This window comes from Bos indicus, chromosome 29 (genome assembly GCF_029378745.1).
Source record: "Bos indicus isolate NIAB-ARS_2022 breed Sahiwal x Tharparkar chromosome 29, NIAB-ARS_B.indTharparkar_mat_pri_1.0, whole genome shotgun sequence".
Classification (NCBI taxonomy): Eukaryota; Metazoa; Chordata; class Mammalia; order Artiodactyla; family Bovidae; genus Bos; species Bos indicus.
Window position 1 is genome coordinate 28550613 of NC_091788.1, and position 129779 is coordinate 28680391.

General features: G+C 43.7%; 4 protein-coding genes across 12 annotated transcripts; 3 read left to right on the forward strand and 1 right to left on the reverse strand.

Annotated features, from left to right (window-relative positions):
- Positions 1-10964: 10964 nt before the first annotated feature.
- PANX3 (pannexin 3) lies at positions 10965-19269 on the forward strand. Its single transcript, XM_019954636.2, has 4 exons — positions 10965-11276; positions 12260-12402; positions 15208-15422; positions 17995-19269. Exons 1-4 carry the CDS (start codon positions 11096-11098, stop codon positions 18632-18634), a joined length of 1179 nt encoding a protein of 392 aa, XP_019810195.1. The 5' UTR covers positions 10965-11095; the 3' UTR covers positions 18635-19269.
- Positions 19270-21589: 2320 nt separating this feature from the next.
- TBRG1 (transforming growth factor beta regulator 1) lies at positions 21590-33377 on the forward strand. Its single transcript, XM_019955142.2, has 9 exons — positions 21590-21979; positions 23604-23674; positions 24664-24896; positions 25484-25620; positions 25918-26064; positions 29891-29988; positions 30220-30330; positions 30720-30862; positions 33024-33377. The coding sequence occupies exons 1-9, from the start codon at positions 21830-21832 to the stop codon at positions 33167-33169; spliced, it is 1236 nt and encodes a 411-aa protein (XP_019810701.2). The 5' UTR covers positions 21590-21829; the 3' UTR covers positions 33170-33377.
- Positions 33378-38065: 4688 nt separating this feature from the next.
- On the reverse strand, positions 38066-75863 carry SIAE (sialic acid acetylesterase). 6 transcript variants are annotated; one of them, XM_019955047.2, is made up of 11 exons: positions 75737-75851; positions 72147-72182; positions 71031-71192; positions 62148-62320; positions 52728-52866; positions 48498-48675; positions 46775-46884; positions 45898-46031; positions 41846-42003; positions 40675-40867; positions 38066-38732 (listed from the first exon to the last, which is right to left on the reverse strand). In XM_019955047.2, exons 1-11 carry the CDS (start codon positions 75801-75803, stop codon positions 38481-38483), a joined length of 1602 nt encoding a protein of 533 aa, XP_019810606.2. In that variant the 5' UTR covers positions 75804-75851; the 3' UTR covers positions 38066-38480. The 6 variants fall into 6 exon arrangements, with proteins under 6 accessions (XP_019810606.2, XP_019810605.2, XP_019810602.2 ...); XM_019955046.2 differs by having other exon boundaries at positions 62148-62323; XM_019955043.2 differs by having other exon boundaries at positions 62148-62323; positions 75747-75833.
- On the forward strand, positions 75843-89956 carry SPA17 (sperm autoantigenic protein 17). Of its 4 annotated transcripts, none has more exons than XM_070782703.1 (4): positions 75843-76065; positions 83136-83206; positions 86080-86154; positions 89646-89956. In XM_070782703.1, exons 1-4 carry the CDS (start codon positions 75843-75845, stop codon positions 89787-89789), a joined length of 513 nt encoding a protein of 170 aa, XP_070638804.1. In that variant the 3' UTR covers positions 89790-89956. The 4 variants fall into 4 exon arrangements, with proteins under 4 accessions (XP_070638804.1, XP_070638806.1, XP_070638805.1 ...); XM_070782704.1 differs by lacking the exon at positions 75843-76065 and adding an exon at positions 77161-77341; XM_070782705.1 differs by lacking the exon at positions 86080-86154.
- Positions 89957-129779: the final 39823 nt, after the last annotated feature.

Below are 129779 nucleotides of genomic sequence, written 5' to 3' on the forward strand. Positions count from 1 at the left end.
AAATATCAATAACCTCAGATATGCAGATGACACCACCCTTATGGCAGAAAGTGAAGAGGAACTCAAAAGCCTCTTGATGAAAGTGAAAGAGGAGAGTGAAAAAGTTGGCTTAAAACTCAACATTCAGAAAACGAAGATCATGGCATCTGGCCCCGTCACTTCGTGGGAAATAGATGGGGAAACAGTGGAAACAGTGTCAGACTTTATTTTTCTGGGCTCCAAAATCACTACAGATGGTGACTGCAGCCATGAAATTAAAAGACGCTTACTCCTTGAAAGGAAAGTTATGACCAACCTAGATAGCATATTCAAAAGCAGAGACATTACTTTGCCAACTAAGGTCCGTCTAGTCAAGGCTATGGTTTTTCCTGTGGTCATGTATGGATGTGAGAGTTGGACTGTGAAGAAGGCTGAGCGCCAAAGAGTTGATGCTTTTGAACTGTGGTGTTGGAGAAGACTCTTGAGAGTCCCTTGGACTGCAAGGAGATCCAACCAGTCCATTCTGAAGGAGATCAGCCCTGGGATTTCTTTGGAAGGAATGATGCTAAAGCTGAAACTCCAGTACTTTGGCCACCTCATGGGAAGAGTTGACTCATTGGAAAAGACTCTGATGCTAGGAGGGATTGGGGGCAAGAGGAGAAGGGGACGACAGAGGATGAGATGGCTGGGTGGCATCACTGACTCGATGGACGTGAGTCTCAGTGAACTCCGGGAGTTGGTGATGGACAGGGAGGCCTGGCGTGCTGCGATTCATGGGGTCGCAAAGAGTCGGACATGACTGAGTGACTGATCTAATGACAATTCACATTTCTATAGCAACTGAGCATTTGAAAAAAATATTTCCATATGCAGTATCCCATTTTGTACTTATAACACCCCATGGGAGTTGATATTTTTATTTCTCATTTTATAGATAAGGACATGACTTGTCATTCAGTAAGTAATATAAAAACACCACACTGTATTCCGTGGATTTGGGATGTCAGCTTTACATTATCATGTTCTGGTGAATATTTTGGAATTGGCTATAGGAAAGGGGAGATTACATTTCTGAAGTGAAATGCATGTCCAAGAAATAAAACAGATACTTTTATCTCTAAATATATGAAGAAGTTTTAAGGGGGAAAAACTCCAGGCCTTGCCCATTTCCTCTAACCATGCTGGTCTCTGAAACACTGCCCACCGAGTCTGAGTCCTAACAAACATTAGCAGTAGTAAGATGAAGAAAACACATGAAACAGTTGTGGGGGAGATGCTCATTCCTGGCCTTGGCACAGGCCTGCTGCCTAGAAGGGAATGGCTGCAGAAAATGGCTCTACAGAAACAGAATTCATTCTCAGGGAATCAACAAGGCAACCAGGGGCCCAGCTCCCTCTCTTCCAGGGAGCACCACAGTGGGACGCCCAGTCTTGACTGCTCCAACTTTTCTAATCCTCAACTTCACACTCCCATTTACTACTCTCCTCTGAAATTCATCATCAGTGGATCTCTGCAGCTACTATGTTATTCAGTTCAGTTCAGTTGCTCAGTTGTGTCCAACACTTTGCGACCCCATGGACTGCAGCATGCCAGGCTTCCCTGTCCTTCACCATCTCCCAGAGCTTGCTCAAACTCATGTCCATTGAGTCAGTGATGCCGTCCAACCATCTCACCCTCTGTTGTCTCCTTCTCCTCCCACCTTCAATCTTTCCCAGCATCAGGGTTTTTTCCATTGAGTCAGTTCTTTGTATCAGGTGGCCAAAGTATTGGAGTTTCAGCTTCAGCATCAGTCTTTCCAGTGAATATTCAGGATTGATTTCTTTTAGGATTGACTGGTTTGATCTCCTTGCAGTCCAAGGGACTCTCAAGAGTCTTCTCCAACACCACAGTTCAAAAGCATCAATTCTTCGGCACTAAGCTTTCTTCACAGGCCAACTCTCACATCCATACATGACCACTGGAAAAACCACAGCCCTGACTAGACAGACCTTTGTTGGCAGAATAATGTCTCTGCTTTTTAATACACTATCTAGGTTGGTCATAACTTTCCTTCCAAGGAGCAAGCATCTTTTAATTTCATGGCTGCAGTCACCATCTGTAGTGATTTTGGAGCCCCCCCAAATAAAGTCAGCTACTGTTTCCACTCTTTCCCCATCTATTTTCCATGAAGTGATGGGACCCGATGCCATGATCTTCGTTTTCTGAATGTTGAGCTTTAAGCCAACTTTTTCACTCTCCTCTTTCACCTTCATCAAGAGGATCTTCAGTTCCTTTTCACTTTCTGCCATAAGGGTGGTGTCATCTGCATATCTGAGCTTATCGATATTTCTCCCAGCAATCTTGATTCCAGCTTGTGCTTCTTCCAGCCCAGCATTTCTCATGATGTACTCTGCATATAATTTAAATAAGCAGGGTGACAATATACAGCCTTGATGTACTCCTTTTCCTATTTGGAACCAGTCTTGTTCTATGTCCAGTTCTAACTGTTGCTTCCTGACCTGCATATAGGTTTCTCAAGAGGCAGGTCAGGTGGTCTGGTATTCCCATCTCTTTCAGAATTATCCACAGTTTATTGTGATCCACACAGTCAAAGGCTTTGGCATAGTCAATAAAGCAGAAATAGATGTTTTTCTGGAATTCTCTTGCTTTTTTGATGATCCAGCTGATGTTGGCAATTTGATCTCTGGTTCCTCTGCCTTTTCGAAAACCAGCTTAAACATCAGGAAGTTCACGGTTCACGTATTGCTGAAGCCTGGCTTGGAGAATTTTGAGCATTACTGTACTAGCATGTGAGATGAGTGCAATTGTGCAGTAGTTTGAGCATTCTTTGGCATTGCCTTTCTTTCGGATTGGAATGAAAACTGACCTTTTCCAGTCCTGTGGCCACTGCTGAGTTTTCCGAATTTGCTGGCATATTGAGTGCAACACTCTCACAGCATCATCTTTCAGGATTTGAAATGTAACCCTTAAATGTAACTCTTAGCCATGAACAATACCAGCAACAACTAGAGCTATGACAAGCCATCCTCAAAGGAGAGGATCTTCTCTGACACAAAGTTCATCAGTACTTTAAGGGTCTTACCCTTAAAATAGTCCCAATACTTTGGCCACCTGATGCTGACCCATGACCAGTATATGTATATCATCATATTCTTATCAGGTCTTGCTTTATACCATCTTTATACCAACAGCTCTCAAACATTTAATCTCAGGATCCCCCTGCAGTCTTAAACAACATCAAGGAACAAAGAGCTTTTATATACGAGAGAGACGTCAACTTATATTTACCAGATTAGAAATTAAAGCTGAAAATCTTTATTTTAAAGTAAGAATAACAAATCTATTACAACATAAATATTTTTGTGGAAAGTAACTATATTTTCCAAAATAAAACAAAATGTAGTAATAAGAGTAATAAGAGTGTAGTTTTGCATGTCTAATATCTAGCTTAATGTTAATTTAAAAATAGATGGAATCTCATATTTGCCCCTCCATTCAACCCATTGAAAAATCACATATATCTTGTAGCCTCCAGAAAAGTTTACATTCAAGCAAGAATGAGAGTTAAAGATCAGATAATGCCAATATTGGTATGAAAAGAGTTTTGACCTTGCAGACTCCCTAAAAGGGCTTCAAGGACTCTCAAGGGTTCCTAGATCACACTTTGAGAACATCCAACAGACTGATAAAAATATCAAGTTAGATGGTGCTAACAAAGCTATGGTTTTCCCAGTAGTCATGTACAGAAGTCAGAAGGCTGAGCGCCCAAGAATTAATGCTTTTGAACTGTGATGTTGGAGAAGACTCTTGAGAGTCCCTTGGACTGCAAGATCAAACCAGTCCATCCTAAAGGAAATCAGTCCTGAATATTCATTGGAAGGACTGATGCTAAAGCTGAAGCTCCAATACTTTGGCCACCTGATACAAAGAACTGACTCATTGGAAAAGACCCTGATGCTGGGAAAGATTGAAGGCAGGAGGAGATGGGGATGACAGAGGACCAGATGGTTGGATGGACATGAGTTTGAGCAAGCTCTGGGAGATGGTGAAGGACAGGGAAGCCTGGAGTGCTGCAGTCCATGGGGTCTCAAAGAGTCAGACATGAGAGTGACTGAACAACAACTCTTGGTGAAAATGTGGGAATATAAGAAATTTTGCACACCACAGCCATTCTAGGAGTAATATGATACCACCCAAATGGAGCTAGGGCTTCCCTGATAGCTCAATTAGTAAAGAATCTGCCTGCAATGCAGGAGACCCCAGTTCGATACCTGGATTGGGAAGATGCCTTGCAGAAGGGATAGGCTACCCACTCCAGTATTCTTGGGCTTCCCTTGTGGCTCAGCTGGTAAAGAATCTGCCTGCAATGCAGGAGACCTGGCTTTGATCCCTGGGTTTGGAAGATGCCCTGAAGAAGGGAAAGGCTACCCACTCCAGTATTCTGGCCTAGAGAATATAGGAATATCCTATGTAGTCCATGGGAAGACAAAGAGTCGGACACAACTGAGCAGTTTTCACTTTCTGCTAGAATAGGAAAGTATATGCTGCCCTACAAGCTAGAAATTCTAGTCCTTGATAGTATATCCCAATTGAATTCTTTTGTGGAACCATAAGGGAAAACGTGCATGGTAGGTGGTACAAGGAATACAGGCAAGATAAATGCTCATCAACAGGCAATGAAGTAGATAAAATGAAATCTTTTGCAGCAGTAGAAATAATTCGTTATATCTGTGCAGGTAGCAATGTGGATGGACTTGTGAGGTACAGAGCTGAGTTTTAAAAAGTAAGAAACAGTAAAATATAAAACATAAAATCACTTTAGTGTATTAAAATTATCATGGACAGACTTTGAAGTACAGTATGCCATAGCAGGCAAATGCTTCTGCAGCAACAAATTCAAATACAAATACTGTGTTGATTACAAAAAATATGTTTTGTGGAAATCGGGAAGCTGTGGAAGGAATGAAGACAAGATGAAGTTAAATTCCACAGGAGATCGAACCATTTGGGGTAAGAAAACAATGTCCAGCAAGTTTTCCGTTGGAAAAATTTTCTGCTTCTGGGTGCCAACTCACCCGTTGGTCTTGGTCCAAGCAGAGGCCCTCTGTCAAGGAAAAATGAACCATCAAAGCTTTTAGTGGTTGTTACAAGGGTGGAGTGAACAATTGGAAATTTGAGAGACTTCAAATGCACGCCCAGCCTTCCCTACAGGACAGTTCCTGAGTGCGGGGGAGGTGTGGACTAGACTAAAAGCCTCTAAAATGCAAAATGAAATCTCCTCTACTCTGTGCTAATTAGGAAACAAATACACTGCAAAGAGAAGAGTCCCACATTAAAGTCACTGATCAGACTCACCAAGGCAGTCTCTCGTTCAAAGCACTGGCCAGATCCGAGGCTACATGCAGCAGGAGGCTAAGGAGCTAAACTGAAACCCTCTGAAGAGAAAAATAGACCCTCTCACAGTCTTTCAGAACTTAAGGAGACAAAGACTCAACTGTGCTGCATGTGCTGTGCTTAGTCACTGAGTCGTGTCCGACTCTTTGTGACCCCCTGGACTGTAGCCCACCAGGCTCCTCTGTCCATGGGGATTCTCCAGGCAAGAATACTGGAGTGGGTTGCCATGCCCTCCTCCAGGGGATCTTCCCAACCCAGGAATCAAACCCAGGTCTCCGGCATTGCAGGGAAATTCTTTACCATCTGAGCCATAGGCTCAGTCAAAATCCTAGAACGATCAGACTCTAGGAATAGGAAAAACTAAATGTGCACTGACTCTCACTAAACTCCAGCACACACCTAACTCAACTCAGACCCTGACGGGATTCAGGGGTCAGCTCCTCTCCCTGTACACCTAATAGAGGAAAGGGGGGCCGTCTTTGGTGAAAGACAGCGTCACCCAGAGCATCTCTGGTTCTTATGGTGCTTTAGCCCCGGGGTTCACCACACAGTGCAAATTCCAAACAGTAATCTTTGCAAAAAGTAGATAATAGGAGCAGATCTATGGGTTACTCCAATCCCGGAGTTAGCAATAGGGATTTTAAAATAACTCTGATTAGCATGATTAAGAAAACAGAAGATGGGAATTCCCCGGCAGTCCAGTGGTTAGGACTCTGTGCTTCACTGCCGAGGACCCAGGTTCAATCCCTAGTCAGGGAACTATGATCCCATAAACCATGTGGCATGGCAATTAATTAATTAATTTGAAAGAAAATGGAAGATTAATGAGTTAGATGAAAGTATGGAGATTTTCATCAGAAAATCAGGGCCTCTAAAAAAGAAAAAGAGGGAATTTTCTGGAGTGATGATGTCCTAGTCCCGATAAAGTGTGGATTGCACAGGTGTTTGCATCTGTCAGAATCTATGTATGCACATTTAAGTTTTGTGCATTTCATTGCACATAACTATTACCTTAAGAGAAATAAACTGTAAGCAAATATTGAAGTACAGTTAGTGATGTGCATGCTGAAGCATTTAGGGAGAAGTATATCAATATTTGCAATTTATTTTGAAGTGAATCCAAAAAAAGTTAAATGGTTTAATGGATGGATAGAGGAATGGAAGGGCTTCCCTGGTGGCTCAGATGATACAGAATCTGCCTGCAATGTAGGAGAGCCAGGTTTGATCCCTGGGTCAGAAAGATCCCCTGGAGAAGGAAATGGCAACCCACTCCAGTATTCTTGCTTAGAGAATCCCATGGACAAAGGAGCCTGGCAGACTACAGTTCACTGGGTCACAAAGAGTCAGGCATGACTGAGTGACTAACGCTTCAGAGCAGTAGGTAGTTAAGCAGATAACTAACAAAGCAAGCCATGTAAAATGCTATGGATAGAATCAACTATTACAGATGTTCATGAGAAAATTCTTTCAACTTTGCTGTATTTTTTAGATTTTTTTCCAAAATAAGATAGTAATACAATATGACAAGAGAATATTGTGAATAATGGTATGCAAGTAAATTTGACAATTTGGATGAAAAAAGAATTTCCTCAGGAATCATGGCCTAAAATATTCCACAAATCCTTTGATACACCCTTCAAAATGTGGAGCCCAATTGCCATCACCTTTAACGTGCTGGATTTCATAACTTCCTTTTATTGAATAGGAAAAAAAATAGAAATATAAATCCAACTTCAGAGGTTAGGTCGTTAAAGGCACGGTGGCTCCCTCTTTGCTCGCTCTCTGTGAGAGGTTGGGAAGCAGGGAGAGGTCTACCTGTTGAGGAATTAAGGCCTCTTGCCAATACCCAACAAGGAACTGAGACTCCCAGAAGGTAAAAATATAACAAATATCTGATGATGGTCTCAGATGAATGTAAAAAGAAATTCTCAAATAAATATTCAAAAATATATACAGCCTAGGAGGAAAAAAAAAAGGCTTAAACATACACTTCAGAAAAGAAAATTTCCAAACGGTCAAAGTGACCAACTTCATTTAGCATCAGAGAGATGCAAGATAAACCCCAATTCAATGTTATTACACACCTTCCTAAATGGCCAAACTTTTTTGATTGCAAAAACATAAGGATATGTAGCAAATAGGACTGGGCTTTCATCAAACTATTGATGAAAATGTAAATAAAAGCAATCATTTGAAAACAAATATATGTAAAGCATTGTGACCCAGCAATTCCAATATACCAGTTCTCATCAGTATATAACTAACAGAAATGCATACATATATTCCCCACAAGACACCAAGAATCAGAATGTTTACAGTAGCATTATTTTATAAGAACAGAAATGAAAAACTCAAATGTCCATTGGCTGGTGAATGAACAAACAAGTTGTTGTATTTCTGTGCAATAAAGAGGAATGGGAATCTGACACATACAATAATGTGGATGAACCTCAGAAATATGTTGAGCAGACAATCCAGACACACAAAAAAATACATACATATGATTCCACTTACACAGAGCATAAAATCAGGCAATAAAATGGATTCTCCTAGATATCATGTAAAGCAATAGAGGCAAAACACAGAAGCATATATACCCATGATTCCATTTCTATAAAGCATAAGGAAGGCAAAATTAATCTATGCTATTAGAAATTGGGATAATGGTTACCTCTCAGGAAATGATGGTTTTTGGAAAGGAGCACAAAGGTGGCTTTTCAGGTGTTAACTGAGGTTCTATTTCTTGATCAGATGAAAATATATGGGATATGTGTATATTAATATGTATTATATATGCCATTGAAATGTAAACTATTTTTTAATTTATTTATTGTTAATTGAAGGATAATTGCATTACAGTAGTGCATTGATTTCTACCAAACATCAACATGAATCAGCCATAGGTTTACCCATGTCCCCTCCCACTTGAACACCCTTCCCACCTCCTTCCCCATCCCACCCCTCTAGACTGTCACTGAGCTCTGGTTTGAGTTTCCTGAGTCATACACCAAATTCCCATTGGCTATCTATTTTTGAAATGTAAAGTATTTTTAAAAGGGAAAAGAAAATGCATACAGACAAATCAATAATGTTTGGCAAAAATACATTTGGCAAAAACACATAGTGTGGAGAGGCCAATGAGGAAGAGAAATAAAGGACCCTTCCTCTAGCTCCTAGGTAGGGATCCATAGTTAGTACACACAGGGAAGCTCTGAATCAGAGTTGGCCTCTAGCCTGGGGATGGAGAGAGGTAATGCCAGCCTACATGCCATGTGTCTAAAAAATCAGAAGTTATAAATCAAGTTAGCAAACTTAAATAAAATATGCTTTATCTGCCTACCTTGACATACACACACACAGCCCTTCATAATGCTCAGGAATGTCAGATTCAAATTGAGAATCCTCAAACTGCCCAAGTCCCTGGGAATTCCCTGGTGGTCCAGAGCTTAGGACTCTGTGCTTCCACTGCAGGCGGCCTAGGTTCGATCCCTGGTTGGGAAACTAGAATCCCACAAGCCTCACAGCACAGCCAAAGGAAAAAAAAAAAAAAAAAATACATAAGCAATCTTCTCAGTCTACTCAATCTTCTCAATCTTCCCATCTCCCCCACCCAATTAAGTCCCACATTGCAAGAAGCCTCACAGTTGCACAATGACTTCTAAATTCCAGAACTTCTAAATTCCATCCACACCCCCTCAGTGAGGGGCTGCACACCAGCAGCATAATCTGCTGATGGGACGGTGTACCTGAAGAAAAGGCCTGCACGAGCCCCAAAGGCAGACAGGGGTCATCGGAGCAGGGAATGACAGCACTCCAGGTGTGAGAAGAATGGCCTAGAGCAGATGCACGGGCCCTGAACAGGCACATCCTCGTGGCCCCATGCACTCCTTGCCTTGTGGGAAGGCCACAGCCAAAGGGGACCAGCCTGAGAGCCAAGGTCAAGCCTCTCTTGCCAAGTCTAAGGGCGGTACTAGAGAGATTACTGTTGAGTCCTGCCGCAAATGACACAGGTGTGAGGCTTTACACCAAGGCCACGGAAGCAGAGCCCAGAATGAAGTTCACCTCTGAAGCTGACTGAGCCCCTTTGTAACCTTGTCAAAAGCCCCTGATCATCACTAACAAGCTTCCTGACTCCCAATTAGGCAAAGATGCCCACACCAGTAAATGTCCACTCCCTATAGATATCCACTCCCTATAGTGCCCCAACCAATCACCTAGCACCAATCTTCCAGCAGGAATTTTCTTTGTCTTGAAGCTATAAAAATTGGCTATTAACCCATGAAAACTGTTAGCTTTCCCCAGTCTGTCAGGAGGTCTGCCCGCTGTGCTCACAGTGCCCACTTTATCTTTGCTCTTTGTTCTTAATAACCTCACTCCCTTCTGAAATGTTCTGTGTCTGGAAATTCTTTTTCCAACCCGCGTTCAGACTGCCTCAACAATTACCATAGGCCCCAGTGTTTGCTTTTCCAACTACCCATCCAGCCCCACCAAATCAAAGTAAGAGTTGGACTTCCCTGGTGATCCAGTAGTTAAGAATCTGCCTGCCCATGCAGGGGACATGGGTTTGATCCCTGGTCCAGGAAGATCCCACATGCCACAGGGCAACTACTGAAGCCCATGCCCCTAGAGCCTGTTCTCCGCAACAAGAGAAGCCACAGCAAGGAGAAGCCCAAGCACCACAACTAAAGTCGCCTATCCTCACCAGAACTAGAGAAAACCCCACACACAACAACGAAGACCCAGCACAGCTAAATAAATTTTAAATAAATAAATGAAACGTTGACATTTGCACTACACTTTACAGTTTACAATCCATCTTCCTATACAATACTCTTCATCAATCTTTACAATTTTTCGCAACCAATATAGTACCTTTTGATAGATGAGAATACTGAGCCAAAGGTGATTCCTGCAGTCACTCAATAAAAATTAAAAAAAGAAAAACAGTGCTGCTGTGTGTCCAGTGAAAACTTTCCCTCCAGATTTCACAGGTCATGTTCTCTCTGCACGTCAACACTCCCACTCTTCCCTCAGCTTTCTAGAGAACTAATGGGAGCTTTGAAAAAAAAATGTAAACATAAGGAAATTGTAAATATGTGGTTGAAACATTTTAGAAACAGACCAGAAGCAGGGCAGGGGACGTAATGCCAAAAACAGATCAGTTTCTGGGAAGGAGCCTGGGCCCGAAGCAGAAATCATCACTGGGACAAGTACTATGTAGGAGCCGCAACCCTAGCGGAGTCCTGGGGGCTCCATTCCCACCCCAAACCACAAAATGAGGGCCTTCCACACATTTAAGCAATCTCCACCCAGATTCCACACCAATTACATAGGGGGCCTGCTTGACAGCCCTCCTCCTCTCCCCCACCTCACCAAAAATACTAGATTAATGACAGGGCAGCTTAAAGCCATAGGACTGCGTCTGCCTTCAACGGTCCAGAGGGCGGCCTGGCACCAGCCCCAGCCGACACCCGACCCTCCTCCAGTAACGACCCACTGGGCGATGCCTCCCTCTAATTACCAGGTGCCTGGCTCAGGGCCTAGCCAGTTATTTAGAGAACCAGTGCCCGCTCCTCACACAGATACTCTTGAGGCCCAGGCTGCAGGAACCATCTGCTGAAAGCCTGCTCCCTGAAGCTGCCACCTACTGGGACTCCACTCTCCGGGACCCCACTCTCCAGGACCCCCGTCTGCCAGCCCTGGGCCCAAGCTCAACAGCAGCATGTCGCTCGCACACACAGCTGCAGAGTACATGCTCTCAGATGCCTTGCTGCCTGACCGCAAGGGCCCCCGCCTCAAAGGACTGCGTCTGGAGCTTCCCCTGGACCGAATGGTCAAGTTCGTAGCCGTGGGCTTCCCCCTGCTGCTGGTGTCACTAGCCTTTGCCCAGGAGTTCTCCTCCGGTAAGTGGCTTCCAAGCCCCAGTAGGCCCTGAAGCAAGACAGCCCCCACCCTGTCCAGATCGCATGACTTGGGCCGGGCATCACCCAAAAGGGAGATTATGCATCTGTTTAGGATGCCAGCAAAGCTGAGACGCAGAAAAGCTTTGAAAGTCATTTCCAAAATTTTGCAATAAAAAATAGCCTTAATTCCAGTATGCTTGAAATCATTGCAATAATTAGTTTGTTTTGATTTTCATGTGGACGAAAGACATTAGAGTCGTATCATCTTTCCAGGACCTCTAAAGGTTTTAATTAGCCAAGCTTTAGATAAATCTCTTATCTTCTTGGGGCCTTTTCTTACTCCCTACCTCCTGGATTGTTGACTTAAGAACACATGTTAAGTGCCTGACAGAGCCTGACAGCAACACGGGTGCTCAATAAATGCTGTGTCATCACAGCATCAATGAATCCACTCATCTTCAAGAACCCCAGCCCTGAGCAGAAACACTAACAAATACATATACTGAGTGGTCCAGGTGCTAGATTAACTCAGCAAATCTGCCACCTCTATTAAAGACAATGTGAGCTTTCTCAGAATCAGGATTTGTTTTTCTTAATACTTATTTATTTATTTGGCTGTGCCAGGTCTTAGTTGCAGCATGTGAGATCTAATTCCCTGACCAGGGATTGAACCCAGGTCCCCTGTATTGGGAGCACAGAATCTTAGCCACAGGGCCACCAGGGGAGTCCCTGATTTGGGATTTCTGACTCTCTTTTCTGGTTATGTAGTGAGCTCACTAACTTTCCCAGGGAGATGTGTCAGCCTCCCCCTACTTCTTCATTCACCCAGAAAGTTAGGGCCTGGGAAGAAGACAGTGCCTGACAGATACAGAGATGGTCGGAGTTCTGGAAGTGACCCTTGGAAAGCTCTTAACTGATTGTCCCCCAGCTCCCTGTTCCCCCACCCCTACCCAGGGCTGCCTCAAGCTTTGTTCCTGTTTCAGGGTCTCCTATCAGCTGCTTTTGTCCCAGTAACTTCAGCATCCGGCAGGCTGCCTACGTGGACAGTTCTTGTTGGGACTCCCTGGTTCACCACGAACAGGATGAGTCTGGCCAGTCCAAGACGAAATCCCTCTGGCCTCACAAGGTAAAGTGGCTGGGGCTCTACCAGCTGGATGGAGGGGGAGGAACTGAGTCATTATGTTCTCTCCTTGCCTGCCCCTGCCATTTTATTTTGGTCATTGACTTTCATGTTTCAGGCATTCTTCGAATATCTGGTCATATATTTGCTCACTTGCTTTTATCTGACTGCCTCAGGTTGAAGCAGTCAGTTTAAAGGGAACTTTTTGGGCCATTTCATTAGGAAAACCTCAAATATCAGCTGATAACAGCTGCAATCTGATATTCTGGACTGGTCAGTTTTCCCAAGAAGAATCAGTCAGTCCCTAACTTATGCAGAGGGAGCAGCAGGCAGTTGGCATCAAGCTTGTCTGCCAATCCTCTTGGAACTCAACTGTGGGTGTCAACATCCAGTACTTACACAGGTCACTGCCCCCTGTCCCCCATTCTCAGTATGGCCCCCTGCCCTCAATGGACCCAAGTGCAGAATCTGTCTGATTTAACATTTCCAAAGAATAAACCATAAGGGTGGTTGGCTGAGGGCATCATGTTTCAGAAAGGACCTGCGGGTCTGTTTCCTCAGTATTCCTGTTTCCAGCTCCACGTGCATCCCCACTTTCAGATGCATCTGGTTATCTCCCATTCCTGAGCCTTTCTGCTTCTGTGCGTGGTGAAAAGCACTTGCAGCCCCTACCTCAACACCGCATCCTCTCTGCAGGCTGGTAGCCTCTATTACACAACTACTTCCCAGGTTTCAACACACTGTCGCTCTTGTCTCCTCTCCTATTTTCCTTGTCCTTACAGGATTATGGGGGGGTCCCTTTATTGTCATTCTAGTGAGGTTTCATGAGGGAGCAGAAGTAATATGTATGTACAATTTACAGTTTTAAACAGAGGTCACTCATAGCGTTTTCTAGTTATGACAGTTTACAGCTTATGATAGTTATAACAATTTACACCTCAAGCCACAGTTCTAGGACCCAGACAAAACCAGAGATTTTACCAGGGGGAAAGTGGAGGGAAGGGATAGTTTAAGAGCGATGTGTACACACTGCTATATTTAAAATGGATAACCAGCCAGGACCTACTGTATAGCACAGGGAACTCTGCTCAATGTTATGTGGCAGCCTAGATATAAGAGGAGTTTAGGAGAGAAGGGATACATGTATGTGTATGGCTGAGTCCCTTTGCTGTCCACCTGAAAATATCATGACATTGTTAACTGGCTATACTCCAATATAAAATAAAAAGTTTAATAAAAAAAAAAAAAACGGAGACTTCATAGAAAGAGTTAATGAGGTGTCTGTCTCTGGAAGTATTCAAGCAGGATCTAGACAGTAACGAGTTCAAAGTACTGCAGCGGGGATTTACATATCAGAAGAGAATCAAATTGTCAATCATGAAATGTCCTGAGAGCTCTTTAAGCCCATATTCTCTGGCTCCACTTTAAACCTATTGAAACAGAAGCTCTAGGGTGAAGAGTTCATTTTCAAGAAATATAATTTCTTAGACAGGAGTGAAAATGTTCCCATTTTCTCTCGTGGCCTGATATGACTTTCCTATCCTGTCTCTCATTTAGTTCAGAAACACACACACACAACCAAATATGCACCCTCCCTCTTTTTCTTCAAACTATAGTTTGGAGAAGCTATAGTCAAGTATTTATTAAAGGTGTGTGTTATTTGCTCAGTCATGTCCAACTGTTTATAACCTCATGGACTGTAGCCCACCAGGCTCCTCCGTCCATGGGATTTCCCAGGCAAGAATACTGGAGTGGGTAGCTGTTCCCTTCTCCAGGGGATCTTCCCAACCCAACAATTGAACCCACATCTCCTGCTCTGCAGGCAGATTCTTTACCATCTGAGCCACCTGGGAAGCCCCTTTATTAAGGGATTAAACTCCAAAATCAAATTGCCTGGATCCAAATCCTGCTCACTCACCTACTAGACACATAACCCTGTGGGGGTTTCTCAACATTTTCATGCTTCAGTTTCTTTGTCTATAAAATAGAAATACTGATAGTACCTGACCCTGAATGAAAAATGCATATTCAGTACCCAGCACACATGTCCTTAACTAAGTCTCTGTAAGTAGAGTTTTTACTGTGTGCAAAATAGTAGGCCTAACCTGTTAGGTGTGGTGAATGTGAAAAGGAACCATAAGGAAAAATCCTTCATCTCAGGGAGCAAACATTATAATGAAGAACACCAAATTTATACAGACCTCGACATCAGCTTCCACACACAGAGACCAGACACAGCACCCAAGGAATCCAAGACAGTGCCTGATGTGTAGTTTGGTCTTATCAAGAATCCAGAGAGGAGAAAAAGCCACTGCATATGGGGGTGAGGGGGAGCGGGGAGAGGGGGCAGTGGGGAGGGGTGGTGGGCAGACTACATGGAGGAAATGGGGCTCTGACTTCCTCTCTGAAGAGTCGAAATAAAAGCCATGTCAGAGCCCCTGGCAGCATTTTGAAGGCTAGTGAACTCTGGATGTCTGATGTTAAGAATCTGGAGTGGTCAGAGCAAGAAAAGTGGAAGATTGGGAATGAGGTGGTCTCCCCTAGACTGACATAATGACCATGGCCATGACCTCTAGGTGGCAACCCAGGATAACATGCATGGGCGGTGGGAACAGGCAGCTAGTGCTCTTTCTCTTCCCTTCCTCCCTTCCTTCCCGACTCTGTCTGTCTGTCTGTCTCTCTCTCTCTCTCTACCTTCCCCTTCCGAGACAGGAATCAGCAAATGAGATCCCTCCCTCAGCACTCTCTCTGCAAGGGTGCAAGGTCTGGGCAACCCTGGGCTGCCCTCCTCAGCTTTCTCTTCCCCTGCAGGCCCTCCCCTACTCGCTGCTGGCCCTGGCCGTGGCCATGTACCTGCCGGTTCTGCTGTGGCAGTATGCAGCCGTGCCGGCCCTCAGCTCGGACCTGCTGTTCATCATTAGCGAGCTGGACAAGTCCTACAACCGCGCCATCCGCCTGGTGCAGCACATGCTGAAGATCCGACAGGAGAGCTCAGACACTGATGTGTTCTGGGACGAGCTGGAGAAGTGAGTTGTCTCCTCCACTCCTTTCCGAAAGATTCTGTTGAGCACTAAAATGGTACCTTGCAGGGTAATCTTGAAACTCTCCTCTGCACCATCCTTCTCTAGAATTCAAAGTGCTTAACACATCACCTCATTAATGCACTATCATCTCTGTACAGGGAGAGGGAAAAGGAGTGTGCCTCCAGTTTACAGGTGAATGCAAAGTGTCACAAAAGGGTTAACCTCTGAAAGACCACTTCTTAAAAAATCTCTACTGAGGTTTTTGAAATTATTCGTTTATTTTAGTTTTTGACTGCACAGCGAGCGGGCTTCTCATTGCAGTGGTTCTCGTTGTGGAGCACAGGCTCTAGGGTGGGCAAACGAGCTCAGTAGTTGTGGCACAAAGGCTTATTTGTCCCATGGCATGTGGAATCTTCCTGGGCCAGGGATTAAACCCATGTCCCCTGCATTAGCAGATAGACTCTTAACCACTGGACTACTAGAGAAGTCCTGAAAGATCGCTTTTACAGAAACTTGAATGGCTTCTCCCAGGCCTGCAGGAAAAAAGATCCAAGTTCTCCCAAATATTTTTCCTAGGCCCTCCACACACTGTCATCAACTACTTTGTCAAGCTTCTCTCAAACTTCCAAGTAACGGAAACCTTCCATGCCCCCTGGGCAGTCTCCTTCCTTTCTCCCAAACAAGCCATTCATTCATTTAAGCACTCATTTGTCATTTATGGAGCACCAGACACAGCTCTGGGTGCTATGGAGATGTCTGTGTACATGTGTGTTGAGGGAGGAAGGGGTAATATTGTATTGAGGGTAAGCAGACAATGAATGAGCATAACACACAAATAAATTATATGGTAGAAGATAAGTGGATAAAGAAAACTGAGCCAGGGTCAGGGACTCAGGAAGGCTGGGAGGTGGAGGGAGGCACAGTTTTAATTTGGGTGGCCAGGGCAGGCCCCCTCTAAGCACAGTTGAGCTAAGATTTGAAACCCCAGTTTGTGCACATTTCTATCCTCTGAAAAAAGCTCCTCCCCTGTCTATCTTCCTGAACCCTATCTACCTTTGGAAGACCAATCTAAAATAACATTCTCCAGAGATGTTTCTGAACACTCCAGCTCACACTGTGGTCTGTCTCCTAACTTTTACAACTACTGTGGTTTGTATCCATCTTTTAGCAACAAGTCAAGCATTATTTTCATTTCATATTTGCATGTCTCCTCTGCCCTTTCCCTGAAAGCCAGACTGTAAGCTTCTTAAGGGAGAAGGCAATGGCACCCCACTCCAGTACTGTTGCCCGGAAAATCCCATGGATGGAGGAGCCTGGTGGGCTGCAGTCCATGGGGTCGCTAAGAGTCAGACACGACTGAGTGACTTCACTTTCACTTTCCACTTTCATGCATTAGAGAAGGAAATGGCAACCCACTCCAGTGTTCTTGCCTGGAGAATCCCATGGACAGAGAAGCCTGGTAGGCTGCAGTCCATGGGGCCGCACAGAGTCGGACACGACTGAAGCAACTTGGCAGCAGCAAGCTTCTTCAGAGCAGAGACTGGATTACATATACCTAAATACAACTCTCAACAAACACTTGTAAGCACACTTATTTTTATAAAATGAATGAACTGACCTAAAAATCACACACAAAGTAAGCAGACTGAAAACCAGAACATGGTAATTTAGAATCCCTGCTCCCCCGCACCCCAGTCCTGTGCTAATTTAATAAATCAGTGCTTCCTAAGAATCCTGCTTCAGCTTACAGATTTAGTCTGCCCTGCTAGGCAGAAATCCAGAGTGATCGGTCATTTATTACTCACTGATCATTTGCTGGGTTTACTGCATTGCATTCATTACTTGGAGAATTAAGATACACTCACATACCTGTTTTGGGGGAGAGGAGTGGTTATGCTCAAAAAAGACAGATGTTCCTGTGAGCCAAGAATACCATGCTGGATACACAGATTTTGTTACTTCCCCCATGCAGCTCTCAGGATATAGTTTCTTTGTTTTTGTTTTAAATTTTATTTATTTATTTGACTGTGCCGTGTCTTGGTTGCGGCACGTGGGATCTAGTTCCCTGACTGGGGATCGAACCCAGGACCCCTGTATTAGAAGCATGGAGTATTAACCACTGGGCAACCAGGGAAGTACATCAGGATACAGTTGATTTTTTTTTTTTTTTTTTTTGGCTGTGCCAGGTCTTCGTTGCTGCATGGGCTTTTCTCTAGTTGTGACAAGCAGTGGCAACTCTAGTTGTGGTGCGCAGGCTTCTCACCGCGGTGGCTTCTGTTGCTGCGGAGCACAGGCTCTAGGGAACGCGGGCTTCAGCAGCTGTGGAACATGTGGGTTCCACACGCCATGGGACAAATAAGCCTGCGGCTCACAGGCTCTAGAACACAGGCTCAGTAGTTGTGGCACAGGGGCTTAGTTGTTCCTCGGCATGTGGGAGCTTCCTAAACCAGGGACTGAATTCATGTCTCTCGCATTGGCAGGTGGATTCTTTACCACTGAGCCACCAGGGAAGCCCCCTCAGGATACAGTTTTAAATGCTTCTTCCTAAACTTGGCCGCTTTCCTCCCCTGCCCAGGGCTCGGAAAGAACGGTACTTTGAATTCCCCTTGCTGGAGCGGTACCTGGCCTGTAAGCAGCGTTCACACTCACTAGTGGCCACCTACCTCCTGAGGAACGCCCTCCTGCTCCTCTTCACCTCCGCCACCTACCTGTACCTGGGCCACTTTCACCTGGACGTCTTCTTCCAAGAGGAATTCAGCTGTTCCATCAAGACAGGGCTGCTACATGATGAGACCCACATCCCCGACCTCATCACATGCAGGCTGACCTCTTTGTCTGTCTTCCAGATTGTCAGTCTCGCCAGCGTAGCCATCTACACCCTGTTGGTTCCAGTGATACTATACAACCTCACACGGCTCTGCCGGTGGGACAAACGGCTCCTCTCCATCTACGAGATGCTCCCAGCTTTTGATCTTCTCAGCAGAAAAATGCTGGGCTGTCCCATCAATGACCTCAATGTGATCCTTCTTTTCCTCCGAGCCAACATCTCTGAGCTCGTCTCTTTTAGCTGGTTGAGTGTCCTTTGTGCGCTGAAGGACACAGCCACCCAGAAGCACAACATTGACACCGTGGTTGATTTCATGACTTTATTGGCTGGCTTAGAACCCTCAAAACCTAAACATCTCACCCACGGGATGTGTGATGAAAATCCATAGTTAAGAAACTGTGAAGCAAGAAGTCCTATGGAAAGTAAAAATCTCTCCCCTTTTTCACAAGCCTCATGCACTAATATACAAAAACACCCAAGTTAGGATTGCTAAGCTTGGATTTAGCTGAGTCGAAGATCCTATATTATTGTTATCCCAAAGATGAGAAGATAAAATCATCACATGGAAACAAATCTGAAAGTGGGAGCTGAAGAATAAAAAATATATATATATTACGTCTAGAGCATAATATGATGACAAGAAGAACACTGAAACTGGAAGTCTAGACATTGTAAAAAGGGAGAAAGTTCTATAGGCTATTCATGGAGGCAGGTTTTTCCCACTGTATTTACTCCATGACCTTTCTAGGATAAACACTCAGTTTACCATGCTCTCCTTCAAAGTCTGCCCAGGGTTTCCTGGGCAGAAAACGCTCCTCCCCTAACTGAGTGTTGCCATATCATTTGATACCTACCTCTGAGATAAAACATTACACTATATTAATATAGCCCATGTACTTGTCTTTTCCTCTTAAATAAGTTACCTAAAGGCTGTGTCATCATAGGCACTAATAAATAAATATTCTTCTGAATACATAAGGAACAAGAAGCTTTGGGAGGTGTTTTTGCTGTAGTCTGCCTGAAGTCGGGAAAAAATTGAACAAGAGGACTCTGATGCTTTGGCAAGCATAAAAGCTACTAGAGAGTTCTATTCTTCTCCATTAGGAGAAATAATTGAAATGAATGAGGCTCTAGCAGAAAATCCAGGATGTGTCAACAAATCTTGTTATGAAGATGGTTGACTGATCAAGAAGATAACACTTGGTAACCCTTCAGAACTAGATGAACTAAAGAGCAAAGAAGCATGTGAGAAATACATAAGATCTATTGGACTATACAGTCCACGGAGTCGCAAAGAGTCGGACAGGACTGAGCGACTTTCACTTTCACTTCATTGAGGAGTGAAACTGGAATCCTTAAATAAACTAGTTTGAAACAAAAAAAAAAGTCAAACATGGAAACAAATAATTATGTAAAGTTATTACACCACAACTGGAATATTAAGCAGCCATCTAAAGTTACATTTATAAAGATGTTATAACAACATTACAAAATGACTATAACAGTGGTAAGTGAACAAAAGAGGAAATGTTACATTCAGTATCATCTAACCTATGTAAATGTGCATTAAAATATGAAACATACAAACTACTACATATGAAACAGATAAGAACAAGGATGTACTGTATAACACAGGAAATCATAGCCATTATCTTGTAATAACTTTAAATGAAGTATAATCTGCAAAAATACTGAATCACTATGCTGTACACCTGAAACTAATATATTGTAAATCAACTATACTTCAATTTTTAAAATTAAACGTGTTAAAAGTGATTCATTTCGTGTGGCAGATGTATGAATTTTTAAAAATCTTTATATTTTCTGAATTTTGCATGAACTGTTTTATAAATCATAAAGAAGTATTTCTAATGAAAAATAAAATGTTAATGTAAATGCCACAGAAATCCGTTGGCCAGAGCAGCTTGTAAACCAAGATAAATGACAGTACTTTCCCTCCCACTAGGTAGGATACATGTAACATATGCGGAGGAATAGTGAAAACAGAGTCAGATCACGAAGCCTGCAAGGACAAAATACAGCTGAACATCAAATAAATCAGGCACTTAGCAAATAAAGGTAAAAAAAAGAAAGAAAACTTCCTGTCAGTTAGAACAACCTATTTTCAGGTTCCAAGGTAAAGTGCCAATCTATAGTATCAAAGGCATGAGTATGGATAGTTGGTCAGCTGAAAGTATTCCTGGCAATTTCCAGACATGAATCCATAAGGCTGCCTTGAGTATGTTTGTAAAAGCACACTAGAAACATGAGGTCCAACGGGGCAGCTTACACTACGGATGGACATAAAGGACTCATAACCTTCTCTCTGTGGGAAAGCCATTTTATCAGGACTCTTGCAACTATTCTTACAATTTCCAGAAATGAAGTACCTGGATTTTTTATTCTAAACCTCTTTTTTTTTTAGCTGATCATAAGTTTCTTATTTAAGCTTCAGGTTTTTCTCCAGTAACTTAATGTTTTGACAGTGTACATATTTTTCTTAATTTCCATATACAATTCTAGAAATCTAAATTTTGAGTATACACAATAGTAATTAGGTATCAGTACAGAATCTTTCAGTTTATAACTGTCTTTCACCTCATCATTCTAAAGAGCATACTCAGTTTTGAGAAACCTGGGACCCAGAGGCTCACTCTAGTTAGTGGCATGGCTGGGGGGAAAAAAAGAATACTGCAAGCCTTCTACCTTCCAATCCAGTACAGTTACCAATACCGCATTCTAAAGAACTGTCTATTCTACTTGATGATTTTAGGCAGACCTTGGTTACAGAGTTAGAGCTATATTAGTTTAAGCACAGAAACATACTTTTGGTTTCCTTACGCAAATATATACTGAGTGCCTACTTAGTGCAAGCCCCTTATTAAAAGTGCCGGTTAAATCTTCCATCTTCCCTACTAGATTCTAATCTGAAAGCAGGGGACTTCTTTTTTCTATTCACCACTGTAATCCCAGTAAAATGACAGCGTACTAGGCCCTCAGGAAACATCTATGCCAGCTTTATGAAGAAAAGAAGCAGACAACAGCACTCCCCTTATGCGCTCCAGCGCGTCGTACAATCGGGGAAGGCCAGTCTGTAAGGAATGTGGGAAAGAGGTGCTAAAACACTTCGGGCTTAGGAACCATGTGATTTTTGTGTATTGGTCTTTAGCTCAACAGTAACAAGCCTCAGCTAAACACACACATGTACACAACGTCTCAAACGGTCGTTTCCAACCGCTCTCCCTCTTCACCAAGCCCCGCCTCCCCCCAGCCTCCCGAGCCGCAGATCCGCCCTGCCGAGACCGGATTCCAGCACCGGAAGTTACGTGAGGTTGACGCCGTGACGTAATCTCCGGTCGCGGCTGACTTCCGAGGCAGATGCGGAAGTGCAGGAGGTGCCTGGAGTCGGTTCGGTTACAGGATTTCTGGCCTAGCCAGGCGCCTGGTGAACCTTCCAGAGAGGTCGTTTTTTAAAGGCCCGCTCCCGCCAGCCCAGCCCAGACCAAGCCGACGTTGAGGGCCGCTCCTCAGCGGAAGGGCCGATGCAGGCCGCGCCCTGGAGCCCCCATAGCGGGGCCGGACCATGAGCCTGCTGGGCAGCCTGGCCTCCTCGCCGCGAGACCCGCTGCAGTCCAGCAAGGCCAGGATGAAAAAGCTCCCGAAGAAGAGTCAAAACGAAAAGTACCGGCTCAAGTACCTGCGGCTGCGCAGAGCGGCCAAAGCCACGGTGTTTGTAAGTATGCCGGCGCTCGGGCCTTCTCCACCTTTAGCCTCTCCTAACTCGCGAAATCTTTACCCGAACTGTTCCCCTTCCCAGAGTGGCAGTGTTAATAGAATGTTAGCTCTTCCAGGGTACATTACTTGTGGTTAGCCATGTGCGAATTACATAATTCCTGTAATTCTGTTTCCTCGCCTGCAAATGAGCGCTAATAACTAACTACCTTGCTGAGTTAATGAAGATTAAATGAGGAAAGTTAAGGGGCAAGTACCTAGAAGATGTGTCAGTAAGCGTTAGTCATTTTCCTTATTGCCGCAGAATCCTTGGAAATGCCTTTGGTTCTCCAAAGAAACTTGAGAACTCTGGCAGAGCCCTGACTCCAACAAGTCAAACACCTGATTCTAGTTTATTACTTCATTACCGCATCCTGTTCCCATGCACTCCGCACACCCACAGCCGACCCCTTCCCTGAACAGGCACATGAAACTTTCAATAGTCCCGGCTTCTGCTCTCTTGTGAGTCTTCCGAGTTTTCTGCTGATCTTTTATTGTAGGTGCAGCAGGTTTATTTAATGAATGAACTCTTTCTGGTTTGCCAGCCACAACTGTTAGACGATATTGTGGCTTGCTCAAGCTCAGCTCAGTGCTTGGAGATAGCAAGTATCTCAAATGTCTTCCCACATGTGAATCAACACCTTACCTCTTCGCATACCAAAATTTGAACATCCCTTAGCTTTTTTGGACGCACAGGGAAAGCTTTGGAAATTAGAACACTTATTCTGAGGACATTTATTTGCCACCTGCTATGTGCACTGGAGAGAAGTAAGAAAAGCAGAATTTAAAGGATTCGGTATCTAATTGATGTTGCCTTTCTTTTATCCCTAAATATTAGCGGTACCTAAAGCTTGGCACTTGTATTATTATTAGACTCTTGGTTCCATCAGACCCATGAAGAAGGTTTCGTGAAGAAAAAAGGTATTGTTTTGATCGTTCAACGTTTGAGGTCCCAACTGTGGAACATCCAGATTGAAACAGTCCCCTCAGGACTCATGTTTGAGAGATGAACGGAGCCATCAGTAAAGAACGATGATGCTTGAATACATATAAATAGGTTGTGAAGTTTAAAATTTTATAGACTAGACTTGATTTTGTTCCATCCAGATTTTTCTCTTTAAGGTTCATTACTGTATGCTTTGCTTTGGGTTAGGTTGCTTTATAAGCTCCCTAAGAGTCAAGGCACTTGGGAATGAGGACGTTCCCTATTGTTATAAGGGTTGAGGTAAAGTATCTATAGATTTGAGCAGTATGGCCTTCTCGCTGCTGATGGCTACCCTAATTAAGGTGACCATATGTGTTGATTTTTCTGGGACACCCTACTTTGCCGTATTGTTCTGGCAAAATAATTACTAACTCCCCCTTTTCACTCGAAGGTGGTGCAGTTTCCAAATTACTACTCTGCCCATAGTAGAAATTGGCCCTACCTTTACTTACAGGTTTCTTTACAGTTTGTCTGCACTGTAGACTGGCTCTTCTTCTCCCTAGCAACACATAGCTCTTTGGTTTGGAATATAGCTCCTCTTCTCAGCCTACTTTGATCTTTTATTCCTTTTGTGTGATTATATTCCAAATTTTTCTTCAAGGAAAATGCTGCTATTTGTGATGAAATTGCTCGTCTTGAGGAAAAATTTCTTAAAGCAAAAGAAGAGAGACGGTGAGCTGGGGTCACTTTGTGTTCAGAATCACATTTTTGGTGATTGATATGGTGTTGGTGCTCATGGGGGTTTTTTCCTCCATCAAGATTTTTGTACTTTGCACCGGCCACCAGTGTGGTCCAGAGAAACTCACAGCCTGTGGTACTGATTCATAGCAACCCAGGTCATGTTAGACTGTGATGATGAAACAGCGCTCTCCATCTTTCCAACAAAACCCTCTGACCACATCTAATAAGTAATGTGGTATTATAACTGGGCTATTATAAAAGCCAGGGAATTAAAAACTACATTTTTTTCCTACAAATATTTATTCAGTATGTAGTAATTGATGCTTTTGAACTGTGGTGCTGGAGAAGACTCTTGCGAGTCCCTTGGACTGCAAGGAGATCCAACCAGTCCTTCTAAAAGGAGACAAGTCCTGGGTGTTCATTGGAAGGATTGATGCTGAAACTCCAATACTTTGGCCACCTCACGCAAAGAGTTGACTCATTGGAAAAGACCCTGATGCTGGGAGGGATTAGGGGCAGGAAGAGAAGGGGACGACAGAGGATGAGATGGCTGGATGGCATCACTGACTTGATGCACATGAGTTTGGGTGAACTCCAGGAGTTGGTGATAGACAGGGAGGCCTGGCATGCTGCGATTAATGGGGTCGCAAAGAGTAGGACACAACTGAGCGCCTGAACTGAACTGAGTACTCTGAGTGAGCAGCTCATGATATGTGCCCTTTGGAAGCCTAACATCTTCCAGCATCCAGTTAGAAGAGCTCTCCATATGCAGAAGGGATGCACTGTAGTCCTTTATCCTTAGCTTCTTGAGGTGTTATCCTCTGGAGCTTCGTTTTTCCCAGGGTTTAATAAGAACTTTACTTTTGTGAATGTGATCGTCTTTGCATGTACTTGTGACTTTTCCTAGTACTTGAATAAAATATGGAATTGAGACAAAACAGAAGCTCATACCCCTTGCTCCCTTTCCTCCCCAACCTCAGGTACTTGCTAAAGAAGCTCCTCCAGCTACAAGCCTTAACCGAAGGGGACGTACAGGCTGCAGCTCCTTCCCACAGCTCCAGTTTGCCCCTGACTTACACTGTGGCCAGCTCTGTGGGAACCCTCCAGGGAACTGGGCCGGTCTCTGGGCCAAGCACTGGGGCTGAGGAACCATTTGGGAAGAAATCCAAGAAGGAGAAAAAAGAAAAAGGCAAAGAGAACAACAAACTGGAAGGTACCTTGGCGAGAGGATATCAGTTGTCCTGGTGGCTCAGCAACTAATGAAAAGAACCTGGTCCTGACTGGTAGACACTCGGCCACAGAGATGATGTAAACTCTTACTGGTCCTTAAGTACCCCTGGTAAAGGCCCTTGAAAACCAAGTGTCTTCAAGCCACTCCGGGTAGAGGACTCATGTTTAGACCTGATTAAACATAATGAGAGAAGTTCAGGGCTTCCCCCACTTCTCCTACATTCCCAGCTGTCTGGGAGCCTCCAGTTCAGTCTTTCCTAGAGGCAGGGAAATGGGCTCGGTGGCCTTTGAGCACATGGATGGCTTGGAAAATTGCTGACCTTATAAGTGAAGCCAGAGGCCTTACAAAATGTAAGGCTTCTAGATCCTAAGCACTGATGCTGAAATTGGTTGCAGCCAGGTGGGCGGGTTAGAAAGATAAACAGGGCTTTGGGGAAAAGCCCCATGTGCCCTTTCAATGTGTGCGTAGAACCAGGATTGTCTCGTTGCTCTTAGCATCGTGTAAATTTTTTCCCTTCCCCTCAGCATTGGGAGGGACCTAAAGTGGGTGACCCCAGATTTGCGTTTCAGTTCTGAAGAAAACATCCAAGAAAAAGAAAATGGAGGCAGGTGCTCGCAAGCCGGTTCAGCCCATTGCCCTGGACCCCTCAGGACGGCCTGTGTTCCCCATCGGACTGGGGGGCCTAACAGTGTATAGCCTGGGGGAGGTGAGTGAGCCCAGCGACCAAGAGAGAGGAGCAGCAGAGATTCGGGAGTGGGGTTGAGCCTTCCCTCCCTGTTCCCATAAGCAGCAGTCCCTCGCTGATCCAGACCAACCCCTGAAAACCTCCAGTCCCTAGGAAAGCAGATTGTTTTCATCGGCTGCACATCCAGCGCTCTTTGTCTCTCTGATCTGAGTCACTCTTTTCAGCCCCAAGGTGGTTCTAGAGGCTTCCACAGTACCCTGGGCCTTTCAGTTCTCCAGCGACCTCAGTGGCAAGTTGAGGGGATCTTTTCTCTTCTAGATCATCACCGACCGACCTGGCTTCCATGACGAGACTGCCATCTACCCCGTGGGCTATTGCAGCACTCGGGTCTATGCCAGCATGCGGAGTCCAGACCAGGAGTGTCTGTACACCTGTCAGATCAAGGATGGTGGCACGCAGCCTCAGGTACCTGCGCTAAGGATAACTGCTGGGTTTTGTTTCCTTTTCCCCTCTTTTTCTGAGAACCTTCTCTGTGACAGGCACTCTGTGAGTAAGTGATGGAGCCAGGATGTGAATCTGCATCCGTGTGATTCCCCGACTGACACCCCTTCCGGTGAACCGTTCTGCTCCTCACGTTAGTGGTGACCATGTGAGGCCTGACCAGACTGCTTGTGTGTGAAGTTCAGGCTTACACTCAGGGAAGATTAGTGTGACACTCTGCCCGTTCAGGTGGAACCAAAATGGAGGCAGCAGATAAACTACGTATTCACTTTTGCCTGCGCGTGCTCTTTTTTTTTTTAATTTATTCCTTTATGTTCAGCTGCACTGGGTCTTCATTGCTGCGCGCGGGCTTCTCATTGCGGTGGCTTCTCTTCTTGTGGAGCACGGGCTCTAGGCGTGCAGGCTCAGTAGTTGTGGCGCGTAGGCTTAGCTGCTACACGGCATGTGAGATCTTCTGGGACCAGGGATTGAGCCCGTGTCCCCTGCATTGGCAGGCAAACTAAACCACTGGACTACTGGGGAAATCCCTTACTGCGCATCCTCTCAGTGCTGTGGTTCAAGACGGTTCATTTTCCCACACCATGTCCTCTGATCCTTGGGGAAGATAGACTCTTGTCAGAGTTGCAGGCTTCGCTGTCTGATGATGTTGCAGGTGGCTGGAAAATGGGGTGGAAGCTTTGAGCAGAAGCTGAGAGCCTGCCTGCCACTTGTGGATAATACTGCATCGCTCCTATCCTTGTTAGAAGGCTCTTAAATGCAGCTGAGAGTTCTGATGACCTTGGCCATGCAGCATTTCTCTTTAGAACGTGTTCTAACAGACAGACTTGATGTAGCAGTGTTTATAACAAATCTATATATTTAAGGAAAATCTAATCAGAATCCTAATAGAACGTAAATGACAACCCACAAGCTGGTCCTTAATTTCCTCTGGAAGTGTTAGCTGCTCAGTTGTGTCCAACTCTTTGCCATCCCATGGACTGTAGCCCACTAGGATCCTCTGCCCATGGGATTCTCCAGGCAAGAATACTGGGGTGGGTTGCCATTTCCTTTTCCAGAGGATCTTCCCAACCCAGGGATTGAACCTGGGTCTCTTGCATTGTAGGTGGATTCTTTACCACCTGAGCCACCAAGGGACCCCTGAAAGACAAATGCTAAAGTGTTTTTGAAAACACAGATTCTGTAGGGTTTTTGTTTCTTTTGTTAAGCCATTAGTCCATCCACACAGGATTTTCAGGTACCTTGTGCGCTTTCATTTTTTTCCCCTAACTGACATCAAGTGACACCTTTGAAGTGAAGTGAAGTGGGCTTTGCTTGTGGTTCAGCTGGTAAAGAATCTGCCTGCAGTGCAGGAGACCTGGATTCTACCCCTGGGTTGGGAAGATCCCCTGGAGAAGGGAAAGGCTACCCACTCCAGTATTCTGGCCTGGAGAATTCCATACTGAGCTTTCCTTTTTTTCTCTAACTGACATCAAGTGACACCTTTAATGTATACTAAATACATGTAATACTTTGTTGTGTTTCCAGACAGTTCTGTTTCATCTATTTGACTATAAATCCCAGTATGACTTTTATTTACTTTAGCTTCATAGAATGTTCTATACTGTAATATGTTAAAACATAGAACAATAGTTTTATTGTCCTAGGGTGAGGGGAAAGGTTTTCTTTAGCAAGATGTGAAAACTAGAAGCCATAATGGAAAATAGTAACAGATTTGACTATTAAAATTTTAAACACTTCTGAATGACAAAAACCACCATGCTACTGCTAAGTCATTTCAGTCGTGTCTGACTCTGTGCGACCCCATAGACTGCAGCCCACCAGGCTCCCCCGTCCCTGGGATTCTCCAGGCAAGTGGAGTGGGTTGCCATTTCCTTCTCCAATGCATGGAAGTGAAAAGTGCAAGTGAAGTCGCTCAGTGGTGTCCGACTCTTAGCGACCCCATGGACTGCAGCCTACCAGGCTCCTCCATCCATGGAATTTTCCAGACAAGAGTACTGGAGTGGGGTGCCACCATAATCAAAGTTAAAACTCAAGCAACAAACAAGAAGAAAACATATCACAGTGGATTAAAATCCAGATAAAGTGCTCTTGTAGTCTAAGATATAAAAGCAATCAGATGGGAAAAAAAAAAAAAAACAGGTATTTCACAGAAACAGTGCAGATGGTCGATGAGAGCAGACAGCACTCGTAGTTAGGGAGATGAAAATAAAACAAAAAGATCTTATTTTTCTCATACGCAAATATCAGATAGATAATAGCAAATGTTGGCCAGCGTGTAGGAAAACAAGTACAAATGGCATTATTAGGAGTGAAAATTGTAAAGTTCCTTTTTTTGGAAGGCTGCTGGGGTAGTATCAACAATTTTAATGTGTGAATCTTTGGTCCAGGATACTTCTAGATATTCTGGAATGTCTTAGATGCACAAATGTGAACAGAAGAGTTACATATAACAGTATAATTGCGACATTGTTTGCAATAGCAAGAATTTAAAAGTAGCCTTAATAGCCATCAGTAGGAGAATGGTTAAAAATTAAAATATACCCACCTTGTATAATATTATACAACAGTTAAAAGAATGAAGTAGAGAAAGATCCCAAGACCAAAATAATACATTTTAGGCTTTTAACTGTGCTTTGCTCGAATAGGATATATAAGTGTACACACAATATAAAAGGTTGGGATTGGTGTGATCAGTATCAAATAGAAGAGCAACCCTGAAATATTCGAAGATAATTGTTAACAGTTTTTTCATGAATTAGCTGAGAAATCAGTATAAACCATCAGAATGTTAAATTTGCAACATATGTCATTGAAATAATAAAACCATTCTGACTGAAACTACTCACAAGATAATTTATTATTAACAAAATTTAAAGAGCTCTGAAATTTGACACAGGAAGATTGAATCAAGTGAAATAATAACCACAGAGGAAAACTAACAGTAGTAGAAGCCACTCAGTAGGGTTTGTTTTGGATTCTTAAAAAAAAAATGATAAATGCACATAATTGTAAACACATATATACTATTTATAAATACATATAGTGTGTATGTGTGTGGGTGTATATATATATAGATATACAGAAAATAGATTAATCCTGTGTGGAATAATTTGATTAAACTTTGAAAGACTGGAAACTGCTTAATTGAACTTTATAGAAAACTGATTAAGGAATTTAACTGACTAAATATAGAACGTGTTACAGAAAAGAATTTTCTTTTTCTTTTTCTTTTTTTTTTTTTTTTTGTCAAAAGTCTTTAAACAGTATAGAAAATTTGTCAGGGAATTGTTAGCTAGATCACACTTGTTACAAAATACTTTCCTGGCAAAAATTCCTCAGTATTAGTAGAATTTTGATCGAACAGTTTCTTTTTATAAACAATCAAGATATTTTACAACTCAATAAAGTGAAATGGAGATTTGTAGTCAAAATGGCCTCGATCTCTTCCTAGATACTGTAAAATCAATGTAAGGTTATGTGGAGAACAATCTCATTTGTTTCAAAATATCTGTACTTATAGTTTATAAATATGTTAGTGGATAAGAAAGCATCTGGAAAGGTATGGAACAAGTTAAGCATTGCCCTCTGGACAGTAGTTAAACAAAGGGTGCAGAATCAAACAGTTGAAAGCCTTTCTTTGTTTTATGGCTTGGAGTGTCTAACAGCCAAGACACAGTTAAACAAGAGGCACACCTTGCTTCGGGCTCCAGAGTGAAGAACAGCAGTAGCAGCAGTGTGACTGCCACCTTCTCCCTGAAGACTGGGCTCACTGCTCCTTTATCTTTCTCAGTTTGAAATTGTTCCTGAAGACGACCCCCAGAATGCTATCATCAGCTCCTCCGCTGATGCCTGTCATGCAGAGCTGCTCAAGACCATCAGCACGGCTATGTAAGTTGACCAGTAATTGGAAGGCAGGCTAGAAAGGTCAGTTGGGGTACAGTGAGACCTTCTCTCTTGCTTTTAATGAGTAGAGATCCCTTATTGTATAGAAAGCTAGCCTATGTCCTTGGCGTATCTTGGCAGCTACAGGCTCCAGACTCTCCAAGTCAGGAAAGATTACTCTGTGTGTTCATACTCATCTCTCGGCTCTCAAGCAAAAATTCTCTGTCTCCCATTTAGGGGAAAACTAATACCCAACCTGCATCCATCTGGAGCTGACTTTTTTGGGTTTTCTCATCCAACCATCCACAACCTGATCCAGAGTTGTCCAGGAGCTCGAAAATGTGTCAAGTAAGTGGGGTCGAATCCATTTCCTTGAAAGAAGCTCCATGGTCAGTGGGCCAGGGACTAAACTGGTGGCCACTGCTCTGCTTGTTCATCTATTTACTGAGCTGCTTCTGTACATAAGGCACAGTATCGTCTTCTGCGGCCTGTGGATGGTACCCTGCTGTCCTGAAGGTCTTACCATTTGTGTGCATCATGACAGCTAATGGATGGGGAAGTCCTGCAGAAAAAGTGTCACTAGAGACGCCTGTCTGTGCTTTTCAATTTTGGTTAGTTAATATGTTTTTCAGATATATATAGGAGAGACCTAAAGAAAAAAATACCTGATCCCTTTGGAGGGACAAATGGATTAACAGCCAAAGGACAACTCAATAATGTTCCCTTTGGTCCTGCAGTTACCAGTGGGTGAAGTTTGATGTGTGCAAACCTGGAGACAGCCCCCCACCACAAGAACAGCTAGAGAATGACATAGCTACAAGCTTTGAAGCCTTTCAGAGACACACCTTCGATGAAGATCATAGTGATCCCATTCTACAAGGTATCTTTTTTATTTTTCCCTTCTGGTTTGAAAGTTGACCATTTTTAGGCTACCCTTCCCTCTTCCTTCATCGCCGAGTAGCCCACTGACCTGGGCAGTGAGTGACAAAGGCTTTCCCTGCTCCAGCCACAGGTAGCTCTAGCAGAAGTCTCAAGGCGTGGCTGAGATCCTGGGGTGGCAGGGCTCACCAAGAACTTAGAGCAGCTCATTTTCTAAGCTGGATGTCCTCAGCAGAACTCTAAGGGGAAGTTCACTGTGGGACTTGAAACATAACATATAGTATGGAAATCCATGGCCTTGATCCTGCCTATCCTCCATGGATTCCCCCCACAAATGAGTGGAGTGATCAGAGGATCCAGCATGGGTGTCATATAGGGAGAGCTCTGGACTAGAAATGAGAAAATGGAGTTAACTTCTCTGTCTTTACCTACTGTGCTCTGTAACCTTAGGCAAGTTACTTAATCTAGTTGATTTACACTGTTAATTTCTGCTGTACGCCAGAGTGATTCAGTTATACATATATACTTTATATTCTGTTTTGTCACGGGATATTGACTATAGTTCCTTGTGCTATACACTTGTTTTTATCCATTATGTGTGGTTTTTATCCATCCATAAAATATCCATACATTTTATCCATGTGCATACTAGTATGCATGTCTAGTCTGCTAATCCCAAACTCCCAATCCTTTCCTCTCCCTTGGCAACCACGTGTCTGTTCTCTATGTCGATGAGTCTGGTTTTGTTTTGTGGATATGTTCATTTGTGTTGTATTTTATATTCCGCATATAAGCAATATCATATGGTATTTGTCTTTCTCTTTCTGACTTACTTCACTTTGTATAATAACCTCTGTCCATCCATGTTGCTGCACATGGCATTATTTCATTCTTTTTTATTGCTGTGTTATATCACATTGTATGTTTACATACCACATCTTCATTCATTCATCTGTCAGTGACTTGACTATTCTGTTGCTATGAACATAGGGGTGTCCATCTCTCTGTGTTATGGTCTTGTCTGGGTGTATGCTCAGGAGTGGGATTGCTGGATCATGGCTTATAGTCTTGTCTGGGTGTACGCTCAGGAGTAGGATTGCTGGATCATGGTTTATAGTCTTGTCTGGGTGTACGCTCAGGAGTGGGATTGCTGGATCATGCTTATAACTCTAGTTTTTTGAGGAACCGCCATACTGTTTTCCACAGTGGTTGCACCAGCGTACATTCCATCAACAGTGTAGAAGGGTTCCTTTTTCTCCACAGTCTCCAACATCTATTATTTTGTAGACTTTTTAATGATGACCATTCTGACTAATGTGAGGTGGTACATCATTGTAGTTTTGACTTGTATTTCTGTAATAATTAGGGATGATAAGCATCTTTTCTGGAGAAGGAAATGGCAGCCCACTCCAGTGTTCTTGCCTGGAGAATCCCAGGGACAGAGGAGCCTGGTGGGCTGCCGTCTATGGGGTTGCACAGAGTCAGACGTGACTGAAGCTACTTAGCAGCAGCAGCAGCATCTTTTCATGTGCCTATTGGACATATGTATGTCTTCTTTGGAGAAATGTCTGTTTAGATGTTCTGCTCATTTTCAATTGGGTTTTAATTTTTTTTAACTGTATGAACTATTAGTATGTTTTGGAAACAAAACCATTGTCAGTAGCATCATTTGTAAATATTTTCTCCCAGTCCATAGGTTGTCTTTTTGTTTTATTGTTTCCTTTGCTGTGCAAAAGCTTTAAAGTTTGATTGGATCCCATTTGTTTACTTTTGCTTTTATTTCTTTTGCCTTGGGAGACTGACCTAAGAAAACATAAAACATTCAATTTATGTCATATGTTTTGCCTGTGTTCTCTTCTAGGAGTTTTATAGTGTCGTGTCTTATATAAAGTCTTCACCATTTTGAGTTTTTTTTGTGTAGGGTGTGGGGTTGTAATTGATTCACATGTGGCTCTCCAGCTTTCCCAGCACTACTTGCTGTATTTCAGCCAGTTTGCTTCATTGTAGAAGTAAATATCTGTCCTGTCTCATCAAACAAGAGCAGAATTGGGCTGACAGATGCAAACGAATTGAAAGAATTAAAAGGATATGTGTGTGTCTGATCAAGCCAGTCTCCTAAGATTCCCAGGCAGCAGTGGAACTTAAGGAATTTTTTTCTCCAGGATCCTTGGACCTCCCGGAGCTTCAGCCTACAGCCTTTGTGTCTTCTTACCAACCCATGTTCCTGACCCATGAACCCTTGGTAGACGCTCACCTACAGCACCTGAAGTCTCCGTCACCGTGCAGCCCATCTCAGTCTTCGGATTGAAGTAAAAGGAGTCGATACCACATCATTCTCATCAGGATGGGTATTTTAGCTTAATTAGACTATATAGAAGAAGGCAGCAACTCAGGAGTGAAGAAGATAGTAAATTAACACATTTTGTCGCAGAGGTTCCCATGGTGACAGCTTTCCTGGGAAAAACTTCAACTTGGTTTTATTTTTAGTAATAAATTTCTGTTGACAGTTCTGCTTATTTTCATCTTGTTGTCATCATGATATAATCAGAATTTTACACCTTCTGACAACCCTCCACCCTTGATTCTGAGCCTGGGTTGTTGACTGTCTCAGCCGCTGCAGCCAGCTGCTGCTTTATCTTCACGTCAGTGTGATCAGAGTCAGATCCTACTTATCCCCAAGCTGGAAGGTCCAGTGCCGGGGTCCAGCCCCGGTGGATCCAGGGAAATTCGAAGGAGAGACGGCTTCAGCGATCAGGATACAATAGCTTTAATTAAATATTAATTAGAGATATAAAGAGTAATAGAATAAGGATAGCTCAGTAGGAAAATTCAGTGGAGAAAAGAGGCTGAATAACTTGGTTTACGTGGAAAGCTAATAAAATTCCAATACAAGGAATTTATGTCACCTACGTAGGCTGCAGGTGTCCTCCTGTTCTCCCGAAGGAGAGGAGACACTAAGGCCTCCCTGGTCAGATCTTAGAAGCCCAGGCATAATTAGTAGGCTTGACGAGCCTCCACGTTCCAGATGGGGATTCAGCCAGAAGGTGAGAGAAAGAACGACATGGGGAGACCAGTCTTTCGAGGAACTGATCCCATTCTTTATTTTCCCATGGTCTACTTTTATACACAGAGATGTAAAACAAAAGTCATGTGGGGTCAGCAGTCCTGACTTTTATCAAAGTCAGGTGCTTCATACAAATGTATACAGAGGTCTTAGGGGTGTTACATCATCTTCTGGCCAAGGGGCCTGCTGACAATTTATGACCCTCTCCTTGTGACAGCGGTCAGTCAACCAGAACACTTATTTCTCCAGGGGTGATTATTCTTAAAACAGACCCCACCTTCCAAAGGTACCAGATGAAGTTACATTCCTATAGGGTGAGGTTGTAGTGGGTTTTACTTAAGAAAAGAATTTATTTAGCCTAAGGTCTAATGTGATTAATATCAAAGGTTAATACTTATTTCTTCTATATATTCATTAATGTGTATAAGGAGCAAGAGATATGTAGCAGCAAATATTGGCTCAACAATGAAACCCTCCACCGGTATAATTCCTAACTAGCCCACTAATACTATATTAATAATTTTCTAACTTCTCAAAAGAATCTGTTTTTAGAAAGTTCAGAGCATCTTGTGCCTCTCACGGTTGGGAGGCTGTGAACAATCACATGTGGCCGGACAATCCTGTCAAGACAGGCTAGAGAACCTTCAGAGGAGTTTGTAGGTTGAAACACTCCGGTCACGCCCAGGAATTATTATTAACTGGAACTCTAAGTTAACCCTTTTTCAGAGAGAGGTGGTGGGGGGCAGTCCCCCATAAAGTCAGAGGTGTAGGTGAGACCACAAAGTAGTAAAGTAGGCAGACTCTGATTTTGGGGGTAGATGCTCGAGAATTTCCAGGGGGCCTCCTGAGGCTCGATCCCGCCTGTGCGTATGCCAGGCCTCCTTCCTCATGACCTTTGCCACGGGCAGAGTTCCTCACGCAAGGCCCACTGTTCATCTTCTTCACATTTCACAGGAGGATCCAAAAAGTCATCTCTAGCCTTGTCTACATCCCCTTTGTGGCTCCACTGAATACATTGAAGCTACACAGTAACACAAATACACGATTGGTTCCATCCTCCGTAACAGACTCACCCCATCAGTTCATTAGTTGTGTAATAACTGCATTCTATATAACAGAATTTCCTGGACTCCACTTACAGCATTAAGGTAGAGGCTTACCCTATCACTGAAGCCCAGCCAGTTCACCTCCACCGTACCTGTGTGATGATTCACTGTCAACCAGCCAGGAACCAGGGCTGGCTGGAATGGAATGAACCAAAGGAGGCCAGAGGTAGAAGGATGGGGAAGAGTGGAGGAACTGGATTGTCACTGTGCTACAATCCATACCCACTAACGGAGAAAACAAACAGGGGGCCTGCATTTTATGGGACTGTATCTGGACAGTCGAGGGACGAATCAAATGCCACCTTTAGAGCACATCACACTGGCCACCATAACGTATCAGATGCTAAAGTGACTAATATTGATTTTATGACTCTTAATTATGGTCTTACAAGTCTGTGTAACTTTTAAGTGCAAAAATACAATAAAATATGGATAATAGCAAATCGGGATAGAAAGGAGAGCACTCAAAACTGCTGCATGTTTTTCATTTTTCTTATTTCTCTACCTCAGATGCCAGAACCCATTTGTACTTAACACAGAAGTGGTATCTGCTGCTTTTATCACATAATCTGTATCTTTCCATTCTGTTACAGCCCAAGTTAATTACAAGTTCACAGTGAGCTTCATTTTAAGAAAGATATTAAAAAGTTCTTATAAGTTAGTGCATGAAATGAAGTGAAAGTCACTCAGTCGTGTCCAACTCTTTGCTACCCCACGGACTGTACGGTCCATGGAATTCTCTAGGCCAGAATACTGGAGTGGGTAGCCTTTCCCTTCTCCAGGGGATCTTCCGAACCCAGGGATCGAACTCAGGTCTCCTACATTGCAGGTGGATTCTTTACCAACTGAGCCACAGGAAAGCCCATAAGTTAGTGCATGGTTTACTTTAATAAGCATTCATTTGTAGCTTCCCTAGAAGTATTTTCAAACTACAAATCTCAGCTTTGTTAGTTGTTTTCAACTGTGGCAGTCAAGACCCACATATTTTAAAATTAAGTTCGAAGACAGAACATACTGGAATGCGTTGGATGCTGAAAGGTTGAATTCAACTATACTGTGTGTATAGGTGTTTATCTCCCACTCACACAGTACACGTGGGGATATGCAGAATGACACAAAGTGTTTCTACTATGAATCATTGTTTTAAATAACTTGAAAAATACTGTCCTAGCTATACACTTAAAAATTGTTTTCATCTATTAGATTATTAAAGATTTCTTAAGTTTGACAGTATTCAATGTCGGTGAGAATAGGGGGGAAATATGGGACTTTACCTTGGTGGAAATGTCACCTGTTGAACCCTTTGGAAGGGTTATGCTGTGGGTATTAAAATGTTAAACATATTTATTCTTAACCCTGTTAGTCCACATTAAGGACCCTAAGAGATTAAGTGCAGAACGATGTTGACATGTAACGGTTATCACAGTATTAGTTTAAAACCCTGTCTGTCTACTCATGGCAAATTGGTTAAGTATGGGGCACCCACCAACTGAAGCAAATGAAATCTCTCTTCACTTTACCTAGGGAAATTATTTTGTTAGAATAAATAAAAAACACCAATTACTAAATAATATACAGTGTAGTGGTGTGTAAAATCTGACCCAAACAAATCAAGTGATGATCACCAAAACACTGTGTCCAGATGATGAATTTGGGCGTGATTTTACATCATACACTCTTCTTTAGCACCCAAGTCTTCTACAGTGATCATAAATTTCATTTTCAAACAGTATTATTTTCATTTGGGAAATAACCTGAATTCCTACACAATGTTTTAAATTATTCAACCATTAAAAATAATTTTCACATGACTTTGCATGAAGATATCCACTACCTAAACCTAACTAGTTGTACGGTGTGCCCTAGGTTACCAGGAGTGAAGGGAACACAGGCCTAGAGCTCTTGGCTGTCTCTTGCTCCTTCCAGGTTAGAACAGCTACTGAGCGCCTGTATGTTGGGGGTACACAGTAGATTGATTTTTTTCTCAGGAGCTGGTGCAGGGTTTGTGGTTTCTGTGAGGTCAAATGAATCAGAGACCAAGGTGCAGGTATGAGGAGTTAATTGTACGCTAGAAGTCCTCAAAGGAGCCAAAGTTCTTTGCATGCTGCATAGCTGTTTTGGTTTTTACTAACTAAAATCTTGGTACTGGGACTTCCCTGGTAGTCCAGGGGTTAAGACTGCACTGCCGGGGGCACGGGTTCAATCCTTGATTGGGGAATTAAGATTCTGCTCGCTGTGTGGCACAGCCAAAAAATTAAAAAATAAATAAAATTTTAAATAAAATCCTGGCACTAACAAAGCATCCCTGCTGTTCAGTTACACTAGAACCCCTTGGGGCAGGTGTGGCGAGTGATGCGTGTGCTTCTGTGCTTGTTTTTCAGTTAAGATAATGGGAACTACTCGCAGATAAATCTTGCTCCTTTCTCAGCTTCAAAGGACAATTTGCAAGCCTGTTCCAAACCCAGTTTTGTCTAGAGATCAATGTGTACCCATGACTCAGGATGTTACTTTATTTCCAGCTTCTTAATAGATGACAATTATCAAGTGCCTTCAGCTGTTTTTAATCAGCCAGTAAACACCGTTAGGATTCTCAACAGTATACACCAAAGCCCTCTTTCACATTTGTCCCATCTGGATTATTTTTCTAAATGCTTATCATGTAGCTTTACTTTCAGACTCTTTATTCTCCCATCTGGGTTATTTTTGTTAAACCTCTTACCTGTCAAGAGCCCAATAGCGCTATCTGCTCTCCCTGACCTCTGCAGTCACGTGGTTCCCGCACGGGCTGCTCCACCTTGCCCTCTCTTGCCGCCTCACAGCCATCCCTTCACACCTCCCAAAATCCCTGTGTGTGGTTGTGGTTTCTTTGTTTTAAACATTCACATTATCATTTAGACTGAAGGAACAGAATTGTTTTTGGCTTAGCACAAAACAGGGCCATCTTCACTTCTCTGAAAGACTTGTGTACCAGAAGAAACATGTCAGTTCCACATGAAAAACCGATGGGACGCTTAGAATGGAAACTCTACAGAAATTTGATAACCACTTGTCAGATTTTATTAAAAAACAAACACGTAAATGCTAGTCAGCCTCCATGGCCTTGAAATCTCTTCCAATCCTGAGTTTCCACAGTCTAGAGGTAACACAAAAGTGTTAAAGACTGTTCATTCCAAATAATGAAGGAAGTGAATCACACAGGCTCAACTTGTTTGTAGTTGGTAATTAGTCTACTATGGATACCTGGCCTGGCTGAGGACAGAAGGCAAGCGTTCCATTCGCCTACCAGCCCTGGCATCTCAGAATATGAAAACAGCCATGTGCTAGCCGGGTGCTCTCAATGAGGCAGTTTGATTAATTTCCATTAAAAATCAGTAGTCATTTAAACTCCTAAATGCCCAAATCTAAAGGATCCACACTTGTGTCTGAGACGTGATTACACTGCTGTAAAATCATTTAGCAGTCCTGCTGTGATAGCCAGGGCTCGGGTTTGTAATGGGAGCAATAAAGGGAGGAGCTGGCAGGGTACTGGTCAGGTGGTACAGGGGACACTGCTTATATTCACAAGGCCATGGGGTCCAGGCATACCGAAGAGCAGCTGGGGTGTCATGGCAAGACGTGATGTTCAGGGCCAGGGTCTGGGTGGAGAAGGTGTCCATGGGAGCTGGAAGCCACTTGCACTGGTGGTCACTGCAACATGAGACCTAAACAGGAGAGTCACGAACAGGAATGGTTAGGATAGTTGGGAGGATGTGCCAAGAGATGGGCCTGCTCTGCAGACAGACGGAAGGGCGAGAAGGGGCTGCTCTTGGCCAAGGGACGTGTTTTCTACAATAACCAGGACAAATTGGGTCTGGTTATCACAGCCACAGATCGATAATAAAAGTTCACAAGATAAATAGCTGAGATCAAGAAATAAAACAGCAAATTACTGAGAGAGATAAGACAGCATGGAGACATGAAGCACTTAGGAAAGGCTCCCCTGAACAATCTTCCTGTGGTCCTCCCACCAATCAGGCAGGAATCTGGGTGAGCAGATTGCTTACTGGAATCTGGGCTGCTCTCTGGCTCCCAGTGGAGCTCGGAGAAGAGGAAGGGGCACACGGAACTGTGGATGGTAAACTATTCTCAAGTCAGAAAGCGATTCTGGTGAGGGAGTGTTAAAATAGCCAGTTCCCAAAGGTTCAAATCTGTCCTGGCCCCAACTCCGACTCCAGGGCCAGGCAGTGGGCATATTGCCAGCAGCTGACTACAGAGGGGAAATCAGAGTGCCAAGATTCCAGGGCGCTGGGACTCACCTAAAACCCAGCATCCAGGGAAGCTAAGTGGAGTTCAGTGCTAAGTAAGCACCTGAGGCAGGGGGATTCCAGAGGAGGAACAGTCCCATGATCTCTTGTGTAACTACAGTTTATCTTCTACATTCTTTCACTGTTCCTCCAATGCCCTCTTTTCACTCACCACCCCCCAACGCCTAAGGGCCTCAGGACTCCCAAAGACACTCATTTAAATATTCCACCTGGGGATGCCTCCAGCCACCACCTTGGCCTTGTTGATGTTGTAGAGTTGCTCAGTTGTGTTCGACTCTTTGTGACCCAATGGACTGTAGCCCACCAGGCTCCTCTGTCCGTGGGATTTCCCAGACTAGAATACTGGAAGTGGGTTGCCATTTCCTTCTCTTGGGGATCAGAATCCCCGACCTAGGGATTCAACCCTGCATCAGCAGGTGGATTCTTTACCACCAAGCCACCAGGGAAGCCTCAACCTAGGAGACTCCTAAATAAGCTGTTTCATCAACAGCCCCAGTTCTACAGTGAAATGATCCTCACCAGGTATTAGAAGCAAGTACAGAGTTCCATCACTGTGAAAGTGAAAGTCGCCCACCACGTCTGACTCTTTGCGACCCCACAGACTACAGTCCATGGAATTCTCCAGGCCAGAATACTGGAGTGGGTAGCGTTTCCCTTTTCCAAGGGATCTTCCCAAGCCAGGGATGGATCCCAGGTCTCCCACACTGCAGGTGGATTCTTTACCAGCTGAGCTACCAGGGAAGCCCATTACAGTAATTCAAACTAAGCTGCAAATCACCACACTTAAATCTCTTAAAGGAGAGATTAAACTCAAAAGAAAATCAGAATTTAGGATAGTGTGACAAAAAAAGATGTCCAAGGATGAGGGAAATATTCTGCAGCCAGGATCATTTCCTTTCAAATAGGTACCCACAAATAATGCTACCTGTCCTGAGCAAAAATGGCTGCTCTGGGAGGGAAAATACAAATGGAATATCTTTTTAATATGGACTCAATTTGTTAATTAATTTTAATAATTTTTTATTTTTAATTGTTTAATTAACTAATTTGATTTATTTTATAAATTGTAAACAATTATATATTTTTATAAAATAAAAATAGGTTTATAACATTTATATATTTTTTTATTTAATATTGATTTAATTTTTAAATTAGCTTTTGTCTCATCAAAATTGCCTCTAAGCGAATGAATCAAGAACTGCTTACTTGTCACTCTGAGATAAACCTAGCCCCTGACCAACCAAGACCTGCCTCGTATATAATTAGAGATGAGCCTCGGTGTGGAGGAAATCCTGATCCCCACGCAGGATGAACCCCTATTGTTTTCTGCAGCTCTCACCTCAAATATCTTGTCGTCACGCCTCTGCACCTTGATTGGCTGGGAATATGTGAGGTTGAGCAGCCCGGTGTCGGCCAGGAGTTCTATCTTCTGAGGCAGTGGTCCTTGAAAGATCAACTTCTCCCCGTAAGCCAAGGCACGGGCCCCCAGGTGCAGCCTGTAGGCCACCGTCTGCTTATCTCGAGGGTGAATGCTACAGGACGAAGAACAGGGAGAGAACTTAGGGTTTGGGCTCAACAATAGTCATATTTAAAAAAAAAAAAAAGAAATCTTATATAAAGAACCCTTTAAGAAAGTGAGACTGAATCTAATAGCCAGTGACCCGGGGCTAGTCAGCCTAAGAGAAATGGTGAATTGTAACCACAGACGGGTCTTCTATGCGTCAACAACCCTGAAATAATTGATGGCTTGGAAGGAAGTAATAAGGGAAGAGGAGGAGGGAGGGAGGGCAGACTTTGGAACTAACCTAGAAGAAAGAGCTGTCGTAAGACTGTTGCAAGCACTCAACGTTCTCAAAGTGTTTCATCTGAATCAGGTTGTCACTACTCGGCCCCCTCCAGGTTTTATGTGTTCACTCAACAAACATTCCTTCATTCAATAAACAAATATTCATTCAGGCTCCTGCTGTAATTGGGACACTCTGCACTGGGCCCCAGGTCACACTGCCATTCCCTCGTATCCTAGTAGGCGGTAGTCATCAGGGCTGTTCACCAATGTCCCGCTGGTCCTCCTCTGAGTATGGGGTAGAATTCCACTTCCTGCTCTCACTAAAAATAGACATGGCCATGGGACTTGCCGTGGCCAGTGCAATGTGAGCAGAAGAGACTTGTGTTGCTTCAGGTGGAAGCCTCCAGCTGCGAATATGAGACTGTCAGGCAGCTGTGGAAGCACAGATCCCCCCGGAGCCTCTGTCACTCTGGATCTGTGAATGACAACGACAGCAAAGCCCGTCCCTTCTTTGGACATGAGAGTGTCAACACGAAATAAGGTTCGGTAGCATCACGGCCCCGGGGTGGGGAGGGGTGTTAGTTACTGTAGCACATCCAGGGTGTGAATGATGGATAAATCATGCTTCTAGGGTCCATTCCTTAGGCCCGCTCACAAGTGAACATCAAGAGAAGGCCACAGAAAACACATATTACTGTTCAAGCAAAGCCCGAGAAGCACCCACCTGCCAAAAGGTGAGTTCCTATCACAGAGATCCACAGCAGCAGCCATGAAGGTGTTGGGCATCCTTTGGTTGGGGACGTAGCCAAAGTCGGCTGTCTGATGCCAACGGATCTGGGGAAGTCCATCATGCAGGGCTTCACCAGACAAATAGGAAGATAACTAGAAAGTAGACACTGTGCATCAGAACTTCACTGCGTCAGAAACCTACACTTCAAAACAGCTAGAAAAACATTAGGAAAAAAAAATTTTTTAAAGAAACCGACACTGGAGTCTTTCACAAGCAGACCCTGCTTCTGCTTCACTCACTCGCCCACGGGCTGATCCCAACACGTTCTTACCGAGTCTCTCACCCTCCTGGTTGAACCACTCATCCCACGAGCTGTGGTAGAACTCCACCCTCCAGCCCCCTCCTCGCAGCAAGACCTGGAGTCTATTTCTCCTTGCAATGAACTTGGGCTAAGCCTGTGATTTGCTCTGACAAACAGCATGCAGCCGAGGTGATGGTGAGCAGCTACTGAGTCTCTGCCTCAGGAGTGCTTGCCTCCTGGTTTCGTCTCCTCAGAGCCCTGAGATGGCCACGGAACAAAAGTGCAGCTGCCCTGCTGAAGAAACGTGGAGACAGCAGCCTTGGGGACCAGAAGGCCACGAGGAGAGAGGCGTTCATGTCCCAGCCTTCCCAGCTGAGGGTCCAGTCACGTGAATTCTGGGTCCTTCAGTTCCGGCTGCAGGCACACGAGCAAGCCTGGCTAATGTCCCAGGGCAGAAATGAGCCGCTCCGGGGGACCACCTCTCCCTGCCTGGCCAACCCATGGAATGAGGAGCAAACACAGTGGCTGCTGTTGTCAGCCCCAAAGTTCTGAGGTCGTCTGTTACAAGGCAGTAGGTCACTGACCTATTGTACATCTGTGTACAACACAGGCCAAAGCTCTGTAGGGAAGTGGAGAGGACCCTCCCCTTGTTGCTAAGTCGTGTCTGACTCTTTGCAACCCCATGGACTGCAGCATACCAGGCTCCTCTGTCCTCCACTATCTCCCAGAGTTTGGTCAAATTCATGTCCATTGAGTCAGTGATGCTTTCTAACCATCTCATCCTCTATCGCCCCCTTCTCCTTTTGCCTTCAATCTTTTCCAGCATCAGGGTCTTTTCCAAAGAGCCGGCTCTTCACATCAGGTGGCCAAAGTATTGGAGCTTCAGCTTCAGCATCTACCCCTGAGCACATAGCAGACTTCATCAAAGACCCCAGTCCTTCACACGTTCCAGCAGCCATGCCCTGCTGCCACCTGGTCGTGAGGTTTCTCCCACTGAAAGAAAGAGTACATTTTTCCCCACCACTGGTTCTTATTAAACTCTCCTATGCAAATCGGCCTTAACACATGAAGTGATAAAAGGTGGTGGAGCTTCGCAATGAAATGTCATGAAAACTAGAAAATGGCAATAAAAAGACCCACTGAGTAACCCTGCTGCTTCCCACACAACACCCAAGAGAGAAGGCTGAAAATGGGGCCATGTGCGCCAACGGGCGCCATGATGCAGATCCCTGCAGGAACCCCCTGGAAGAGTCTAGGGGGAGTTCCAGCCTGAAGTGCTGAGGGGAAAATGCTACCAAGAGCCACTCAAGCCAAGGAAGTTGTTTCAAAATGGCAGTTGGCTGAGAATCCCTGCAGTCATTCCCCACTACTTCATCAGCTGTACTACTACAGATTGACCGCATGGGGGCAGCAGCAGACTCTACACCCACAGGAAATTCCTGTATTTTTCCCCTGAGATATAAAGCAGGCCACTTGCAGGGATTAGGAGAAACACTGCTGCTAAAGAAGGCATGTCACAGCCACAGAATATAAAAGTGGCTACATTTGCAGGATTCTACAATAGCATCTGTGTTTTGTAGTCTGGTTCACTGTTTCTCCAAAATCCTTCTGAAAAAGCATATACTCCCTCGAGACTGGTAGTCATGTCCAGACATGAGAGATGGACTATAAAGAAGGCTGGGTGCCGAAGAACTGATGCTTTTGAACTGTGGTGCTGGAGGAGACTCTTGAGAGCCCCTTAGACTGCAAGAAGATCAAACCAGGCAACCCTGTAGAAATCAACCCTGAATATTTACTGGAAGGACTGATGCTAAAGCTGAAGCTCCAATACTCTGGCCACATGATGCGAAGAACTGACTCATTAGAAAAGATCCTGATGCTGGGAAAGATTGAGAGCAGGAGGAGAAGAGAGCGACAGAGAATGAGATGCTGCTGCTGCTGCTAAGTTGCTTCAGTCGTGTCCGACTCTGTGCGACCCCATAGACGGCAGGCTCCCCCGTCCCTGGGATTCTCCAGGCAAGAACACTGGAGTGGGTTGCCATTGCCTTCTCCAAGGACGAGATGGTTGGATGGCATAACCAACTCAATGGACCTGAATTTGAGCAAACTCCAGGAGATAGTGGAGGACAGAGGGGCCTGGCATGCTGCAGTCCATGTGGTCACAAAGAGTCAGACACAACTTAGCAACTGAACAACAATAATAAGGTCTCCAGTCCTGAACTCCAGCTCCTCTCTCTCCCCATGCCTCAGATCACACATCAGTATTAAACTCGCAGACATGTGGATGTAGCCCTGCCCTCTCCACAGAGCTCGCGTCCCCATCTAACTGCGTGCTCCAGTTACTGCCACCATGGTTTCACATGCAGCCCTTTCAGCCAATTCATCTTCCCTAACAGACCAACTGCCCCTCCAGATTTTCCGACTTCTCTCATTTATAATAAACACAGGCATCTTCTCACTTGTGCCAAGCTTTACATGGACTAGCTCATTTAATACTTAAAATAACAAAGAGGTTCGATGTCTTATTCGAAATCACACAGCTAAGGAAGTGCCAGAGCTGAGAGTCAAATCCCCAGACTACGCTCGGAACCATTAAACTGTTGTATTTGACAGTTCCCTTTGAAGTTAAACATTTATAGTCCCAGTTTTTCACAAGCAACCAACATACTGTTGTTGATGATGATAAAGCTGGCGCCCGAGGCTAAGGCACTTCTACTAAACCAGGGGTAGAGGACAAGGAGCAGGTCTCTCTGCTTCCTGCTGTATATTTCTAGTAGCCCACACAGTTTGTGGCATATAATAAACACTTAAACGTATTTTTGGCCTAAGTTGATTGACGTCACATTCCAATCACCATGTACACAGGCTGAGAGGCAAAAAAAGTACCTTCAAGGACCAAATGTAGTTTCTACCAACAGTAACACAGAAGTGGTGACAGGCGTTGCTATTTTGAAAATAATGAGCAGAATATTCTCGTTCAAAGTCAAAACAAATGTTAAGAAAGGAGAAAGGAAATGATTGTAAAGTAATTGTAAGTGGAAAGCAGGTCTATAAAAATCTTTTATCCAAAAAAAGCCCTATGAACTAGGACAGAGAAGAGGAACGGGGTGGGGGAGGCAAGCGGGGGTTGGTGAGAGGGAAGTATCTGTGGGCTACCAGAGGCGGATGCCTACAGACAGGGGTGTCCAGCCAAATACTAACGCCTGTTTCGTGTCTATGTTGTGAGGCGGATCTTGTTTATGTCACACCTTACTTGTTTAATTCCTATATTCCAGAAAAGTCAGAACTACTGCCCCGCTGGGACATCTTGGTCCTGGAGGGGTCGTGTGAACAGGTGAGGTGAAGCACTTAAGAACTTGGCTGTGTGCGTGCTAACTTGCTTCAGTGGTGTCTGACTCTTGCGACCCCATGGACTGTTGCCCACCAGGTTCCTCTGTCCATGGGATTTCCCAGGCAAGAATACTAGAGTGGGTTGCCATTTCCTTCTCCAGGGGATCTTCCCGACCCAGGGATTGAACCAACATCTCCCGCATTGCAGGCGGATTCTTTACCACTGAGCCACCTGGGAAGCCCAAATACTGGTTACTTATTAATTTTTTTAAGATTTAATTGTCCTGTCAGTGAGCTGAGATGAACAGCAGGCAGGCTATGAGGGCAAAAAAAACAGAACATGGATTCCAGGGAAGAGGTCTCAGCAGCATCTCCCCCACCAAAGCCCACAAACCCTCTTCCTTTCGGCACCTACCTGGACAAATCCGAATGGGAAGAGGCGCTCTGTCTGCCCCTGGGAGCCATCGTGGAAGGTCTGGCGCCAGTCGTCAATGAGCAGAGGGAATGTACAATTGTACAGGTCCCTGTTAAAGTTTACATTGGACTCCCCTGAAAACAGTCCAAACTGTGAGAGGGAGTTGGGGTAGACGCAAGATGACCCCACATTGCTCCCTAGCCTCCATCCTGAGGTCTCGCTGGACTGGCCTCAGGTTTGCTGTGGCTGATGGGCCATCAGCAAACACGACTGCAAGAGCAGATCGGCTCTGGAGTTTGTTCTCTCCTGACACACTTGGAAGCCTGACACTGCCATGTAAATGATAAATAAGGCTGAACTAGCTTGCTGAAGATCCTCCGTGGTGGCTCAGTCAGTAAAGAATCCACCTGCAATGCAGGAGACCAGGGTTCAATCCCTGGGTCGGGAAGATGCCCTGGAGGAGGAAACGGCAACCCACTCCAGTATTCTTGCCTGGAGAATCCCATGGACAGAGGCTGGTGAGCAACAGTCCATGGAGTCACAAGGAGCCGGACACAACCGAGCAATAAACCATCACTATCACGGCTTGTTGAAGGACGAGAGGCCATGTGAGAACCAGGAGCCCCAGTCAACAGACATGAGGTAGAGGCCATCCTAGGTCATCCAGCCACCAGACAACCTGACAGGCTGCCAAAGATGCATACGAGAGCCCAGCAGAAATGAGCCAAAGCAGCCCCGACAGAAACACTACCGGGCTAACTCAAAGAATAGTGAGCCAAATAAAAGTACAATGGCTTGAAGTCACTGAGCCCCAGGGAGGCTTGTTATGTGGCAACAGCTAACTGACACAATGGAAAACCAGAAACTGAACACTCACCCTGGTACCATATCACCCCCTTCAGTGTCATGTTACGGAGTGGATGGATCATGGCGTTCCAGAGAACAGAGTGCGCGCTCGGACCGATTTTAAGGTCGGATGGCATGGACCTAAAGTGAGGAAGACACATGAGCGTCAGGAGAGAGCCAGGGACCGATCCCATGATAAGCCCTGAGCCAGGCACCTATCCAGCTTCACCTGGGGGCAAACCCCCTGACGAAAGCAGCTCAGAGTCCAATTCAACCACTCTGTTTCCATGAAAACGTGTGTCAGTCAGCTCTCTGTGAGTTCAGTGGCACCGTCGCTGGTTTCATCTAGTGACTGAGACCAGGGGCGGGGGCGGGGGGAGGAGCGGGCAGGTGTTAATGAGTCTATCACACAGGCAAAAAGTTTACTTAACCAGCACTCACTGAATGGACACTGAGGCTAAGTTCTTTGCTTTTATAAGCAATGCCATGATTATCTTCCTGAGAGCTGAATCATTACATAAGTCTTAATTCCAAGAAATGAGATGGCCAGGTCAGAAGGCACGTTTTCTGATGACTTGGAATGTGGCCCTAAGTTGTCTCTGTGGAATACCTGTGTGGATTTCTCTTGGAGCAGCTGTGTGCGAGAACCCCATGGCCCTTTGGTATTGTCCCTGCCATGCCCCCTGAGGTGTGGGAAGCCTGGCTTTAGATTCTTCCACCTCTACTGAGAGTAAGTCTTTCTGTTCCAAAGCAGGATGACTTCACTCCCCAGCAGACAGGCCTTTACCCAAGACACACCAAGAGCTCAAATCCATGCTCTTGCCAGAACTGATGAGACAAGTTCTGTGAAGGCAGCTCACACAGTATCCATCTCTATCGCAACATTAGTGTCAAGAAGTTATCGACTAGCCTCTTCTCTGCTTCTTCCCAACTCACTGTTATTCCTGATCCAGCTTTTCCTGAATGTGCTTTCACCATCAGTCTTCCAATACCGCTTTCTGATGACATGGATACCGTGTTCTTCCAAACTGTTAGATTGGGTTTATTCTCACAGCGGTTAAGAGCACAGACACTGACATCAGACTTCACCACTTACTAGTCGTGTTCCCAAGCAAGTCACCAAACCTCTCTCCCAATCAGCCCCTTTCTCCTCATGTGTTAATAGTACCCATATTTCAAGAGAATGTTGCATTAAATGAGTTAATATTATATAAAGTGCTCGTGACAGTATCTGGCATTTAGAAAGCTTCTATTGAGTATTAAGTTATCCCTGCTGATAGTTAGGGAGTTTGGGATGGACAGATACACACTGCTGTATTTAAAATGGATAACCAACAAAGTAGAGCACACAGAACTCGGCTCAATGTTACGAAGCAGCCTGGACAGGAGGGGAGTTTGGGGGAGAATGGGTACACGTATACTGAGTCCCTTTTCTATCTACCTGAAACCATCACAACATTATCTGTTAACTGGCTATATCCCAATACAAAAAGTTAAAAATATCTGATTAAAAAATAAATTTAGAAAAATATATTAGCTATCCCTATTATTAAGGAAAAGGGTCATAATTCTTGACATATTGTGAAACGATTGTGGTCATGATGACAGTGAAAATAACACCTGAATAAGTCACAGACATTTAACACATATTTGTACATTCAGCTCATACTTGACTTCCCCAAGGAGACTATGATCCTGCTCTCTCACGGAATTTCCTGGCAGGCTTTCTCCTGGACCAGAGGACGCTTTCTTACCCTGACCTCGGGACCCCACAGGCTTCAAGGGACCTTCTAGACGACCAGGCTTCAATGGGCGTCCCACTCCACGAGGAGGACAGCAGCCCCACAGGATACCGCAGGGTGTCATACAGGAAACGCCCGAAAAGCCAGCACACTGCTGACATATACGTGAAGTTGCCGTGGCCTAAGTTCTCTGTTCAGAGAAACAGATAGAGACAGTCAGGGGAAAAGTAGGTGGACACGGCCTGGAGCTCCTGGGCAGGCCTAGGTGAGAAGCTCGGGTGTTGGGTCAGGCCTTGCATTCCTTTCTAAGACTTTCCAAGTGCAGGAGAAGATGGAGAGGCAGCTGGCTGGCTAGCAGAAAGCCGAATATACATGTATATTCAGCCAGGCAAGGAGGCTTCCCCACCATGTGCAGGGCCCTGAGAACCTAGGAATATTGATACCTCTCTGCAACAGGTGAGGGGCAGAAAGGCTGCCAACCCCCAACCCTCCCCCCCACCTACACTCTTACCCAACATCCATCCCATCCCCACTTAGCTCTGTGGAAGGGGATAAGCAAGCACAGAGAATGTCGAGAAGACAGGTATATTTTTTCTGGGTGGTTTTATATCCAAGCTTATAGCCACATTAATGAAGACAAAAATAAACAAGTGATGGGGACTTTGGCCGAAAGGGAAAGCAACAGAAACCAAAACCAGCATTTCAGAGTTTGGCACCATCGAGCTCATTCGTCCATGTAGCCCAGGAACCAACACAGACCAGGAAGGGTGATTCCACATCGGAAGAACGAACAGGGGAACAGGCACACGTGCAACCGGTGGGACCAACCCAACCCAGCAGCCGTGAAAGAACCACGAGGCGTAAGTCACTGCCTTGGCGCGCGAAAGAGCCAAACAACACATTTCCGGCTCTCGAAATGTGGAAAGTGCGATGGCAGGTGTTGAAAATCAGTTTCAATCAATTAAAATGGATCGAGCCCCTACCAGGCACCAGGGACTTCTAGATGATTGTGATACAGAAATGAAAAGGAAAAGGAAAGACAGGGATCCTTTCCTCAGAGGTCTTCTATCCTACAGAACGAGACACATTCAGCAAAGTCAAATATATTGCAAAATATGGTTTAGTGCTTTAAGAAGTACAAAGGTGTGTTAAGGGGTTCTAACAGCAAAATAAAGAATAGCAAACAAGAACTTTAAACACACACACACACAAAAAAAAATAAAGAATAGCAAACAAAAGACAGATGGTAACATGCCCAGGAAAGGCGGCTCCTTCCCTGTGCTCCGGTCCTGCTCTGTGCTTGGGGTTTCCCTCACCTCGCTAAACCATTAGGATTTCTGTGTTCTCGGCATCTGGGACCCAGTGCAGAGTCAGTGAATGTTTGCTGGCTGGTGTTGGGTGGCAGTGGTGGCTGGAATAAGGGTGGACTCACTGATGGGGAGGTAGAGGGAGAAGGTAATTAAGAGAAAAGGGAGGGAGGTGGAGAGACCTTCGGAGACAGGAATGCAGTAAGCAGAGCTAGCATTCTGGGCAAAAGAAACAATATGTACAGACACATGCAGAACTGGAAAGTTTCTCAAGTATTTGAGGAGAGTATCAATTACAACGGAGAAGGCAATGGCACCCGACTCCAGTACTCTTGCCTGGAAAATCCCATGGATGGAGGAGCCTGGGGAGCTGCAGTCCATGGGGTCGCTAAGAGTCGGACACGACTTAGTGACTTCACTTTCACTTTTCACTTTCATGCCTTGGAGAAGGCAATGGCAAAGGAGAATAGTGTAAGAGACAACTGGAGGGGAGGCTGGAGTAAAGAAAATGGAAAGCCACTTGGAAAGGCGTGGGAATGAGAATGTGTGTTGGGCAGCAAAGGTGTCTCCAGTCTAAGGCCTGGACCCTGTGAGTGAACCGTATGTGGCTAAACGGACATCATAGATGTTTCAACAGTAAGGACCTGAAGAGGGGGCAACTGTCCTCAACTATCCAGAAACGTCCAAGCTCAACACAAGAGTCTTTAAAATCAGAGACCCTGGGGACTTCCCTGGTAGTCCAGTGGTTGAGAATCTACCTTGCAATGCAGGGGACGTGGGTTAGATCCCTGGGTTGGGAACTGAGATCCCACGTGCCACAGAGCAGCTAAGCCCATGAGCCACAAGTAGAGAAGCCTGTGTGCTGCAATGAATACCCAGCACAGCCAAAAAAAAAAAAAGAGAGAGAGACCTTTCCCAACTGCAGTCAGAGATACGAGGACAGTAGAAGAGGCAGGAGAGACTTGAAATATGAGAGGGTCTTGACCTACCAGGCTCTTCCCCAGACACCTGCGTGGCCTCACCTCTGTCAAGTTATTACGGAAATGCTGCCTTTCTCAGGCGGGACCTCCATGTCCACTCTGAATTGGAAACCACCAGCCCACCCCAGCCCCAGCAGTACTGCCCCCTGCCCTGGATAAGTATTTTACGTAACTTATTTCTCAGCATGTACCACCATTTAACCTATCCCTTGATGTTCAAACATTTGAGTCTCTGAGTTCAGAGACTGAAAGGGAACCGACAGCAAGGTATAATACCTTATCCAATCTAACTGATTACTGAGTTTTGGAGGACATGCAGGAAGAGTTCATAGACCAAAGGATTCATTAAAAACTTTTTACCCAAATCTATTCAGTTCCTGAGTTCTTAAAGGGAAAGTTCAGACAGCGTGACACTCAATAGTACAATACTTCAAATATAACTTACTAATTTTCTTATTTATCTTCTGTACTCTCCCACTAGACTGTAAGCTCCATCCAGGAGACCAGGCGTGCCTGCCTGCTTTATTCTCTGCTATCACCCCCCAGGACTTAGAATAGCGCCAAGCACACAAAAGGCACCCAGATATTTGCTGAATGAATTAATACTTGAAAATGTAGGAGTAACTGAGGTTACCAAGGTAAAGTATGTACAGGTGAAAAAAGGGACTGTAAAGAGCACAAGGGACCTCCCCTCGGGAGGAAGGGATTGGAGAAAGCCAAGAAACAGGCAGGGCGCAGACAGAGAGGGAGCACGAGGGAGAGGAAGCACCTCGCAGGCTCAGAGGGAGGCGCAGCTGCCAGGAGCAGCCGTCAGCAGAGCCGATGCCACGGGCTGTCCAGAGCGCATCACAGAAGAACAGTAGAAACCTTGGGGGAACCGGTTGTCGACCTGGACACAGCAGCCAGATTATAAAGGGTTAAAGAGTGGGAACAACAGAGGACAAGATGGTTGGATGGCATCACGAACTCAATGGACATAAGTCTGAGCAAACTCTGGGAGATGGTGAGGACAGGGAAGCCAGGCGTGCTGCAGTCCATGGGGTCACAAAGAGTCAGACGCAACCTAGTGAATGAACAACAACAACGAAGAGTACACACTCAGGAAGGCAGTGAAAAGAATGGAAAGATGTTCTAAGAAGGTTTAACAAAGCAAAGGAGAGAGGAGCGGTTCCAGGAGAAAGGGGTGTGTTCCTTACAGATAAGTGAAGCTCTGAGGGTGGGGACTGGGTCCTGATCACAGCTGCACCCTCGGGATCCAGAACAGAGACCAGCGCAGAGCAGCCTGGAGTAAAGGTTCCCTGCAGGCTGGACGGTGGGGTAAAAGGAGAGAGCCTGAGGGCTAAGAGGAGGCCCTGGAGAAGGTAAGAGCCCGAGTCAGAGACAGCCTTGAGGGAAATAGTCAGCTGTGTTCAGACACAGAAACGGAGGAAAAAAGGAGAGGAGAACATTGGGCACTGAGGAGATGCTGGCGGAGTTTGTGCTGAGTGGCTTCCAAGAGGCCGATGAAGCTGGAGGAAGCGCCATCTGCTCAGAGCAAGGGGGCAAATTCACTGTGGAGTCCTGGGAAGAAAGGCATGAAACAGGTACCATCAGAAAGTGTGTGGTGGTGATTCAGTTGCTCAGTCGTGTCTGACTCTTGGGACCCCATGGACTGTAGCCCATCAGTCTCCTCTGTCCATGGGATTTCCCAGCTAAGAATACTGGAGTGGGTTGTCATTTTCTACTCCAGGGAATCTTCCTGTCCCAGGGATGGAACCTGCATCTCCTACACTGCAAGCAGATCCTTTATCACTGAGCCACCAGGAACCAGGGCAGGGCAGGGCGGTCAATAAGAAATGAGTAAATGGATGGGCAAGCTCTGACAGACACAACAGAACCCAATTTAGGCTCACAGATGCCACACAGGGCGCCGAGCACTCACAGAGGAGCCGGCATGCACTCCAGCCATCACTTACTCGAGGTGGGCTTGGACCATCGCAGGTCAACCTTGGCGAGGTCCTCCAGCTCCTGCTGAGCCTGGGTGGAAGACACGGAGAGGATGCGGACAGACTGATAGGCAGCCGTGTTCGACAGCTCGCCTGTGGCGTTAAATACCTGGAAAAGAAGCAGGGACGTCATTTCCTACACCAACCAAGTGGACACTTGATGATGCTGCTGCCCCCTCATAGACGCTACCGCACCCACTCCCCGCCTGCAGTTCCTTCTGCGCCTTCAGGATACAGAAAACAAATGCATAATCGAAACCCACGATGGGCTGGTCCAGATTGCCTGGATCCATCTTGACCCTCAGACACCATGGTAAGTCATATCCCCAAAGAAGGTGGGAACACCATGACATCTGCAATCTCAAGGACAAGTCTGTATTGGATGAGAGGAGCTGTGGATGGGTTTGGGCTAAAAAAGGTCAACACCTTGAAAGTAAAATACTTCTATTCAGGAAAAGTATCCAATAAAGCCATAGCATTATCTTCTTTAAAAAAAAAAAAATGGAGCCAAAAAGGCCATGGAGAGGTAGGTTTATGTAATCCATACCCCATAAGGACTTCCCTGGTGGCTCAGACAGTAAAGCATCTGCCTACAATGCAGGAGACCCGGGTTTAATCCCTGGGTCAGGAAGATCTCCTGGAGAAGGGAATGGCAACCCACTCCAGTATTCTTGCCGCACCACCCCCCCACCCCCCAGCCAAAAAGCAGCTCAAAGAAATATTTTTGGCTTCCCTGGTGGCTCAGACGATAAAGCGTCTGCCTGCAGTGCGGGAGACCCGGGTTCAATCCCTGGGTTGGGAAGATTCCCTGGAGAAGGAAGTGGCAACCCACTCCAGTACTCTTGCCTGGAAAATTCCATGGACTGAGGAGCCTGGTAGGCTACAGTCCATGGGGTCGTAAAGAGTCTGGACATGACTGAGCGACTTCACTTTCACTTTTCACTTTCTTTCATACCCCATAAGAGATGCGTTGGAGAAGGATATGGCAACCCACTCCAGTACTCTTGCCTGGAGAATCACATGGACGGAGGAGCCTGTTGGGCTACAGTCCATGGGGTCGCAAAGAGTTGGACACGACTGAGCAACTTCACTTTCAAGAGATGTGTATTAAAAAGAAACACAATTGAGAAACAATTGTTGAACTCCTGAAACATCCTGAAATCAGCCTCAAAATGCTTATCTTCTCATCTCAGTCCTGGAAAATCGCCCAAGAAAATCACAGGAGGCCCAGAAGTTTGGAAGGCGGGGTCCCGGGTGATTGCTGAGATCAGTCCCAAGAAACCAGACAAAGAGAAGGGTCTATCCAAGGGCACATAACTTTTTCCCAAACCACTGTATGAAACCTCACCAGTTGCCAAGAACGTGACAGGACTGGCTTAGGGTTCCTCTGGACATGAATATGTGTGCTACACCTAATATATCAAGCATCTTTCCTCTCAGGGCTCACACATAAGTGCTATTTCCTTCAATCCTGATGTTGAGTAGGCATGTTTTTCTTTATTAAAAAAAAAAAATGGGGTGGAGGAGGATGAACTGAGAGAGCAGCATTTACACTACCACGTGTAAAATAGATATCTGGTGGGCAGCTGCTGTCCAGCATAGGGAGCTTAGCTCAGTGCTCTGTGATGGCCGAGCTGGGTGGGATGGCAGGGGCAGGCTCAAAAGGGAGCGAATGTAAGTATACTTATAGGTGATTCTCCTTGTTGAACAACAGAAACCAACACAACCTTGTAAAGCAATTATCCTCCAATTAAACGTGTTTTAAAAACTAAAAAAGATTGTGTCATAAAAATATTGTTTTGCTTTTTAATGAGTGTTTGTTTTTTCTAGTCTCCTCTCCACCCCTCTGGACAGTCTGGTCGTCCCAAAACAAAAGCCTAACAGGAGCCTCAAGAAGGCCAGTTATCATTGGCCTCAGGGAACCAGAGCTCCAGCTGAGACAAGACTGTGGAGGCTGCAGGAGGCTGGGCCGCTCTCCATTGGTCCCTGGCCACAGGGTGTGCAGCTGGCTCGCCTTCCCTCCCACCCACCGCAGAGAATACAGCTGGCCCTGCGGCCCACCGGGCAGGAGCAGCCGCAGTGCCCCCACAGAGCACGTCATTGAGATGCGCTGCCCCTGGAATCGCCTTTTGACTTGCCACTGAGCCTGCTGTGGCCAATAAGCCGGCCAGATGCAAAGGCAATGGCCCTTTGGTCCCAGTGGGAGCCGCAGCTTGTGGCTGGGTGATGTGGCTCCGGGCTGCCAGGGTTACTGGGCTTCCACACATGGTCTCAGGAAAATTCCACAGGAAGTCCAGGCTTGCCCGTTCTGGATCTTGCCTGGCAAGTTTCATGCAGAATAAACATTGAAGATGAAGAACAGGCTAATGCACTCAGTATATTTTGGCAGGGAAGTTATTTTTCAGCGGCAAGTACCTGTAAAAAGTCACCTCCCTTGAAATTCAGTTCAGCACCGAGTGCTAAGGATCGTATGCTGCTTCCATGGAAACGGAGGATGAAACTGCTTTCGCTCCCTCCACCCACACCAGCTTCTGCACCGACTGGGAACTCCAGGGCCAGCTCGGGAGGTGGCGCGGTGACCCGTTGCTAACACTCCAGAGTATGGCAAGGCCAAATGAACTGGGGGCGGGGGGGTGGCATCGTCCTCTATTGTTACCAGCACACGCGGAACTGAATCCAAAGCACTGGCTGGAAAACTTCCATTTTCAAACTCACATGTGTGCAGTATTTCAATCCAAAACTCAAAAGCCACAGAAAGTGTTAGCAAAAAATGGGGGTGGGGAGAATTCTTGCTGGACCTGATGACAACTACTTCTGAAATGGGAATCCTTTCCCAGAATCACCAAGCCTTTAAAAAAAAAAAAGAGAAACTTTGTATTTTATATTGAGGTATAGCTGATTAAGGAACAATGTTGTGAGAGCTTCAGGTGAACAGAGGGCAAAGGGACTCAGCCATACATATATATGTATCCATTCTCCCCCAGACTCCTCTCCCATCCAGGCAGCCTCATAACACTGAGCAGAGAGTTCCCTGTGCTTACAGTAGGTCTCACCAAGCCATTTTTGATGGAAGCATTTCCTCGGGGATATTGGCAGCAAACTTAGGAATAAAGAGATTTCAGGAAGATTTTCATTTAAATGACACTTGGTTTCCCTGCTGATGAAAGGGGAAGCCTTCCTCCATCTGCTGAGATCAAATTTCATCTCATCAAACACCTCGGTGTAATTATTTTCCTACCAAGTATTGAAATGAGGATGTAAATGAAGACCAAGGTATTTGAAGTCATTAAGGCTCCAGCGATGGGGAGAGCCCTCCACCTCTCTGGGGACCCACGGTTCACCATCAAAGCAGCTGCTCGCCAGTGTTCATTTTGTAACCTTTACACCACATTCTTGAATTAATGAAGAAACGTCAAGAATCTATTTCCTCAGAGAGTCGTAGTGTGGGGTCTGCACAGGCGAGCAAGGCACGTGTGTGGGGGCGGGGGGGGGGGGGTGTTCAGTCACTCAGTTGTGTCCGAAGGACAGTGACGGACTGTGTAATTATCGTGTATAATAATAGTTTACAAAATAATGTCAGCTTTTGAAGTGAGGGCGTTAGTCACTCAGTCATGTCTAACTCTTTGCGACCCCGTGGACTGGTAGACCACACCAGGTTCCCCTGTCCCTGGGATTTCCTAGGCAAGAATACTGGAGTGGGTTGTTATTCCCTTCTCCAGGAGATCTTTCCGACCCAGGGATTGAATCCGTGTCTCCTACATTGGCAGGCGGGCTCTTCACCACGGAACCACCAGGGAAGCGCCACTTTACCTTCGACCACATTACAATATGGCAGATTGAAAGTTGAGAAAATAACTATAAATAAGCCAGTCATCATACCTCCTGGGAATCTTTTATTGTACTGTGGCGCCAGCCCTTCTCTTCTGGATTTTAATTGCCCGATTGGTAAAGCAGGAATGTGGAGACTGCTGAGATATGGAAAACTGGGTTTCCCATCGAACACTGGCCATCTTCTTCTGAGCCTAACTAGAAATAGCCAAGTCTTAAGATGTACCCTGACTTAGAAGGTGACAGATGAGCATTTAGACTTTCCTCCATTTATAAACATCTCACTCAGTGTTATAAATAACACTCGATTTTAAAATTCCACTTTACCCTAACAACAAGATGGGCACACAATCTGCCATTTCCTTCATTTGACTGTGAAGAGTGGTTGGTTATAGTGGAAATTTTGTCTCCCCAGAAATGTCATATGGAGGGAGAGAAGGGGAAAGAGAGAGGCACTGTATGCACACGTGTGTGTGTGTGCGTGTGTGTGTGTGCGTGTGTGTGTGTGTGTTGGGAGTCTTCAGGGGTAGGGAGGAAAATGAATAAAGGAGGAGTCATGTCAAGCATCTTTATGATCCAAAAACAAAGTTCTACAGAGTGTTAAGAGACTAGAAAATTTGGCTTTTGGTACTGCCAGCACCTAAAACGCTGTCTTGCAGACTAAGCGCGTGATTCTAAAACAAATAAAATTAACACTTGGCTTTTTCAGATGGAATCTTTTTCTATTTTTCTGTATCTCAGAGCTTCTATAGCCTTAGTTCGATATAGAAGATGTTTAAGAGTAAATTCCAGGCAGAAAAAAAAATGTGTTCAGTCTTAACAATCAAACTGTGACTTAGCTTGACAGAAAATGGGATGAGATCCCCTGGCACAGAGTGCAGTTGAGAGCCTGACTGTGCAGATACAAACAGATCTGGTCCATGCCTCTCTGTGCAAACAGGGAACTGCAATTAAAGCATTAAGGAAAATACTGTTTTCCTTAATGAGTTAACAGCAATCCCACTTCTATATAAAACCATGCTTTCTATCAAGAGATGAAACTTCAATTTTGCTTCTATTCACTGATGTTAACATGGAGCCCAGTTAAGTCAAATTTAATAAACATTTAAATTTAAAAGGTTTCCATATATTTAAGTAGGGTAGAAAGCAAGACTAAGTAAAATATTGGTTAGGAAGACATAAATGCAAGAATTTAGATTTTTAAATTAGAAAACTAATAATGAAAGGAAATAGGTATGTCCAAAGTAGAATATTTTTAAAAGCATTATTTATTAACTGGTTTTTTTTTTAAAAAGAGAGAAAAAAAGAAGCTAGAAGGGGCAGAAGCTACAGAAGCAAAACAAGAGACCTTAAGTATGTGCAAGGGCTCAATTTTATACATTTTTTTTAAAAGATTAATTGAGATCATGGTCTAGTTGTAGAGTTTTTTAAAACTCAAACTTAAATATCTCTCAAAAATGAAGAAGTAGATAATGAAAAAAAGTCAAGAAAATAAAAATCCACTTAAGGAACTGAGTTTTAGAGAAAGAGCTACTAGGGAAGATCATAATCTTTTCAAGATCTGAACCTATTAATGGGAACAAATAAAAGTACATGTCAAAGTATAAACATATTAGTTCTGATCCCTAATGCAAGTTAAATCATTTATTCCTAAGATTCTTATTTATACAATGTGCCTCTTTATTATAAATTGAGCCTTTGATAGATATTTAAGGTATCAGTTAAGTGAAATCAATTTCTTGTTTTTATAACTTTGTCTTAAAAACCAGTCATTTCATGCTCATTATAGAAAAATCAGATAATAAAGACAAGCAAAGAAAATCAACCCTAATTTCAAATGTGTCAAAGGACTTAATTCACATGAATTTCTCTGGAGGTCTGAGAGTGAGTAAAAAAAATATTTTCTAATCTCTCAGCAGTGTTTTAAGCTGATAAACTTTAAACATAACTATGAACTTGCTACTGTCCAGCCCTGATTCTAATATAAATGAAACAGCAATGATTCCCTTACTTTTATTTTTAAATCAAATCGCTTGTACTAAACAAACAAAGGAAGGACAATTCTGAGGCCCAAAAGCAAAACCCCATCCCACTCTATCCAGAAATCCACTCCCTTTATTCTAGACTGCTTTGGTGTTCAATCAGAAAGCAGAGTTGTTTGCAGAAAGAAATCTCAGAGCCCCAAGGCTTTTGTTTACCACTCTTGTTTTGCTAGAGTACCAGTAAACAATTAAGAAGCTTGCTTCCTTGATGACTTTTTCAACATCCTTTTCTTTAAAAAAAAAATGTTTTTAAATTTATGTTTGGCTGCACTGGGTCTCCACTGCTGTGCACGGGCTTTCTCTAGTTGCGGCAAGCAGGGGCTACTCTAGCTGTGGTGTGCGCGCTTATCACTGTGGTGGCTTCTCTTGAGAATGGGCTTTAAGGCAAGTGGCTAAAGTTAGTTGCAGCTCTTGGGATCTAGAGTACAAGCTCAATTGTTGTGGCTCAGGGGCTTAGCTGCTACGCAGCATGTGGGATCTTCCCGGACCAGGGATCGAACTTGTGCTCCCTGCACTGGCAAGCAGATCCTCAACCACTGGACCACCAGGGAAGCCCTTCTGATGTCCTCTTTCTCCTGCTTCACTTAAGAGACTCACTCATTATGTGTCAGACTCACCCATTGCTCTAATAGCAATGGAGGTAGGAATACTTCAAGTTGAGCTTCCTCACTGACAACATTTCGACAGGCTGGCATTCCCCCTGTTTGCACTGGGTTTTCTGTTTACTGAGTATGCCCATCCCTACCTGGGAGCCCTTGTAGTGCTCTTCCTCCTCACCTTCTATCAGGCATAAACAGACCCCAGTGAAGCCTCTGGGAGACAAAAATGCTAGTTTTCAATTTAAGAAAAATTAATCTACAAGGCCATGACTAAAACAGAGAAAGATTGACACTAACAAAAGAAATTCTTGGAGGAGACTTACATGTCCCAACTTTGAAACTTACTACAAAGCTACAGTAATTCAACCAGTATGGTACTGCCATAAGGAGAGATATATAGACCAATGGAATAGCCTAAAAAGCCAAGATATAAATCCTCATATATAAAGCCAATGAATTTGTGAAAAAAAAGTGCCAAGACCATTCAATAGGGGAAGAACCATCTTTTCAACAATTGGTGCTGGGAGAACTGGATATCCACTTGCAAAAGAATGAAGTTAGACCCTCATCTTACACTACATATAAAAAAAGTGATCAAAAAGACTCAAAGACCTAAACTTAAGAGTTAAAACTAAAATATTCTCAGAAGAAACACTGGAAAAACCTTCATGTCACTGGACTTGGCAACAGTATCAAGAAGATGATACCAAAAGTATAGACAACAACAAAAGAAAACACAGATAAACTGAACTTCATAAAAACTGAGAACTTTTATGTATCAAAGGACACCCTCAAAAATGAAACTGACAAACGAGAGAATGAGACAAAATAGTTATAAACCATGCATCTGACAAGCGATTAATACCTCGAAGATATAAAAAAATTCCTACAATTTAACAATAAAAGCAACCCAATTCAAAAAGGGACAAAAGGCCTAAATAAACATTTTTTCAAATAAGACATACAAATGGCTAATAAGTACATGAAGTAATATGCAATATCACTAGTTGCTGCTGCTAAGTCACTTCAGTCGTGTCCGACTCTGCGACCCCATAGACTGCAGCCCACCAGGCTCCCTCGTCTCTGGGATTCTCCAGGCAAGAACACTGGAGTTTGGTTGCCATTTCCTTCTCCAGTGCATAAAAGTGAAAAGTCAGAGTGAAGTCGCTCAGTTGTGTCTGACTCCTAGTGACTCCATGGACTGCAGCCTACCAGGCTCCTCCGTCCATGGGATTTTCCAGGCAAGAGTACTGGAGTGGGGTGCTATTGCCTTCTTTCTAGGTCTAGCCTCTATGATTATAATTCACTCAATAAAGATGATGGTTACTTTAATACTCTGACCTAATTAATATTCTGATCAAATTAGTACTATGACCTAATTAAAGTCTAATTCAATGAAGTCATGGTTTACATAAAAACACAATTTAAATGTATTATAATGCTTTCTTTCAAAAACTAACACAATCTTCAATACTAAATTATGTGTTTCCTTCAGCCTTGGCAGGTACTAGTTGTCAGAGAAATGCAAATCAAAACCACATTAGGATACCACTTCTCACCTACTAATGCGGCTATAATCAGAAAATGAAACCTAACACCTGTCAGTGAGGATGCAGTGAAATTAGAACCTTTGTGTATTGCTAGTAGGAATGTAAAATGGTATAGCCATTGTGGAAAATGGTTTGATGGGTCCTCAAAAATTAAATATAGAACTAACCAAGCAATTCCAATCATAGGCATATATCCAAAAGAACTGAAAGCAGGAACTGAAACAGATTATCTGTAAATCAATGTTCACAACATTGATCTAATATTGCTATGAACATTGCTCACAATAGCCAAAACGTGGAAACAACCCGGGTGTTCATCCACAGGTGAATGGATAAACAAAATGTGGCCTATACAATGGAATACAATTCAGCCATAAAAAGGGACAAAAGTTTGATACAAGCTACATGCATGGACCTTGAAAGCATGATCCTCAGAAAGATAAGTCAGACACAGAAGAACAACTATTGCATGATTCCACTTCTAGGAGGTACCAAGAAGAGGCAAATGCATAGATAGAGAGCAAGATAGAGTTACCAGTGGCAGGAGGAAGGAGAAAGGGGGATTTATTGTTTACTGGGTATGGAGTAAACGTTAGAGATGATGATAAAGTTGTGGGGATAGACAGTGGTGACTGGGTACACAAAGCATTGTGAATATATTTAATGCTGCTGAACTGTACACTTACCAACAGTTAAAATGATAAACATTATGTCATATTCATTTTAGCCACAGTTTTTAAAAGCATGTTTTAAAAACAAAGTTTCATAAACACCAAGTGATTTGCTCCAAGCCATACAACTAGTAAGAGGCAAAGCCAACATTCAGTCTCAATTTTTAAAATCTCCATGGCAACAAAAGACAGAGTGTGTTAGCTGCTCAGCATCAAAACAAAATCTAATTGTTTTGATCTCCTAGGCTGTCTCCAGAAGCTCATCTTCTAAGACCATTCAAAGAGAAGAGTAATCTACATGGCCCCCGATTTGCTATTAAATCTCCGTTACCATCAGATACTGTCCAGCTTCTGCCTTTAGCCCAGGAAAGTGAGAAAGTAGTGCCCCACACACTGACAGCACACTGGCCATGACTAGCAAAACAGGATTTGGGGTCACATTCACACCCTGGCTCCACAATTATGCTGTGATCTTAGGCAGGAGCTTAAACACAGCTGGGCCAGTGTCCTCATCTGTGAGTTATGAATGTCTTATAAGTATTCACCCTATGAAGTTGTTCAACTGAATTAATTAGCACATGCAGAGAAAGCACTTAGAACAGATCTTGGCTTCTACCTCCTGCTCCTCCTCGCCCCTCTCCTCTTCCTTCTTTTTCTTCTTCATCATCAACGTTATTATCACTGAGACTTTGCAAATTACCTGTGAAACTGTCATCTTCATGTTACTTTGCCCACTGCAAAGCCAAACATCTCCAAACAAGACATCATGAACTCTCAGAGTGAAGTTTATCCTCCCAAGAGTCTGCTGTGCCATCACTTCATAAGGTCCACCAGGCTTCATAGGATCCAGTACCACTGTCCAGGTGTTAGAGTCTGCTGAAATAGTAACAAGGCTCCAGAATTAATGAATCAATCCACTAAAATGAAACTGAAGCCCAGAGTCATGCATCAGACTTATTTGTGGCAATTCCCCTCTTCTGTGATGAACTGGATCCAAAGCTATGAAGACCAGCCAAATTTTAGACATGTCAACAGAAATAACAAAAGCAGTAGTGTGGCTCTCTTTAATCTGTACCAATCCCTCCTTACTTTTAACTGAAGCATTTATAAGAAAAGTAAATCACCCAGTTATAATCCTAAGCAAGGACAGACAAAAATACAGATATTAAATGCAAGGGAGTTTAATACAAAAACGCAAGATGGAAATTCTTACTATACCACCAAACTGTCAAAATCAACATGATCATAATCTAATAGATTTACAGTGCCCCAAACTAACTTGGAACTATCCAATCAAATGTGAGCACAGGTTAGAGAAAACCACTCATCATCTGAAACTTACTTGATGGTACCATCCTTGTCATCAACACCCTCACCTCCTCCCTGTGTTGCTCTTGGGGATTAAAAACACCAGTGGTTCTGGGCTCTTCTATCTACAGTTAAACAGGTGAGTGGAGAAATGGACACAAAGAAGTAGTAGGAGGCAAATAAATTCATCTCTCTTTGAAGGAGATATTTAGACTTATCCAATTAATTATTTTCACAGAGTTATTTACCAGTCTTAATGTTTTCGGACTCAATTAAGGAGATGAAAAGCCATCCAAGGCCCTGTTTCAGAAATTCATAGCATATTCCTTAGGAACCACCCCCCCACCACCTTCCCACCTCTCACCCACTCATACCACCACCACTGCCAACATCATACTCGGAAACTCAAGAAGAATATCTTCCAAGTGGCAAAATTATGCCTAGGAGAACCAAACCACACGAACAAAGTTGAAGAAGTGGAAGGAGAAAATAGATAAAATAGAGATGATCATTTTAAAAGAAATATTCTTGGCATAATGTTGAAGAATATGGACTGATTGATAATTTGTGCCCATCAGATCAATGTCAATTCAAAGGGAAGGAATGGCAAGAACAGCAAATGAGGCATCCTAAGGTTATCGTTGTGGTTGTTGAGTCCATTAAGTCATGTCCAACTCTTTTGCGACCCCATGGACCCACCAGGCTCCTATGTCCATGGAATTCTCCAGGCAAGATTACTGGAATGTGTCACCATTCCTTCTCTTGCCATTCCTTCTCAGGGGATCTTCCTGACCCAGGGATTGAACCCACTTCTCCTGCTTGGCAGGAGGAGTTTTTACCATCTGAGCCACCTGGGAAGCCAAGGTTATTATACCAACCGAAAAAATATCAATTATAAAAATACTAAAAAACAAAAATACCAGCCAAGTGCCTACTCTGTACCACATGCTAAGATCTTCCTAATCAGTAAGAGCTAAGGGGAGAAGTCCAGACACATGGCAGGAGATGGGTAAAGGCTGAAATGGTAAAGGATTACTCAGAGTCTGGGAGAAATATCCAAAACCCTTAGGCAACAGTGAAAGGGCTCAGGTCACTCCTCTTAGAAGCAGAGCCGACTGAGTCCGCTATTCCCACCCGTGAGAGGGCAACTGAGCCCAGGACCGAATGTCTGCTATTGTTTTTACACCACCAATCGCCACAGACATCAACACATTAAATGCAGAATGCACCTAAAGCACAAAAACCACTGTCTGGGAAACAGTGGGCAGCGAGCACAGATTGTACCGCACAGGTGTGAGGTGATCCGTATGGCACTCTCGTCTGAGCAGGCAGACTCTCCAGCTGTCCCAACCGCAGCCTTGCCAAGGTCTCCCCAGGCTTCTTACCGGAGCTCCGTCCTCCTGCCATCAACGTTACTCATTTGTGATAATGCGGTCAATCCTTGCAAAACCTAGGACAGGGCTATTTTCTGAGCCTTCTACTACAGTACATGCTACTCTGAGTCACTGCTATTAATTAAGTGTTTGCACTTAGTCTCCATCCAAGCAATATGGCTGGTGTGGAAAACCACCTTCCCCAGAGCTTCTGAAAAGCTCTGCTGCCCAGCAATAAAAAGGCAAAGAAGGAAAGGGGGAGGAAGCTGGGCAAAACACAGCACCACCCCCCTACCTCAGCCAGAGGAGGCACTCCCCCTAGAGCCCAAAGCATCTGAAGAGAACCAGGCATCGAGAGCCTTGTTCTCCAGAACCACTCCCTCTAGGAAACCTCTCAACTTCCTCAAAGACCTTGAGAACTTCCTTCTGTTCTAGTCCCCGAGTTCTTTTAGTTTCTAGCTCTTTTCCTCTCCCACTTCATAAAAGAAAAACTCTGACACACTCAGGGTCAAGTAAAGTTAACTGCCACACAAGGCAGGAGAAACCAGCTCCACTACAGAGAGGTTATTAATGGTCAAACCAACTCAGAAACAATCAGTTTAAAACAATGCAGATTTACTTCCATGGGCGGGAGAAGACTCTTGAGAGTCCCTTGGACTGCAAGGAGATCAAACTGGTCAATCCTAAAGGAAATTTAACCCTGAATATTCATTGGAAGGACTGATGCTGAAGCTGAAGCTCCAATTCTTTAGCCACCTGATGCCAAGAACTGAGTCACTGGAAAAAAACCTGATGCTGGGAAATACTGCAGGCAGGAAGAGAAGCGGGCAACAGAAGATAAGATGGTTGGATGACATCACTGACTCAACGGACATAAGTTTGAGCAAACTCTGGGAGACAGTGAAGGACAGGGAAGCCTGGCATGCTGCAGTCCGTGGGGTCACAGAGTCAGACATGACTTACTGCCTGAACAACAAAGTGTATACAAAGGAGAACAGCCCTCGTGAAGACTGTTTCTAGACTGAAAGCAAGGGTGGGACGGTCCACAGGGAGCACTGATTCGGCCTTGGCCCATCCATTTAGGACGGGCTGTTTAAGTGGAGCTGACCATAGGCCAGTGAAGTCTAGTTGTAGATTTCAGAAACCACTGACCCACAAAGTCCATTAGGTTGAGTCCAAGTGATAAAATTGAGTGACTGACCACCAAGAGTTGAAGCTCACTATTCAGCCGGCGGCGTTTGCTGACCCCAATGGGCTTCCCGAGCAACAGCTGTTCTGGGTCCTTCCTCTAGGCTCCCATCACTTGCCATCTTGTCATATCTCTTACCAATCCAGGCCCAGGTTTATGTAAATGCTCATTTTTGCTGCAATCAAACATCTGCTTCCTCCATTCTTTCTTCTTCCATCCAGGAAGATACATGTCCTTCCTTCATTGTGCCCACCATGTGCCAGGAGCATCACCAAGTAAGGGCAGAGAGCAAACCCCAGTGCCGGGTTATACTGACAAGAAAGCCATGCAAACTGACTGTGTTTCCCTGCCCAACCACTAGCGTATCTGGTGGCTTATTTCTCACTGTCCCTCTTCTCTTCATTTTCCAGCCACAGGCATAAGAAAAGAACTCTCTCCATGTTTTCTCCATCCCCCAGACCAGCCCCCACCTTAAAATGGGAAGAATCAACAAATCAAAGGCAAAAAAAAAAGAAAGAAAATAATGGGTCTAGAGACATGATTAGTCATAAAGCACATCTTGCTTTTTTCCTGTTTGCCATTCACATCAGATGTTAATTATTTTTCAGGTTATTGTGCCAAATCTCAGCAGCCAAGAAGAGAAAAAGGAAAATTATCCAACAACTCTTCCCTTTCCAAGAGGAAAAACCTGGATCAGGAAGAAGCCCCCAGTCACTGTTCCCCCACAGAACCCTGGCACCCCACCAACTGCAGACAGGCTCACTGGTTTGTGGAAGTGACCTGGAGGTAAAGGAGGCCTTACTGCCCAAATTGCCCCTGCCAGACCTGCATTATTCTGTATAAAGTTCATCTCTACCGCCACCATGAATGAAAAAAAAAAAGCTTAAGTATTTTTCTATCAATAAAACTATTCCTGTAAATTCCTTAATCTATAGCCTGCTATGGTAGACACAGCCAAAGATGACCCCCAATAAGTCACACCCTTGCAGAGTTCCTCAAGTGCTGGCAGAATTCATGATTTGCTTCTAATCAACAGAAAATGGCAGAGGGGATTAGATGCCATCCTCATGATTATGTTATCTTACCTAGAAAGGATGAAGGGGGGTTGCAGGTATAATGAATAATCCCTCATCAGTTGACTTGAAGTTAACTCAAAGGGAGATTGTTCTGGGTGGGCCTGACCTAAAGAAGGTGAGCCCTTTAAGTAGGGTCTAGACGTAAGAGATGTGAAGCTTCAGAGATGGGGCCATGAATTCTACAGGCACAAGGACAGGACTCTGCCAGCAACCTAACGGAGCCTGGAAGTTAATCATTCCCTATTGGAGCCTCCAGATGAGAACTCGGCCCAGCCAGCACCTTGATTTCAACCTTCTGAAACTCTGAGAACCCAGCTAAATGATGGCCAAGTTTCAGATCGACAGAGATAGTAAAAGTAAGTTGTTTTAATCACCTAAGTTGGCGATAACTTACTATGTGACATAGAAAACTAATGCAGATTTTTTACTTTCTACAAGGTTTAGGCTTTCTGAGCTTTTCTTTACCTCGATCATGATGACAAATTCAAGCAGATACACCTTCATTTTATCGCCTGCAGGTGCACCCCCAAAGTGTGTCAAAGTGAGAGGATACAGGCTCCTTGCCCCAAGTTCACACCTTGTCTCTGAAAGAAGCATTAAGCGTCACCTGATGACATAAACAGGCCCGGAACCTGACCATGTTCCCAGCCATCCCTCAGGTCTCAACTTGCCCAAAGCTCAAGTGTCAGTCTACTGGACAAAACCCTTTATGCCATTAAATTCTGCTTTGCTGTGGGCACTTAGGGGATTATAGGTAATAAGTTAAATATTAACAGAGATGGACAGAGTGGCCAAATGAGGTAGTCTGGCTGAAAATCCCAGGGTCGTCATCAGAATCTAAATAGAAGTCAACCCTTCAAAATGCCCCACAGTGTCTCCTTTGAAACACATTTCCTTCACTGCCCAGTGAAATTTCCTACATGTCTATCTTTTTTATTCCAAATATCACTTTATCCATGTTGCTTCATGGGCAGGACAGAGCAAGCTGTCCATTGAAGTTATTTTATGGATCTGTATAAACTATTGTACCTTTTTTTCCTACCAAGACAGTGTGGAAGCCTACCAAATAGCCCCTTCCCGACCCCATCAATAACAACAATCTCTTTCCCTGTGAAATTCCCATCAATAGTCCATGAATCACTTGGTTCCCGTCAGTTGCTGCTATACATCCAAACTCTAAACGATGCATCACTTTTCAGTGATGCAACTGAGCTGAACCTAAACTGCTAAATGGGAAAGGAAAGGACAGCATGAGCGAGTGGGTTCCTGGAGGGTGGACACTACTTACATTCTTCTTTGAATCTCTAGGGTTTCTAGCTTATTATAAATAATAAGCCCTCAGTTGGCGTTCACAGAATTGAACTCAAGATAAGTGAACAGGTTCACTAAAGAAGGAGAGGGGCTCATCTCCTAATTATCAGCTTTTATTTCTTCTTGTCACCACCTACTCTCCTGCGTTGTCTCTGGCCACTCCAAATATTGGTCCTGCGACAGCCACAAAAGGGTAAAAAAACTAAAAATAATGCATAAGAACATTTTTAAGACTGAAAAGCTACATATTATGTGCTTGCTCTATTTCTACAGTAGTGTGCAACCTCTGTCTCCTAAGTATTAATTGGTAATGTTAATCATTAGCATCAAAGAAATCCTATTTCTTATTTTTAAACTACATCAATTCTTGGGACGTCCCTGGGGGTCCAGCAGTTAAGACTCTGTGCGTCCAGTGCTGGGGGTGCAGGGGTTGGGGGGTGTGCAGGTTCCGTCCCTGGTTGGGGAACTAAGATCCCACATGCTGTGGGGCACGGTCAAAAAAATTTAAATAATTGTTTTAAATTGTTTTAATTAATTAAAATTAATCAAAAATAATCCTGACCCAGGGATCAAACCTGCATCTCCTGCATCTCCTGTACTGGCAGGCAGATTCTTTACCACTGAAGAACCTGGGAAGCCAAAACTTAATTCAACTGCATCAGTTCTTTAGCTCTTTAAGTCAACGTCATTTTAGTGAGAGTACCACTACCTGTACTCCATACTGCTTATTTCTGAGATGACGCAACACAAAAAGAAAGCACTACTAGTCTCCCAAATTCTTCATTTTCAGTATATCCTACAAGTCACCAACAGCATTTATATCTAACAGAGAACAACTTCTCAGTCAGCTTAAGTTCCCCTTTCAGCTCTCTGAATTTCACCCAATAAGCCTCTTCTGCTACAAAGTCTTGTTAAAACCCAAGAACCAGAAGCACTTACCTTGCACCTATGCCTAGTACTTAGTACATACTTTCTTTATGTTTGTTGAAAGAAATGCATTCTTTTTTTATTTTTGGCTGTCCTGTGTCTTCGTTGCTGCGAGGGCTTTCTCTGGTTGCAGCAAATGGGGGCTACCCTCCAGTTGTGGTGTGTGGGCTTCTCATGGTGGCGGCTGCTCTTGGTGCAGAGCATGGGCTCTAGGGCACAGGCTCAACAGTGGTGGTGCGCAGGCTTAGCTGCTCCATCGCATGTGGGATCTCCTCTGCTCAGGGACTGAACCCGTGTCTCCTGCATCGACAGGCAATTCTTTACCAGAGCCACCAGGGAAGGCCCTGGAAATGAATTATTAAAAGTCTGCACCAGCGTTTGCATCACTCTGGATTGAATATTGGTCCTGTACATTGACAAAACTAATCAGGTGATCTTTGTTTTCAGGGGCCAATAAAATTTTCACAAGCTTTGCTGTCACATGTATATTCAAGTCCCTTATCAAGCCACCAACCCCCACATTACCACCACCCACCCCAGAGAAGCCTCCTCACCTGTCTGACTCCCACCTCAACATCCCATAGCTGTAGAGAGACCTCTAACTGAGATATAATACAACCAGGTCTCCACCTGACCCAGCCCTGAACCTGCCTTCCTGCATCCTGGAACTTCGAGCTCCTCCACACACTACCTAATACATCCTTGTCTCTTCTAGGCAGAGACTCCTCTATATGACCTCTCTGCTCATGAAGTCTGCTAACTGCTAATTCTCACCTTGTTGAACATCCTCACAGCCACTACTTGGAGTCAGGCCTTCCCTGTCTATCGCCTGAATATCCTAACAGCCTACTAACAGGTCCCACCTACTTCTCGTTTCATCCATCTCCAACTCCTCTTCCCCAGTGTAGCCAGAGTAATCTTTCTAAAATACAGATCTGGCTGTGTTCTTTTGCTGCTTAAAAGCCATCTACCCAAAGTAGTGTATATACTCCCTGGAAATGACAAACAAGCCTCCTCCATTTCCAGACTTATCTCCTGCCATCCACCATCACACACCCTAGTGGTCCAGACAAACCAACCTGCCTGTCACTCCTCCAGCAACCCAGGCTCACTCACACCTCCATGCCTTTGCCCAGGTTGCTCCCTCTATTGGGTCTGCCCTGCTCATCTTTCAAAACAAGCCTTGCGGGTGGTGGTGGTGTAGTCACTAAGTTGCGTGCAACTCTTGCAACCCCATGGAGTGTAGCCTTCCAAGCTCCTCTACCCATGGGATTCTCCAGGCAAGAACACTGGAGTGGATTGTCATTTCCTTCTCTAGGGGATCTTCTTGACCCTGGATAGTTAGACTAAATTTACTATCCCTCCTAAACACTCTCACAGCACTCTATATTTCCCCACTGTGGCATCACGCTTCACTGTAATTGATTATTATTTTTCTGTTTCCTCCTCTAACCTCCAAGCTTTTCTGTTTTGCTCATCACTAGATAACCAATACCTAACCCTGTATCTGACACCTAGTAGTGACTCAGTAAATACCCGAGTGACTGACTAAATAACATAATGACAGCAATAACAATGTTGTTGTTTAGTCACTAGGTTATGACTGACTCTTTGTGACCTCATGGACTGTAACCCGCCAGGCTCCTCTGTCCATGGGATTTCCTAGGCAAGAATACAGGAGCGAGTTGCCATTTTCTTCTCCAGCAGATCTTCTTGACCCAGGGATCGAACCTGCATCTCCGGCAGTGGCAGGCAGATTCTTTACCACTGAGCCAGTGGGAAGCCCAGAAATAACAACAGCTAACACTTATTCAGTACTTATTACACACCAGGCACTGTTTGAGGTACTTGATATGTGTTAATTCATTTAATCTTCAAAATAATCCTAAATATTATTTTTATCACTGTTTTAAAATAAAGAAATTGTGATGCAGAGATGTTAAATAAAATGTCCAAGGGCATATAGCCATTAAGAAACAGGATCTGAATGGGAACAGTGAATCCCAGGGCTTAGGTTCTTAACCCTCCTAGAACGACGACCTCTCCTTTACACATGATTCAGTTCAAATGTCACTTCCAGTGGAAACCTTCCCTTACCATCCAACCTGCGGTGTTTCTCTTCTGCATCCCATGACACTCCATATCCCGCCCCCGTCAGCACTGACCACGCTCACTATATGGCTTGGTGTCTGTTCCCATTACTGCACGAGATCCTGGAGGACAGGGGCTTTGACTTGGTCTTATTTTCCTTTGTATCCTCAGTACACATGGTAAATACTCAAGTAACTTGGATGGATGGATGGATGGGTAACCTGAGCTGGACTATTAGCATTCATTTTCACATCATCCAGCAGGTGGCAGAAGAAGACAAAAGCTGAACAGAGGCTGACCTGTCTTACCTTTCACACGGGTCCCTTTCTTCATGATGGGCTCCTGATCCCGGCACAGCGTCACCGTCACTGTGGCTCTGGGTGTGCCGTAACCCCAGATCACTGCCCCTGCAGGCTCCCTCTGCAGCACCATGTAGTCGTCGATGTACGAAGCAAAGCGAAAACCAACATCTGAAAAATCCAGCAAATATTTAGATGAGCATCACTGGAGAGATTCAGTGCCAGATTGAATCTGGTGAAACAGCGAGGAACACGCAGTCTTAATACGTGAGAATTCCAAGTTACCCTGTCCTTTCAATTTTCTAAAACCAGATCTCATTCCTCCTAATTAGGTAAGCAGCATCACAAGGACAGTTTCCAGCAGTATGCATCATAGAACAAGATGACCAGTAAGGAAAATTCAAAGAGCCTGGGACAACCCATTTAATACGTGCCTCCTCCCCTTCAAAGCTCCTCATGTTCCTTTGCTCTCAGGCCTGGCCCTAACACTTGACTCCCTCCCCCCAAAATCACCAAACATGCTCTTTTTATGCATCTCACAGATGGTATTTATGAGAAAAATAAACCACTTCCTTTCCCTACTTTCCACTGCCACTCCCACTCCTCATAGATTGGAATAAAGAGGCTGCCTCTCTCCATCACAGCCCTTTCTAATCTTTTCCCTCCACTCTTTATCTCCCCTCTTCCATTCTCAGTGTCAATTTCCCTCAAATAACTCTCCTTATTGTGTTTTTTTTGACAACCCACTGAAGATTCTAAATAAACCTTTATGAGTTTATGTGACAAGTCTGACTCTTTCTAAGGTACATTCAAATCAATTAAGATGCAAAAAATAAGGTCAGTGAGAGAGAGAAGGTCAAGTGTCTGAACCAAAGGTCCTTCCTTGCAATTCGCCCACTTTGCAAGCTAAATTATACGAAAAGAGAAAGAGCCCTTGAAACTGTGGATTCTATTCTAGACAGTCACTAACAAGGCTGAGTAAGAATTCACTTTAACGAGATCATTCCTATTTTTAAGCTCCAGCCTATATCGAAGTATTTTATTAATAACAAGTATCTATCCAAATTATCTCAGTGAATTCATCAAAACTTAATAAGGGAAGGAAAAAAAATGTTTTTCACTTACATCCCACTTTATCTGAAGAAAACAGACCAAAACCCCCTAGAAGAAAATAATTAACAAAATTAAGATTTTTTTTTTCAAGTGTTTTAAATAAAAATGATAGGCAGGAAAGAGAATCAAAACTAACAAAGTTGACATTTTTTTCTCCCCGGAAGCTCCAAATGGTGACAGCCCCTCAGGCTATACTTAACAGGGCAGTATCACTAATGGGTCTCCTACACAGACTTGGTGGCCTATTTGTCCTGCACTTCAAATAACAGCCCAGTCCCTAGACATCCTCAGCTCTCTCAGGAGTTTGTTCCATCATAAAATCTACATGACAATCAAAGATCATCCAGAAGACCCACTGGGCTGGAGATGCACAGCTACCAGGAGCAAAATGCTCTAAGAGGAGACTACAGCAGTCTAGAATTGCATAAGCACTTTTGGCAGCCTGCTGGGGGGAAGGGAAGAGGCGCATGCGTGGGAAGGCCGAGTCCTGGGTAAGTGCTTCAAATGGAACAAAACCTGAAAACCCAAGGCCTAAGAGCCAAGCAGAAAGAGGATGGGGTAGGGAAGGGATTAAAGAAAACTGGCTGCTGCAGGCGTTATTGTTGTTTAGTCAGTAAGTCGTGTCAGACTCTTTTGTGACCCCGTGGATCATAGCCCATCAGGCTCCTCTGTCCACAGAATTTCCCAGACAAGAATACTGGAGGGGGCTGGCTGCAGGCATGAGACCATGCAAATGAGGGGTTCTGGGTGTGTGCAGCCACCTTCTCAAACGTTGGGGGAAAATACCTTCCCCCAACCCCTCGGTTAGTCTGTTGTTGACCACACACATCCGTTGAACCTGTTTGTGCACGACTCTATTCTGAGTTACAGAATTTGAGAGATGGAAAGGATCTTTTACACCCTAGGGTAGAATCATGTTATTTACTGATCAACAGACTGAGACCCAACTAGATTAGATAATTTTTTTAAATAGTTTGCAACTATTTAAATATTTTTATTTAAATATATTTTATAATATTTTAAGTTGCCCACTATGTTCACTTCATGGCAAATAGATGGGGAGACAGTTGAAAGAGTGGCAGACTTTATTTTTCTGGACTCCAAAATCACTGCAGATGGTGACTGCAGCCATGAAATTAAAAGATGCTTACTCCTCGGAAGGAAACTTATGACCAACCTAGACAGCATATTAAAAAGCAGAGATGTTACTTTGTCAACAAAGGTCCGTCTACTCAAGGCTACGGTTTTTCCAGTGGTCATGTATGGATGGGAGAGTTGTACTATAAAGAAAGCTGAGTGCCAAAGAATTGATACTTTTGAACTGTGGTGTTGGAGAAGACTCTTGAGAGTCCCTTGGACTGCAAGTCCATCCTAAAGGAGATCAGTCCTGGGTGTTCATTGGAAGGACTGATGTTGAAGCTGAAACTCCAATACTTAAGCCACCTGATGCAGAGAGCTGACTCATTTGAAAAGACCCCGATGCTGGGAAAGATTGAGGGCAGAAGGAGAAGGGGACGACAGAGGAAAAGATGGTTGGACGGCGTCACCAACTCAATGGACATGGGTTTGGGTGGACTCCAGGAGTTGGTGATGGACAGGGAGGCCTGGTGTGCTGTGGTTCATGGGGTCGCAAAGAGTCGGACACAACTGAACGACTGAACTGACTATGTGCCATGGAGAAGGAAATGGCAACCCACTCCAGTATTCTTCCCTGGAGAATCCCATGGACAGAGGAGCCTGGCGGGCTACAGTCCATGGAGTTGCAAAGAGTCAAACACTACTGAAGTGACTTAGCATGCACTATGTGCCAGGCACAATTTTAAGCACCGAGGATACAACAGGGAAAGAAGTTGGGGGCGGGAGGGAGACAGACAAAATTCCTTGCCAGCAGGAAGCTTACATTCTACTGGGGAGCTTAACTGTGGCAGGCAGAGAACTAGACACATGACAGATGTTAAACTTCTTCGGCCCCAAATCACACAGGTAGTTCAGGACAGGACAAGAACTCAAGCCACCTGATTCCAAGATTACTGCAATCACTACTCTGCCACAGTTGGATACTGGTGGTAAAGCAAAGAAAAGTCACATTCCTTGTCGTTATAAAGCTCACATTCCAAGCTGACAACAGTAGACAGTGGTTCCATTACCAAGGAATGGAACAATGGACAAAACAGAAGGAGAAAGGTGGTGCAACTGGTCATTGTTTTTGTCAACTACAAGACATTTAACGTTTGAATTTTTTTTGTTTTAGGTCTTCAATTTTTTCTTCATTTTGGTGTCAGAGTAGAAAAACAGGAATTAGTGTTCTGGGATGTTAAAAGTAGTCATTAAAAGTAGACTGACAACATGAGGGCAGTGGTTACTTCTGGTGAAGAACTAATAGCTCCCTTGGGGAGGAATATTCTTGGAGTCTCAATAAAACTGCAACAGTCTAGCTCTTAAATTGTGTGTAAAACCCTTGGGTGTTCATTTTATTGCTTCACTGCTACATATATTCATGTACATTTCAAATATTACATGATGAACATGGGAAGAGAGGGAATGATTTGAAGAAGTCCGGATATGCAACCAAATACCAAGGAAAGAAAATCTAGAGCATCAATGAATAAAAAATAAAGACATTGTTAATTAAGGTTATGTAACAATATGACCCAAAGGCAAAGATAAATAAAATACTGATGTTAAAGTTAACAGCCTTTAACATAAAAACTAATAATGGCCCTCTTTCTCTTCTCCCCACTTCATATACTGGACTCAAAAGTCACTGTGGGGATGAATCAGGAAACGATACAGAGTGCTAGTTTATGCCTTTGTTAAACCCCGAAAACCACTTATGAGCTGCAGTTTGTCTTCATCTATGTACTCTGCAGATTCATACACAGAGCAAGAGTCCCTTTACTGCACGCAGTCTGTTCTCCCACTTAAACTTTCTTTCTGTGACCCAGTGTCCAGCCCGGGGTCAAACGACACGATATGACCAGGACAATAGTCAAAATGAGTCATCCTCCTACCCAAAAAAACGGCTATTATCCCACTATCAATGTCCGCGAGCAGGAATCAAAGCTGAGTCTTAAATGCTCCGAGCTGGTTGAGGGGGCTGTCTGTCTTAGCCATCATCACCACTTAAACTAGTGAAAGTTAATTCCCCCAAGGAATCCAGCCCGGGGCAAACCTTCCCCAACGGTACCACTGAGGGGGCAGCACTGAAACGTTCTGGATGACTCAGTCACCCGTTTCCAAATATTATCTAACTAGCTTCGCCCCCTCCGCTTCGAGTGTCCCCGCAGTTCTTTAAAGACCCTGAGAGCATCGGTCTGGGCACACCTAGGCCTCCCCTCCTGAGATAAACCCAACGCTCTCGCTGCCCCACGCGAGGCGTCATAAGGGCGGTGGAAGGGAGTGAAGGAAGCAAACGGGCCGGGGTTCCGGCCCAGCAGACACCTGCAACCTAGGCCTGGGCCGTAGAACCCGGTTCCTGCCCGGGGATCCTTTCCCGACCTAGAGAAGCAGGCGCCCGGAGCGGTCCTGCGGAGGACGCGGAATCTCGGAGTCCTCGCAGGCCGACGGATGGGCAGGGTTCGGGCCGAGCGCGGCCGCCTCACCTGCACTTACGTGGGCCTGCAGGAATAACCGTAGCACCAGACCCAAGACAAATTCCGACGCAATCATGTTGGCAAGAAGCCGTCCCCGCCGCGCAGGCCTCGGGGCATGGACGCCAGCGAGGGCGGGGCCGCGGGGCGGGGCGAAAAAGCTCTGACTCCGCCCTTCCCAGGCCAGAAGTCCGCGAAGCTGTCCGCGGCCGCCGGGGGGCCCGTGCCTCTCTTCGGCCACCGTAGTGGAATGAGGGAGCGGGGACGGGGGAGGAAACGGTTTCCCGGCAACGAGAAAAAACAACCGGAACCATCGACTCCAGCTCTAAGAGAACGGAGAGGTGAGGCGGTTTACCCCATTTCCTCTTCGAAATAGAGACCTCGCCTTTTCCCTTAGTCTCTGGTATTTTCTCAGGATCCCCTCCCGCAATCTGGGAAGCCGAGGACAGGCTGGGAACCCAGTAGTCCATTTTGCGAGTCTGAAATCCCAGATCTCGACGACCCGCCCCCCAGTAGACCTGTGGTCCCTCTCCGACCGCCCTCCACTCCCCGTATCGGTCCAGGGTTTCTTCCTCTCACAACCAATGATTCAATGCTTCACCTCCTGTTCCGTCAAAAAAAGAAGAAGAAGAAGGAGAAGAAAGTCCACAGATTCGGCCTCGTTAAGCTTTCTAGACCCCCACCGAGACCCCTACCACGACTTCCGGGCTTATTCGGCAGTGACGCTGTCACAAACAGGCCAGGTCCCTGAGTGTTGTTTGCAGACTCAGTAGCCCAACCCGCTGCTTAGCATCTATCCTTATCTTGGCCCTTGTATGCTAAGAGAGAAAACAAAACAAACAAACAAAAAAGTAAGAATCCCAAACCTTTTGAGGCTGGAATTGCTATGTCGTGACTTTGCCCCCAGCTCTCTCGCCCCACAGCCTCTTCCACAAATATAGAGAGGCTTCGACGAAGCGCCCTAGGTCATACTTCAGAAGTGGAAGCCAGGGGAATGACTTAAGTCCGAAACATATTCATTCGACAAGCTAGAGTAGTTTCAATGACTTACTTTTTTTTTTTTTTTTTAACACCTTAAACAAGGTTTTTTTTCGGCAATTTAAGATGAATTTTTAGCAATCAGTCTCTAAATTACTGTGGGATAGGAAAAATTACCCTTTTAAAGGGAGAGAGGAGAAAGTACTTAGTATCAATAGTGAAAATCTGTGATTTTTGTAATTTTTTAAAAATGATTTCACCTATTAAATATTTTTAATGTTCTAATAATGGAAAAGTTCAAAACTCTTTGGAAGAAATTGACGGACTTGGATTGTACTGGGGGGGAAAGGATTGAAGTCCAGAAATTTGGGGTCTCAGAAATAATTTGTGGTCTTAGTTGTGATTATCTGAGTGAAATGAGACAAATTTAAAGACAGAACTCTTTCATGCATCTCTAGGTACAGTAGACAGTTCCTCCCAAGGAGATGTCGATTCCGTTTTCCAACACCCACTACCGAATTCCACAAGGATTTGGAAATCTTCTTGAAGGGCTCACACGCGAGATTCTGAGGGAGCAACCGGACAATATACCAGCTTTTGCCGCAGCATATTTTGAGAATCTTCTAGAGAAAAGAGAAAGTAAGCTTTATAAAAATAGGCTTTAAAAAAAAGAGAGAGCGACTAAACGTTTGATTATGGTGAGACTTGTTTAAGACCAGCGTCATTCCACAGAAATCCTTTATGAGGCAGGGAGCTTTCAAATAAGAGTTTGTTATTTGAAACAGCCTTTGGGGGCTTCCGAGGTGGCACTAGCGGTAAAGTACCCAACTTTATACAGTAATACAGTAGAGTTAAAAGACACGGGTTCGATCCCTGAGTTAGGAAGATCCCCCGGAAGAGGGCATGGCAACCCACTCTAGTAGTATCGCATGGACAGAGGAACCTGGCAGGCTATACAGTCCATGGGGTTGCAAAGAGTCTGACACAACTGGAGTGGCTTAGAACACACACGGGTGCCTTGAATCACATTATTTCACATTATTGAAGGTTACCAGTTTATCACCCAGACCTGCTTTGTATTTCTCATGGACAGGTGGGGTGGAAGGGGAGCTCTGGAGAACACCCAGCCTAGCTCTTTTCCTGAATACTGTGCCTATGCCTCCCAGGCAGTTGACTGTCTCTTCTTCCCGGGAGGAGGGTTTGTGGTTTTCTTTATATTTTGACTCTCCTAACTTGAAAGTATTAAGTGTTGTAAAAAAAAAAATGTTATACTCCTTAGATTAAATAAATTGGTATTCGCAGGGGTGTATGAAACTGTTCCTCAATAATACAGAGAAAAACTGCTTTGAAAAGTGAACTTCCAGCTTGGGAAAGTAATTTATATTCTTTTTCTGTATTTCCAAGGTCCCATACTGTCCAAAGACTAAGATTCATGCTAACTCTTTGGCTGAGAGCCAAAACAGAGTTTCTTCACTTCCATAAATAAAATTTCCAAATTCTCAGCTATTAAGTTTCTACTAAAAACGCTGACTAGAACAACCATTTTGTTTAAGCTATTGTCATTACTTTTGATAACAGTATTCCAACAGAGTAGTAAAGGTGCCCGTGGTGTGGCTCAAAGGCAAAGAATCCTCCTGCTTATGCGGGAGACACTGGTTCCTGCATCAGGAAGAACACCTGGAGAAGGAGATGGCTCCCACTCCAGTATTATTGCCTGGGAAATCCTTTGGACAGAGGAGTCTGGCAGGCTACAGTTCATGGGGTCGCAGAGAGACACAGCTTAGTGACTAAACAACAACAAGAAACAAATAGTCAAAAGCAAATAAACATTCCATTTTAATCATTTTACAGAGGGAGGAAAGCTACCTGAGGCTTGAACTGAAACAACCCATACACACTACATAGCTCCACCTCCTTCTCCTCTTTGCTCTACCTTAACCAAGCTCAGAATCTCTGCCAATTTTCTGAATTGCTGGTCTTTTCCATTTCCGGTCAGTGTGAATATTTGTTACCCAATTTGAAACTTAAATGCCACTAAAAAAACTATTAAGAGAAATCCTTTAGAGTAAGAGGTAAATTGCAGTGAACATTAATTTTATTATTATAACATTAATTTTACAAACTCATGACTAAAAAGTCTTTTTGTTTATTTGATTTTAGACCTCAGAAACATCCCATTACAAAACCATGTGAGTCATTTGTTGCCAGATCATGATAATTAAAGTAACTGGTGATTCAGATTAATGGTCTCAGAATACAAACTTTCTAACTAATAAAAAATGGGTAAAACTATTTTGAAAAATATAAGTACCACACCCATTGCCACTCATATAAATGAGGTGATACAAGGATCAGAAGTTAGCCTGTCCAAAAAGACAAAAAAGAGTCTTCTAGCCTAGTCTCTCACAGAGTGCAAGAATTCCCTTGCCAGCATTCCTCATAGGTAATTACTCATCTTAATCTTGAAGATTTTTTTGTGACAGGAAATGTTTTAGTATATGACATAAAGTGATATCAAACCTCTAGGGAAAAGGTGGGCTTTTATCAAATGATCTTGAGATAAAGATGTTAAAAGATTAAATTGGATCTATTTCTTATATCATATACCAGGATAAAGTTTCAAATTGATCAGAGATTTAAATATTTTTAAAAATGAAACCATACAAATACTGGAAGAAAGCATGAATTAATTTCTCTGTAACATAAAAGAGGAAAAATTTTTGCTAGCTAAGTTACTATACTTTAAAAATCCAAAAGCAATTAAAGAAAATATTGATAAAATTGGCAACATAGAAATAGATTTTTACTTTTACAAAAATCACCACATGGGAAAGAAAACTACAAATGACAGAAAAAAAATTTGCAAATTCTATTACAGTGGGTTAATAAATATAGTGAATAAAAAGTATGTCAAAATCATGAGAAGAAAACAACAACCTTATAATAAAAATGGGCAAGTGATGTGAGCAGACAATTTGCACAAAAATAAGTGTAAATGACTCACCCTCAACATATGAAAATGTATTCAAAATAACCAATGATAACAGAATAACAGAAGCCCAAACCAAAACTAGACTGAAGTTCCACCACCCACCAACAGGACTCCATTCATCAAGTTGACAAAAAGCCAAAAGTGTGCCAGTTTATTATAGGCAACACTAGAGAGGAAATAAGCACTCATATACATTGCTGGAGGAGATGCAAAATGATAACAACCCCAAGAAGGGGACTTAGCAATATCTACCAAATTACATCTATTTTTACCTTTGACCTGTATTTTATTCACTTTTCATTGTGTTGTTACTTGAGGAAGCAACCCAAATATTCATCATAGGGGATTTTTTAAAATAAACTTGAGTAAGTCTACACTACTGATAAACGTGCAGCTATAAAAAAACAAGCAAAAATGAAATGAGGAAGATTTCTATGATGCTATAGAGTGATCTTCAGGGCATATTAAGTGAAAAAAGTAAGATAGAAGAAAACATGTTTAGTATGTACCAATTATCTAACAGAGGTATTGATATGAATACATAACTGTTCACTTATATTTTTAAATGGAGAATAAATCTTTCTAAAAATTATTTTTTACCCCTAGCAGGAGAAGGAAGAGTGGAGGGAATAGCATAGAAGCTAGACTTCTCTGACTGTATCTTAAATCAAATCATGTATGTTTAACATAGTTATAAAAACAGAATTAAAATTGTTCAGCAGTTTCTAAATTTAGAAGCAAAATGAAATAAATGAACCTAACTAGTATTAAATGGGTAACATGACCACAGAAAAAAGGATTATTTCACGTTACTTTATAACCCAGTGCTTTGTGCATTCCTGATGGATATAGCCTAAAAACAAAATGATGTTAAAAAAATATATTTAATTGTTTTCATCTATCACTGTTAATAATATTACAGTGTAGTTATTTCAAAGTTTTTATACATTGTAGGACATAGCAAATAATTAACTATCCTATTGGTATTAGGAATAGGATTTTTAGTGTAAGAAAAAGTACATACAAATATAAAAATGAAAGAAGTTAATAAACTCCCATAATTCTAAATTTGAATTGAAAAGTGTCAGTGTGATTTCATGGTGTATTTTCTCTTTAAAAAAAGACAATATTATTTTCTAGCTCTATACACTTTTTTAAAGGCCTCAAAACAATGACCAGCCCAGTATCAGTGAGCCCTTTGTCCCTAGATTGTGGCTTCTAACTACAGTTTTCCAAAAACCAGGGCTTCCTGGAGAACTAACCAATCCCGTGAACTGACCAGAAAGTATGCAAGATTAGCCTCATCACCTTGTTGTACCCGCAAGTAAGAAAGCTATCAAAGGTTATTAGAGTTGTTTCCATAGGACTCAGGAACATCTGAACACCTGAATAAGCTCATACTGCCCAATTTGGGACAATTAGAACATCAGTAAGATGAATAACGGAGAAGGCAATGGCACCCCACTCCAGTACTTTTGCCGGGAAAATCCCGTGGACAGAGGAGCCTGGTGGGCCGCAGTCCATGGGGTCACTAGGAGTCGGACACGACTGAGCGACTTCCCTTTCACTTTTCACTTTCCTGCATTGGAGAAGGAAATGGCAACCCACTCCAGTGTTCTTGCCTGGAAAATCCCAGGGACGGGGGAGCCTGGTGGGCTGCCGTCTATGGGATCGCACAGAGTCAGACACGACTGAAGCGACTTAGCAGCAGCAGCAGCAGCAGCAAGATGAATAAATGCAGGGGATTGAAATTCATTCCATTTCTTAAATGTTCATTAGTTCATAATTATTTACTGGAAAGCAAAACAAACAACAACAAAAAACTCCGTGAGATATCCTAAGGAACTTACTTATTAATCTAAAAATTGGTAAATAGTCAAACCTCTAACCTGCCTTTACTCTAAGAACTGTATTTCAGAGTAACCAAATAGGTAAAGTATTTTTTGTTGCATACTCCAGAAATAGAGAAGTAATAATCAAATTGAACACTGCCATTTTGCAATCCCTAAAGAAATTATCTAAGCGAGTCATCAATGGGCCCATAAAAACTGAAAAAGAGAAACAACCAGATATATATTTCCTAACAGAATTATACCATGCTACCTATAAAGTATTCTTGGGAAAAAAAAAATCAAACCTGAATCAGATCAAACCTGTAGATCTAACTGGAAATATACAGGAAGTTCAAAGGCAGAGGAACTTGTTAAAAAATTATAATGGGAATGGAATTAGAAATATCCAAACTGTGGAAAACTCCAAAGGAAAAATGACTTAATTTCCTCAATAAATAAATGGGAAGGAAAAAATGTAGGGTGGGAGATAGGGAAGTTTCAATTAAAAGGGATTTAAAAGACACTGCAAAAGGTTGTGTGTTTGGATCCTGATTTGAACAGATCAACAGTAAAAATAAATAAATAAAAATACACTAGATAATGGAGCTTCCTAGGTCGCTCAGTAGAAGATGCAAGAGATAATGGGTTTGATCCCTGGGTCGGGAAGATGCCCTAGAGTAGGAAGTGGCAACCCACTACAGTAGCTTTGGCTGGAAAATTCGCTGGACAGAGGAGACTGACGGGCCACAGTCAGTGGGGTTGCAAAGAGTGGGACACGACTGAGCAGCTGAGCACAAGCAATACTAGATAATGGGAGGAATTTGGATATTTGATGGTATTAAGGAATTATTGCTATTATTTTTAGGCATGATAATGGCATTTTGGCTTTATATCTCAGAGATGCATGCTGATGCAAGTATTTATAGATGAAGTAATAAGATGCTTGGGATTGGCTTGAAAATAATCAGAAGAAAGGGCAGGAAAATGAATGAAGTTACAAATAAAATAAGATCAATCATGAGCTTGTAATTATTGAATCTGAGTAATGTGCACTTGGAAATTTGTTATATTATTCTCTCTACTTTCTAAGCCTGAAATACTTCATAATGAAAAGTTAAAGAAAAATTCTATTTAAATATAAATACTTCTGTCTACCTGACTACATAATATGCCTACTTTTTTTTAAGAAAAAACTTCTCCCCTCTTTCATTTCTCCAAATTTCCTCACTATTCACTATTTCTTTTCATACATTTTTCTTATGTTTACTAATACATAATAAGTTTCTATAAGTATATAGTAATACATTTCTATACTGATATTTAAGTATTGGCATTTGTTCTCTACCATTCCCTTTTTATTATAACTTATATGAAAGCATCAAGTAGGTTTTTTAACTGCTTTTCTAAATATCCTCAAGGGTTCATCTGGTGTTTAATTCATCATCATCACTGGTTATATCCACAGCACTAGGCTCTGTACAATGTCAATAAAATTTTCAAGGGTAAATAAAGGACCTATAATTTCAAAAAGAAAGCATTTTATGTTACTAGTCTGCATTTACTTTAATGAACTTCAAACTAAGTCTGGAATTATATTTTTATTATTTAGAAACCAGCTTTGATCCAGCAGAATGGGGGGCTAAGGTTGATGACCGCTTCTATAACAACCATGCATTCAAGGTATGGTCCCGATAAGCTTTTGGATTTGGTTAATACTTCTCTCTGTCTCCAATACAGACATCCTTGGGATTGCCCATAATCATGAATATTGTGAAAGGCATTACAAATATCTTATGAAATCTTTTTAATTGTGCTATTCTTTCTGGAAATAAATTCTTTTCTAAGGTATCTGAATCGTGTACCATACTTAGCTTAAATTTACAGATGATCCAAAAAAAAAAATTTACAGATGATCAACAGGAAAAATGTACTTGAAAGAGATAGAATGATTACTTTCAGTTATTGTGCAAATGTTATTGAGTATCACAGTGCTTATCAATAGCAGCTGTGCAATAAACAGTGGTTGAATTAATGAACGCTATTTCATAAAATAAAATACATAAAATAAAACAATTATTCATTATTGTTGATATCTTACAAAAGACTGATTAGAATTAAAGATGGTCTAGAGCCTTCCAAAGCCTTTGACTGTGTGGATCACAATAAACTGTGGAAAATTCATCAAGAGATGGGAATACCAGACCACCTGATCTGCCTCTTGAGAAATTTGTATGCAGGTCAGGAAGCAACAATTAGAACTGGACATGGAACAACAGACTGGTTCCAAATAGGAAAAGGAGTTCGTCAAGGCTGTATATTGTCACCCTGTTTATTTAACTTATATGCAGAATACATCATGAGAAACGCTGGACTGGAAGAAACACAAGCTGGAATCAAGATTGCCGGGAGAAATATCAATCACCTCAGATACGCAGATGACACCACCCTTATGGCAGAAAGTGAAGAGGAACTCAAAAGCCTCCTGATGAAAGTGAAAGTGGAGAGTGAAAAAGTTGGCTTAAAGCTCAACATTCAGAAAATGAAGATCATGGCGTCCGGTCCCACCACTTCATGGGAAATAGATGGGGAAACAGTGTCAGACTTTGTTTTTCTGGGCTCCAAAATCACTACAGATGGTGACTGCAGTCATGAAATTAAAAGACGCTTACTCCTTGGAAGGAAGGTTATGACCAACCTAGATAGCATATTCAAAAGCAGAGACATTACTTTGCCAACAAAGGTTCGTCTGTCTAGTCAAGGCTATGGTTTTTCCTGTGGTCATGTATGGATGTGAGAGTTGGACTGTGAAGAAGGCTGAGTGCCGAAGAATTGATGCTTTTGAACTGTGGTGTTGGAGAAGACTCTTGAGAGTCCCTTGGACTGCAAGGAGATCCAACCAGTCCATTCTGAAGGAGATCAGCCCTGGGATTTCTTTGGAAGGAATGATGCTAAAGCTGAAACTCCAGTACTTTGGCCACCTCATGTGAAGAGTTGACTCATTGGAAAAGACCCTGATGCTGGGAGGGATTGTGGGCAGGAGGAGAAGGGGACGACAGAGGATGAGATGGCTGGATGGCATCACCAACTCGATGGACGTGAGTCTGAGTGAACTCCGGGAGTTGGAGATGGACAGGGAGGCCTGGTGTGCTGCGATTCATGGGGTCGCAAAGAGTCGGACACGACTGAGCGACTGATCTGATCTGAGAGCCTTCTCTATTAAGCCAATCTATTCAGTCTGAACCTGTCTTCTTCTCAGTAGCATTCTCAGAACCAGTCTTTCTCAACCGAGGCTCCTCGAGATAATTAAGCCCTAAGCCTAAGGCATCCATTGCATGTCAGGAATCAATGTCTCTCCTTTGTATCTAGACTGATTATGTTTATGTACCATCCTTGGGAAAATTGAGAAAATAATCACTTAAAGCATTCTATGTTCTGTGACTTCAATGAGGAACACTGGTTGAAAAAGGCCATGTGTGATCCAGCGTCTTTGGCACCAACTTGGAACTTGGTGGAAATTCAGGCTCTACCCCAGGTCTACCAAATCAGAAGTTAAATTTTAACAAGATCCACATAACTTGTAGATACGCCAGAACCTGGATGTAGTCTGAGAAACACTACTTTAGACAACTGTGATAATACATTAGCCATGAAGCATCATCAGGTACTAGAATTAGTAAGCAAAGGTCAAATTTTGATAATGTTACAGAGTAGATTTGGGGGATTTTCTGGGCAAATCACACTGAGACTTATTCTGTGAGTTCAAAAGTGAAGTTCCATCCATTTGTGCCTGCCAGACACAGAGGTGTTCTTTTTTTTCCATCTAACTAGATTTTCTGTGTTCCTGTTTTATTGAAAGCAAAGGAATAATGTTGAAAATTTTTAAATCTTAAGTCACATAGCAATTTTAGAGTATTTTTTCTTCTCTTGAATTCTAAAGGCTTTATTTGATTAGCTTATAAGTCCTTAAATTTATGTTTTATGAATTAAAGAAGCTCTTCCCATAGTTTGTGAATTAACAATGCTCCTCTTCTGGAGGAAGATTTCGGTAACCATGTCAAGATAGAACTGGTTTCCTTTTTTTCTATTTAAATCCTTCCCCACAGCAAAACTTACTTCTTTGACTTAGTTTTTAATTTACAAACTTCATTAAAAAGTCTACTTGGCTTCACATTATGGAACAAAATAGGATTTATTTCATTCCTATTTGAGGAACTGTTGGCATCTCTTTTTTATTCTTTGTTCAGGGTTCATTACAGCATCATATGAAGTTTTAGTATAAGACAATGGCTTGGTTTCAATATAAAACAATATTACACACATTCCAAAAGCAGAAGGTCAAACTTTTTTTAACCAGTTCCTTGGTCTTTAATATTTGTTTTGCTATTCCCTTGAGAGTTTTCTTTTTCTATCCAACCGGCTTTCCTTGTTTAAAAATATGTATTTAATTTCTAGTACTTATCAATAATTTAATCTTTAATCACCTTTAAAGAGTTTGATCCAAGACTTTATTGTTTTGGAAACATTACCTATTTGGACCTCTCCCCTCTCTCCAGGAGCAAGAATCACCTGAAAAACATGAGCCTGGAAAAGAAAATTCTCAGACATCTGTGAAAGAGAAGACAGCCTTAGTAAGTTATATTTTCCGTGTACTGTTGGGTTCCTACAAAAAAAAAATGACTTAATGAGAAACCTGTATGCAGGTCAGGAAGCAACAGTTAGAACTGGACATGGAACAACAGACTGGTTCCAAATAGGAAAAGGAGTACATCAAGGCTGTATATTGTCACCCTGCTTATTTAACGTATATGCAGAGTACATCATGAGAAACACTGGGCTGGATGAAGCAGAAGCTGGGATCAAGATTCCCGGGAGAAATATCAATAACCTCAAATATGCAGATGATACCACCCTTATGGCAGAAAGTGAAGAAGAACTAAAGAGACTCTTGATGAAAGTGAAAGAGGAGTGAAAAAGTTGGCTTAAAGCTCAACATTCAGAAAACGAAGATCATGGCATCTGGTCCAATCACTTAATGGCAAATAGATGGGGAGACAGTGGAAACAGTGGCAGACTATTTTTCTGGGCTCCAAAATCACTGCACATGGTGATTGCAGCCATGAAATTAAAAGACGCTTGCTCCTTGGAAGGAAAGTTATGACCAACCTAGACAGCATATTAAAAAGCAGAGACTTACTTTGTCAACAAAGATCGGTCTAATCAAGGCTATGGTTTTTCCAGTGGTCATGTATGGATGTGAGAGTTGGACTGTGAAGAAAGCTGAGCACCGAAGAATTGATGCTTTTGAACTGTGGTGTTGGAGAAGACTCCTGAGAGTCCCTTGGATTGCAAGGAGATCCAACCAGTCCATTCTAAAGGAGATCAGTCCTGGGTGTTCATTGGAAGGACTGATGTTGAAGCTGAAAGTCCAATACTTTAGTCACCTGATGCAGAGAGCTGACTCATTTGAAAAGACCCTGATGCTGGGAAAGATTGAGGGCAGGAGGAGAAGGGACGACAGGATAAGATGGTTGGATGGCATCACCAACTCAATGGACATGGGTTTGGGTGGACTCCGGGAGTTGGTGATGAACAGGGAGGCCTGGGGTGCTGCAATTCATGGGGTCGCAAAGAGTCAGACATGACTGAGTGACTGAACTGAACTGAACTGAAAATAATGATTTTGCTTTCTAGATAACTAGCAACAGTGATGTACTAACTGCTGGATCATTTTTAGCCCTGCCTCTTATAAAGAAAACTATTCTTCCCCTTAAAAAGAAAATCTTATTTTCCAAGATTGTCAACAGATGGGAAAAATCTCCCGAAGGAGAAGAACAGACCGAATTCACAGTCTCAGCCTTGATCCTTCAGATTCCTCTTCCACTCGGGGAACTTTTCACTAATCAAGGCTGTCCCCACCACACAGTGGCAAAGGTTCAGACATAACAAAGGAAATTTGTTATGGGGAAATTATTCTCATGGGGAATTACTTATTACAGTCAAATTAAATGGCTTCACTCAGTGAGTCCTACTCATCTTCCATGAATTTCACTCTACAAAATTCTGCCTGATGGCCTACATCCAAGCAATGGTGGGTTAGGCTCTGTCCACCCTCAAAATGCTTATATTCAGTGGTGTGCTAAAGCTAGCTGTTAAGAGACAGTTGTGCACATATCTACACCACCCCAAATATCACTTTGATATTTGAAATCAGCTATAGTGGGAGTATTAAGATCATCATAAATACTACAGATCAGGACTGTTTTTTTTGAAGAGCCAGTTGTTAAACATTTACTATAAACATATCACTGCCTATATGCTTCATTGTCCAGATCCAAGAGGACCAAGCCTAGTGAGAAGAACTCACTGTCTACAGTGTTAAAGGCCAGACTTCTGAATTTCTTTTCATATATTAATGTCCCAGTTAACTACCCAATAATTGACACCCAGAATGGGCATCCCCCTCCCCACAGCGGTGAGAGTTTTCCTTATAACCTTTATAATTTATTTCAGTGCAACTCCATCTGCTTAACACGAGCACGAGATACACTGGGAGGTCAGGAAATAAGGGAGGGAGTATCCTTTCCTTACATCTCTAATTAGATGCTCTTACAGAGATTTTTTGACTTTGAATTTTGGTCCCATTGATTTCTAACTTCAGCTTATTTCTTTTGCCCGTGTTAGGGTATCATCTCAGAGAATTTTATACCAATCTGTTTGCATTTTAATAAATTTCAAGAGCTGGATTTGCCTGTTTGTCATCGGGGGAGAAGGGGTTTAAATTAGCCCAAAGGTCCATTAGTAGGAAAATGAGTAAATTAATCAAAGTACATTAATGCAGTGGAATACAATGGTGCCATTAAAAAGTGGGCAGAATTATGTAGTGAATAACATAGAAAAAGAGAGGCAAGATTCATTGTCACGTGGAAAAAGTAGTTGCAGAACATTGTGATTAGCATGATCTCATTTCTTTAAATAAAAAGGCAAATATATACCCATATAATTACATTTGATATATAGAGAAATTTTATAAGGTTATATTTACTTCACCTATAATAACAGTTACGTCTTAGGTATAGAACTTTGTAAAACAGAGAAAACCTTCACTACCATTGTATTTAAGTTTTTAAATATATATGTATCACTTTTAAAATTTTAAAAATATATTAAAAGCTGTATGTCTATTGACCTGTACACTGAAGATGTGTGCATTTCACTATCTGTAAATTATACCTGTTTTTTTTAAAGAAGGAAACTATATGTAAAAATTCAACTGCTGCTGCTGCTGCTAAGTCGCTTCAGTCATGTCCAACTCTGTGCGACCCCATAGACGGCAGCCCACCAGGCTCCTCCATCCATGGGATTTTCCAGGCAAGAGTACTGGAGTGGGGTGCCATTGCCTTCTCCAAAAAATTCAACTAATCATGTTAAAACTGATTTTGTCACATTAAATAGATTCCTCTGTGGCATTTCATTTTAAATATATGGTTCTGATTAGCTAATCATTGAGAATTTACTTTAATCCATCTTGTGTAATCACCATTCTTTTGAACAGCACACTTACTATTCTTGGCATTTTTACCCTGCTTCAAGGATTCTGAGTTATTTCCCCCACCAAAAAATGTTAAATAAGAAGCTGTTAAATAGGAGCTATTTCAGGAGGGAAGAAATTGACAGCAATCTTTTACTGCAGAGACACATCAAAAATTGACAAAACAAAATGCCTACTATTTTGGCGTTCACTATTTGGTACCCCTATGGGCTTCCCTGGTGGCTCAGCAGTAAAGAATTTGCCTGCCATTGCAGGAGACAAGGGTTCAGTCCCTAAGTTGGGAAGATCCCCTGGAGAAGGAAATGGCAACCCACGCCAGTATTCTTGCCTAGGAAATCCCATGGACAAAGGAGCCTGGAGGGCTATAGTCCCTGGGGTCGCAAAGAGTCGGACATGACTTAGTGACTAAACAACAGGGACAGCGTTTGGTACATATACAATATGATGCTATGGAAGCAACCCATCTCAACGGTTACATCCCTAAATTGATTAAATTTAGGCATTTATTTTTATGGCATCAAAATATGGGGGATGTTTAAAAGTCTCTTACTTGTTCTCCTTTCCGGGAAGGAATCTCCTGAAGAAGACAAGGACATGGAAGAGAATGCTGCTCTCAAAATCCAGGCAGCCTTCCGGGGACACTTAGCCAGAGAGGAGGTAAAGAAAATGAAATCGAGTGATCTTGAAGAAGAGAAAACAGAGGAAAACGAGTGAGGAGACTGGCTTTACCCCCACAGAAAACAAGAAAAAAATCCAAATCCATCAACCTTGTTGTGATTGTCTTTTTTTCTTAGTGAGATTTGATGTCATGAAATAACATTTGTTGCTGTTGTGAAAAATCTGTCGTGAGCATTTGTTTAATAAACATGCCATTGAACACATGCCTCTTGAAGATTTCTCTGATATCATGAGTCTTATTTATACTTCTCCCAAGTGTGTGTCTAGAGGCCCTTGGATTTAGAGTTACAAAGCTGGATTTAGAGTGTCTGGCCTAACCATTATCTAATGAATAAATATTCTCTATCACATCCCTGAAAAATAATCCTTTGTCTCTTGTTTCACTCCCAGTAGTAGAGAATTTCACTGCCTTTCTAGAATGGTCCATTTAGTTTTTGAGTAACTCAAATTTATTAGAAAGATAAACTGAGTCAAAACCCTGTCTCCCTGGAAGTTTCACTCATTGCTTTTCGTTTATCGTGCATGCAGACCATCTTTTATTGAAAAAATGTATTGAGCACAATTCATGGGCTAGGACTTAGTAGTAAACATCTGCTCATGCAGCTGGCGGTTTGTTGTTTTTTTTTTTCCTTTTGTCTTGCTTTCCAGAACTGCACAGAACTAGACTAATGTATAATATTTGCAAAAAAACAAAACTTTTCATAACGTCATAGATGCTCTGTTCTTTAGCTAAAATTTCCCAAGTTTCTTTAAATTGTAAATGATAATACATGTTTCACAAACTCAGGAGCCCATGCCTTTTATTTTTCAGTGAACCACTCAGGCTCTCAGGGCCTTATTTTCGTAAAGTTTAGTTTTCCTTTTTTGAGACTTCCCCACCCTTGAATATCAAATAGACTGCAGGGTTCATGCCTTAGGCCAAAACTTGCAGTTGCCTTCCCAGAATAAAACGGAGAGAAAATGGAGTCTTATCTTTTAATTGGTGCTGTTGCCATCTACCAGCAGACTAAGGTAATGTTCTGCCTGATTTAAGAGACAAAGACTTTTTCCCTAGTGAATATATAACAGGGTAAAATAAGATGCCAGTTAACTTTTTCAATAACTCTATTATACATGGGAAGTGATTAAAACTGTGTCTTCCATGTAGTCAGTGTACACGCAGACACACACACACGCATACACAGACACATCTAGGGATGGTAATATTTTTGGTGAAGGAGGAAAAGAAAGAAATGGTGGCAGTGTTAGGACAAGGCATATGAATTAACTTTATTAGCATGTGTTTGATTTTCTTCTTATCTCTCTGGCTGCTCCTTTTCAATCTTCTCTGCTGCTAATTCGTCAACACCTCAGCCACCAAATACAAAATGCCCCCAGCCTTAGTCCTTGGACCTGTTTTCAAGTGATCACACTTACTCGTGGATCCCGTCCAGTCTTGGCTTTATTATTTTTTTTTTTAGTATATTATTTACTTATTTCTGGCTGCATCAGGTTTTAGGTGTGGCACAGGAGTCCTCGTTTACAATCTGTCAGCAAAATCTGTAGACTCTATGGCTAAAATTACCCGCCATCTAACCACTTCTGTTGTTGCCACCCTGGTTCTAGTTCCCATCATGTCTCTCATGACGCATCACAGTTCCCTCTATCTTGGTCATTGACACACTAATGCTGTACAACCCACTCCAAATTCAATGATTTCAAACATTTTTTCTCATGCTCAGTCGTGTCCAACTCTTCGTGACCCCATGGACTATAGCCTGTCAGGCTCCTCTGTCCATGGGATTCTCCAAGTAAGAATACTGGAGTGGGTTGCCATGCCCTCCTCCAGGGGATCTTCCCAACCCAGGGATGGAACCCATGTCTCTTACATCTCCTGCACTGGCAGGCAGATTCTTTACCTCTAGAACCACCTGGGAAGCGAGCTGGGCTGGCTGGGCTGGACTTTAGGCTCAAGAGCAAGTTCAGGTCTGCTGTAAGCTAAGGCTTTGTGGGTTGGCTGTGGAAGGTCTGCTTCCAGCTGTGAGCCCAAGAGTCATCTGCAGTCCCTTTGTTTCACGTCTCCTATTCAGAGCCTAGGCTGAAAACACTACCTGGGGCATGTTCTTCTCATGGTGGTCACAGAAGCACAAGCAGGAAAAACCAACAGAGGAGAATATTCCAGGCTTTCGCTCATAACACTCCCGTGGAGTAAGAGGTCACCTGGCTGAATTTCAAGGCAGTTTGAAGTCCCTTACAGGAAATAGAGTAATACTGTCAGGGGAAAGGAATAGTGGGTGCTGGACAGCAAACAATACCCTTCACAATATTTGAATCCACAGGGCTTCTCACTACGCCTGTACTGCCTATCTGTCACAAGCAAAGGCTGGGGAAGTATCGAGAAAAAAAGGAAATAGTTAAAACAGTGAATGAGAGCTTAACAAACACAGACCTGCAGGGATTTAAATCGCCTGCCACAGAAATTGCAATCTGAACGGGTGTTCCTTGGAGCTGTCCGATGCAGACAGGGGAACCTCCCAAAAGAAAGAGCTTTGGATTCTAGGAGAAGATGAAGATCATGTGAGAGAGAAAAAGCAAACTGTTTTTTTAAAACACACGCAAAATGTTGTTCTGTGGGAGGCTGCGTGTGAGAGTCTGTGAACATTCATTTTTCATAAAACGTTCATATTAACGTTTCATATGAACACTATCTAGAGAAAAAGAGTCTTCTGTCAAGATCATCAGTCCGTCCTTTTCAGTAAATGTAAGTCCAATATCATCTGGAGGGACATGTTCTCTGTTGTCCTGTGTACAGAGCTCGATCAGTGTTTCTATGAGTGAGAAATGAGGGCCAGATTACGAATCTGATTGTTGCTATGATTCTGTGCCTAAACAGGTATCATTCTTTTTTTTTTTAAGTCAGATTAGATTTTCTATAACAAAATGTGTTTGCCTTTTCATACAGTTATTCTAGTCCAAGATACTTTAACTTTTTAAATTTTTAAATTAAAAAAAAAAATTTGGCCCTGCCATGGCATGCAGGATCTTAGTTCCCAAACCAGGGATTGAGTTCGTGCCCCCTGTAGTCGAAGCTTATAGTTAACCATTAGATCTCCAGGGAATTTCCCAGAACACTTTAGTTTAAAATAATCTTCATTTTAAAGTGCTGCATTTAAAAAAATATTTTAGAACATGCATCAGTGTCACAATTTGCTAATTAAACAACATTTCTTTCAATGTTTAATAATTTTCCACACTCAGTAATATCATTCACTTTTGTCATTTTTCTAAAGCAAAATAAATACTTACTTCCCTAATTTCTCAATAAAATCCACCCAATCATTCCTCTCTGTACCTCAAAACAACTTGACTTTGAGTTTCGTAACATTTGAAAACATTTCAGCGGGTACTATATTTTCTTCAAACTGTGGATTCTCTCCTGTGAAATTTTCCCATGATCTTATTTTATGGGAAGGAGGAGAGGCCATACAGGAGCTAGCTACTAATTTTCCACATGCAGCTCTCTTGACATGAGGATATTTCTAAAGAGCAGTTTACAAACAGGACAAGAACTTTCACTCTTCATTTTTAATCCTATTTTTCCCATCTGTCTCTAAGGAGCATATAATCATGACCCAATTTGTATCAATTTATGATGTTGATAAACATTTCAAATCTGAAGTACTTTAGACAAATATAGCTACTGGGATTGACAGTTATTTATGCCCGTGAGGCTCTCAGAAGAGACTTAACATGGAAAATGCAATATTTCACAATATGAAATTATTTTCATGAATGAACCATGCTTGGAAGTAACCAGTCTCTGTTGTGTGGAGCAAAAAAAAGCAAATGCCTGCCAGGTGGTGTCATAGTAACTAAAATCTGGACAGCCACCATACTCATTACCACACACCTTGGCAAAGGATGTCAACACTCCAAAACCGAGAGATCACCAGAGGGAGTGTACCAACACTACCCGAAGGGGGTCATATATAAGGAAAAGGCGTCAACATTGGCCATCATTCTCTCGCTCCTGTCTCAGAGGATTCTGACCAAGAATGAAGGCATTTTATTCCACTGAAATGATATTACTAAGAAGTAGGGCTCAGGGCTTCCCTGGTGGTTCAGTGGTAAAAGATCTGCCTGCAAATGCAGGAGACACAGGCTCGATTCCTGGTACAGGAAAATCTCACATGCAGTGAAGCAACGAAGCCAAAGATCCACAACTATTGAACCCACGCTCTAGTGACTGGGAGCTGCACCTACTGAAGCCTGTGTGCCCTACAGCCTGTGTGCTGCAATAAAAGAAGCCACACCAATGAGAAGCCCACACACCACAAGAAAGAGTAGCCCCCACTCACTGCAACTGGAAAAAAGCCCACGGAGCAATGAAAACCAAGCACAGCCAAAAATATACAAATAAAAATTATTTTTTAAAAAAGTAGGGCTCAGTTTGATAAATCAGGCATTAAACCAATTTTGGAATCTATCAGAAAACTTGCTTTTGAGACAATAGAATGCTTGCCTTGGAGACCTAACAATAAGGTAAACAATCTTGATGGTGAGTTTAGATTGCTTGCTTTTAGATTACTTCGCTAACTTAAGCCTTCAGCAGTAAGTACGAGCTACTTCAGTCCAGGTTACACTCTCCCTCAAGGCAGCTTGTGTCTACTGACTAGTCACCGCTGTGGTACAAGGGCTTGGCCTTTTGCCTCAAAATGAGGCAACCCTGTAGGGCCATCCCAGCTCTCAGTCACAGTATTGACTGAGCTTGTATTGCAATTTTATCACAGTCCTATCCAGTCCTGCATCCCTACCATCCTAACAGATATCAGTCCTGAATGTTCAGTTCAGTTCAGTCGCTCAGTCTTGTCCGACTCTGCGACCGCATAAATTGCAGCACGCCAGGCCTCCCTGTCCATCACCAACTCCCGGAGTTCACTCAGACTCACGTCCATTGAGTCGGTGATGCCATCCAGCCATCTCATCCTCTGTCGTCCCCTTCTCCTCCTGCCCCCAATCCCTCCCAGCATCAGAGTCTTTTCCAATGAGTCAACTCTTTGCATGAGGTGGCCAAAGTACTAGAGTTTCAGCTTTAGCATCAGTCCTTCCAAAGAACACCCAGGACTGATCTCCTTCAGAATGGACTGGCTGGATCTCCTTGCAGTCCAAGGGACTCTCAAGAGTCTTCTCCAACACCACAGTTCAAAAGCATCAATTCTTCGGCGCTCAGCTTTCTTCACAGTCCAACTCTCACATCCATACATGACCACAGGAGAAACCATAGCCTTGTTGTACCTTTGTTGGCAAAGTAATGTCTCTGCTTTTTAATAAGCTGTCTAGGTTGGTCATAACTTTCCTTCCAAGGAGTAAGCGTCTTTGAATTTCATGGCTGAAGTCACCATCTGCAGTAATTTTGGAGCCCAAAAAAATAAAGTCTGACACTGTTTCCACTGTTTCCCCATCTGTTTGCCATGAAGTGATGGGACTGGATGCCATGATCTTTGTTTTCTGAATGTTGAGCTTTAAGCCAACTTTTTCACTCTCCACTTTCACTTTCATCAAGAGGCTTTTGAGTTCCTCTTCACTTTCTGCCATAAGGGTGGTGTCATCTGCACCACCCTTATGAGGTTATTGATATTTCCCTGGCAATCTTGATTCCAGCTTGTGTTTCTTCCAGTCCAGCGTTTCTCATGATGTACTCTGCATATAAGTAAAATAAGCAGGGTGACAATATACAGCCTTGACGTACTCCTTTTCCTATTTGGAACCAGTCTGTTGTTCCATGTCCAGTTCTAACTGTTGCTTCCTGACCTGCATACAGATTTCTCAAGAGGCAGGTCAGGTGGTCTGGTATTCCCATCTCTTGAAGAATTTCCCACAGTTTATTGTGATCCACACAGTCAAAGGCTTTGGCATAATCAATAAAGCAGAAATAGATGTTTTTCTGGAACTCTCTTGCTTTTTCCATGATCCAGCGGATGTTGGCAATTTGATGTCTGGTTCCTCTGCCTTTTTTAAACCAGCTTGAACATCAGGAAGTTCACAGTTCATGTATTGCAGAAGCCTGGCTTGGAGAATTTTGAGCATTACTTTACTAGCGTGTGAGATGAGTGCAATTGTGTGGTAGTTTGAGCATTCTTTGGCATAGCCTTTCTTTGGGATTGGAATGAAAACTGACCTTTTCCAGTCCTGTGGCCACTGCTGAGTTTTCCAAATTTGCTGCCATATTGAGTGCAGCACTTTCACAGCATCATCTTTCAGGATTTGAAATAGCTCAACTGGAATTCCATCACCTCCACTAGTTTTGTTCATAGTGAGGCTTTCTAAGGCCCATTTGACTTCACATTCCAGGATGTCTGGCTCTAGGTGAGTGATCACACCATCGTGATTATCTGGGTCGTGAAGATCTTTTTTGTACAGTTCTTCTGTGTATTCTTGCCACTTCATCTTAATATCTTCTGCTTCTGTTAGGTCCATACCATTTCTGTCCTTTATCGAGCCCATCTTTGCATGAAATGTTCCCTTGGTATCTCTAATTTTCTTGAAGAGATCTCTAGTCTTTCCCATTCTGTTGTTTTCCTCTATTTCTTTGCATTGATCACTGAGGAAGGCTTTCTTATCTCTTCTTGCTATTCTTTGGAACTCTGCATTCAGATGTTTATATCTTTCCTTTTCTCCTATGCTTTGCCGTTCTCTTCTCTTCTTTTCACACCTATTTGTAAGGCCTCCCCAGACAGCCATTTTGCTTTTTTGCATTTCTTTTCCATGGGAATCGTCTTGATCCCTGTCTCCTGTACAATGTCAGGAACCTCTGTCCATAGTTCATCAGGCACTCTATCAGATCTAGGCCCTTAAATCTATTTCTTCACTTCCACTGTATAATCATAAGGGATTTGATTTAGGTCATACCTGAATGGTCTAGTGGTTTTCCCTACTTTTTCAATTTCAGTCTGAATTTGGTAATAAGGAGTTCATGATCTGAGCCACAGTCAGCTCCTGGTCTTGTTTTTGTTGACTGTATAGAGCGTCTCCATCTTTGGCTGCAAAGAATATAATCAATCTGATTTCGGTGTTGACCATCTGGTGATGTCCATGTGTAGAGTCTTCTCTTGTGTTGTTGGAAGAGGGTGTTTGCTATGACCAGTGCATTTTCTTGGCAAAACTCTATTAGTTTAGTAAATTCTATAAGTTTAGTTAGTATTAATACCTCATACCAGTGGAATCATGTAGCATTTTTCCTTCTGTGATTGCCTTATTTCCCTTCCCATAATGTCCTCCAGATTTACCCATGCTGTTGCAAATTTCCTTCTGAAAATCCTGACGCTGAATAATATTCCATTGTATGTATGCACGAGTTTCTCTATTCATCCATCTTTCCTCTTTCTATTACAATGGAAGAGCTAATGGTGAAGGCTTACCTTTAATTGACAATTGAATATTAAAGTGGGAAAGAGTAGCAAAGGTCGCTCAGCTGTCACTTTGGGCTTCATATCAGATTGTTTGGGGGAGCCGTTTAACTGTTCAGAATCATCTCCACCGTCCTCCTTTCTGCTCTCACCTAGATCTTCTTTTCAGTGTCTACCTGTTGTCAACACAGACCAAAGGCTGAGCCTGCTCTAGAAATAAATCCAGATCCACTTAAGCCAATTAGCACCTTCATCCCTTCAGGCGACTCTTATTATTCCAAGACCAGACATGTGATGCGATTTAAGCCTATCTAATTAGGAGAGAAGCTCTCAACCAGGGGCGATTTCGCCCCAGGAGACATCGGACAATGTCTGGAGACATTTGGTTGTCACAGCTCAGGGTGGGGAGGATTTCTGCTGTTTGTACCTAATGGGTAGAGCCCAGAATGCTTCTTGTTAGTGTTAGAGTTAGTCGCTCAGTCCTGTCTGACTCTTTGTGACCCCATGGACTGTAGCCCACCAGGCTCCTCTCTCCACATACTTCTTACCATCCTACAGTGCTCAAGACAGACCCCCACATTCCCAAATTAGACAACCCAAATGTCACTAGTGTCAAGTTCAAGAAATCCTGAATTAGGCATTAAAAATGTCATGCGCTTGAGAGGGAAACAAGTTTAGAATAAAACTGACCTGGTAGGAAGTAGAGCAAAAAAGTGGAAAGACACAGTATCTGTCCCTTTACTGATGGTGTTAGGTCAATGACCTGCTGAATCAAAGCTGAAGTCCAAGGACTTTCTACTTGTTTGAGCCAATTAATCCCCTTTACTTTTTTATTCCATTTTAAACTTTTCTTTTATATTGAGGTATAGCTGATTAGGGCTTCCTTGGTGGCTCAGCTGGTAAAGAATCCACCTGCAATGCGGGAGACCTCAGTTTGATCCCTGGATTGGGAAGATCCCCTGGAGAAGGGAACAACTGCCCACTCCAGTATACAGTCCAGAATTCCATGGACTGTATAGTCCACAGGGTCACAGAGAGCTGGACACCACCTAGTGACTTTCACTTTATAGCTGATTAACAGTGTTGTGATACTTTCAGGTGGACAGGGAAGGGACTCAGCCACATATTTCCATGTATCCATTCTCCCTCAAACTCCCCTTCCATCCAGGCTTTCACATACAGTGAGAAGAATTCCCTGTGCTCTACAGTAGGTACTTTTGTTAGTTATCCACTTTGAATGTTGCAGTGTGTACATGTCCATCCCAACACCCAAAGTCCCTAACTATCCTTTCCCCCAATCCTTCCCCCTGGCCACCATAAATTCATTCTTTGAATCTATTTCTGTTTTGTAAATAAGTTCATTTGTATCACTTCTTTTTGGAGTCTGCATATAAGGGATATTATAGGATATCTCTCCTTCTCTGTCTGACTCACTTCACTCAATATGACAGTCTCTAGGTCCATCCATTTTGCTGCAAATGGCATTATTTTATTCTTTTTAATGTCTGAGTAATATTTCCTTGTATACATGTACCATATCTTCTTTATCCATTCCTCTGTCAATAGATGTATGAGGGCTTCCATGTCTTAGCTATTGTAAACAGTGCTGCAATGAACACTGGGGCACATGTGTTCTTCAGGACCGTGTTTTTCTCCAGATACATGCTCAGGAGTGGGAGTGCAGGGTCATATGGTAGCTCTATTCTTTAAGGAACCTCCATACTGTCCTTCATAGTGGCTGTACCACTTTCCATTCCCTTCAACAGTGTAGGAGGGTTCCCTTCTCTCCACACCCTCTCTAGCATTTACTGTTTATGGTAAATCCCCTTTATTTTTAGTAGTTTTAAGCTGCAACTGATGTTCTTCTAAACTTTTGAGTACTGTGTAAAAGAATGGAAAGGAGAAATGTAGATATGAAAAAAAGGGAAAGAGAGGAAAGAACCTAAGATAGCGACTAAAGAGAACAGCAGCTACAGCCTGATCTGCAGAGAAAGATAACAAGTGACTGTCCACCAATCTGGCCTTTCCCACCTACCATTTGAGAGTCACTGGAATTATTAACATTGTAGAGGATGAAAGACATACATAGTCATGATTTTGTCTTTCCTCAAGGAACCACAGACATTCATCAAGGAAATAAAACAAAACATCCACCAAAAAAGAGTACAGGAAAGATAAGAGAAAGGATTTTTTAAAAACATGACACAAAAAGCACAAACCATAAAGGAAACAGCTGATAAATATGATCACATTAAAATTTAAAACTTTCAAATATCAAAAAAACACCATAAGCAAAGTGAAAAAAACAGCGCAGAATGAGAGGAGGTATTTGCAATTCAAAATGCATAAAATTAACAAAAGATTAGTATCCAGAATATAACTCCCACTCAGTATAAAAGCTGTGCATGAGAATGGTAAACACTAAATCCATGATAGAGATGACTGTGGAAGGATCAGAGAAGAGTAAAAACAGAGAAGGGAACGAAAAGGATCTCAACAGTGTATAGTCATCCTTTGGGAGCCATAGGGGATTGGTTGCAGCAGCCTCCATGGACACAGAGTGTCCACTGTGTTTCTCTGTTTTCTTTAATCTGAAGCAAATTAAGACAATGAATGAAAATCCATACAATAATTTAATGAAACTAGGTGAGGGAAACACGAGAGTATTTTTTAATATCTTTTATACAAAGCTATGATTTTTCCACTACTCATGTATGGATGTGAGAGTTAGACGATAAAGAAGACTGAGCATGGAATAATTGATGCTTTTGAATTGTGGTGGTGGAGAAGACGCATGAGAGTCCCTTGGACAGCAAGAGATTAAACCAGTCAATCCTAAAGAAAATGAACCCTGGATATTCATTGGAAGGATGGATGCTGATACTGAAGCTCCATCCTTTGGCCCCTGATATGAAAAGCCAACTCATTGGAAAAGAGTCTAATGCTGGGAAGGACTGAGGGCAGGAAGAGAAGAGGGTGACAGAGGATGAGACAGTTGGATGGCATCACCAACACAATGGACCTGAGTTTGAGCAGACTCCAGGAGATGATGAAGGACAGGGAAGCCTGGTGTGCTGCAGAGGTCACAGGGTTAGACATGACCTAGCAACTGAACAACAACAGCAGATCCTCTATTCTAATTTGTATCTTTCATATCAGTCAGTTCAGTCAGCTGTGAACTGACTGTGTCTGACTCTTTGCAACCCATGAACTACAGCACAACAGGCCTCCCTATCCATCACCAATTCCTGGAGCTTGTCCATTGAGTCAGTGATGCCATCCAAGCATCTCATCCTCTGTCGTCCCCTTCTCCTCCACCCTCAATCTTTCCCAGCATCAGGGTCTTTTCAAATGAGTCAGCTTTTCTCATCAGGTGGCCGAAGTATTGGAGTTTCAACTTCAACATCAGTCCCTCCAATGAACACCCAGGACTGACCTCCTTTAGGATGGACTGGTTGGATCTCCTTGCAGTCCAAGGGACTCCCAGAGTCTCCTCCCACACCACACTTCAAAAGCATCAATTCTTCGGTGCTCAGCTTTCTTTATAGTCCAACTCTCACATCCATACATGATTACTGGAAAAACCATAGCCTTGACTAGATGAACCTTTGTTGACAAAGTAATGTCTCTGCTGTTTAATATGCTGTCTAGGTTGGTCATAATTCTCCTCCCAAGGAGCAAGCATCTTTTAATTTCATGGCTGCAATCACCATCCACAGTGATTTTGGAGCCCAGAAAAATAAAGTCTCTCACTGTTTCCACTGTTTCCTCATCTATTTGTCGTGAAGTGTTGGGACTAGATGCTATGATCGTAGGTTTCTGAATGTTGAGCTTTAAGCCAACTTTTTCACTCTCCTCTTTCACTTGCATCAAGAGGCTCTTTAGTTCTTCTTTACTTTCTGCCATAAAGGTGGTGTCATCAGCATATCTGAGCTTATTGATATTTCTCCCACCAATCATGATTCCAGCTTGTGCTTCATCCAGCCCAGCATTTCTCATGATGTACTCTGCATATAAGTTTAAATAAGAAGGTGGCAATATACAGCCTTGACGTACTCCTTTTCCTATTTGGAACCAGTCTGTTGTTCCATGTCCAGTTCTAACTGTTGCTTCCTGACCTGCATACAGGTTTCTCAAGAGGCAGGTCAGGTGGTCTGGTATCCCCATCTCTTTCAAAATTTTCCACTGTTTATTGTGATCCACACAGTCAAAGGCTTTGGCATAGTCAATAAAGCAGAAATAGATGTTTTTCTGGAACTCTCTTGCTTTTTCCATGATCCAGCGAATGTTGGCAATTTGATCTCTGGTTCCTCTGCTTTTTCTAAGTCCAGCTTGAATATTTGGAAGTTCATGGTTCACATACTCTTGAAGCCTGGCTTGGAGAATTTTGAGCATTACTTTACTAGCGTGTGAGATGAGTGCAATTGTGCAGTAGTTTGAGCATTCTTTGGCATAGCCTTTCTTTGGGATTGGAATGAAAACTGACCTTTTCCAGTCCTGTGGCCACTGCTGAGTTTTCCAAATTTGCTGCCATATTGAGTGAAGCACTTTCACAGCATCATCTTTCAGGATTTGAAATAGCTCAACTGGAATTCCATCACCTCCACTAGCTTTGTTTGTAGTGATGCTTCCTAAGGCCCACTTGACTTCACATTCCAAGATGTCTGGCTCTAGGTGAGTGATCACACCATTGTGATTAACTGGGTCGTGAAGATCTTTTTTGTACAGTTCTTCTGTGTATTCTTGTCACCTCTTCTTAATATCTTCTACTTCTGTTAGGTCCATACCATTTCTGTCCTTTATCGAGCCCATCTTTGCATGAAATGTTCCCTTGGTATCTCTAATTTTCTTGAAGAGATCCCTAGTCTTTCCCATTTTTTTTTTTTTTTTCCTCTATTTCTTTGCACTGATCACTGAGGAAGGCTTTCTTACCTCTCTTTTTTATTCTTTGGAACTCTGCATTCAAATAGGTATATCTCTCCTTTTCGCCTTTGCCCTTCTCTTCTCTTGTTTTCATAGCTATTTGTAAGGCTTTCTCAGACAACCATTTTGCCTTTTTGCATTTCTTTTTCTTGGGGATGATCTTGATCACTGCCTCTTGTATAATGTCAGAAACCTCCATCCATAGTTCTTCAGGCACTCTGTCTATCAGATCTAATCCCTTGAATCTATTTGTTACTTCCTCTGTATAATCGTAAGGGATTTTTTTAGGGCATACCTGAATGGTCTAGTGGTTTTCCCTACTTTCAATTTAAGTCTGAATTTGGCAATAAGGGGTTCATGATCTGAGCCACAGTCAGCTCCGGGTCTCATTTTTGCTGACTGTATAGAGCTTCTCCATCTTTGGCTGCAAAGAATATAATCAATCTGATTTCAATATTGACCATCTGGAGATGTCCATGTGTAGTCTTCTCATGTGTTGTTGGAAGAGGGTGTTTGCTATGACCAGTGTGTTCTCTTGGCAAAACTCTATTAGCCTTTGCCCTGCTTCATTCTGTACTCCAAGGCCAAATTTGCCTGTTACCCCAGGTATTTCTTGGCTTCCTACTTTTGCGTTCCAGTCCCCTATAATGAAAAGGACATCTTTTTTGCCTGTTAGTTCTAGAAGGTCTTGTAGGTCTTCATAGAACCGTTCAATTTCAGTTTCTTCAGCATTACTGGTTTGGGCATAGACTTGGATTACTGTGATATTGAATGGTTTGCCTTGGAAACGAACAAAGATCATTCTGTTGTTTTTGGCATTACATTCAAGTACTGCATTTTGGAGTCTTCTGTTCACTGTGATGGCTACTTCATTTCTTCTAAGGGATTCTTGCCCACAGTAATAGATATAATGGTCATCTGAGCTAAATTCACCCATTCCAGTCCATTTTAGTTCACTGATTCCTAAAATGTCTATGTTCACTCTTGCCATCTCCTGTTTTTGTTTTGGCTCCATATCAATAACCTCAGATATGCAGATGACACCACCCTTATGGCAGAAAGTGAAGAGGAACTAAAAAGCCTCTTGATGAAAGTGAAAGTGGAGAGTGAAAAAGTTGGCTTAAAGCTCAACATTCAGAAAACGAAGATCATGGCATCTGGTCCCATCATTTCATGGGAAATAGATGGGGAAACAGTGGAAACAGTGTCAGACTTTATTTTTCTGGACTCCAAAATCACTACAGATGGTGACTGCAGCCATGAAATTAAAAGACGCTTACTCCTTGGAAGGAAAGATATGACCAACCTAGATAGCATATTCAAAAGCAGAGACATTACTTTGCCAACAAAGGTCCATCTAGTCAAGTCTATGGTTTTTCCTGTGGTCATGTATGGATGTGAGAGTTGGACTGTGAAGAAGGCTGAGCGCCAAAGAATTGATGCTTTTGAACTGTGGTGTTGGAGAAGACTCTTGAGAGTCCCTTGGACTGCAAGGAGATCCAACCAGTCCATTCTGAAGGAGATCAGCCCTGGGTGTTCTTTGGAAGGAATGATGCTAAAGCTGAAACTCCAGTACTTTGGCCACCTCATGCAAAGAGATGACTCATTGGAAAAGACCCTGATGCTGGGAGGGATTGGGGGCAGGAGGAGAAGGGGACGACAGAGGATGAGATGGCTGGATGGCATCACTGACTCAATGGACGTGAGTCTGAGTGAACTCCGGCAGTTGGTGATGGACAGGGAGGCCTGGTGTGCTGCGATTCATGGGGTCGCAAAGTGTCGGACACGACTGAGTGACTGATCTGATCTGATCTGATCTTCATTCTTTCTGGAGTTATTTCTCCTCTGATTTCCAGTAGTATATTGGGCACCTACCAACCTGGGGAGTTCATCTTTCAGTGTCCTATTTTTTTGCCTTTTCATACTGTTCATGGGGTTCTCAAGGCAAGAATACTGAAGTGGCTTGCCATTCTCTTCTCCAGTGGACCACGTTTTGTCAGAACTCTCCACCATGACCTGTCCATCTTGGGTGGCCCTAGATAGATAGAGCTAGGGATGGCTCATAGTTTCATTGAGTTAGATAAGGCTGTGGTCCATGTAAACAGACTGATTAGTTTTCTATGATTGTGGTTTTCAGTCTGTGTGCCCTCTGATGGAGAAGGATAAGAGGATTATGGAAGCTTCCTGATGGGAGAGACTGACTGAGAGGGAAACTGGGTCTTGTTCTGATGAGTGGGGTCATGCTCAGTAAATCTTTAATCCAGTTTTCTGTTGAAGGGCAGGGCTGTGTTCCCTCCCTGGTATTTGACCTGAGGCCAAACTATGGTGGAGGTAATGAAGAAAATGGCAACCTCCTTCAAAAGGTCCCATGCACGCACTGCTACACTCAGTGCCCCCAACCCTGCAGCAGGCCACCACTGACCCACACCTCCTGGGTCATGCACCGGCAAGGCTGGGTCAGTCTCTTGAGTCACTGCTCCTTTCTCCTGGGTGCTGGTGCACACAAGGTTCTGTTTGTGCCCTTCAAGAGTCTGTTTCCCAGTCCTGTGTAAGTTCCGGTGGCTCTATGGCACGGATAACGGTGACCTCTTCCAAGAGGGCTTATGCCATACCCAAGCCTGCTGCACCCACAGCCCCTGCCCCTGCAACAGTCCACTGCTGACCCGTCCCTCCTCAGGAGACACCCAGACACAGTTCTGTCTCACTCTCTGGGTCCTGCTGGCAGAAGGTATGTTTGAGTATTTCTGGTGGGTATGGGATTTGATTCTAAATGTGATTTCGCCCCTCCTACCATCTTGCTGGGGCTTCTCCTTTACCCTTCGATGTGAGGTATCTCCTCAAAGTCACTCCAGCACCAGGCAGCTGCCACTCTAGCACCTACGATCTTGCTGGGGCTTCTCTGCCCTTGGATGTAGGGTAACTCCTCACAGTCAACATGGATCAGCCATATGTATACATGTTTCATATAAATTTTACCAAAAAAATTTTATGAATTCTTGCAATTCATTAAGAAGAAAAAATTAGACAATTGGGCAAAAAATATGAGCAGAAACCCGAGTCCAAAAAGCAAATGGGAAAAACATGTTCAGCCTCCCCATTAAGGAAAATGTAAATTAAACAATAATGGGATACAATTTCTCATTCATAAATTGGCAAAATTTAAGTCTGACAGTAATGAGTGGATCCTGTGAAACAGTTGAAACTCACATGGCTCTTGGGGATGAATGTAAATTGGCACAGAAGCTGGCAAATGTGTGGACAATAAGCACACCCATTAGTGGGGAAGAAGGTCAGTATATAATACCCCTCCCTTCCCACCCCAAATTCTGAAGCAACTGACAAAAAGGAGGAACACCGGGATCAAAAGACATTGTTTAGAAACAGAGTATTTGGGTGGAACTGTGGCTGAATTTAATCAGCAATTAATATAGCTCGGAATAGATAGTGAAACCATCTCCCACGTATCAGTACAACTGCTATTGGGACTTGGCGTCTTCTCATTTGGGGAGAGAGTGAGAATGGTTTTGTGAGAAGATGGAGACACAGTGTGGATTTCGTTGTTGTAATGAAAGCTCACAATAGGCTCAGCAGGATATATAGGCATTCAAGTACCCGAAAGCATAGACTATACTAATTACTAAGCGGCTGTCCCTCAGCTTCAAGCCCGCCTTCCGGTTGGCTCTGTGATGCTGGGCCTGGGCGCCACATGCCACACCTCACTCCTGTCCTTTGCAAGCTGGACTCTTTTGTTGTTGTTTAGTTGCTAAGTTGTGTCTGACTCTTTTGCAGCCCCATGGACTGTAGCCCACTAGGCTCCTCTCCATGGGATTTTCAAGGCAAGAATACTGGAATGGGTTGCCATGCCCTCCTCCAGGGGATCTTCCCAACCCAGGGATCAAACCCGTGTCTCCTTCATTGGCAGGAGGATGCTATAACCACTGAGCCACCAGGGAAGCCCTGGACCTCTTTTAGGCTCTTACAGTAGGGCCACGAGGGAGACTGCAAGGCTGAAGGAGAAGGTGACACGTGCTCATTTCTGTCCATTTCCTATTGGCTTCCTCTGCCCGTCGGTTTCGCTGTGCTTCTTCTCACCCCAGGGCAGTGTCCAGTCCTGAAGCAGCTTAGCCCAGCTTTCCAACAGTCACAGCTGGCCTCAGCACGCCCCCTCAGAGGTGCCAGCCCCAGCCGAGATGTGTTCCTCCTCAGAGGTCTGACTTCCAGCTCCGTGAGCCCCTTTCACTATGTTTCTAGGTTTGGTTGTTGGTTTTTAACTTTTATATCATAGTATAGCCGATGAACAATGTCGTACACAACTCCGGTACACAGTGAAGGGACTCAGCCGTACGTACACATGTATCCATTCTCCCCCAAACTCCCTGCCCATCCCGACTGCCACAGAACACTGAGCAGAGTTCCCTGTGCTCTATAGTAGATCCTTGTTGGTTATCCATTTTTAATATAGCAGTGTGTACATGTCCATCCCAAACTCCCCAACTATCCCTTCCCCTTCTCCTTCCCCCTGGCCACCATAAGTGTTTTCTCTAAGTCTGTGAGTCTCTTCTATGTTTTAAAAACTCCAGCTTCTTCTCTTTGTTCCTCCAGGCCTAACAGTTAGTAGCTGCTTCCTGTAATTTCTATCTCCTTAATAGCTGAGGTTCCTCTATTAACTTTTTCAGTCACCATGTTAACAATTCTTTACACCTGATTAACAATTCTTTATGTTACATTCTATCTATTAAGATAACTATAGAGGGTTTTGTTCCATGATTACATGGTGTCTAATTCAGATGGGAATCAAAATATCAGTTTTCTTTTTTTTTTTTTTCCATTAAGAAGAGTGGGACGCAGGCTTCTGGATGAAGTTGGAAGACTGAACATGTGCATCTAATTCTGTGTCCTCCAGTAACCCCACAAAAACAACAGCAAGTGGATTTTTGTTTGTTTTTTACATTCTAGCATGGTTAGTGCAATAGGAAATGAGGCAAAAATCAACAAATTTTAGAAACTGGAAACTAGATTCAGCTGAACTGAGAGCTCCAAATCCCAAGCCTAATCCGAGGAAGGCTGAGCATCAACACAATTCGCACCACCGCATTGGCAGGAATATGCAGGACTCATTAGTTAAAGGGGGGAGGTGGCAGGCGATGTAAAAGAAAATGGCTTAAAAGCTGCTTAAGCAGCAGTCAGATCCTTAGATTCCTTTCTCCATTTCATGCCACTGGGAACCTGCCCCAACACACTAGCAGAAATCCGGAGGTTTGCAATCCAGAGAAAATAGCATAGTCCCCAGACTGGGAGATACAGGCCCCCTTGAGGGCAGAACCACCTCGCCCAAAGAAGTGTGGCGTGACCACGAGCACACTGACTCGTGAGTCCAGAGACATCCAACCCTTTTTCCCATTCCTCCCCCACAGCATAGGGAGAAGAACCCTAACCTTCCAGATGAGAGACTGGAAGGTCCTTCTCTGAAGACTCTTATGGAAATAACTGGCATTAGGAGTTCTCCACAAACAGCCCATCAAATCACTTTGAAACTCAAAATCAACAAGATGACCCATGTGATAGCAAATGTGATCCAGTCAGTTTTCTGGTTCTTTATTCTTGAATAAAATCATTCTTGATCGGCCGAGGATTATGAGATATATAGACAGTTGGTCAAAGCTACTAACGCAGAAAACAGAGTGGTTTTCTTTTCTTTTTTTTTTTCGTTTTATTGCTTTTTGGCTGTGCTGGGTCTTCCTTGCTGCATGCAGGCTTCCTCTAGTTGCACTGAGCAGGTGTGAGGGCTTGTCGCTGCAGTGGCCTGCCTTGTTGCAGAGCACAGGCTCGAGGGCACTCGGGCTCAGAAGTTCTGGCTCGTGGACTCAGTAGTTACAGCACACGGGTGTAGCTGCCTCGAAGCATGTGGGATCTTCTCGGACCAGGAGTGGAACCCGTGTCCCCTGCATTAGCAGGCAAATTCTTAACCACTGGACCACCAAGGAGCCCTAGAAAGCAGAGATTTTTAAAAATTAAATTAGCTTTATAAGATAGGCTATTCAGGGAGAAGAAATCTTTTTTTTTTTTTAATTCCAGTGATATCCTCAGAGAGGAGAGAGATTACAACCAATTTTTTTCAAAGGATAAACACTCGGGCAATGAAAAGAAAAGCTCTCAGAAATGTCAAACTTGGTTACAGATTTTTAAAACTCAATGAAGTTGGCAGTTCCTCAAAAAGTTAAACATAGAATTGCCATATGACCCAGCAATTCCACTTCTAGGTGCATACCCAAGAGAACTGCAAACATATGTTTGTACAAAATTTGTACATGAATGTTCACAGCAGCATTATTCGTAATAACCAAAAAGTGGAAATAAACCAAATGTTCATCAACTGATGACTAAGTAAATGAGATGTGACATATCTATACATTTGACCTTTGAAAAACAGAGGTTTGAATTTCTGGAGTCCACTTACACCTGGATTTTTTTTTTCCAATAAATGCAATCAACCCTTTCTATTTGTGGATTTCACATCCTCAGATATGGAAGGTTGACTGTATTCTATGCCATTTTATATAAATGACTTGAGCAGCCATAGATTTGGATTGATTCTGGAAATCCCCATGGATAGTGAGGGACCACTCTACAACGGAATATTATTCTGCCCTAAAAAGGAATGAAATATTGTCAAATGCTGGAACATGGATGAACCAGGTGAAAGAAGCCAGACACAAAGTCCACATATTGTATGATTCCATTTATATGAAATGTTCAGAATAGGTGAATCCATAAGAGACAGGAAATAGATCAGTGTTTTCCAGGGGCTGGAAGTAGGAGGCAATCAGGATTAACTGCTAATAGGCACACAGCTTCTTTCAGGGATGTTGGGAATGTTCTGGAATTTAATAGCAGTGATGGCTGCACAAAATAGTGAGTAGACTCAAAACCACTGAAGTATACACTTAAAGTTGTAAATATGCTATATGAGACATATTTCAATTTTAAAATGCTATTAAAATAAAATCAAGAGAATTGAAGGGAAAAATTGAGGAAAGCTCCCAGAAAGGAGAGTCAAAGGAAAAAGATGGAAAATAGGAGAAAGAAAATTAGAAATTTAGAGAGAGCAGGAAAACAGAATAGGAGAAATTATCCAAGAAATAATTCTAGAAACAACTGAAGGACATAGGTTTCCAGATTGAGGACCCTATGGGTGTCCAGAACAATAACTGAAAGTAAATCCACGGCAAGGCACATGGAGAAAATTTGTGACTACTGGGGACAAGAAGATTCTACTTATTTCAAGACACATATAGATCCCACATACAGGGTAAGAGATCAGAAGACTTTCAAGCTTCTCAATAGCTACACTGTATTGGAAATTTCTTCAAACTTCTAAAGGAAATAATTTCAAGCCTAGAATTCTATACTCCACCAAGCTATCATACAAGTGTGAGGGTGAACAAAGATGTTCTCAGACATGCAAAGTGTGTTAGGTATCTTCCATTGTCCCTTCCAGACCTTCATCCCGCTCTGTGTACTCAGAGAATTTTTTTTCACGGTCTGCATCGGTGGGCTCCCTTGCCTTCCAGTTTTGATAACAAAAGGCACCATCAGGAGGTCAGAGGACGCAACAAGAGCAAAGGAATGAAATTTGTTCCCCTCACTTGGCTTCTATGGATTGTCTCCATCCCTCTATCAAAGGCCACAGCTCTCATCACACACCGTCTCCTACAGTTACTGCCCGAGTTCTGGTAACTCCTCCCTCCCCTTGATCCTTTAAGCCTTCCATCAGCATCTGTGAGGCTCTGCCCCATCTCTTACTGTTTTTTACTTTTTCTTGTGTATCTGCTGCATATACCAGCACTGCATTTCCACCACTCTGGAGTCCATGTCTTAAAGCAGCCATTTGTTCTGACAGATCTCCAGGTCAGCTAGAACTGGGGTGACTTAGGATGGGCTCAGCTGGACTTCTTTACTTCATGCTTTGGAAGCTGGGGCAGCTGCTTTTCTCACTGGAGGTCTGTGAGATGGAAGCAACTCTGCTCCACAGGCCTCTCACCCTCCTTGGATCGGTAGGTATGTTTCTCTCATGACAGTGGCAGAGCCTCAAAAGAGCAAACACAACACAGGCTTCCTCTTAAGGCCTAAGCTTGGGACTGGCATGGTCTCACGTTCACCCACATACTATTGGCCAAAAAGTCATCCAAGCCCAAAGAAGTGAGACAGGGAATTACACTCTACAAATAACAATACCATGTAAGGATATGGATAAAAATAAGGATAAAGAATTGAAGTCAGTTATTCAATCTGCTGGTCCCATCTTCGTCATTATAAATAGCCCCTTTTATTAAATCCACCTCAATTACATTATTTGAATGTGCCATATGTTGCCTTCCAGACTCTAGACAAAAGTAAGAATAGATATCAAAAAAGGACCGAAGAAAACCATCCCTAAAAATGGGATTCTAATATTCTATAGCTATTCTAATATTCTATTTAATAAATATTAAATATTTATATTCATATATATTTATATATGCTATTTAATAAATATTAAATATTCTATTTAATAAATATTAAAAATATTTATTTCTTTGACTGCACTGGGTCTTAGTTGAGGCAGGCAGGATCTTTGATCTTCATTGGGGCATGAGGGATTTTTTTTTAGGTTGAGGCATATAGGATCTAGTTCTCTGACCAGGGATCAAACCTGGGCCTTCAGAATTAGGAGTGCAGAATCTTAGCCACTCACTGGACCACCAGAGAAGTCTCTATTACTCTCATATTTAAGAAGCACACAACTAACTTTTTTACCAGGAGAAAATGGGATACTGATAATCCATGGCATTTAGTGGCATCACAGTGACTCAATTTATCATTGGTGTTGCAAGGGATGAAGTTCAGGTGGTGGGCAATAGAAATAAAGTGACTGTGATACTTAGTCACCATGGTGACAATAGCTATTATAAAGATTGTAGAGTCAGATGGCTGCTTCTGATGGCTCCAAAGAGAGTAAGAAGGGAAAAGGACCTGTTGAAAACTTTTAATACCCAACTCAGAACCAGGTGGAAAATCAGGAAGTCTCAGTGTTTGCTCTAAAGAAATACTTCTCCTCCTGTAGCCTCTGGATTGATGTGGGTGAGGATCAAGTCTAGAAAATGATTTTAATGTGGCAGAGTTGCAAACCCAATTAAATACTCAAACCCTTTGGTTTAAGTCCCTTACAATAAGTGGAGGGTATGATGGGAAAGGCCTCCCTGGTGGCTCAGTGGTAAAGAATTTGCCTGCAGTACAGGGGACCCAGGTTCAATCTCCAAGTCAGAAAGATCCCCTGGAGAAGGAAATGGCAACCCACTCCAGTGTTCTTGCCTAGAGAATCCCATGCACAGAGGAGCCTCACGGGCTACAGTCCATGGGGTCACAAAAGAGTTGGACATGACTGAAGTGAGTGAGCATGCACACACGGATGAGGAAGAAGGAAGATTCCAAGGTATGGAATGGAGACATTTGTGCAGACACAGATGAAACTGAGACCTTGAATATGCAAATCCTTCTAAACCTTCCCAAATGAAAACCTTTCAATGACCATGCCAAGAAAATGTGATTTCTTCAGAAACCACCTCCACTATGCTCAAGGAGGGTTAAATGGCAGCACAGTTCAGATAGTAAAGTACAAGACATGTGCCCGGAGGAGACAGATTGTTTGCCAAAAGAAGTGCAGGATTTCATTAACTTACATCAACTCCTGTAAAGAGTTCTGGGGAACATGCATTTAACTAGATTCTAAGGTTGCTAGACAAACAAGAATGTAATTGAAGGCCTAATTACCTAAAATATTTTGAAATGGGTGCTCAACTGGAAAATAGGATGTAATGTCATGGTTTGAGCACTTGGGAAGAGGTATTAATATTCAACTAGGTTAGCCAATCTTGACAGTAAGCTATAGCCAGTAAGACTGAAATATCAGACATGCTATAGACAGAGGTCTAAATGCTAAAGAATGTGAGGATGCTAAAAAGGATCTATTATATGCAACCTACTCAACCATTCAGCAGCCATATTTCCTCAGGAGTTCCTGGAAGGTATTCCATTCTTCAAGGAATTAAAAAATAAATTCAGTTCAGTTCAGTCGCTCAGTTGTGTCTGACTCTTTGCGACCCCATGAAACGCAGCACACCAGGCCTCCCTGTCCATCACCAACTGCCGGAGTTCACTCAGATTCATGTCCATCGAGTCGGTGATGCCATCCAGCCATCTCATCCTCTTCCTGCCCCCAATCCCTCCAATTAACCTGACCCTAATCCAGGTGTCTCTGTGGTAAATGTAACCTAATCCAGGTGGCTCAGGCCCAATGCTTGGCAGGACTCTTTGGAGACACAGAAGCCACAGGTTTGATCCCTGAGTCGGGACAATCCCCTGGAGTGGCAACCCACTCCAGTATTCTTGCCTGGAAAATGCCCACACAAATGCTAAAATCTGAAGCCCCCCACCTTGGTCCACTAGTCAGAGTGTGCTTATGAAAGTCAGGTAAAAGATCCACCTTCCTTGGAAACTCAGTGGGACCATGGATCTATTTTTATGGTTCCCAGTCTCAGAAAATATACTTGGAACAGACACACGTAATAACATAGTGGTCCCATGACCTATGGAGTGCAGTCTATTATACAGAAAGGAGGGCCAAGCAGAAGGTCCCCAAACGCCTTACCCCAACCCATTCTCCTCTGCTGAGCTAGTAACCCAAAAACAAGCTAGAAACCATGCCAGAGGAATCACAGAGTTAGTGTCACCATTAAAGACTTGAAAGAGGCAGAGGTGTGATTCCAACCACATCCCCATTTAACTTCCTTTTTTGGCTCTTTCAAAAAACAGATGGTCTTGGAGAATGGCTGTAGATTATCACACACTTAATCAGTGATGCCATTTGCAGCTGATTCTGGATGTGATATCTTTGCTGGAACAAAGCAACGGAGCCCTTGGAAGCTGGTATGCAGATAGTAGCCTAACAAATTCTCCCCCACTCCCCATTCCGATGGCCAAAGTTAATCAGAAGCAATCTGACTCCAGGTGGCAGAGACAACAATATATTTCACTGTAAAGGCACCTGCTCTTTGTCATGACAGTCTAGGGAGACCTTGATTGTCTTGGTACCCTAAGAACATCATACTAGTCTGTCACATTGGTGTCATGATAGAAAGCTCAAGGATTTGCCACATCAGCAGCATTCCTAAGGATCTAGAGGTCTAGATCATGTCAGGATATACTCTGACAGGCACAGTGCTTGCCTCTTTGAATTTTAGAGGCAACATATACCACATATGATCGTGTTGCTCCTACCCACATATCAGGAAACTCATCATAAGGCTGTCAGATCAATGGTGAGTGAGACAGGTAGTGCCTTCTCCATGAAGATGACTTCATGGAAAAGAACAGGTCAAGGAAAGTTTCTTGGGGGGAGAAGAGGTATGGGATCATATGTTGGAAAGAAAAGATGAGTCCATCCGAGTCAGGGGAAACCGCTATAATACTCAGGTATTTTCATTCAGTTTTGTTTCAAAAACCTAAAAAAAAAATATTGTACATTAATGATATATGTGGAATCTAGAAAAAGGCACAGATGAACCTATTTGCAAAGCAGAAATAGAGACACAGATGTAGAGAACAAACATATGGACACCAAGAAGGGAAAGGGCTGGGATGAATTGGGTGGTATTGACATATACACGCTATTGATTGTTGTTGTTCAGTCGCTACGTCATATCCAACTCTTTTCAACCCCATGGGCTGCAGCATGCTAGGCTCCTCTGTCCTCCACTATCTCCCAGAGTTCGCTCAATGTCATGTCCATGAAGTTGCTGATGCTTCTCACAACAGGGCTATGGTCCATGAAGGAGACGCACTATTGATACTCTATATGAAATAGATAACTATTGAGAGCCTACTGTACAACACAGAGAACTCTGGTGATTTAAATGGGAAGGAAATCCCAAAAAAGAAATATATGTATATGTATGACTGATTCACTGCTGAACTGCAGAAAATAATGTTATAAAGCAACTATTTATTCCAATAAAAAAATTATTTTATTATTGCCAATAAAAAAATTTTTTAATTTTAAAGCTCAGGAAGAAGTATCAATCTTAAATTACAGAGGTCACACAAAGCTCAGAGCATTAGCAGGAGTAGGGACCATAGGCTTGCTTCTACCCAGGTTCTTCAAGTCCAAACCCCACTGTAATAGTCTTTGCCACCAATGCCATATCTGGCTCAAATGATATTAGTAGGTGACCCAAAATGGGGGAAAAGAAAGTGGTGCCCCTGGGCAAACCTGGATGGAGCAGCACTATGGCCACTCTTAGCTGCTATACCCAGGGATGATTTTTTAAAATTATTTTCATTCTATAACAACCTAGGTCCCTTGAAGGACAGACTCCTTCCTAGGAGTAGACTGTGGCTGGCCTCGAGGTGGTTTCTTTCTGGAACTCTTCGCTCAAGGTCCCCAAATCCACACTCAGATGCCAGAGAAAGGATACCCTGCCTAGTTTTGCCTTCCCTTTGGAGTAGGCGAAGTTGGAAGTAAGGGGTAACCCTCAAGCATCTCCCGGACAACTGGGAAAAGGCAGGAGCCAGGGGACTCCAGCCAGTCCGTCATGGGTCTCATTTGTGACACCCCGCAGAAAGGAACCCTGAGATGCGGGCTGGACTACATCCCTCATGGGAGAAGGAAATCCGGTGTTCTTGCCTGGAGAATCCCAGGGACGGGGGAGCCTGGTGGGCTGCCGTCTATGGGGTCGCACAGAGTCAGACACTACTGAAGCGACTTAGCAGCAGCAGCAGAAAGGAACCCTGAGATGCGGGCTGGACTATATTCCTCATGGGAGAAGGAAATGGCAACCCACCTCTAGGCAATTCTTGCCTAGAGAATCCCGTGGACAGAGGAGCCTGATGGGCTGTTGTCCATGGGCTGTTGTCGCACAGAGTCGGACACGACTGAAGCGACTTCGCATGCAGGCATTGGAGAAGGAAATGGCAACCCACTCCAGTATTCTTGCCTGGAGAATCCCAGGGACAGAGGAGCCTGGTGGGCTGCCGTCTATGAGGTCGCACAGAGTCGGACACGACTGACGCGATTTAACAGCAGCAGCAGCAGCAGAAGCAGCTACATCCCTCACCGGCGTCTGCCCTTGTCCCTATCCCTCCAGGAGAGAAGCTGTATCAGGCCAGCGTCTGCTAGTCAGGGGCCAGCTGGGGCTGAGGAGGCGGGGCCGGGAACGTCGTGAGGATTTGGCCAGGTTAGCAGCCTTCGGATGGGGGGTGGAGAGAGAGACTTGGAGGCCCAGGCAACTGGAGCGCGATCCTTGCTCCTCCTCCTCCCCGGGAAGAAGAACAGGCTTTCAGATACCAGCCTGCTGAGAGCGCTCCCCCTTCCCCGACGGGGCTCCCAGCATCTCCCGGCGGGGAGGAGCGAAGTGCTGGGCGCGGGGACAGCCGGGGGCGTGAGTGGCTGCACCGTGTCAGCAGTCTGGCTGCGGGGGTGGCGCTGGGGGGTGGAAGGGCGGCCGGCGGCGCCCTGAGTCGGGGGAGCTGCTCTGGGGTTGAAATACTGCAGTGGGAGTTTTAGGCAGCGTCATGATTTGTGTCTCCATCACCCTGTTGTTAGCGGCGGTGTTTTTATTGTGGTTTAGCACTCTGCAGTGCCTCGCCTCTCTCAGGGTTCTCCCGCCAGCCCCTCCCACAGCCTTCCCCGCCTCCGCCCAGGGCCCCAGGCGCCCTCCACCCTGCCCCAGCAGGCCTCCGGTTCGGTCTCCCCTCCCCACCTCGAGCCAGGAGAGCGTGGGGCTAGGGAGAGGACAGGCGCGATGCTAAGGTACTAACTGTATTAATGAGAATGGCAAACACACATCCTCTCCATCTGGCGCCACAAAAAGAGATGCTGTTGGGGATGCAATTACCCACTACAGGAGAGAGTAAAATATTTGTCAGGTTTCGCAATGAAATTATTAATAATAGCCCCAATTACCAAAACCCTACTAATGAGATGAATACAAATCGCCCTTCCTGCTTGCAAGAGGAAAAACAGGTTGAAGAGAATCCAAAAGGCCGTTTGATGGCAGGAATCTCTGCCACTCAGAAAGGCATTTTCTGTGTTTGGGGATTCTGGGGAGCGGAGCTGGAGAGGACGTTCCAATTGTTGGTGACGCACGCTCTGACATTACAAGCTGTGGTTGTGTGTCCGACTGTCTATCTTGAGCTGGGCTCCCCGGACTCCAGAGGGCTCTGGACAATCCCCAACCCGCATGACAAGATGGCCAAGAACCCCCGACCCCCCAGTCACTGTTCCCAGGCTGTCTGTGCAGCCTTCCAGGTCTCCTGCAGAAAGTGGTTGTAGCCCACTTCAGGCCAGATATTTCTGCTATTTCCGACATTTTTTTTCCTTCATGAAATTTGTATATAGCAGAAGCTGGGTTTGCTTTAGGAAGAGCATATGCTTCATATTTATTGGAATAAGTTTTCTAGTTCCTTAGCATTCTGTTCACTGATATTCCGTATGTTAAAAATATCTCTGCTTTTTCCCCTGATACTCTAGTAGGCAGCCACAGTTTTCCTCTCTAGCTTTTCTGGGTAGAAACCAGAACCTGCTCTCCACAGCCTGGGGGAGTATTCTATACCTTTGGAGAGGATGACCTGATTTCCTACCCATGAAGACAAAGACAGTTCTTACTCTCCACCTGTTTTATGGATAATGGTATCAGGCAGCCAGATTCTAGGGAGCTAACTAATATAACTTATAAAGAAAAAAACTAAGGCCAAAGACTTTGTCTCATCCTTAAGTACTCTGCCCTCTTGTAGGTCTTTAATGTGTTAAGTGGAGGAAGCAAAAAGAAGAGACTCTGAACACTCCTGTAAGTCTGGGATTCAAGGAGATTGCAAATCAGCTCAGCAGGTCCACAATTCCCAGGAGGAGTGGGCCATAATTCCCTGGGGACCTCACACGCTAAGCCCACACTCCAACAGGCTCTGTGATTTCCCAGGGGTCTGATGGGAAGGTCTTTGCCCTTGCTGATCTCCCTGAGACACACAGGGGCTACTATCTCAACAACGGGAAACTCATTTTTATGACAGCCTCAGTGACAAGAGAATAATGAATAAGCTGGAATTATCCACATTTGAAAAACAGAACCTGGAGTTAAAATAGTAAAAATCAATATCCAAATTCATATGTGCGTGTCGGTATGCGTGTGTATGTGTGGGAGAGAGAGAGAGAAAGAGAAGGGTGTGATAGAGAGAAAAGAAAGTAAAAAAGGCAATGTGCCTGGTGGTCCAGTGGCTAAGACTCCTGCTCCCAATGCAAGAGGTCTGGGTTTGATCCCTGGTCAAAGAACTAAGATCCCACAGGCAGCAACTGAAGATTTTACACGCCACAATGAGGATCAAAGTTCTGGCCTGCCGTAACTAAGACTCAGCACAACCAAACAAAATAATTAATTAAAAAAAAAAAAAACCACAGAGAGGGACTGAGACAGTGGTGTAGGGTCAGGGAGATGTTTACAAATAAGACGGAAGAGCAAACCTCTTCTTGAAGGTGACCTCAGCCTCATATGCCCCTCATCAGGTAGAAGAGTGGGATGGAGGATGGAGTTGCTGAGGCCAAGGGTGATGACTCACTTTTCTGAGCCCAACAGCCCATCAGAGATCTCCTGAAAACACCCACCCCCTCATCAGCCATTTATATCAATCAGGACAGCTTGTCGTCTTGTCTGAGCCAAGAAACTGCACAGATCAGGGTTGCAGGTCATGGCTTGGTAAACCCACTAGCAGGTCAGGTCCCCACCCTGGGCCATGACCTGTCTTCTCTGGACCTGACCTCAAAGAGGTTGCCTAAGCAGATCAAACTCAGGAAGTCCATTTGCTTCAATATTCTTTTGTAAGCTGGCTATCTCATATTTAAAATGCCTTTCCTCATGGAAAAAACACCACATTGGTTCATTCACTCAACAATTGTTTATTGAGTACCAGGTGCTGAGGACACAATGATGAAAAACAGACATAGGCATTATGGTCTCAGATCTATCTATTTAAAAGCCATTTAATCAATAATGAAGGCAAGCTCCTTTGTGTGTGTGTGGGAGAATTCCATTTTGAGCTCCATCTCGGGCTACCTGGAAAATAGCATTCCCTGCCTTGGCAATAGCAGTCGAAACTCCCACCTGGTCCCTTGAGCAACCGCAACCACAAGTAAGAGGTGCAAAAACCAGTATCTGTTGAGGGCCTACTGTATGCCTGGCGGTGCTCGCACTTCACATACCTCTGTGAGATGCGACTCTGTGAAACAGACACAATTGCTCTTGCTTTACAGATAAAGAATCCAATTCTCAGAACCTAAGTAAGTTGCCTAAGCCCGTTGCGGAGCATGGGCTCTAGAGGGCTGGCTCATTAACTGTGGCTCTCGGGCTTAGTTGCTTCACCATTCATGGGATTATCCCAGAGCAGGGATCATCCCGGAGCAGGGATCAAACCCATGTCCCCTGCATTGCAGGCTGACTTTTAACCACTGGACCAGCAAGTAAGTCCCTAAACCAGGAGTCTCTAAGAGTCTTTGCAGTCTCCTGGTTTTGATCCCCCTACCTAAGCATCTGAGCCATTTTCTGCTTCCTCTCATTTCATAACCTATTGTTATGAAATTGTTATGGCTATTGTTTCGGAACGGCAAGGCTCCAAGGGTTGACTCAAATGGACATATAAGAACATGTTGATAAATCAAGGCCTTTCCCAATCACATACCTAGTTAGACCCCCTCTGTCAGGTTCCAAGGGGCCACTCCAGCCACTGCCGTCAACAGATGTCTTTTTTTTTTTTAATCAGAGGAAAATGGCTTACATTTTGTGTTGTGTTGGTTAGGAGGTGTCTTAAATAAACCAAGGCTGCTGCTATCTCCCTACCCTCGCACCATCTCCCCAGCATGTGATCCTTTGCCCCAGTCCAGTTCATAGAGGGCTTCTTTGCACAACAGGTGGCTGCCCACCAGACAGCCCCTGTCTGCAGTGAGAGAGGCAAGACTGTCAGAGGAGACTTGCTCCTCGGCCCAGCCACCCACATCTCAGCCTCAGGACAGTTTTCTCTGCTCCACACGCCCTGCGTGGGTTGGCTCCTGTTGCTAGGAGAACCTGACCATTTGCATTTCCTGCTGTTTTTATTTTAGATTAGCAGCCGCACTGCTGCAGAAACACAGGATATTTTAAGAAAGACAGAAAAAGGAAGGGCGAGGGAAGGACCTAGCATGGGATCTCCTTCCCAAAGGCCTGCAAAACACTTGGACCAAGGTGGCTCCCATCCCAGCCCCCACCCTGGCCTCTTGCCTCCTCTCCCTGAACACCTCCATCTCACCGTCCTGACACCTTGACCAGAACTTTCAAGCTATACAAGAACAAGAGGGACTTCCCTCATGGTCCAGTGGTTAAGAATCTGCCTTGCAATGCAGGGGCTGCAGGTTTGATCCCTAGTCGGGGAACTAAGATGCCATGTGCCAAAACTAAGACCAGAGGCAGCCAAGTAAGCAAACCAAAAAATATTTTTAAAAATAAAATAAAGAACAACACAGTCTCCTTCCAGAATAAAAAGTCAGGCTTTGTACTCAACCCAACATAGAGAGCATAGTTTCCCTGTGTTAAACAGAAACACTTCTAGATTCCCAAAGGAATTCTCCAGCCCTGCCAAAACATCTGATCTCCAAAGATTATGTTTTCTCTTCCTCCTGCCCCTTCTTTCCCAGTTCAATTCAGTTTAGTTCAGTCGCTCAGTCGTGTCCGATTCTGTGACCCCATGAATCGCAGCACACCAGGCCTCCCTGTCCATCACCAACTCCCGGAGTTCACTCAAACTCATGTCCATCGAGTCAGTGATGCCATCCAGCCATCTCATCCTCTGTCGTCCCCTTCTCCTCCTGCCCCCAATCCCTCCCAGCCTCAGAGTCTTTTCCAATGAGTCATCTCTTTGCATGAGGTGGCCAAAGTATTGGAGTTTCAGCCTCTGCATCAGTCCTTCCAATGAACACCCAGGACTGATCTTTAGGATGGACTGGTTGGATCTCCTTGCAGTCCAAGGGACTCTCAAGAGTCTTCTCCAACACCACAGTTCCAGGTGCTGCCCTAAAAATGGGGGTTTGATTTTGCCTTAAGGCCTCACACAAATCAGTATTCCTCCCTAAATTCCTTTCTCTTCTACTAACCTCTCCAGGCGCCCCCGAGCTCAGTTGCTTCAGTCTGTCCAACTCTTTGCAACTCTGTGGACTGTAGCCCACCAGCCTCCTCTGTCCATGGGATTCTCCAGGCAAGAAGGCTAGAGTGGGTAACCATTTCCTTCTCCAGCAGATCTTCCTGACCCAGGGATCGAACCTTGTTCTCCTGCATTACAGGTCAATTTTTTACTGTTTGAGCCACCAGGGATTTCTGAGACAGTTCATTAATAGGGAAACAGAAAACTGGAGTGGAACTTTGTTGCCCTCCCCTCTTCGTCCCATCTTTTTCCTTCTCCTGCCTAGAAGACAGATGTTCGGCTAAGGTTCTAGCAGCCATCTTGAGCCATGAGATGGGTACCACATACTGGGGCTGACCCTGTGGAACATTATATTGGCTGTGATGGAAATTCAGAAATCTCCTCAGAAAGCTGCTTATGTACACACACACAATTTTGCAAACAACTTCCAGTTTCATGAACCCTGTAACCAATGCATGGACCCATGTCAAGAACCCTGTGTTATAGATGTGGGGTCACTCAGCTCTACCCCAGCTTCTTAGATCATCAGGTTAAAGTGATCATACTGAGTGAAGTAAATCAAACAGGAAAGGAGAAATATCGTATGGCATCCCTTATATGCAGAATCTATAAAGAAATGATACAAATGAACTTATTTAGAAAACAGAAAGAAACTCACAGACTTAAGGGAATGAACTTATGATTGCCAGTGGGGAATGATGGGGGAAGGGATAGTTAGGGAGTTTGACATGAACATGTTCAACTTCTAAATTTAAAATGGATAACCATCAAGGACCCAATGTAGAGCACAGGAGACTCTGCTCAATGTCATGTGGCAGCCTGGATAGGAGGGGAGTCTGGGGGAAAAAGGATACATGGATATGTATGGCTGAGTCCCTTCAGTGTCCACCTGAACCTAACACAACATTGTTCATTGGCTATACTCCAATACAAAATTTAAAGTTTTTTAAAAAAAAACAAAGTGGAGAAAGTCTAGGATTGTGTTGTGACTGTTGCCAAAATCTTGGTTCTCTGCACCAATGCCAGACAGAAATATGGAGACAGAGTTATGGAGGAGAAAGAAAGAGTGGCTTTATTACTTTGCCAGGCAAAGGGGGAACTGAGTAAGTAGGCTAGCGCCTCAAGAACTGCGGTCCCTTCCCTGGTGAGCAGGGAAAGGTTTTATAGTCGGGCAGGAGAATGGGGTAAGGATCAAGGCAGTAACAACCTTGCATTCTTCTTTCTTCTGCAGTTTCAAAAGGGCGGGGTTGCTGACAGATTAGGGTGTGCACAGGGTCCTAAGTGGTCCATCTCCTACTGTGGATGAGACTCTGCCTCAGGTGATTTCATTGCTGCTTCTCCTTTGATCAGCAACTGTTTTCCCTCCTGGAACTCAGAGAAGGTCGTGGAGGCTAGAATCTTGCCTACAAGGGATGGGGGACCAAAGGCATCCGTGCCCAGGAGTCCCACAGGGCCCTGCTGGCATCATGACCACATTTTGTCACCTGACAGCCCTCTTCTTCCCCCTCCCTCGCATCATTCCTCTTAGTTCTCTAAAGCTGGGCTACCCATCTCTCCTCCCCTCTCCTCCTCCCCACCCCACCCCCACCAGCTTTCTCCTTGCGCTGCCAATCCCACTCCAAAGTCACTTCATACCGGGAAGGAAATTAGCATTTGTGTTGGGACAGAAAGTGACACTGCTCAGCGCTCACTGTCATTCTGCTCTTAATTAATATTTAACCTCAGAGAGATTGTGCAGCAGACGGAAGTGGCTGATGGGAGAACAAAGCCGGAGCTGGCTCTCCTTCTCAACACTGTCTCCCCCACTTCCAGCTTCTCTCCCTGTACCTTTGGGCCCTGAAGGACCCAGAGGGCCCACTGGGAAGTGAGGAGAGGTGGCCCCTGAAGATCCCCGGTTGTACTTTGTGGATTTGCTCCCTGAAATCTCTTGCCGAGAGAATCCTTCTGCAACAAAATGAGAGCAGCTGGAGCTCAAAACCTGATTCCCAGGGCCCCCGAGCTGGACCCAGGCCTGGCCTGCCCAGCAGGATAAAAAGACCAGAGGGGGAAAGAAGAGCAATGCAAACGTGCCCCTCAACAGATTATATTTAATGCACTATTTTTAGTTGCCTTCAATCCCTCGGGGCTGTCAGGGCGGTTGCAGCCCCACTCCCCCGGGAGAGGAAATGACAGGCATTATTACCCAGCCCAGAACACTGGTGCAGTGCGTGGTGGGTGGGGGAGGTGCTGCCTTGCCAGCTCCAAAACTGGGGAACTGAATTTTCCAACGGGAAATTGAGGACACCAAGGAAGATCGGGCCACGGACGGAGGGCCCCCAGGATCCCTTCCTCCTCCATTCCCCGCCAGCCTGCCAGACCATCCCCGCATCCAGTCCACTGGGCCGGGACCAGGAATGTGGGAGTCTCCTCAGTCCCCAAGTGTCTGTAAAGTAGGTTATACAACATCCCTCACTGCCAAGTTCTTCCTTGTCTCTAATCTTAGCCCTGCCTTCGGTCTAAGCCCGTTTCCCCTTGCTCCACATGCAGAGGCAACGGAGGACAGCTGGTCACCAGCCCCCAGCGAGAGATCCCTTCTTTGTCTTGAAGAAAATGATTCAGTTTCCCCTTGGCCTTCTCCTCTCCAACCTGAGTCATCCCAGTTCCTTTAACCTTTCCACACATGTCATGTTTTTTAGCTCATCTTCTTATCACCCTTCTAACTCCGCTCTGAATAGATCCCGAAGTTCCTCCTTGGAACCTGAGCTGACGCTGGGCCTTTGCCAGGGAGCACCTGAGCATCCATTTGAATGAAGGAATTAGTCCCCCACTGTCTTGGAGTGATTTTTCTCATTGCCTTAGTTATCCTCAGGACCACAGTCTCCTTACAGATCACATCCTCCGCCTCTCCCACCTCCCTCACCCTCCTCTACACCCGCTAAGTGCGAGGCTTCTAAGTACTGGTACATACATTCTCATTGCGTTCAGGTTTAAATGAGATGTGTATATAAAAGTTTTCAGGAAATAGCTATCGTTTACTTTGTAAATTATACAGAGGCCTCTAAGGAGTGGCTTTTATTCTTGTGGTGCCTGCCAGACCTCTGGAGAATGTTTTCTTAACCACAGCATTGCAAATCATAGCATTATTCTGTATTATATTCATTTGTTTGGTAAATATGTTTTGAGTTCCTCTATCTCAGGCAATATGCTAGATTCTGAGATGTCAAAATGAAAGATGGAATCCTGGTTCCACAGGTATTCACAGCCGAGTGAGGAAGGTAAGATGTAAACAATTACCAGGCAGGGCTTGTGTGCTGTGCTCGGTCGTGTGTGACTCTTTGCGACCCCATGGACTGTAACCCGCCAGGCTCCTCTGTCCATGGGATTTTCCAGGCAAGAATACTGGAGTGGGTTGCCATGCCCTCCTCCAGGGGATCTTCACAACCCAGGGGTGGAACCCGAGTCTCTTGAGCCTCCTTCATTGGCAGGCAGATTCTTTACCACTGCACCACCTGGGAACCCCTGAGGCTTCTTGGTAGGCTGATAACTGCTAATAAAGTGCTGGTGTAATATTGAGGAGGAGGAAACAGACCACAGCTCTCCACTCTATGATTTCACCTTGCTCAGCATTTATATGGATGTGTTTATGGCTGTCAGCATCTCATCCTAGGCTTGGTCCAATCTGCGTTTTCCTGGAGTGCTTGTCAGTATTGTGAAGAAATACCCAAGAAGGACTGCACAGAACCCTTTCAAAATTTGGTATATGGATTCATACAGAGAAGGGTCTTTCCATCTCTCTCTGTTTTTAAATTTTGCAGTTTGGTGCCTGTCTGCAGCCTTTTTACCAATGTGAGGGTCAATCTAACACAGAGAGACTCTGAGAGAAGCACTGTGGAAAGATGGCAAGGGAAACAGAGACTTGACAGCACCATTCTAAGCCCCCGGGTCCACATCCACCCATGCCAACCCAGGTAAGTGGTCTGATAAAATTCTTGATTTTGTTTAAACTAGTAACTCCAAAAGGAAACAGAAGACTGACAAGAGCCCTCAGAACCAAGATCTTTTCCTAGAGGGGAGCAGAAGGTGGTTGCCTAATGTGCATAGAGCAATTCGGCCACATGGCTCCATGACTGAAAGATACACGGGTAGGGGAGAAATTCATCTAGATAGGAGAGGAGTTGTGTCTGACTCTTTGTGACCCCATGGACTATACAGTCCACAGAATTCTCCAGGCCAGAATCCTGGAGTGGGTAGCCAGCCATTTCCTTCTCCAGGGGATCATCCCAACCCAGGGATTGAACCCAGGTCTCCCACATTGCAAGCGGATTCTTTACCAGCTGAGCTACCAGAGAAGCCCCAAAGACAGGAGAGGTGGCATCATAAGGAAGAGCTTTGTGGTGAGCCAGATTTGAGTGGAATCCCAGCTCTGCTGCCTACAGCTTGTGTGATTTATTCAAGTTACCTAACTTCTCTTTTTCCCCACAAGTTCCTTGCTGGTAAAACGTGGATGACAGTATTTGCTTCATTGCACTATAGTCATGGACAGATGTGAGAGCTGGGCCATAAAGAAGGCTGAGCACTGAAGAATTGATGCTTTCAAATTGTGGCACTGGAGAAGACTCTTGAGAGTCCCTTGGACAGAAAGGAGATCAAACCAGTCCATCCTAAAGGAAATCAACACTGAATATTCACTGAAAGGACAGAAGCTGAAGTTGAAGCTCCAATGCTTTGCCTACCTGATGTGAAGAGCCGACTCACTGGCAAAGACCCTGATCCTGGGAAAAATTGAGGGCAGAAGGGGAAGGGGACAACAGAGGATGAGATGGTTGGATGGCACAGTCAACTCAACAGACATAAATCTGAGCAAACTCTGGAAGGCAGTGAAGGACAGGGAAGCCTGGCATGCTGCAGGCCACGGGGTCGCCAAAGATTGGATGTGACTGAGCACACATACGCATGCAAAGGGTCTCCGACCTGTCAATTTTTTAAAACCAATAAAGATCAGCCATCTGACCAGAGAAAAAATGCCTGTACCTATCCAGTCCTCATCTATCTTTGGGTTCTTGTCTCTGTCTTAAAGGAATTTTCCCGACTCTCCAGTAAGTCTAAGTATAGCAAGCCCACACAACAGACTTGGGACAAGGGAGAGAGGTGCTGAGACAGACCAGGGGACAAAGGCTTTGAGCGTGACTAGAGGAACTATAAATGGTCACCCAGAATCCTACAATGGTTCCTCAACCAAGCAGAGCTAATCTAGGACAACACATGAGAAAGCCCAGCTGCACAAGATCGAATAAACTCATGTCTGAAATGTTAGCTGTTCCGACTTAGAATCTTCAGGGTCTGTCATCAAAGAATCCCTGGAAATAACTCGCACTTCCTGCCCCCGTCCTGTCAGAATACTGGGTACGTTAATGTGAGGCACTCAAACATCTCTTGTATTATTACAGCATATTAGAGAGTCATTCGTATATATCTTATAGAAAGCCTGAATTGATAGTGGCTTAACTATATAAGAGATTGTTTCCTCATGAGTTTAGCATGTTGCTTTACGGTCAAAAGACAGCTGATGCAGCTCTGAACTTCAGGTCTGTATTCAAGGCAGGAAGAAGAGGAACTGGTGATGCCAGCTGCCTCTGCCTCCTCCTATCTGGAGAGCAAGAGCTTTCCCAGAAGATTTCTCAGCAGAAATCTGTTCATATCTCATTGGCCATATCTGGGCTGTGTGATCAGCCTTAGCTGTCATAAAAGCTGTGAAAGTGGAAATAGGCTTAGACTGATTATGACGCATTGTCAGGTCCGGACCCATGACAGGCTCCAACAAAACGGCCGTTCTCTTAGGAAGCAAGTAGGGGGAAATACATGGTTGTTGGCTAGGTAACCAATAGCTTCTGCCATGATGGTTTGATTAAGATCTACACGTCTTCATATAATATCCCAAATGTGGAACTTTCCTGTTGTTATTTTTTTCTTAAGACATTTTTGATGTGAACCATTTTTAAAGTCTTTATTGAATGTGTTACAACATTGCTTCTGTTTTATGTTTCAGTTTTTGGGCAAGGAGGTATGTGGGATACTAGCTCCCCAACCAGGGTTCGAACCTGTACCCTCTGCATTGGAAGGTGAAGGCCCAGCCACTGGGCCACCGGGGTGGGGGGTGGGGGGAGGGTCTCTTTCCTGTTGTGATGATCTGACATATGTTTAGCAAATCATAACATAGCTCAATCTGCCATTCTGTTCCCATGTAGGACACACGGTGCTCTCTATTCTCTAAGAACCAGACTTTAAAGTACTGGGCTTTCCTGGTGGCTCCGTTGGTAAAGAATCTGCCTGCAATGCAGGACACCCAGTTTCAACCCCTGGATCAGGAAGATCCCCTGGAGAACGGCATGGCAACCCACTCCAGTATTCTTGCCTGGAGAATTCCATGGATAGAGCAGCCTGGCGGGTTACAGTCCATGGGGTTGCAAAGAGTTGGACATGACTGAATGACTAAGCACATTAAATTATTAGAGAAATGCAATCAAAACCACCATGAGGTATCTCCTCACACCAGTCAGAATGCCAATCATTAAAAAGCCCACAAACAATAAATGCTGGAGAAGGTGTGGAGAAAAGGAAACCTTTGTACACTGTTGGGAGGAAGGTAAATTTGTGCAGCTACTATGGATAACAGTATGGAATTTCCTCAAAAAGCTAAAAATAGGGAACTTCCCTGGTGGTCCAATGGTTAAGCTTCATCTCCAATGCAGGAGGTGCCTGTTCAATCTCTGGTTGGGGTATAGGATACCACTTGCCTCAGGGCCAAAGAAACAAACAAACAAAAACACGTAAAGCAGAAATGATATTGTAACAAATTCATTAAAGACTTTAAAAAAAATTGTTTAAAGAAAAACTAAAAATAGAGTTACCATTATGATCCAGCAATCCCACTCCTAAGACTGTATCTGGACAAACCTATAATTCAAAAAAATACATGCCCCGCTATGTTCACAGCAACACGATCCACAATAGCCAAGATAAGTAAGCAACCTAAACGTCCATCAATGAATGAATAAAGAAGATGTGACATAAATATATACACATGTGTATGCCATGAAATACTGTTGTTGTTTAGTCACTCAGTCGTGTCCAACTCTTTGTGACCCCATGGACTGAAGCCCACCAGGTTCCTCTGTCCATGGGATTCTCCAGGCAAGAATACAGGAGTAGGTTGCCATTTCCTGCTCAGCTATAAAAAAGAATGAAATAATGCCATTTGCAGCAACACGGATGGACCTGGAGATGATCATACCAAGTGAGGTGAGACAGAAAGAGAAAGGCAAATATCGTATGATGTCACATACATGTGGAATTTGAAATCGACACAAATGAACTTATCTACGAAACAGAAGCAGACTCACAGACAGAGAATAGACTTGTGGTTGCCAAGGGAGAGGTTGGCAGGGAGGGATGTGTTGGGAGCTTAGGATTATGCAAAGTAGTATATATAAGTTGGAGAGACAACAAGGTCCTACTGTTTAGCACGGGGAACTATATTCAATATCCTGTAATAAATTATATTGGAAAAAAGTATGAAAAAGATTGTGTCGAACACGAGTAACTAAGCACATACGTGTATATATATATGTACGTGTGTATATACATGTATGTATATATGTATACATATAACTGAATCAGTTTGCTGTACACTGGAAGCTAATACAAAATTGTCAATCAACTATAATAAAATAATTTTTTTTTAAAAGAACCAAACTTTCTAGTCTCACTTATGAGGAACATCTGTTACAGGATTGTGTCTACTGTACAGATTGTTGACTCGGTCTTCCAGGCATGTGTGAATACTGAACACCTCTGGAAACGCTATTTAAACACCTTAAGACTCAAAGGGACAGAGTGGTTTTACCTAACATGCCTTCTCCGCTAAGCAGTAGGAACATTTCCACTAACAACCCAACCCCAAAACAGCTCATGTTCCAGCACTCCCCACCCTCATACCACTCCGACACAGGATCCCACGGCAGGCAAAGCAAAAATAACAAAAGTATATCAACCCAAATAACGATCAGTTCTTGCCTCGTTGAATGCAAACACTCCACTCAAACTGCAGAATAACAAAAGCTTGTTGTTAATAATCCTTTACTTTCCAGTGCTTCAGTCTGACCAAAAAGAGTAAAAAAGAAAAAAGTCAAACCAAAGAAACATCACCAAAGTTAGAGTCAGGGTTACTCTGGGTAGAACTTCTGTCATTTTTACATAGGGAAAGGCATTTGACCAAACGATCAAATTCCTGTGTCATGGTCTAATCTGAGGGGTGTGTGACATGCCTTTCATATTGGGTGGTGCGCTTGAAGAAGTGTTTTTTCTTTTTAATAATGTAAAAATTTTATTTATTTTTGGCTGTGCTGGGTCTTTGTTGCTGCACAGGTCTTTTTCTCTAGTTGAGGCGAGAGAGGGCTGCTCTCTACTTGAGGTGCGCTTCTCACTGAGGCGGCTTCTCTTGTTGCGGAGCACGGCTCTAGGGTGCATGGGCTTCGGCAGTTGCAGCTCATGGGCTCAGTATTTGCAGTTCGCCGGCTCTACAGCACAGGCTCAATAGTTGTGGCGCACAGGCTTAGTTGCTCCACGGCACGTGGGATCTTCTCAGACCAGGGATGGAACCAGTGTCTCCTGCATTGGCAGGCGATCTCTTTACCACTGAGCCACCAGGGAAGCCCTCGAGGAAGCTTTTTCTCGTAGAAGGCCTGCCATCTAGACCCTACAATGGCTGAATTCTAGTATCTGTTCTCCTATGTCTGGGTCACATATGCCATCCAATAGGATGGCAGTCTGTGAGGACAGATTTGTCTGTGTCCCCTTCCTTGTGAAGTCTAGATAAGAAACCTTTCCATACCAACACTAACTGTCCTCGCACAAGTCCGTGTGAAAATTCAGTAGATGCTTATTGATAACACCATCTCCAGCCAGATGGCGGATCTGTATTGGTTCAACAAAAGTGACTGCGGAAGGCCCTTAAAAAGTGAAAGTGTTAGTCGCTAAGTCATGTCCGACTCTTTGCAACCCCATGGACTCTAGCCCGCCAGCCTGCTCTGTCCTGGAATTCTCCAGGCAAGAATACTGGAATGGGTTGCCATTTCCTTCTTCAGGGGATCTTCCCAACCCAACAATCAAACCCGGGTCTCCTGTATTACAGGCTAATTCTTTACCGTTTGAGCCACAAGCTAAAGCCACCAGGTAGATCCTTGCTTTCCTATAAATGGCAGTGGCAGACTGATCTTCATCTACCCAACCAGCCATTGGTTTGGCCTGGTAGGCAGAAATCATTAGCATAGAAAATTATTCAAGGGAATAGGGATCAACTGCATCAGACCACCAAATGAAAGAAAAATCCCACTTTTTAAAATGAAAAGAAAACCCTCTAAGCTTATCACTGTAAAGAAAACCTCCAAATTAAAAAAGGACAGCAGACTTCCTTCACATTCCCATGGTT

Bases quoted from the DNA above. Each gene is read 5' to 3' on its own strand.
- TBRG1 (XM_019955142.2), top strand. From the start codon at position 21,830: ATGAGCCTGCTGGGCAGCCTGGCCTCCTCGCCGCGAGACCCGCTGCAG. The intron at 24,897-25,483 runs GTACCTTGGCGA...TTTGCGTTTCAG, and splicing joins AGAGAACAACAAACTGGAAG to TTCTGAAGAAAACATCCAAG. The intron at 25,621-25,917 runs GTGAGTGAGCCC...TTTCTCTTCTAG, and splicing joins CAGTGTATAGCCTGGGGGAG to ATCATCACCGACCGACCTGG.
- SIAE (XM_019955046.2), bottom strand. From the start codon at position 75,803: ATGATTGCGTCGGAATTTGTCTTGGGTCTGGTGCTACGGTTATTCCTG. The intron at 72,183-75,736 runs GTGAGGCGGCCG...ATTTTCTTCTAG, and splicing joins GCAGGCCCACGTAAGTGCAG to GGGGTTTTGGTCTGTTTTCT. The intron at 38,733-40,674 runs GTGAGAGCTGCA...TCTCCTGTTTAG, and splicing joins GTGACGACAAGATATTTGAG to GTCTCATGTTGCAGTGACCA.
- SPA17 (XM_070782703.1), top strand. From the start codon at position 75,843: ATGGACGCCAGCGAGGGCGGGGCCGCGGGGCGGGGCGAAAAAGCTCTG. The intron at 83,207-86,079 runs GTATGGTCCCGA...CCCTCTCTCCAG, and splicing joins ATAACAACCATGCATTCAAG to GAGCAAGAATCACCTGAAAA. The intron at 86,155-89,645 runs GTAAGTTATATT...CTTTCCGGGAAG, and splicing joins TGAAAGAGAAGACAGCCTTA to GAATCTCCTGAAGAAGACAA.
- PANX3 (XM_019954636.2), top strand. From the start codon at position 11,096: ATGTCGCTCGCACACACAGCTGCAGAGTACATGCTCTCAGATGCCTTG. The intron at 12,403-15,207 runs GTAAAGTGGCTG...CTTCCCCTGCAG, and splicing joins AATCCCTCTGGCCTCACAAG to GCCCTCCCCTACTCGCTGCT. The intron at 15,423-17,994 runs GTGAGTTGTCTC...TCCCCTGCCCAG, and splicing joins TTCTGGGACGAGCTGGAGAA to GGCTCGGAAAGAACGGTACT.